The sequence below is a fragment of the Pseudoliparis swirei genome, chromosome 2, assembly GCF_029220125.1.
Source record: "Pseudoliparis swirei isolate HS2019 ecotype Mariana Trench chromosome 2, NWPU_hadal_v1, whole genome shotgun sequence".
Classification (NCBI taxonomy): Eukaryota; Metazoa; Chordata; class Actinopteri; order Perciformes; family Liparidae; genus Pseudoliparis; species Pseudoliparis swirei.
This window is the reverse complement of record NC_079389.1, coordinates 22,713,126-22,857,304: the sequence shown is the minus strand read 5'-3', so window position 1 is coordinate 22,857,304 and position 144,179 is coordinate 22,713,126. Positions and strand designations below refer to the sequence as shown.

The following is a 144,179-nucleotide window of genomic DNA, read 5'->3' as shown; positions in this document are numbered from 1 at the left end:
CGAGCTTTGGTCAAAGTTTGACAGGAATTATTATTATTAATTATTTTATTAAGCGCCTTCCCTTTCACAGACCATCTGTCTTCACGATACCGGGGAACTCACAGACTGCTGACCACACCGGATCTGAGAAGAATACACAATAAACAGGCTGTCATGACGCGTCACGGAGAGAGGGGGGGGAGAGAGAGAGGGAGGACCCGAATGCCAACATAACTTCTACAAAACCAATATTTAATCCCACAAACTAGACAGGACGACAAAACACGGACCAAACGGAACGACGCCACACGGGGATGAGACGAACAGGGTTTACATCCACAGGGAGGCGGAGGTGATTGGACACGGAGGAACGAGACACAGGTGGACACAATGAGGGCGGGGCCAGCAATCACACAGGAGGAACCAATCAGGACCAGGGCGGCCAACCACAGGAAGACAGGGGACACAAGGACTTCAAAATAAGACACACAACGAGACACAAAATCCGTGTCGTAACACAGGCGAGACGCAGAATTATGAAATGTTAAAAAAGAGCAAAACTCAAAGATTTACACGAGATTCACATTTCCAGAGCAACGAGAGTCTGCTGCTCCGATTCTGTAGATCAATTATGAACGAGTGAGCAGCCAAACGAGCACTTAAATGAACTTAATGGAACTTAAATGAACTTAATGTAACTTAAATAAACTTAATGGAACTTAAATAAACTTAATGGAACTTAAATAAACTTAATGGAACTTAAAGGAACTTAAATGAACTTAATTGAACTTAATGGAACTTAATTGAACTTAAATTAACTTAATGGAACTTAAATGAACTTAATGGACCTTAAATTAACTTAATAGAACTTAATAGAACTTAATGGAACTTAAATGAACTTCAACTCCTCCTCTATAACGTTGAGTTCAACGTTATAGAGGAGTTGAATGATTTTCATTTCTCCCCGCAAATGAATTTAGTGGACAGATTAATGTGATCAGGCCGACGATGAGTCGGCGATAATGAACCTGATTGGCCGACAGCTCGTCTAATTGGAAGCTGAGTGGAAGCTTTCTAATTCAAATGATGCAAACCAGCTGAATTTAATTAGAAAGCAATCAGGACCGAATCCACCGACGTGCTGATTGGACATCGATAAAGTTATTAAAGTAAAGACTCCCCTAATCTTTAATAACGTCTTCATTAACAGCATTTCATTGATTTCTTTTTCAGGATTCGGGTTTTCCTCCTTTTATTATTTATTTTATTTCATTTACGCGTCGATACAAATTAAGATCCCAAAACATGGCCGCCTTTTTTCCGGGATTTAAAAAACTAAATAATAACAATAATAATATTAATGCCATGTTCTGCATATCTGTAGCAAATCTTTAGCGACACAAACATCGTACGGCTACTTTAAGAGGCGTGGCCAATTAAACTGAGCCCAGGGCCATTTTAACCACGTGGCCCCGTGGACCCGGCCTGGTGGACCCGGCCTGGTGGACCCGGGCCTCGTAGACCCGGTCCCCGTGGACCCGGCCTCGTGAACCCGGCCTGGTGGACCCCGGCCTCGTGGACCCGGTCCCCGTGGACCCGGCCTCGTGGACCCGGGCCTGGTGGACCCGGCCTGGTGGACCCGGTCCTCGTAGACCCGGTCCTCGTGGACCCGGTCCCCGTGGACCCGGCCTCGTGGACCCGGGCCTGGTGGACCCGGCCTCGTGGACCCGGCCTGGTGGACCCGGGCCTGGTGGACCCGGTCCCCGTGGACCCGGCCTGGTGGACCCGGTCCCCGTGAAGTCTCCCGCTGCTTCATGACGATGTTGAGAAGCTTCATGCCAACAGACAGAACTGACCTCATATCAGAGGAGGGTCAGTGGGGTCATCACAGACCAGACGTTGGGCTCTCCTCTCGTTCTCTCTCTCTCTCATCCTGTTCTCTCTCTCTCTCATCCCGTTCTCCTCTCTCTCTCATCCCGTTCTCCACTCTCTCTCTCTTCCCGTTCTCCTCTCTCTCTCATCCCGTTCTCCACTCTCTCTCTTCCCGTTCTCCTCTCTCTCTCATCCCGTTCTCCACTCTCTCTCTCTTCCCGTTCTCCTCTCTCTCATCCTGTTCTCTCTCTCTCATCCCGTTCTCCTCTCTCTCATCCCGTTCTCCTCTCTCTCTCATCCCGTTCTCCTCTCTCTCTCTCTTCCCGTTCTCCTCTCTCTCTCATCCTGTTCTCTCTCTCTCTAATCCCGTTCTCTCTCTCTCATCCCGTTCTCCTCTCTCTCTCTTCCCGTTCTCCTCTCTCTCTCTTCCCGTTCTCCTCTCTCTCATCCTGTTCTCTCTCTCTCTAATCCCGTTCTCTCTCTCTCATCCCGTTCTCCTCTCTCTCTCTTCCCGTTCTCCTCTCTCTCTCATCCCGTTCTCTCGCTCTCTCATCCCGTTCTCTCTCTCTCATCCCGTTCTCTCTCTCTCTCATCCCGTTCTCCTCTCTCTCTCATCCCGTTCTCCTCTCTCTCTCATCCCGTTCTCCTCTCTCTCTCATCCCGTTCTCCTCTCTCTCTCATCCTGTTCTCTCTCTCTAATCCCGTTCTCTCTCTCTCTCATCCCATTCTCCTCTCTCTCATCCCGTTCTCCTCTCTCTCTCATCCCGTTCTCCTCTCTCTCTAATCCCGTTCTCTCTCTCTCTCATCCCGTTCTCCTCTCTCTCTCATCCCGTTCTCCTCTCTCTCTCATCCCGTTATCCTCTCTCTCTCATCCCGTTCTCCTCTCTCTCTCATCCTGTTCTCTCTCTCTCATCCCGTTCTCCTCTCTCTCATCCCGTTCTCCTCTCTCTCATCCCGTTCTCCTCTCTCTCTCATCCTGTTCTCTCTCTCTCATCCCGTTCTCCTCTCTCTCTCATCCCGTTCTCCTCTCTCTCTCATCCCGTTCTCCTCTCTCTCTCATCCCGTTCTCCTCTCTCTCTAATCCCGTTCTCTCTCTCTCTCATCCCGTTCTCCTCTCTCTCTCATCCCGTTCTCCTCTCTCTCTCATCCCGTTATCCTCTCTCTCTCATCCCGTTCTCCTCTCTCTCTCATCCTGTTCTCTCTCTCTCATCCCGTTCTCCTCTCTCTCATCCCGTTCTCCTCTCTCTCTCCGGTCTTCAGACACTTTTCCTTCACAGAGATGTTGCGAAGCCGAGAATAACCACGGCAACGCTTCCAGCGCGGCGATGCCGGGACCGTTTGACTAAAAACGTTGACAGAAAAGATGTAATTACCAGAACCGAAGGGCAATAACCAGCAGAGAGGGCGGCGGGCCGGGAGCGCGCACGCTCACGTGCACTAATGTGCACTAACGTGCACTAAAAGCACGACTGTGTCATCAAAGAGAGGAAAAGCTCTGATCGCAACACACACACAGCAGGGGGCGGGACTTAGATAGATGGATGGATGGATAGATAGATATGGATGGATGGATGGATGGATAGATGGATAGATAGATAGATAGATGGATAGATAGATAGATAGATAGATAGGTAGTTGGATGGATGGATAGAAAAGCAGGGCAGAATATGTTACATTTAAGAATTTAAATAATAAATAAAATGAGAACATAATAGTGTATACAGTGCATCTAAGTGTTTAAATTAGTGCATATATGTGTATATAAGTGTATATATATGTAAATCTATGTGTATATAAGTGTTTAAATATATATATATCTATATCTATAGATATAGATATATCTATAGATATGATTGGTATCCTTGTGGTCAGAATGTAAAACACAGGTCCTCCTCATTAGCATATCATCATTAGCATATTAGCATTAACATACGAGCATTAGCATATTAACCGGCTGCATCTTTATTCATTTCCGTGACGTTTCGTCCAAAGTGTGACGCGTCGGTTGGAGTTCGGGGACAAAAGCAAAGTAATAGAATAAATAATAGATTACTCAGAGACGACTTCTAAACCGAGCCGCGGCGCTGACAGGTCTGCATTATGCATGCTGCGCACACACACACACACACACACATAGACACAATGCAGCTTTAACACATGAAACATAGACTTCTATACAACCAGAGGAGTCGCCCCCTGGTGGTCAGGAGAGAGAATGCAGCTTTAACACATAGCCGCTCAGGAGACCCCTCCCACAGAGTGAGTTAGCGGGTTAGCGTGGAGCCGAGCCCCCCCCCCCCCCCTCGGTCATCCTCTGATAGATATCGATGGCGGGCTCGTTGTGACGCGGTCACGGCGGGCGAGAGCCGCCCCGTTGGCACTCGTCATTCTCAGTGCTGAGCGCGGCAACAAGCCGCTCGGTATTAGATCGCCGCCGTGAAATCAATCTCCATTTGCCGCTGCCATGTAGGCGTTTTCTATGTCTGCGATGTTCATAACCCACAGCGCTACATGCACCCCCCTCTGACTGCGTTATCTGGGTCATTTCATCAGAGGAGCGAAGAGACATGAGAAATCGCTTGTTTCAACAAAATAATATCATTCAATTTATTTCATTGTTTTGAACTACGAAGCGATATATTTTTATCTTCGTCGTACGAAAACACGCTTTAAAAAATGGACGTCAGCTTTAGATTAAATAATTGATTGATCTCAATGCCATGCGCTTATTTCAAAAGCATATTTCAGGCCTCCGACCTTTATTTTGAAGCCCTGCATAGCAGAACTACGACATGGACTCTTCTCATTAAGAGAAGCAGACGGAACAAGAAATACCAGTTTTTTAAAAAAGGTGAAATTATTTTTTTAAAGGCATCAAAGCAGCATTAAATAATGTAATAATAAGAAGAGAAAAGCCCAGAATCACTATAGCGCCATGTGTTGTAGATACATGTGTCGTATAAAACGTTAAATAGAAAAACAATCACAGGCATCGACATCTGAAGCTGTGTTAATCTCACATGGAATGAGCTCATCTGCAGGAGGATAATTGAGCCCACACGACCAAATTAGATCTTTTCTCTTTTTTTTTAACAGTCAATTATCGGCAGGTGTTGCCTGAAGGGTTAATCCTGCTCGGTACCTGCAGGCCTCTCACAGCTCGCCGAGCTCCACGGCTCCGGGTCGGCACAGAACCAGCGGAGCGAGGCGCCGGGCGTCGGATTCATTTCCATATCGGCGAGTCCCACCCAGCAGGTTTGGAGCTGCGTTGCTATGGAAACCGATTCCACGATTTTTACTGGCAGCTAATTTTTGGGGTTTTTTTAATTGAGGAAACGTAATGTGATCCAGGCTAAAGGTCCAATGCATATTTCACAGGTTGTGGTAGGATTAATACATTTGATTTTAAATATATTTATTTTTAAATGTATATATATTATATATATATATATATATACATTTAAAAACATATATATTGTTTTTTTATGTATGTAATATATATTTATATTATATATATTAATATATATATTTTATATATATTATATATTTTTAAATCTATTTATACATATATATTGATATATTTCATATAAAAATACAAATATATTTAATATATATAAATATTTACATATACTGTATGTATAAATATTTATATATTTATTTATTATTATAATTTCGAAGTGTGTATTTGTTTCTTTGATTCATTCAAAATGCCACACAGATATATTAGAAGACATTAGAAAAAGCAGGATTGTCGTGTCGGTCAAACCGTCCGTCATCGTGCGTTACGACAAATATCATCATGACGTAATGATGGTGATCACATCACCATGGAAACAGAGTCGTTACCTGAGCAGCGTGTCACTGACACCTTCCACAGTCCAACGCGTGATAATTAAACAACACTCTAGTTATAAAAAAACATGTTTTTACTGATTAGGGAACAATACCAACCCTCATCCCCTCCTCCCATCATCCCCTCCTCCCCTCATCCCATCATCCCATCATCCCCTCCTCCCCTCCTCCCCTCATCCCCTCCTCCCATCATCCACTCCTCCCCTCATCCCCTCCTCCCCTCCTCCCCTCATCCCCTCCTCCCCTCATCCCATCATCCCCTCATCCCATCATCCCCTCCTCCCCTCATCCCATCATCCCATCATCCCATCATCCGGGGAGCGGCTTGTTTACAGCAGCCTCTCCGGTGCCTTTGGTGTCGCTGCGCCCGAGATTCCATTTTTTTTATTGTTCAAAGAGTTGTGTTGTTGCCATCAGGGTTTACGTCTCATCACAGAGACACTTCAAAGAGATGGAGCCTCCTCGTGGTTCTGTAGAGTGTGTGTGTGTGTGGGGGGGGGGGGGGGGGGGCACCAGGGACTCCTGAAGACCTCCTGTCCTCCGAGGGACCGGCTCGCTTTCTTCTTCTTCGTTGGTTTCGTTTGTTTTCCTTCGAGAGTCTGAACGAGACGAGTTGGACCCGCGAACCGAAATAAGAAAAAACATTTTCATTGCGCCGTCGAGGGAGAGCGAGCTGCTGGGCGCCATGCGACGGCCAACCCCCAAATACCTCATCGACTATTGGAGAGAATGGTCGTAACAGTCGTGTTTATTTTACTCCTCATGGTGTGTTGAGGGTTTTTTGGGGCCTTTTACATAATAATGCATTTAATTGACATTCCTGGTGCTCAGAGGACGAACCCTGACAGCTTGACCCCGATGGCGTTGCCAGGTCTGCGTAGTTCTTTGGCAAAAATAAATAAATACACCTAAATAGATCAATACAAATAAATATATCAAAATAAATACATAAATCTAATCAAATAAATAAATATATGAATATATATGGATTCACATATAAATATAGATACATAAATGTGTCTATATATATGTATGAATATACACTAAATACAGTACATACACATATATACATATAATAAAATATATATAAATGGGCAAAAAATAAAACACAAAGCAACTGGTTAGTTTCTGCGTCAATATACACCTAAATAAATCGATACAAATAAATATATCAAAATAAATATATAAATCTAAATAAATATATATGGATTCACATATAAATATAGATATACATTTTTCATATATATATATGTATGAATATACACTTAATACAGCACATAAACATATATACATATAAATATACATATAATAGAATATATGTAAATGGCCAAAAACTCAAACACAAAGCAACGGGTTAGTTTCTGCGTCACTCAGCTATGTTTTATTAATATTAATATACAGCATCTATCATACACAAGGCCATCATTGCAACAAGATTGAATAACCGTTCAAAAAACCGTATTTTGACTGCAGCGCATAGTGAACATGAAGATGTTTCAGCACATTTAACAATGGTGGCAAAGCAGGCGCATGTCCTTTTGTTCTCGTACCCGTTTGTTCTTGTTGGCGGGCGGGACGGTTTTATCACTCAGATCTGGCAACCGCCTGTTTCCTGACCTTCTCCTCGTCGTGTTCACACAATGTACCGAGCGGTCATCGTCCCCGGAGGACTCATCTTCACGACTTTGGAGATCTGCTGACATTTCACTGAGATTTACAGCATTTGTGGACTGGAGTCAAAATGTCTCCACAACCACGGGACGGGTCTGACACACAGATGAACGTCTCCTCTGTCAGTTGAATTGTAATAACTGACTTCTGTATTTCGGCTCCATCATCAAGAGAAGACTTCACTTCGTCTTCGCGTAAATACCCAAAAAAACGACATTCTCATCTCATCCGGTTCCATTCGGAAGCTGTCAATCAATCGATGGGGCGGAACAAAAAACATCTGAACCGAGATTGTGAAATAATTATCTAAATTAATTGGATATTGTCTGTTTCCAACATTTCCAAAATCTGGTTTTGTTTGACGATTTAAAAGATCTACTCATAAATCCATCAGCTGTTTGGGAAGTCTGTTCTGCAGGCGTTCTAATAATATCATGTCTATATCTATATATATATCATTTGGTCACCATGGTAACGCGTATGCATGTCAGTATTAGATGTGGTGAAAGCATCCGACTCGTTGTACTCATTAAGTCCATTAAAATAAAATAACTGCTCGACAGCAATGCAACACTGAGATCATGACTCTATATTATTATTATTATTATTATTTCCGTCTTGACCCGTTAGTCACGGCTCACAGCGTAGAGTCAGTTAGCTTGTGTAATGATACCGGTAACGCTCATTATCCGTTATTTACTCAGGAGCTTTTACTGCGACACCAGAGAATATATTTATTCACATGAGAAGCTTTTTGAAGGAAATATTTACGGATGAAACGAGATGAAAATCAATGAGTTACCTGCTAGTTCATTTCCCTTAGAATTGTAGCCATGAAAACCCTCCAAAATTGAAATGCATCAAACTCATATTTGTGCAGAACAAATGAAGCCGAATAAAATGAAAGCACCTCTAGTTAATGTCTGGGTCCTCAAAGAGTGGAAGAACCCACTAGAACCCACCGAGTATATTCACTACCCGTGTCACGTGGACATTGCTCCCTCCGGGGGATGTCGGGGGGGGGGCTTTAGTCGACTTATTACCAGAACAGAATGCGGTTGGTGTCGTGGAAGCATCTCACCTGGATGACCGGAGCCCTTTAGTTCTGACATTCTTCCGTGTCACGGAGGTTAACACCTTTAAAAAAAGGAATTCTCAAACATGACCCCGGTGACCGTAACAACGATAGACGAGTGTGAACGGGGCTTTGGAGGCGAGAGGGAAGCAATCAAACTCTGATTGGAAAAAGTGAAGTGAGTGCGACGCGAGTGCGATGCCGGATAACCCCGATCTCTGACCACTTGTTGTGACTCTCAACCACCAAACTGTGATTTTAAAACGAGTGTTTTTCGAGGGAACAAAATCATTCTCGACTGTGTGGAACGTCAAGCGCCGGGAACGGGAACGCGGTCGCACTAATGAGGACGGCGTAACGCGGCGTAACGCTGCATCAAAGGTTACGCCGATGAGGCTCTCCTCGCGCTTCTTCCGTGTGGCGAATCTCTCACGGCGAGCAACGGACAGACAGGAAGTATAAGAGTTATGAAACTGGGCACTTCGCAGATGATGGAAATCAGGCTCCGGATGCGCGTGAATTATGTTTAATAATATTTAATGGAAAGAAGTGTAGACAAACATTCAAGGCTCACGATCGTGGGTTTCGTGGTGATCCGACCTCGACAGGTACGAGCTTCAGCGAGCAGGTGTTGCTGTCTCACCGGGTCAAGACGAAAGAGATATTTCCCTAGTTCAAAGACTATTAGTCGCTAATCAGCCAATCAGCTCCTCTCAAAGGTAGTTCAGCCTCTAACCCCTTCCTGTTGGATAAAAGTCCCGCTATCAAAATGGAGGGGGTTCAAACGTCACTTCCGGTCAAGTCACTAAATATGTATTTTCACAATAAAAGTCCTGTCTGTTATTGTTCACATTAAAGTCACTTCACGGGCTTCAACCGGCTTCGACGATTCTGAAATACTAACTAACATTCATTTCATTCCATACACAACATTACCTCTTGCCATGTACATTTGCATAGAGTAAACAGTACCCCTATCCTTCATAACACATTCATAATAATATCAATATTCTACCTAATATTTCTTATTAGAATATCTTACTATATGTATTAATTTAAAGCTCAAGACTACAGAATCTAAATAAACTATTACAACCTAACAGAAGTCAATGACGAGGTTCGGAGTCGATGATCAACGTCGCCTACATCCGCGTTGGGCTCTCGCCGTCTCTCCAGCCTTTTACCAATGGCGGCTGGTGAGGTTTCAGATGAGAGGCAGAAAACACATCGATCCCGTAATGAACGCCGATGTTCCTTCAGATGACGCCCGACCAAAAAAAGCGTTGAAGTCCTAAATGGACCGGTGACGGTCCGAAAGCTCTCGCCTCTCGGTGAACTAGAGCTCGGGATCCCGACGTCCGATGGTTTCCCACCGCACCTCCACCCGAAAGCTTCTGAGGACCGGAGCGTGAAGCGTTTCACACCAATTAAAAACAACCTTCAAACTTCCCACCGCCGGTGACACCCCGTCCACCGAGATCTAACGAGACTAGAAACCAATTAGCGCCTTTGCCGGGAAAAAATGTGACACCTTGTAAATGTTTTTCCAGCTGCGACACCGGTCTGCTCGACAACGTCAGGACAGAGTTTAGCTAAGAACAATAGAACCAACACTGTTCTCTCCACCTGTAATAGAAAAGGTTCAGGACCGATTAAACCTTCTTCTTCTTCTTCCTCTTCTTCTTCTTCCACACAAACAAATACCCAAATGGGTTCAATTATCCCGGCTCATTGCGTTTTAATGAGAGTTCAAGCCCCATCTCGCTCAATCCACTTTCAAGGTGTCGAACTTGATAACCCGTGAGATCTGTCGGGAGGGGGAGGGGCTGTACGACTAGTTTTTTCAACGCCTCAAAGATCATTAATCTCTTGGTTTCCTCGTACCTTTCTTGGTTTCCTCACAAATTTCCTTTCGCCCTCGCATCGACTCGATTTCCATGTCGTGGGAGAACGTTGGGGAGCAGTGAGGGTCACTCAGAGGGCTCTTTGCAGGTGATTTGTGATGAACTGAGAGGCTCTGAGGTGGAACTCTGGAGGAAGACCTGGACCCTCTGAACCTCCAGCGGTTTTGAGGGAGTTTTTTTTTTTTTGCTCACATTTTACTCTCCGTGGCCTCGTTTCGCAAAATTTAAATTCTCCATGGAAGCAGAACAACCGCGGCTCAAAGTGCAGAGTAGTCAAATGTTTCTTGTGTGCCATAAATCATAAGAAAGAAAAAGATGCAAGTTAAATTTCTTTGATACGACATTTTCCCAAGCGTCCACCGGTTTAACCGATGTTTTAAAAAACAAGCGTTGTAGATATTGAATCTCTCCTGTCATGTCTTCAACGTGCTCAGCAATGAAATATGTGGTCCTGTAATCTGGGTTTGTCAAAGGACCGGCGTGAAGATGAAGATGAAGATGCAGCTTCTTGTAGTTTTTGGCCATTGTTGAAAGAAACCATTCTTTTCAATGCCGCCGGTCGGCTCTGGGTCTTCAGAGAGTTATCAAAGGAAGAAACCAACTGACAGTGCACATCTCTTGCAACAACAATTCTCTGTTTTTCAAGGTCGGATTCACTAAGAAATATATTGCAGCGCAAACAAGGCCATAAAGATTTTTTAGTGCAATATTCCCCTTTTTCTTTCTTTTCGCGTGACGGTATAAATGCTCCGATCCACTCCGGCTCGGGACTTTTCAACTTCTCCATTTCACTGCACACATATAGACGTCCATTCCACGTAGCACACGGCCGAGTGGATAACAGATCAAGAGCTTTTTTAGATATTTGAGACCGTTTTTTAAGTTTCGTCCATTAGGAGAGCCGCTGTGTGCATTTACGCTCCGGCGCAGCAGCATAACTTCATTGATAATTTATAATCTCCCCCTTTTCTTCTTCCCTTCCATACATGACATGTAGTGGAGCTCTATTCATTCATTTTTGATGCCACGACTAGCGATGGCATCCCGTCGCTGCGTTGCATAATAAATGGATTTGACGAGCTCCTTTATGAACGTGCATCAGTTACCGTCTCTGAAGACGCCGTTTATTTCACTGTAACTGTACGTGGATGATCTTTGGGAATTGGACAGTTTCTTCTTATAATGTTGCACCATCTGCCTCATTTATAATGGCGCTATGCATCCTTTCAGCGTTGCACGTTTTATATTTTTCAAGCTCAGTTTGAGAGGGTGCAGTCGGCAACAGAAATATCAAATGACACGCATCATAATTTAGCAGACGCTTAACTGGCATTTGAGGGAAACGTCACTCACTGTTTCATGTTATCGTTCTGTTAGCTGGTTTTTTTGTTGGTTCTACTATTTGGTGGCTTCCTGGGGGCAGATCAATTTTCTTAGACCTTTTTATTCCACCAAGCAAGTCATTATAAACCTATACTTATCCAGTCACAGCATGGCCGAGTGCTCCTCTCGTGAGTTAGAAGAAGAGGAGGTTCGGTCTTGGCACAACATTTTAAATTGCATCACGAACACAGACAGCAGAGCCCGGTTTAAAAAATGAACAATACTGCCGGGTGAAGTTAATCATATCGAAATACTGGATGAATTGTTTCCTGATAAAAAAAATAAAACAGGTGCCTGCAGGAAAGAGTGTGCGAGTGAGCTGATTACTTCAGGGCCGAGTCTGCACAGGTGAGGTGCAGCAGCTGATGACGCTCACACCTGTGTGTTGCTGCACCTGGGGGGACCAGGACCAGGAGATCAGGATCAGGTGCGTGTCTTCTCGCATCCCAATGCACACCTGAACGAGTGGGTGGAGCCTTCTGGCTGGAATGTAGAATCCAGCCACCACCCTTCCTTTCAGGCCCTTAAATACCAGTTCTGGCCTTGAAGAGGCGACCATTGTCCACAGGGCGTCTCTTCGGGACAGAGCATCGGCATTCCCATGCCTGGCTCCCGATCTGCGAGCGATAGAGAAACTAAACTCTTGTAACGAGATAAACCATCTCCCTACCTTTGCATTGGTGTCTTTTTTATTAACCATCCACAACAGGGGATCATGGTCGGTCCTCAGAGTGAAGTGGTGTCCCCGGAGGTAATACCAAAAGCGCTCCAGTGCCCATTTAATGGCGAGAGCTTCCTTTTCCACTGTGGCATACCCTTGTTCTCTTGGGTTGAGCTTCCGACTGTATGGAGATGATGGGATGCTCCTCACCTTGAACATCCTGGGAGAGTTCTGCCCCTCTGCCCACCTTTGATGCATCCGTTTGAACAATCATCTCCCAAGCTGTTTTACCTTGAAGAGCCGGCAGAGGTCTTTTATTACCTTGAACGTGAAGGGGGGGACCCTGGTCCGTCAGCATCTCCTTGGGGATTCCAAATCTCCTGAAGTAGCTTCCGAACAAAACGCCACTTCAATATAGGGAGAGGCACTTTCAATAAGGGCACTTTTAAAAGTTGGATGACTCATGTGGAGTACTCTTTGGTGTCCCCATGTACGCAGGACACCGGCACCACCTCACCAGATCCGGATGGTTCCAGAAGATGAGGTTGGACGAGGGAGACCATACTGCCGGAGTCGACCAGTGCTTGTGTATCTCTACCGTTTACTTTGATTGACCGGTGTCATATGGGCTGGAGAGGTTTACTGCACCAAGCAGGTGTCGAGTGACAGGGTCTTGCGCCCGAGGTGTCGGCCGTGGACATCGGTCCATCCTTCCCGGGACGGTCCGAGGATATGTGGCCTGGTTCTCCACACTGAAAGCAGTGCCTTAGATCACTTGTTAAAGGTGGTCGCCTCCATCTTGAATCCTCCAGTTCATGTGTCCTCCTAGCCCTTGGGGCCTCTTCCCTAGATGTCCGGCTCCCCTCAGGGTCCACGTATGTTGATTGCAATAGTTCGACTGTAACCCTCTGGCTATCCACCAGGCTAACCAGGTCCTCTAGATTGGTGGTTATTTTCTTGGTCTCATATGATAGAGACCGGATGTATTTATCCATCATGATCCTCTCCAAGACCCCTAGTTTTTCTGGGTCGGATTTCAGCCAAGCTTTGGTTACTCGATCGAGGTCATACGTTTGAGCCCTGGCTGGCAACTCTGGTCTAACCCTCAAGTCATGGAGCCTCTGGGCTCTTGCTGCTAAAAACTGTAGCCGTACCTGACCAGGATTTCCTTCGTCAACACCGCATAATCCTCGGACCGGGACCGTCCTCGGACCGGGCTGTAGGAAGGGCCCAACCAGATCGTCGGGCCAGCCTTCCGGCTTCGCTGAACTCTCAAAGGCGGTCAGTAGGCTTCATTTGGGGAACAAAACGACTCAGATTTGTCTGCCGGTCCCTTCCCTTGGTGCTGGAGGGGCTGCCACCGGACACGTCGGTCCTCTGCACAGAAGAGGTTGTTCTGCTGCCGTCGCTCTTGAATCATTGTCCGGTGCAGAGTGGGTGGAGCCTCCAGCCACCACCCTTCCCCTCAAGCCCTTACACATCTTATATATATAAATATATACTTTTAGTATTATGGTTGAAACCGTGTGCGCCAATTATACCACCTCATATATGGCACCGGTAAGCCGTCTTGTTGTTTCGTGACATGCGTCATGTTGTTATTTTAGAAAACAATGTACCCATTGGAAAAAAAATTAATAAGACAACGGCGGTGCGGCGCCGCTCGGTGTCAGAGGTGTTCAGGAGGGACTCGTTACCGCCGTGATGAGAGAGAAAGAGAGCGAGCGGGAACACTGCGATAATAACTATAAACTTTTTTGGTCTCAGCAAAAATAAAGAAACACGGGCCTCGGTTATGACAAGGCAGCGGTGTCGAATCCCCAGTCGGGAGCTAGCGCCCGCTTTCAATTAAATCCACGAGCGAGCACTTTGATGGTGGAGGGACTGCACTGTGAATTAGCCTCCGTGTGAAGCTATTGTCGCTCCGCCACCGGCTGAGTGCACTTACGCTGACCTCCTTCCCGTCCTCAAGCGCGGCGACAGAGAAAATGATAATGGAAAAGGCAGCGGTGTCACCGGGAGAAAAAGTATTTTATTATACACCTCTATAATAGAAGACTGTAAAAGGTTTGAATTATAGGACTCCGTTCTTCTAGGGAGTCATAATGCCTGTCAAAAAAATAAAAGCGGAAGGGTTCATCAGCGACGGGGCTTTTTCCGAGCTGTCGGCTGTGGGATTTTCTTAATTAGCTTGATGAGGTCTCGGGGCGCTCGACCTTTCACGGCCGGAGGAAGCGAGCACATCGATATTCGCCTCCGTGTTTACCGCCGGGCTCTCAGGACGCCGCTGGAATATCTTGTCGAAATGTTGTCTCGGCAACCGAAAGACACGACAGTTAGCAAGTAATTTAGTGTCGCAAATCTAGAGCCTTCTTATTTATGATGGGTCAAATAAACACAAGACTGTCAGCCAGGAGACCGGGGTTCAAGTCTTTGTCTTGAAGTCACGCTAAAGGTGTTTGCGATGTGTTTTACGTACTTTAAGTTGTTTTATTTTTAGCATTCGCACGTCTTCCCATGAGTTTATGTGCTTGGTGAGGGGGAATGGGGGTGATTATATTTTCTTTTTTGTTGAAGGGAGATATCCATAACAGTTCCCAGAAGGGGAATAAAGCTCCCAGGACCAATGCCAGTGGCCACGGCTGCTCTCTGGTGGCGTCCACACAGTCCGAGTCGCTGCTTCTGCTAACACAGCCATTATTCTTTTTGGTTTGTTTTCCATCAAAGCAAAAATGTATTATTAATGTCATCTTTAGGCAGAATGAAGGTTGAGAAGGGGGGCTCAGTTGTAAATAATAGTAATAATAATAACCATTTCACAAATAAAAGATGGAGTCAACGCTTACACATATTTCACAATGTAAGCCTTGTGTTAAAAAAATGAAGGCATTCTGTCCACAGGAAAACGCTAGAGAGCTTTATTTTGAAAGGGAAACTGGTAGCGTTGAGTTAAAAATCAATATAAACTTTATTCATGTCTGTGACATGAGGTAGGCCTACGGATATTAAAACTGTAGTTATAGTTATGATGTGGTTATAGTTTGATATTTAACCAACTAACTGTCAAAAGGTCAATTTTCTTTCGTTGCCCGGAGGCGTTGTGAGCCAGCGTAAGTCATCCATCAGGATTCCCTTCACTTTTAAACACATATGGATTATGATAGAAACAAAGTGCAGTGCCAAAAATAAATGAATAGATAAATTACTTGCCTAGAGGAAAAACTTTTTTTTACGTTTGGTTTTATACAAAATAAACATATAGCCCCGCCTCCGTTCCTCGATGCCTCCAGTCTCACCTTTTCAAAAAAAAATCCCGTCAGTCTTCAAATCCATCAAAACCAAATATGTTGACTACAGAAGAACGGTTAATAAAAACAGAGGTAAACATTAGACAGAATCAAAGAGAAAATGTTGCATTAATAATCAACAACAACAAACAACACGGACAAACTCATCAAAGACATTAAAGAGAATGCTTAAATAAACCAAAAAATACAATTGAAGCCCCAGCCGCCTCTGAGCTCTACCGAGGGAATGCATCAGCATTCTGTCCTTTAACCGGGATACAACCAACCGCTCCGGGGGTTTGTAGTCACGAAACATCCACATACTAACCGACTGAAACAGCTCAAACTAGTTAACTATGTCAACACAGAACAACCCACCCCGAGTAGAGAAGGTGGAGATAACGTCAGGTGTCGATAAAGTAATGAATAATGAGTATTTTTAGGTTTTTATCTCATGGTAGGGAAAGCTTGTGTGTCATTAATATCACCGACGATGTCTCCGTTGCATTCAGGTGGTTCAGAGAGAAATGTGAACCTGAAATTAAATTCACACCTGCATCTTCTCCATGATGGAAATAAAAAGAGCGTGTGAAAAGAAAAAAACATTTTTAGAAAAGGTGCAAATTCAATCTTAAGGGTATTGTGACTGTAGGGGATGCGATCACCTTGACGACGAGCTAACGGACGCCAGAGACCAAGAATTATCCAACAAATCCTTAAAAGGTTCTTTCCACACATTGTTCAACAGTTTTCTAAATACCATTATATAATTACCTAACTACCGATGAATAAAGGAATATAATTGTTAGTATTAGTTCAGTCTATCCATCTGTTAAGCAGCTAGACAGCAAAGTAAACTAGGTACATGATTTCTAACTCCCATTTCTGTAGCAAATATTAAAGGAACATTTTACTTGAATGTGGCTCAAAGCTTAATCAATTTGTGTTCATCAATTTTAAAAACTGCATGAGAACGATAAGATTGTAACACCCAGCCACGGTGTTGTCAAATGTTTTCTTGCCAAATGTTTTCTCATTAAAGTAGCGAGCGGCGTGAGCGCCAGAAGTCGCTGAAGCTAACAAAAGATGGCCGCAGCGACAGCCCTTGAGGTAGGCTGAACAAACGTCCTCTTTTCCCCGGACATGTCCTGTTTTTGAGACCTAAAAAATGCGTCCGGCAGGGATTCCAAAAACGTCCGGGATTTTGCTTCGTCGGATATTTGTGTTTCTCTGGGTCTTTCACAAACTAGTATTTACCCCTTACACGTTTTGGAAATGGAATTTCCCTTACGTTCCACCTTCTTGCGCGAGCTCTGACGGTATAGAGAACAGTCATTGGTCGACCGATCTCAGGGTTGACAGATACACGATAATTATCCTCCAAATACAACCATTTTGAGCCTTTGGTACGATACTTCACCATCTCCAATCTGGCAACACTGAGCACCTTACCGCCTCCACTAGTTCATTGTTGTTTGTGCTATAAACTACGACCAGCGCCGCCGCTCCCATAGCGCACTACGCGCTGCGCGTAGGGCACCACGTCCTGAGGGGGCTCCACAAAATAGGCAACTAAAAAATCCTCATAGTTATAGGCTACTAATTATAATGCCGATATTATTTCAGTCTAGAAATATTAGGCACCTTTTAGGCATGTATATCACAAAACAGGCAGAACAAGAGACGAAGTGTCCTCTTTTTCACAAACTCAAATCTGGTCACCCTACTTTAGGTCTCCCTCCGAAGCCACGCCCCCAAAAACAATAATCATGTGCGGAAACTGGATGATTTTTTATGATTATTATAACATTGTTGTTATTATTTCTCCTGCAGATTACCATCTAATTTCCAACATTTCCGGGTCCAGTTTTTTCAACGAGCGCCGGCCTCCGTTAGCCGCCAGGGGAGCAGAGCGCCGGCCTCCGTTAGCCGGAAGGGGAGCAGAGCGCCGGCCTCGGTTAGCCGCCAGGGGAGCAGAGCGCCGGCCTCCGTTAGCCGGAAGGGGAGCAGAGCGCCGGCCTCGGTTAGCCGCCAGGGGAGCAGAGTGCCGCCCTCCGTTAGCCGCTAGGGGAGCAGAACGCCGCCCTCCGTTAGCCGGAAGGGGAGCAGAGCGCCGGCCTCCGTTAGACAGATGGGGAGCAGAGCGCCGCCCTCCGTTAGCCGCCAGGGGAGCAGAACGCCGCCCTCCGTTAGCCGGAAGGGGAGCAGAGCGCCGGCCTCCGTTAGACAGATGGGGAGCAGAGCGCCGGCCGGCCTCCGTTAGCCGCCAGGGGAGCAGAGCACCAGCCTCCGTTAGCCGGAAGGGGAGCAGAGCGCCGGCCTCCGTTAGCCGGAAGGGGAGCAGAGCGCCGGCCTCCGTTAGCCGCCAGGGGAGCAGAGCGCCGGCCTCCGTTAGCCGGAAGGGGAGCAGACGGGTTCCCATCAAGCAAAAAGATATCAAGGGAGTCGAGTAAAATAACTTAAATTATAGCTCGTAGTAGTTTTTAGGGTCAGAAAACCCCTAAAAGGAACTCTGTGCTCAGAATACCTGGAAGGATAAGCGATTGATCTCTGAACGCGTTTCCAGTTTACACACACAGCTGTCGAGCGAGCACGACTTATTGATTCCTCTCAAACGTACAACAGAAACATCTCTACCTGCCTTCCCTGTCTTTCAGCTTTTCTTCATAATCTAATTTGTAGTTGGTGCTTTGGCAATATGGTCCTTTATGCCAATAAAGGACCATATTGCATTGAATTGAAATTGATCTGTAAAAAAGAGCAGGTAGCGCCCTTTAGGACTCTCGCTGGGAAAATAATAAACTCCAGCCCCTGATTCACTGTGTTTGTTTTTCCCTCTTTTACCGCCCATAGTGTAGGACCACACACACACACACACACACACACACACAGGCTTAATCTGCAGCACCGACTGGTTCAGGTTTGTGATTTTCAGCCAAGGTCTTTCCATTCCCTTCCTCTCTGTAATGTAAGACGGTGGGAGCCCAAGTATGACAAAGGGCGCCCGTCTCCGTGTTTGACAGGGTGACCCAGTGGGCGAGGAGAAGCCTCAGAGACCGAGGGGGGGGGGAACGCATCTGGCCGAATCTGTATTATGACAAATCTCCCTCAAAACGAGAGTGCTCTTGCAATATATTACAACGCTGGATAGGGAGCCTGGTGGCCCAGAATGATTCCAGCTGCTGCGCCCACCTGCCTCCTCCATTAGCTGCTTGAGGAAATGACAGTGAATTGGTCATAGAGCAGAAATATGACTTTTCTCCAACGAGCAATCAAAAGGGATTTATTCTGGATCTGGGCAGAAGGAGGGCTGAGGAAATAAAAACAGCCGATAATGGAAAAAGAAAATTGGATTATGAAAAAGCACATTATTCTTTTTTTTAATTGGGGGCCTGATCTGAGGCAAACAACTTGGGTAGATTCAGGTAACATAGCTACTTGGTTATATTCAGGTAACATAGCTACTTGGTTATATTCAGGTAACATAACTACTTGGGTATATTTAGTGAATTATGGTGGGTTGGTTGAAATAACTACTCACTCGTGTTCCTGAAGTCAGCCTCCAGACAGAAGTTACATGATAAGTTGCTTTACTTCTGGTTTCGGGCCGTGCTCCTCCACCTCCCACATGTTGGGTTATTGTTTTACAGCGTTTATTCAACATGGATTACATACAAATTGATCTGTGGGACAAAGTACCGCCCGTTAATTCTCGAGAACAGCCTTCCTCATTACCTGATATTCCAAGACGATAATGAACTTTTATCGTTTAAGAAAAAGAAAAAAAGCAATTAATTAAATCACAAGCAGCGATCTCTAATCCAGACTAACATTGTCTTTGTTGTTTTCATTAAAGCCTCTCGTCCCTCGTGATCACGCAGCTACAAACACTTTATATATTTGTTCTGGAATCAGTTTTCAATAACGCCTCATCCCGCCTCGGGCAGCGTTCCTTCCCAAAGCTCCGGCACTCGGGATTCTTCCAGTGTGGGGGGAAAAAAAACTATGTAGACACGTTGAGCGTGCCATCTGTGTTTGCTCGTGTGTTAAAACAAATCAACACGAAAACTTGTTAAACGTTGAAGCAGCCTCATTATTATCACTTAGATGTTCATAGCGTATTGTGCAATGCATTACTGAGAGCTGAATGTTGGAAGTGTGAAGTCATGGCACCTTCTTTTTCTTCCTTTCTTTAAAAATAAAGTGGAAGCTGCTCGTATTTTGAGAACAGGGGTCCGTTGGATCGTTATAAAGACCAGGCTGGGAATGTGTTTCCTCGGGAGGAGTATGCCGTCCGCCATCGATGCCGATGGTGCTTGAAGGAGATTTAGTTGAAGCACAGAAATGCGCAGGATGACTTTATTGTCTTTTGTGTGTCATGGCGTCTGGTGGGTTTTATGCTCCGGCTGCTCATCCATCCATCACTTAGTTTTCAGATCCGGGCAGAATGTCCAAACGAGTGTAAAGAAAAGACGTAATCAGGCGTCTCACGTCCCTGGTGGGAAGAGCCACTGACGTACAAGCAGTTTCATTGGTGAATAAATAGTTTATCCTTTAAATAAATGCAGACAACAGTTGGGTTTTGTTTCATATCCACATATTTATTTCGTAGATCTAATAAAAATGATTGTTTGTATATTAGATTTAGCGACCTGACTTGTTTATTTGTTGTTTATTGTTATATTTGGCGAGCAGGTCCGTCTTCCAATCAGGGGGTTGGCGGTTCAATCCCCGCCCTAGTCGACGTGCCCTGGAGCAAGACACTTAACCCTGAGCTGCTCCCTGTAGCTGCGTCTACGGCAGCGTCGGAAATACACGAGGGCAAAGGGCAAAACTGACCCTAAGAAATATAATGTTGCCCCTGATGTCACTAGAAGAGGCAAAAATGCCCCATAAATTCAATATTTAATAGTGTTTTGTTTTTGTTCTGTTGTAAAAAATGTAATCAAAAGAAAAAACTACAAAGAAATAAGAATAACATTGAATATGATTGTCTGATTTCTGTTGAAAGAAACTAAGAAAACACTGAATATGTTGACTACTGCCTCATAGTCTTATTATTGTATAATAGTCTTATTATTACCCAATAGTCTTATTATTGCCTAATAGTCAGATTCTTGCCATTTTATGACAATTGCTCATATAATGTAAGCTTAAATAAGTATATTTATTATTTTTTAACAAAGGTTAAAGGTTATTTCACAATATTCAAAAAGTGCCCCAATTTATTTTGAAATGCTCCTGGATTTCAGTGCGTGGGGAAAAAGCTTCCCCCTAAAACACATGTCGATGTCTCCCGTGGTCCACGGTGTATGGATGTAACACGTAAGTCTCTTTGGATGAACGCGTTAGCTAAACGTGATTTAATGAAATGTGGTTAGCATGAAACATTATTCAGTGACAACTAATTGCTCCAGGAGACGGAACAATATGACGAGATGTTTGTCGGATGTCAATTAATTTCCATCATTGCAGACTTTTCACGTTTTTATTCCGGCGTCGCGGTTCCTCGTTCTTTCCCTCGCCGCCGTTAATTAGGAACTCGCAGCACAGCAGGTATTTATTCCAGCGTGAAGGCTTTTATTCCGCTTTGAGTCTCGCAAAATAACTGATCTTATCTCACAGCCTGCTGGAGCCCTGCTCCTCCGCTCATGAGATGTGGAGGTGATGCATTGATCTGAAGCTGTAACAATTACAGGCCACGGAGCCGGAAAATGAATGACATATATTGTTTGCTGTGTTATTAATTATTTTCTTCACTTCAGCCAGATTTGCCAAACGCTCCTTCGTCACGGCGGTGCGGTGGTCGGTCCTGCAGGTTTCCTCTGGAATACCGACGATGCAGAAGGACCAAAGCAGACGGGCGAGAAACCTGCAGTTCAAGGAGCCGGAGGAAAGCCTCGTGAAGAACTGCTCCTGAGGCCGGTGGAGGACATGAAGGAGGACAGACAAGTGGACCGGAGATGAAACGCTCGGCGCCACGAGGGCCACGCTTCCTGTGAATCCAGTTCATTAGCTGCTGGACGAACGCACAATATTGTGTTGGAATTTATTGGACGTTCCTCGCATTAAACAGATTGTCATGGTGCGTTGCTGTAAAGCTTGGTTTTCATATCTCGGTTCCACACAAAGGAAACACGATGTACGCTGTGAATGATGGTTTAGGTTTTAATACCACTACTTCGATGAGGTTAGAAAAACTGTTTTTTGATAAAGTAACAGTGTAGATTAACGGCGTGGCGTACCGGCGTGGCGTACCGGCGTGACGACGTGGCGTGACGACGTAGAGTGACGACGTAGCGTGGCGTGATGACGTGGCTTAACGACGTGGCGTGACGACGTAGCGTGTCTGGTGTCTGGCGGAGGATTACTCAATATTCCTTTGAGTTTGCTCGTTTTATACACTTTCATTCTTCGTGTCACGCGTTCTCTCCTGCTGGCTCCGCTCTGTAGAATGAAGTTGAATCCTGTTATTTAGGATTAAAATCAAACTGTCCTTCTAATATTGTTTGCATCACTCTATATTTTATAAAGCTTTACCACGAAATCATTCAGACGGGTTTTGTGATTCTTCTTTTACAAGTTCATGTTCTATAAAGCTTCGAGTCGGATAAGCAACCGGGCACAAACATAGTCGTGTTATTGTCTCTTTATTTATACCGGTTGATTACCTCTCTTATTGGACCGGATCGGTTCTTTCCATCATAAGTACATTCCTGTATTTTCTAAGTGAGGTCTGAGTTAACGTTTATTACCCCCATGCGTCCCTTTATAAATCTTTATACGGCGTGACTCTTATTCAGTAATCTCCATAACTCTCCTCTCTGGTCTCAAACTATTTCTACCCCTCTCGTTTGCAAACAATTTTAATTATTTTGTTTGTTTGTTAAATCTCGAGGTACTCACCCTTTTTAAGTCGGACTAGATGTGGACCAATCAGGCAGCGGAGAGGGGAGAGCATCTTTTAAATAAGGCCAAACATTCGTTTGTATCTTTAGTATCGGTCCCCAGAAGGGGTGATACTTTTTATTAGGGAAAAGTTCGGTTATCAAATATAAAGAAACTCAGTGGAGTTCGCAAGATAGTCCACAAAACCCCAAAGGGCGATAAGAAATGAAATAATCTAAGAGCCCAGATATTATCTGTTAAGCACAGAGGATCCTAAAGAACAACGGAGGAAGAGAAGAAGAGAGCGAGCAACAGGTCTCTCTCTCTCTCTCTCTTTTATATATATACGCAGAATGCAGCAGGAAGTACGTCAAAGTGAAAAATGCTGATGTAGGTGTGAAACAACAAGAGAGACAACAAGAAACACAACAAGAGACAACAAGAAACACAACAAGAGACACAACAAGAAACACAACAAGAAACACAACAAGAGACACAACAAGAGACATCTGCTACACAAGACAGGAAATGCGCAGCGTCGCAACCTAGCATCACAACGTAGCATCACAACGTAGCATCACAACCTAGCATCACAACCTAGCGTCACAACGTAGCGTCACAATGTAGCATCACAATGTAGCATCGCAACGTAGCATCGCAACCTAGCGTCGCAACCTAGCGTCACAACGTAGCGTCACAACGTAGCATCGCAACCTAGCATCGCAACCTAGCGTCACAACGTAGCGTCACAACGTAGCATCACAACGTAGCGCCACAACGTAGCGTCACAACGTAGCGTCACAACGTAGCGTCACAACGTAGCATCGCAACCTAGCATCGCAACCTAGCGTTGCAACCTAGCGTCACAACGTAGCGTCGCAACCTAGCGTCGCAACCTAGCGTCGCAACGTAGCGTCGCAACATAGCGTCGCAACGTAGCGTCGCAACATAATGTCGCAACATAGCATCGCAACCTAGCATCGCAACCTAGCGTCACAACGTAGCGTCACAATGTAGCATCGCAACGTAGCGTCGCAACCTAGCATCACAACCTAGCGTGGCAACCTAGCATCGCAACCTAGCATCGCAACCTAGCGTCACAACCTAGTGTCACAACGTAGCATCACAACGTAGCATCACAACCTAGCGTCACAACGCAGCATCACAACATAGCATCACAACCTAGCGTCACACCGTAGCGTCACAATGTATCGTCACAACGTAGCGTCACAACGTAGTGTCGCAACGTAGCGTCGCAACCTAGCGTCGCAACCTAGCATCACAACCTAGCGTGGCAACCTAGCATCGCAACCTAGCGTCACAACCTAGCATCACAACGTAGCGTCACAACGTAGCGTCACAACGCAGCATCACAACCTAGTGTCACAACCTAGCATCACAACGTAGCGTCACAACGTAGTGTCACAACGTAGCGTCACAACGTAGCGTCACAACATAGCGTCACAATGTAGCGTCACAACGTAGCATCGCAACCTAGCATCGCAACCTAGCGTCGCAACCTAGCGTCGCAACCTAGCATCACAACGTAGCGTCACAACGTAGCATCACAACGTAGCGTCACAACTTAGCGTCGCAACGTAGCATCACAACGTAGCGTCACAATGTAGCATCACAACGTAGCATCCCACTTAGCGTCACAACGTAGCGTCACAACTTAGCGTCACAACGTAGCGTCACAATGTAGCATCACAACGTAGCGTCACAATGTAGCATCACAACGTAGCATCCCACTTAGCATCACAACGTAGCATCACAACATAGCGTCACAACGTAGCGTCACAACGTAGCGTCACTAAGTGAATGTTTCTCCTTTCAGAGTTCCAGGAGGACTCTTCGAGCTCCGTTATCGACCGCAGCGACAGAGCCCTTTGTCGACGTGATAACAAACGCTAGTTAATAACAAGGACTCCAACGCAAAAGCTCTCTGGCTTAGGGGCCCGGCGAGCCGTGAGGCCCCCTGGGACCGGTTCCGTAATCCACCCACGCCCCCCTCCCCCGGCTGTGACTCTCTTGCATACCGCGGTCACTCGATATACTGCGCGACCTCTCGAATGCAAAAACATCCTCATCCAAGGTGTCCGTGCAGAAGAGAACAGCCCCCCCCCCCCCCCCCCCCCCGGCGACGGCGCTGCTTTAATGACCACGGGACGACGCTGGTTGTCTTCCTGTAGCAGGAGGAGGAAGTCGTGGAGGTTAAGAAGAACAAATAATAACAGACACATCACACACTGGAACAATGTGATGTCAGAATATCTTTCAATGGAAAGACTCACCTCATCATGAACAACAGAACAACACATCTGGTCATCACTCACTGTGTTTACACAACACCACTCGTCTTATTGGTTAGTTATTCATCTTAATTCATTTAATTTATTTCTTTTTTCCTTGCCTGGAAACCAATTAAATGCCACGTACATGCATACGCTCACACATATACATCTGCCTTCATCCATGTATTTTGTTTCTTTAAATAAAAAAGAAAAGAAAATGTTATTTTTTTAAAAAGAAGAAGCTCACACACATGCATTTGTATTCATTTATTTTTAGTTCTTTATTATTTTTCGCAATTTGTGTCCACTGTTTCGTTGTCCTTTAGGTGTTATGTCTATGTATTCTCTTTTGTCTTATAATAAATTAAATGTAAAAATTTAAAAAAGAAGAAGAAATGAGCAAGGCACAGGTCACACATTGGTGGATTATTAAATATCTGAAATGAAATGCAATGAAACCCCTCACACACAGCTCCCTCGTCAAATATGATTCTCACGCCAGTCCAGCAGATTGTTCTGAGATGTGACGCGGAGGAATCCGACCTCGAGTGTAGATTAAAAACCAGCTCGCAGAGGGTTTAATGGAAGATGACATAATCAGCTGGTCGTTAACTCGTCTTTATTTCACCACGCGTGTTCAGGACAGGCGTGTCATGTTTCCTCTTTTTGTGCAGATGTTTTTTTAATGATTTTATTATATTAATTGGTTTGTTTGCTGTTGTTGGCGTTGGATGCCGACCAGGACTTCCCTGAGGGGTCCGCGAGGCTCTGAGGAGACGCGACGCGATTGATCAGAAAGAACAAACACAACAATAATACGGCCACGGGAAAACATTATTTTATTTTGTCCTCTTCTCTGACATTTGCTTCTTGTTTTTTTTATTTTATGATTGGATATGCCAACAATGAGGCAATGAAACAAATTAAATTGCATTTTTTATTACCAATTAAGACGTTCTATTCTATTCTTTCACAACAGAAAATCCAATCCAGCGTGTGTGTGTATGTGTATGTGTGTGTGTAGACTTCATTGACAAAGAAATCGGATTCAATTCATTCAAATAAAAAAACATAACCGCTGTGGTTTAACGTGTGCAAGGTGGGTTCATGTTGCACCCCGGAGAGGGGCCCGCGAAGTCCTCTCAACGCTTCCTTTGGTTTTATATCTCTTACATCTCGTATTGCAACTTTTTGTCTGTGTGGGATTTTCTTCTTTTGATTAGTCGAGGTTTTTTCCTCTAAAGTTGAGCAGCGAGTCTTTTTTTAAACTCTCCGAGAGGCCGTCGTCGGTGTCGTCTCGAGGTCACGGCAGAGGACGGGGGGGCGATTCTGTCGATGGCCGAACGATGCGATCCGCGGCTCGAGAGACCTTTAATTCCATAACGGTTTTCGTGTGTGTGTGGGGGGGGTGGGGGATTGTTCGGCTGACTTCTAGTTGGCAGTAAAGACCTCTTCCACATTTCACATGTGGGGCATTTTCTTTTTTTTCTCGGGGGGTGACCGCAAAAAAAAAAAGGAAAAGCAATGCGATTCAAACGAAAGCATGGAGGGACTTAATTGGCTTTTCAGTGGAATGAAAAGCTACGAAAGAGAACGAGAGAGAGAGGGCGATAAAGCACAGAGGCAATGTGAAAAGCCAATGAAACAAGAAACATTAGCTTTGGAAACGAGCTCCATAATCCGCGCAATTAAAATGAAGTGGCCGGACAATGCCGGCCGGCCCGTTCCCGCGCTGCATTGTCCGGCGGGTCGAGTTCCTCGCGGGCGACACGCTCCTCCTGATCCTGTTCACGGCTCTCCGGAGCTCAACGCGGAGGAGGAGGAACACGCGGGAACATTTGTCTCGACGCCTGCCGCCGCAGGCCGATTTGAATATGAGGAACTCTCTTTGCAGAAAGCCCCGGATAAAACACGGAGGAGACATTAAGGCCATTCAAGCTGAGACTAATTCCCTTCCTGGGAGCTCGGCTCTTTGTCCGCCCGGCAGCCGTGGAGCGGCGGCGCCGAGGCCGCCGACGGCAGCGCGGCGCGCACGGCTTCTTCTAGGTGCTCACATATCACCGGAATCTGTGACACCCATCTGATTGCAGCTTTGTCAGGAACCTTCTATCCGGCACACACACACACACACACACACACACACACACACACACACACAACTACAGAGTGCATCGTCCTCTGATGCAGCCACTGTGGAGGGAATTTAATTTGGGGGGGAAAGTGCAGAGACACTGCTGAGAATTTCACTCTCGCCCGTGATGGATGAGCGGCGCGTTTTTTTTTTTTAGGGATGCGAAGAACTCCTCATATTTAGGAGGGTGACGGGTCGTCCTTGAAGGGGGGGGGGGGGGGGGCTGTCCTCCAAATCGGTGTCCAGCTAACCCTCCCAATTCAAGGGCGGACGATGCCGTGACACCGTCGCGGCGACGAGGAAACGCCACCGTGAAGCGGTCGTCGGCACCAGCGGAAGCTTTTTTGAAAGAATGAAACGAGTGTCCAGAGGAAGAAATGATCTCAATTAAAACACGATAACAATAACTAGCTAACGGTCGACCATCATAAGAACGCCGACGTGACCGGCAAATAGCCCTCGAGCGTCATGACCCGGAGTTTCTGTCTCGTTGTGTGTCTTATTTTGAAGTCCTTGTGTCCCCTGTCTCCCTGCGGTTGGCCGCCCTGGTCCTGATTGGTTCCTCCTGTGTGATTGCTGGCCCCGCCCTCATTGTGTCTCTCGCTCTCGCTACGACGTCCCATGACATCGAGTCCGCAAAGCAACCCAATGATGTCAGAAATGTCGTATCGTCTACGAGACGGCGGTCGTTGCCAGACCGGAACAGAAAACCCACCAATCGTCACCCTGTTGATGCTCGTCAAAAGGTACCGAAACTCGGGGCCAAAGGCCTCAACGGGTGTGAGGCCTTCCACGAACTCCAACGTGAATTCATCCTCGTCGTTATCCGATGTGAATTAATCAGGGTAGGCTTCATTAAAGGGACTTTTACTTTGTAATAAACGTGCACGACGGGACGAGAAACTCAAGACGTCTCGTTCATCAAGAGGGTGAAGTGAAGGTTACATCGGGATTATTCCTTCTGGGGTGATTGTAAAAGGTAGGTAGGGCCACTCGAGGGAGAATCTGTTGGTTTCTTTGCTTTTGGAGTTATATATATATATAAATAATATATGATTGCTTCTTTTCAAAGTATAACGGTGTCGCTTTTAAAGCATTCACTACGAAGCTCCCGGAGTGTCGTCCGACGTCCGGTTCCCCTCCGAACTTTAATGACTTCGTGACTCGCAGTCCGTTGGAATGCGTGATTGCTACAGGACGAGAACAAGGGTCATCCCGCCGAGTCGGCAGCACAAACAGACGGACATAAATATAACATCTAAGACAATAAATAAATGATTCTCGCATTGCGGGGAGGCAGAGAGCATCTGGATGTTCATAAATACAGAGGAACATTCGTGAGTGTCCTTACTTGTTAGCGGAAAGCACTATTGCCCCGACGTCGCCCGATGGAGGGACGAAGATAATGCAAAAATAAAATAAAAATACGTTCAAGGGGAAGCAATTACCTTCTGTGAGCCGTGGAAACATTTCAACAGTCTCTATTTAAAGCTGCGAACTCTGGTTGTGAAAAGAAAGACAGGAACGAAAAGACTTAGAAGGTAATCATTGCTACTGGCCACCAGGGGGCGACTCCTCTGGTTCTATAGAAGCCTATGCTTCATGTTTTAAAGCTGCATTCTCTCTCCTGACCACCAGGGGGCTCCTCTGGTTGTATAGAAGTATACGCTTCATGTTTTAAAGGTGCATTATCTCTCCTGACCACCAGGGGGCGACTCCTCTGGTTATATAGAAGCCTATGCTTCATGTTTTAAAGGTACATTATCTCTCCTGACCACCAGGGGGCTCCTCTGGTTGTATAGAAGTCTACGCTTCATGTTTTAAAGGTACATTATCTCTCCTGACCACCAGGGGGCTCCTCTGGTTGTATAGAAGTCTACGCTTCATGTTTTAAAGGTGCATTATCTCTCCTGACCACCAGGGGGCAACTCCTCTGGTTGTATAGAAGTCTATGCTTCATGTGTTAAAGCTGCATTCTCTCTCCTGACCACCAGGGGGCTCCTCTGGTTGTATAGAAGTCTATATAGTGACTCTACTTCTCTCTTGATGTATTCCCTCAGTAAACATTGAACACATGAGTTCATGTCTCCGTCTCTCGTTCAGTTTAAACTAGTTTGATGTTAAGTTATTAAATGATATAAATACCAAAAGCACAGGACCTTCCCCCACACGTCACTTAAAACACATTGTTTTTGTTGACGGGGTTTTCCAAAGAGTGTAAACTCGTCAACACGTCCGTCTTCTTGCCGCCACGCCCTCTGCAGCTCCACGTCTCCATATCAGCTTCTCTCTGGGAAATGATAGGAAATTGGAAAACCGTTTGTTGGAGGAAACGAGTCGCCCGCGGACCTGAGGATGTTTCCTTCTCTTCCATTTGCTTCATTAATGGAATCTGAGCGAGGACATTTACTCTGTATGGGGGGGGGGGGGGGGATATCAGCGCCACGGTAACGCGCTGCACGTCTCGTCTGCTCCGAACGTTTAGTCGTTGTGGATCTGAGGCGAACACGACCGTAAGACACACGGCATCAGATGTGGAGCTGAACGTTGTTGTTGTTGTTGTTGTTCTTAAAGGAGTCTACCGTATTTCATCAGATCACAGATACGAGCTTTAACCAATCTTTATGGTGATTTTACCTCTTGTATTAGTCGTTATAGAGTGAAGTAAAGTGCGTGTGGTGATGTTGTTGTTGTTTAACGACGTACTTGAAGGCCCTAAATCCAACAACAACAAAACTGTGTATTTGTTATTTTCAAAATAAGAGAAAACGTCACCGACCGGAACAAAAAAACAATAAAGATGATCAAATCCATAATTTAAACAAAAGTTGCCAAAAGGAGAAGATGGAGAGAAGTTCCTCGCGGGGTAAAAGAAGATGATGAAGAAGATGAAGATGATGAAGATGAAGAGTGCTCCAGTGGACGTCCACAACAGACACAACTAAAGCTTTTTGTATTATTTAGCGCTGAACGGACTCGAGAGGAGCACTTCCTGTTGGCCGGAGATGGAGGAGCACTTCCTGTTGGTCTGAGATGGAGGAGCACTTCCTGTTGGTCTGAGATAGAGGAGCACTTCCTGTTGGTCTGAGATGGAGGAGCACTTCCTGTTGGTCTGAGATGGAGGAGCACTTCCTGTTGGTCTGAGATAGAGGAGCACTTCCTGTTGGTCTGAGATGGAGGAGCACTTCCTGTTGGTCTGAGATAGAGGAGCACTTCCTGTTGGTCTGAGATGGAGGAGCACTTCCTGTTGGTCTGAGATGGAGGAGCACTTCCTGTTGGTCTGAGATGGAGGAGCACTTCCTGTTGGTCTGAGATAGATGAGCACTTCCTGTTGGTCTGAGATAGATGAGCACTTCCTGTTGGTCTGAGATAGAGGAGCACTTCCTGTTGGTCTGAGATGGAGGAGCACTTCCTGTTGGTCTGAGATGGAGGAGCACTTCCTGTTGGTCTGAGATGGAGGAGCACTTCCTGTTGGTCTGAGATGGAGGAGCACTTCCTGTTGGTCTGAGATAGAGGAGCACTTCCTGTTGGTCTGAGATAGAGGAGTACTTCCTGTTGGCCGGAGATGGAGGAGCACTTCCTGTTGGTCTGAGATAGAGGAGCACTTCCTGTTGGCCGGAGATGGAGGAGCACTTCCTGTTGGCCTGAGATGGAGGAGCACTTCCTGTTGGTCTGAGATAGAGGAGCACTTCCTGTTGGCGGGAGATGGAGGAGCACTTCCTGTTGGCCTGAGATGGAGGAGCACTTCCTGTTGGTCTGAGATAGAGGAGCACTTCCTGTTGGTCTGAGATAGAGGAGCAACTCCTGTTGGCCTGAGATGGAGGAGCACTTCCTGTTGGTCTGAGATAGAGGAGCACTTCCTGTTGGCCTGAGATGGAGGTTGGATCCCCCGGATGTTGGCGTGTCCTTGAGCAAGTCGCTACAATGCTCGGGGCGGGTCAAGAGCAAAGGTCAAAGGTCACGTGTGTTTATCACGACCTTTGAGGTTTCCTGGAGCCAAATTGCGCAACAGGTTGAAAAAGCGTGCTAACCAATGGATGCTCGGCTCCACCGTGGGACCCAAAACCTCCTCATGGTACTTCATCATACAGGAGTTTACCGAAGGGAGGGAGGGAGGAAGAGAGGAGGGAAAGAAAGAAGGGGGGAAGGACGGATGGGAGGAAGGAAGGGATGGATGGAGTGAGGAAGGAGGGATGGGAGTGAGGGGTGGATGGAGGAAGAAAGGGATGGAGGGAGGGAGGGAAAAAAGGATGGAGAGATGGGATGGAGGGAGGGAGGGAAAGGATGGAGAGAGGGATGGAGGGAGGAAGGAAAGGAGGGCTGCACACCAAACTTGTCATCAGGTGAGAATCTCTTTTCTCTCGTGAAGAATTGATTTGAGGTCCTGAAGAACAGACCTGAGATCAGGCGTCTGTGTGTGTGTCTGTGTGTGTGTGTGTGTGTGTGTGTGTGTGTGTGTGTGTGTGTGTGTGAGATCCTGCTTCACACACACACACACAAGGTGAAAACAACAGCATCGCTGGTGACAAGTCACGTGTGATTTGATGGGCTGCCTAACTAATGGGGTCCCATGGTGACCCCCCCCTCCCCTTAAACTCTACCACTCCCCCGGTGGTCGTGTTTATATTGCAGCCGTTACACTCCAGACAATAGAATAATGTGAAGTTGAGGCAAAAAATAAATAAATAAAAGATTTCTGCTCTCGGCACAACAAATATACGATCGTGTTGTTGTTGTTGTTGTTTGATGATCGGCTCCCTCACACAAAAACAACCACCAGTGGTATCCTGATAAATAAAATCATAACACACACACACTCACACTCTCACATACACACACACTCACACAGACACACTCTCACATACACACACTCACACACACTCTCACCTACACACACTCACACACACTCACATACACACACACTCACAAAGACACACACACTCACTCATAGACACACACTCACACAGACACACACTCACTCACACAGACACACACACTCACACTCTCACATACACACACACTCACACAGACATACACACACACTCACACACACTCTCACATACACACACTCACACAGACACACACTCACTCACACAGACACACACACTCACACTCTCACATACACACACACTCACACAGACACACTCTCACATACACACACACTCACACATACACACACTCACACAGACACACACTCACTCACACAGACACACACACTCACACTCTCACATACACACACACTCACACAGACACTCTCACATACACACACACTCACACACACTCTCACATACACACACTCACACAGACACACACTCTCACATACACACACACTCACAAAGACACACACACTCACTCATAGACACACACTCACACGCACACACACGTAGGGTAAAAGAGGTATTATGGGAGCTGCTGCCGCACACACCGCGTCCCCTGTGGCGCATTCTCCTCACAGAGCGCGCGCACCGCCACCGCCGCGCTCCTCCTGCCAATAGAGAGAGAGAGAGAGAGAGAGAGAGAGAGAGAGAGAGAGAGAGAGAGAGAGAGAGAGAGAGGGAGGGAGGGAGGGAGAGAGAGGCAGGTTGCGCCTCACAGTGAGGGAGTGTCGTCGTCTGAGCGGTCTGCGCGTCTCTCTCTCCGCCAGACTCCTTCTATCCCTCCGTGCTGGAGGAGCGAGGAGGACCCGCTCCTCTTGTTTCTCCTTCTCCTTCTCCTTCTCTCTCTCTCTCTCACGGATACTACCACCACCTCTGGGAAGATGGTTGTTCTGCTGCAGCTGGTCACCCTCTACTCCCTGCGCGTGCTGAGCGGAGCGTCCGCCGCCACTCACTGTGAGTATCTGCTCCTCCGCGCGCGCTCCACCTGTTAAAAAGAAGAAGAAGAAGCTCCTCGTGCGCGCCCCGCCGCGAGGAGAGGAGAGCCTCGGCGCCGGCTGCTGTTCGCTGCCGCTGCTGTTCGCTGCCGCTGTTGTTCGCTGCCGCTGCTGTTCGCTGCCGCTGCTGTTTTCAAGCGCACTTCTTTTTTGGAGGAGCGCGCTCGTGTCAGCGAACGCGGCGGACGTATAACAAGTTGCGCGCGTGACTCTCTTTCCTCTCGGGAATGGACCCCCCCCACTCCCCCTTTCGACCCCCGTGCACGCGCGATGAAGGTTAATGCAAACAGGTTCATCTCCTCACGCGCACACGCAGAGCGCAGCCGGCACACCTCAGCTTCTTTTTTTGTGGGGGGGGGGGGGGGTGGCTTGCTTGTGAGTGTGTTGTGGAGGACACAAACTGCTGACTGGCCACAGCTGTACTGCACAGACAACTGCTGTTAGCCCCCCCCCCCCAACTGAAACTGTCCAGTCCTAGTTCGGAATTGGACCGCTTGAGTGGTTTATATTTTGTTGTGTGTGTGTGTGTGTGTGTGTGTGTGTGTGTGTGTGTGTGTGTGTGTGTGTGTGTGTGTGTGTGTGTGAATAAACCATCTAGTTCCAGCTCCTCTCTCAGGATGTTTCAGCTTCATGTTTTATTTCACGGATTTAAACCGTGTTCGCCGTGAAATAGGAAAAGATGCATCGAGCCCGATATCAACGGGCAGCAGAGCTCCAGGTCCTCTGAGCCGAGTCCACATCCGGGTCCAGACACCTGGACTCCCTCACACGAGGTGTTTCTGTTATTGTGTCCCTGTGCTTTGGGGGGGGGGGGGGGGGTCGTTGAGGGGCGGATCCATAAACCTTCATAGTTGCTTTACCAGTGAATGAATCATGAGTCGGACCACAGCAGCGGAAGAGTTTCATTCCCAGATGTTCTGGAATATTCTGCATGTTTTGCTTCTGCAAGTTGCTCTAACTGCCCAAAATGTACCCGGCGTTTGTAGTCCTTCTACCTCAAGAAAACTACACAGGAAGTCATATGTTTAGCCCACGGATAGCCGGGCTCGGAGACTTCCCGTCCTGAAACAATGACAAGGCTCCACCCCTTTTGCTCTCCACACAGGTAGCTGGTTTACAAGCTAACACTGAAATAATGAGCAGGCTCCGCCCCTTTTGCTCTCCACACAGGAAGCTGGTTTACAAGCTAACCCTGAAAGAATGACAAGACTCCGCCCCTTTTGCTCTCCACACAGGAAGTTGGTTTACAAGCTAACCCTGAAAGAATGACAAGGCTCCGCCCCTTTTGCTCTCCACACAGGAAGCTGGTTTACAAGCTAAACCTGAAAGAATGACAAGGCTCCGCCCCTTTTGCTCTCCACACAGGAAGCTGGTTTACAAGCTAACCCTGAACCTAACGGACAGATGGTACATGATGAGGTCATTCTTGAGGAATACTGTAAAAGGGAATAACATAAAGAGGAGTAGCGTGAAGAGGAATACTGTAAAGAGGAATTGTGTAAATAGTGTAAATAGGAATAATGTAAATAGGATGCATTTAAAGAAGAATCATGTAAAGAGGAATAGTGTAAATGGGACCAATGTAAAGAGGAATAATGTAAAGAGGAATCCTGTAAAGAGGAATAATGTAAAGAGGAATCCTGTAAAGAGGAATAATGTAAAGAGGAATCCTGTCAAGAGGAATAACATAAAGAGGAATAACGTAAAGAGGAATCCTGTAAAGAGGAATCCTGTCAAGAGGAATCCTGTCAAGAGGAATCCTGTCAAGAGGAATAACATAAAGAGGAATAACGTAAAGAGGAATCCTGTAAAGAGAAATCCTGTCAAGAGGAATCCTGTCAAGAGGAATAACATAAAGAGGAATCCTGTCAAGAGGAATAACATAAAGAGGAATAATGTAAAGAGGAATCCTGCCTGCTGAGCCGCCTCCCTTCCTCCGGTGAGCGTTGTCTCGGCGACGTGGCGACACCAAACCGGTGCCGCGTGTTTTCTTGTTTTATGGCCGTTTATGTGGAGCTGGATCTCCGGACCGTCAGCCGCATTACTCCTTGATGGCGGCGCGGCGTGTCAGGCGTGATCGCCGTGCCGACCGCACCGAGATGAAACGGCGAGATGCTCCCGGAGGTCAGATGGATGCTCTCGTGTTTAGAGAAACAAGACAAGAAAAGAAAGGAGGGGAGGCGCGTCACGGCTGAATCTCGTGGGCCTCGTCGAGCCGCAGCCACTTCCTGTCAGGAGGCTTCCCTGAGACACCGTCAGCCAATCGGGGGCCAGCGGGACGCAGTTGATGCTGCACCGCGGTGACCTTTACCCTCATGCCCAGATGAGGGCAACCGTGGGGCGGGGTGCAAAATCTACTGAAAATACTATCATTTCTTCCTGTTTTTTATTATTTATTTATCTTACTCCGTATTATATTAAAATACAAGGATTTCTTGTTTTTTCTAATTATTATTATTAATTTTTTGTATTATATGAAAATACTAAGATTTCTTCCTGTTTTTTCTAACTAATTTTATTTATTTTTTACCCCCAATTTTTTTAAATCAACGATTTCTTCCCGTTAATTCTAATTATTATTATTTATTATATTTAGTCTGAATTTAATTATGAAACAAAGATTTCTTCCTGTTTTTACTCATTATTATTATTAATTATTGTTGTTTCTTTTACTAAAAATACAAACATTTCTTCCTATTTTTTCTAAAAATAATAATAGTAATTAATTTTTTTACTCCGGATTCTATGAACAATTTTAGATTTCTTCCTGTTTTTTCTAACTATTAGTATTTTATTTATTTTTTACTCCATATTTTATTAAAAAAACAACGATTCCTTCCTGTTTTTACTAAGTATAATATTGTTCTTATTTTTCACTACATATTTTATTTTTAAAAACCACAATTTCTTTTTGTTTTTTCTAATTATTATTCTCATTATTTATTTGTTGTACTCCATATTTTATAAAGGCAGCGCTGCTGCTGCTTCGCTCTACGTTTGCCTCGACTCCTGCAAACCGCCAGCTTCCCTCCAGCTAACTGCGTCCGTAACAGAAGAAGCGGAGGAAGCGGGGCTGAGTGCTTCCTCGTGAAAACGTTATTGAACTCCGCGTTAAGTTCTGTGCATAATTTCTGCTGCTTCTGCATTCTTTAAACGCCCTTTTAATGGGGCCGCGTGGACCACTTCAGAGCCAGAGTGGTTTTGTATTTACTGCCAGAGAGATGCCCCACGTCAGGAGGCACCACCGTGAGTTAGCGCTTCGGTCCGGAATATTCCGGCTCACGCCAACATCTGTGTGGATAGTGTATTTTATTTAAGGAACGAGAAGTCTACGGGATTACAAGTTCAATATACTTGTGAGACCAGTGAGGGACTTAACTCAGACTTAGCTTATTTTAGCATCGGTACTGGAGTTTATTTTTATGTGACACTTTAAAAATATATCTAGAAACGAGGAAATAACGTTGAGCCATACTCCGCAGAAATACCTTTTGGTTTCTTGTCGTTTTTTTCTGAATATTTTGGGAAATGAGGTCTCGATGTTTTGGTGTGTCTTCGTGTTGATGGTTCCAATCAAGCGGTTTCCCAAGTGGACTCTTGAGGCTGGATCCCAAAAAAATTAGGTCCATCCTCACAGACCTCAATTTTAAAATCCCCCATCTTATATCCTTGGGGGCGGGGCGACAAGATGATTGACAGGTCGCGACCAAGGAGACGTTACGTCATCTCTACGTGACTCCTCATGTCCAGATGTGGTCACTTCCGTTCACTGGTTGCAAGAAACCAAGATGGCGACGGCCAAAAGTCGGAACTCGACTCGACAACTGGATCCGAAAAAACAGGTCCATCCTCACCGACCTCAATTTTAAAATGCCTAACTTCCGCCATCTTATATCTTTGGGGGCGGGGCTACAATATGATTGACAGGTCGCGACCAAGGAGACGTTACGTCATCTCTACGTGACTCATCGGTCCAGATGTGGTCACTTCCGGTTGCAAGAAACCAAGATGGCGACGGCCTCAAGTGGGAACTCGAAGCTTCACGATGGCCTCCCGCAAACCTTGTTGATTATTTTCATGGATTAATCTTTTGTAAACAATCACAATAACTAATCAACTAACTAAAGCTCCAAGAAGATGATTTAATTTTCTCCAAGAGGAAACAAGGACATTCTCAAAATCGCTGAATCCTTTTTCTTATATGTCGATTTAACTCAAAACATTTCTTTTGACGGACTAATTCACATTTAACAAAGACTTGTTCCAGTGCTCTGACATCTAGATATGTGTATAAATTCACATGCAGCCCACGAAGGAGCCGGGACCTGTGAGGGAATACTCTAATCGAGCATATTATGATAATCTCCATTACTGGTCAGTGGGAGGAATGAGGTACAGAGACCTCCATCTTTCATCTCACACACACACACACACACACACACACACACACACACACACATATCTTTATATTTCATGTTTTAAAGCAGTGGTCACCAACCTTTTTGAGCCCAAGATCCCTGACCTCCGCCTTCATGACCGGCAAGATCTACCTATTGAGGCGTTGAGAGAAAACGACTGTCCAGACTGGACTTATGACTTTTTATTTGGCCTAATTGTCATTTTGGTCCAGCGTTCAAATTGATGTGACCAGGAACACAGAATTTAAGTGTAATATAACAAGTAAGATATTTGTTCACCGCACACAATATGAACAAGAATAAACACATTTGCAATGAGCAGCTGGATGAACTACCAATATAAATGTTGTATTTATTTACATGTTGTTGCCTCTGTACCTGGACTCTAGCAATGACAATAAATTGAATCCAATCCAATTACAGCACAACACTGACAACATGATCAGTCAATGCAACTCATGTAAGTTCAGCTCTGTGATCACAATGCCATCAAGCCATGTGACTCCAGTCAGTGTGATGGCTGTGACTGAACTCTGTCTGTGAGCTTGTAGTTAGTTCATAATCACAGACAGCCAGTCTGAGGCAGTCTGTGAACTGTCTGTCAGTAATCCAGCTCCTGGTCTTTGATTTGGTGATTTTCTCAACTCCACTGACGAGTTTTTCGGGGCAAATTTGGTATTCATGAAAGTTTTCTCATCTGGGATTGGTTCTGAAGTCAGCCCGTTGGTGAATACGTTCACATAAACTCAACAGACGTCCTCAGATTTAAATAATTATCATAATAATAAATATGAGAACCACCATTTGTGACTCCTGCATCTGTCCCTTTTCAAATAATAGAATAAATGCAATTGCAATCACTTTCAAGTAAACCAGATTGCTCTATCAGACAAGAAAAAAAAGTTAAATGTTGAGCTTTTGTTTTGAAGGACAACAGCAGAAAAGCGGAACTCACGGAGGTAAAACCTGGCAAGTCGCCAAGAATCTCGGCTGTCGCGCACGCGCAGGCGTAACCTGTTAATGCCGTAACGTAAACATTTACACTACGGTACATGCATTTCAACATTTATTTCTTGATGACTTAGTTTTATGTCGGTGTACTTTGAGCTTGTGTAATATGTGAAGTTATCAATAAAGGTGTTTCTGCATTTCCCCTGCGCCTCACCTGTAGTGGTACGTTCCCCTCTTTCGGGGCGCACAGCTGACAACACGACTGTGTAAGCGAACCCGTTTTCAGGCGTTCATGAATCAGGCGGAGATGTTTTCTGACGTCGATCTTCCAGTCAGGAAGAAAACATTTCAGAAGACACTTCAGAAAATGTTCCAAAACAAGGAACAATGTGTTTCTGAATTTATTTTCATTTAATTTTGGAGATCGACAGGGAACATCTCCGAGATCGACCGGTCGATCGCGATCGACGGGTTGGCGACCACTGTAGTAAAGGAAGCTCAGCGACGAGATACTTCTCAGCTAATTATTTCCTATCTGAAGCACCTGCAACACGCCGGAGCCGAGCTGGCATTGAGCACCACCGCAGAAGTGTGTGTGTGTGTGTGTGTGTGTGTGTGTGTGTGTGTGTGTGTGTGTGTGTGTGTGTGTGTGTGTGTGTGCGTGTGTGTGTGGAGAGCATGCAGCTGCAGATTCGCTCGTCTAATGAATGTGAAGTAGGCACTCAAGGAACACCTCCCGCCGTACATATTCAAGGCCTGATGAATTCATCAGAGGGGAAATGAGGCAGAGCGCCGCCGCGTGATGGAGCCGCCACTTTGCCTCATGTTTAAACATCGACTCCTCTTCGGAGGGAGAGGAGTGACCGGAAGGAACGAGGAGGAGATGGAGGAGATGAAGGAAATGAAGGAAAGTGGAGGAGGTGGAGGAGATGAAGGAATGTGGAGGAAGTGGAGGATATAATGAAGGAACGTGGAGGAGAAGAAGGAATGTGGAGGAGGTGGAGGAATGTAGAGGAGATGAAGGAACGTAGAGGAGGTGAAGGAACATAGAGGAGGTGGAGGAGATGAAGGAAGGTGGAGTAGATGAAGGAACGTAGAGGAGGTGGAGGAGATGAAGGAAGGTGGAGTAGATGAAGGAATGTAGAGGAGGTGAAGGAACATAGAGGAGGTGAAGGAACATAGAGGAGGTGGAGGAGATGAAGGAAGGTGGAGTAGATGAAGGAATGTAGAGGAGGTGGAGGAGGTGAAGGAACGTAGAGGAGGTGGAGGAGGTGAAGGAACGTAGAGGAGGTGGAGGAGATGAAGGAAGGTGGAGTAGATGAAGGAATGTAGAGGAGGTGGAGGAACGTAGAGGAGGTGGAGGAGGTGAAGGAACGTAGAGGAGGTGGAGGAACGTAGGAGATGAAGGAAGGTAGAGGAGGTGGAGGAGATGAAGGAACGTAGGAGATGAAGGAAGGTAGAGGAGGTGGAGGAGATGAAGGAAGGTGGAGTAGATGAAGGAACGTAGAGGAGGTGGAGGAACGTAGAGGAGGTGGAGGAGATGAAGGAAGGTAGAGGAGGTGGAGGAGATGAAGGAACGTAGGAGATGAAGGAAGGTAGAGGAGGTGGAGGAGATGAAGGAAGGTAGAGGAGGTGAAGGAACGTAGAGGAGGTGGAGGAATGTAGAGGAGATGAAGGAAGGTGGAAGAGATGAAGGAACATAGAGAAGGTGGAGGATCGTGGGGGAAATTTGTTGTTGTTGTTTTTTACCAAGATGATAAAAAGTCAGTAAATGATTCAATATTTTATCCATTATGTGATATTTTATTGTTTTTCTCGTCCTGAAAGTCAGAACGATGTCGTCCGGATATGAACACAAATAATTAACTTAGCAAACTTCACGCTGGCGTTTGAATCCGACAGCATCATATTATTTAAAACTAGTTTTCATAATAATCAATACGTTTTACACAAAACACCAACGTTAGCTAGAGAAAAGTCTCGCTGAGCTATATAGCTATATGCCCTCTATATATATATATATCTATATATATATATTAGGGCTGTCAATCGATTTAAAAAAATTAACTAATTAATCGCACATTTTGAAATTCATTAATCGCGATTAAAAGTTAAAAGTTCATTCTTTTTAAAGACCAAACTTCACACAGAGCTGTGTTTTCAAAGAGGCTCCTACCTATAAAGTGCCAGCGAGGTATTTAATATTGTGGATGATAAATTGTTTCTTCAGTGAAACATCAGATTAGTAAAAAATATATATATATTGAGACCCCATTGGTCCTGTCATCTTTAACACTGAACAGCAGCAGAACCAGTGGCCTTGGTGACTGACTGACATTCACATATGTCACGTTAACCCTCTGGAGGCTGGGGGCATTTTATACATTTTACAAACAAACAAAAAATTCACCTTTTAAAGGCGTTTGCATATGACACACCCCCACGTGTTCTACATCAAACATTCCAGAACAATCTCAGCTCTCTATTCAATGAGGCTCAGTTGTCCTGGTGCCGTGTTCTCTGCTCTCTGACTGACAGGCTGCTATAGAGCCTCACCCGTGAGGTGGGAGGTCCTTTGTGATTTACTGAGTGTTCATTGGTTGTTTTTTTCCCAAAATGTTGACAGACAAACGGATTGACCAATCACGTTGAAGGTTTCGTGTGACGAGTTCTTTCCGCGCCGCGTCCCCCGACACGTCGCCCCTCCGTTCCTCTGTGTCTCAGAGGGGGAGACGGAGGAAGGAGGAGCAGGAGGAAACCCGACTGATTCATCCACGAGTTAAACTGATTTATGATCCTTATTTTCGCGGAGAAATAATTGTTTTAAAAACGGAAACAGTGTCAAACCGTACTGCCGCGGTTTGACACTCGGTTTGAGTGTAAAAACTTCAACGAACACCGGAAGTAAACAAAGTTGCGTTAATTGCGTTAAAATATTTTAGTGCGTTAACGCGGCCAAATTAATCGCATAGATTAACGCGTTAACGCTGACAGCCCTAATATATATATACATGATATAATGTTATGAGCCCAAACACGAGGGCGTTAGCTGTTCAGACGTTTGTGGGACGTCCTCAACAAGTACAGCAGAGCTCGTGGTTATTTCTTTCGTAGTGGATGGCGGAAAATATGACGTTTTTACAGAGACAAGCAACAGAGATAAGCCCCGCCCCTCAGCGTCGCGCGCCAGTCAACTCACGCGTTTTGGGCGTTGCGAGAGACTTTGTTTTCAGGGAGGAAGTGTGTGTTCATTGGGTTAACAGACGGAGTACATTCAGCGTTGACCCCTCTGCTGAGACACAAAGTGACGACTATCTCACCGGTTATTGTGACTTTTATCTTCTTTCTTTATGTCGGTGGAAGCGTTTTGTTTCCCGTTGAGTTATTTGACTGCAAACGCAGACGTCTGTCGCTGTTGTTTACTCTCTTTATGCACTCCACACGTCACATTATCCATGAATACAAATAGCTGGAATTATTGAATACCCTTTCTTCTTCTTTTTAAAGCTAGTCCTGTAAATGCAATACTTTAAAAATAAGCATGATGGAAACTTGATATTAAGACTATTTAGAGGGATAATTTCTGGCCCCGTGTCTCGGGAGGAAGGACAAATTAAATAGAATCCATTGTGAAGAACTAGCGCCGGCGGAGGCCTTTCCATTGGCGGAGGCGACATCGGTCAACGCGGCGGCGTTCCCGATCCATCGAGTGCAATGGATACGCTTCAGAAAGCTTCAGCCTACGTTCAGCTCTCTGGTTCCTGGCAGAGTCGGCGTTAAAGGATTATCAACACCCACTCGCCATCGACCACGGCAATAAGATTGATGCAATAATCAGCGAGAGGATGAGACAGCGAGACGGAATAAGGACGAATGAAAAAAGATTCTGCTCCGACACTCGAGAATTTAAAAAAAGGTGTCAAATTTAAAGGAGGAGAAAAAATTGCCACGGCTTTAAAAAATATATATATTTAAATATATGGGCCAGAAAATAGCCAGGGCTTTTTCTTTATATATATATGTATATATATTATATGTATTTTTTTTTTTTAAAGAAGAGAAAAAATGGCCACGGCTTTTTCATTATTTATATATATATATATATATATATATATGAAAAAGGAAGATAAAAAATTGCCACGGCTTTTTCAAATATATATATTTAAATATATTGGCCCCAAAATTGCCAAGGCTTTTTCTTTATATATATATATAAAGAAAAATAAAGAGAAAATACGGCTAAGGCTTTTTGTATTTATATGTATATATATGGCAACGGCTATTTCCTTTAACATTCCTCCTTTAATTTGACACCTTTTTTATTAAATCTTTTTAATTCTCGAGTCTCAGAGCAGAATCTTTCATATATATGAATATAATTTTCCATATCTGTTTACAGTTTATTATTTAATGTCATTACATTGTGTGATTACTTGTGAATCAGACACCGTCAGACTCTTGTGATTTGATATTGATCACGGTGCATTTATCGGGGGTCCGAAACGGACTTGTGTAATCAGCGTTCTCAGGACGGAGACGACTAAGACGCCATGTTTACAATCTGCAGAAATAAGCAGATCAACAAATACCCTTTTTCTTTTTTTGATACAGCAAATCAAAAGCTGATTGCCTCTCGGTACGGATGTTAATGGATTGATTTAGTCTTTTATTTTGAATACCATATGTTGTTTTTGTGGCCCCATTCCGCAAATTCTTTGCCCCCCCCCCCCCCCCCCCCCCGCCTGTTGCAGCCGCTCTTCACCAAAATAAATACCTCAGAACAGATTGAAGGCGGCGCCACGGCTCCGGCATCATATCTATAAATGTGTCTGGTCTTGAGTGACTGCCCGTGCACGACCGCACTCGCCTACCGAGCGCTGCACGGAGCCCGTGGAGAGCAGAACTCAATCAACTCCTTCACTTCCGTGGAACGGAGTTTCCAAAAATACTTTTTTTTAAAAATTTAAACCAGTAAATCTATAGCACTTCATGTAGAAACCAAAAGTCGGACTACGAAATCAATATAGGAAGTAAATGCTGCCTTGATAGATATCTTTATGTCGAAATGACACCCGATAGAGTCGATTCAACCTTGCTTTAGTTTAGCACAATTTTCTCTGACTTCCATGAAACGGAATTTCTGAAAAGCCTCTTTTAAAAAATTAAAAAACAGTAAATCGAGAGCACTACATGTAGAAATCTCTCGTTTCAACCAAAAGTCAGACTACAAAATCAATATTGGAAGTAAATGCTGCCTTCATAGATGTCTTTATGTCGAAATGACACACGATAGTCAATTCAACCTCGTTTTAGTTTAGTTTTTTTTTAACAGGAGCACAAACTTCTTGCATTTTCGTGAAACTGAGTTTCTGAAAAGCCTTATTTGGAAAATAAAAAACAGTAAATCTATAGCACTTCATGTCGAAACCAAAAGTCGGACTACAAAATCAATATTGGAAGTAAATGCTGCCTTGATAAATATCTTTATATCGAAATGACACCTGATAGAGTCGATTCAACCTCGTTTTAGTTTAGCACGATTTTCTTGGACTTCTGTGAAACGGAGTTTATGAAAAGCCTCTTTTAAAAAATAAAAAGCAGTAAATCTATAGCACTTCATGTAGAAACCTCTCATCTCAACCAAAAGTCGGACTACGAAATCAATATTGGAAGTAAATGCTTCCTTCATAGATATCTTTATGTTGAAATGACACCCGATAGAGTCGTGAGGCTGCAGCTGATTTATTTTAATGATTATTCGCTGGTTTGAAAATAAATAAATAACCTGCTCCATTTGAGACACAAAAGAAGAAATAGAACATTTGTCGGTCTCCTTTTCAGAAAAATATTTTGCATCTAGTCAAAAACTAAATGCTGTTAGTGCACTTAAGTGCCATATTGCACGCAGGGTTTCAAGGTTGCCGTCATATTTCCTTTTCACAAAGACCATAAAAAACTTTCCTTTTACCTCGTTATACTCGTTCGAGGTTCTTTGCATGAAAGACACGCAAATAATGAAAATCAAGTTGGAGGAAGCGTTTCAGCCCCTAAATACTAATAACGCCAAAGGGACTTTTATGACGCATTATTAAGTTACTACAAAGCGGTTCGTCCCTCTGATTTGACCCTGTGACTTAAAATGAACCCTTTTTTATGACGAATATGTGATAAACGGTATCCATCAAAACTCTAAAGGTTTGTAATTACCCCGCAGCACGACCCATTATTTCCCATTATCACCGCGAGAATATATAACCTTGTCTTTATCGAGCTGTTATGGGAAATGCCTCCCAGAAACCCTGCAGAAGATGAACAAACCCTGCTCCGATCCTGAGTGAAGGGGGTGAATAATTAATGTTTTGCAGAAGAGAAGTGTATAATCACTAAAGCTGTGGATGGGCCAGTAAAACACCCCCGCCGGCTGCCTGTAAACGCTCGCCGGCCCCTTTAGATTATATCCGACGTAGTCGGGAGGAACGGAGAGCTACTGTAAACCACGCTGTGTTTCGCAATCATTTCGCATCGACGTGCACTTCCTCGAATTCGGGACTAATTGTCAACCGATACCTCGGCTCCGTTCGAAGTGGGCGAGCAGAGGTCACCGAAAGGCCCCCCCACGAAAGCCCGTCAGTGCGTGCGAGGTATCGTATGAAAGCTTTATCGATATACCACGCCGAGGTCTGAGGACGCTCCGTCACCAGATACCATCGTCGCCCCCCCTTTGATATTATTGACTCTGCGGTCGGCGTCGACTGAACTCGTGATCCCTCCGACACAATGCCTTTGCTATCCCGGCGTTAATCAATACTGCGGAGGTTGTGTGGTTTTAAGTGTTCTTTTGCCTAGAACTGAAAGCAGCTTTATAATATATATATGAATAATCTATATTTATTTGTATATTTTTACGAATAAATCTATATTTATTTGTATATATATATATGTATTTCTATGTATATAAATAATTACATGTATTTGTATTTATATATATTTATTTGCATTTATATATTTATAAATGAACAAATATGTATAGAAATAAATATTTCTATGTATGTTTATATATTTATATATATATCAACACTTTTATTTATTTATATAGATTTAAATATATCATATATATATATTATATATACACCATGTTTCATGTTGAAATATTCATAGCAGTAGTTCCCCGAGGTTGACTGCTTTGGCCTCACGGAACATGAGCAACTCCGATCAGTTTTCACCGGAAAACTCCGAGGGCCGCCTCCCTTTCTTTTTTTTTTACATGAAGCGCCATTTTTCAATTATTTTCAACGTGCCACATATCTTGCAACACCACGTCAAAAGATGAGAGCACTTGCAAGGAAGCTGTCATCCACGTCGTAAATCAATGAGCCGATCAGTCAAACACGGCACAACTCACCATGGCTGTGAAAGAGCGAGTCGCGCAACTCGTTGGCTAAATTAAGACCATTAAATCGTCTCAGAATCAAGTCGCCGGCATCGGAACGACTTCCGAGTAACGGGTGTTTCGGTGTTGAACCAGCGACCGCGTTAGGTGGCGGCTCGCCACGTCTTTACAATTAGCGTAGACGATAAACACGGACGAGTCTGTATCTACGACTAATTTTAAGACTTTTACGAAGACGCAAACCAGCCTGTATCTACGACTAATTTAAGGCTTTTACAAAGACGCGAACCACTCTGTATCTACGACTAATTTTAAGCCTTTTACGAAGACGCGAACCAGCCTGTATCTACAACTAATTTAAGGCTTTTACAAAGACGCGAACCACTCTGTATCTACGACTAATTTTAAGACTTTTACGAAGACGCGAACCAGCCTGTATCTACGACTAATTTTAGACTTTCATTAAGACGCGAACCAATCTGTACCTACGACTAATTTTAGGCTTTTACAAAGACATGAACAACTCTGTATCTATGACTAATTTTAAGACTTTTACGAGGACATGAACCAGCCTGTACCTATGACTAATTTTAGACTTTTACGAAGACGCGAACCACTCTGTATCTACGATTAATTTAAGGCTTTTACAAAGACATGAACAACTCTGTATCTACGACTAATTTTAAGACTTTTACGAGGACGCGAACCAGCCTGGACCTATGACTAATTTTAGACTTTTACGAAGACGCGAACCACTCTATATCTACGACTAATTTAAGGCTTTTACAAAGACATGAACAACTCTGTATCTATGACTAACTTTAGGCTGTTACGAAGACGCAAACCAGTCTGTACCTACGACTAATTTTAGGCTTTTACGAAGATGGAAACCAGCCTGTATCTACGACTAATTTTAGGCTTTTACGAAGACGGAAACCAGCCTGTATCTACGACTAATTTTAAAGGTTTTACGAGGATGCCCGTGTACGGCGGCCATTTTTTAAAAACCCATGGAGATATAAACCTCGAGTCTGAAGAGTGCAGTGACTTCTCGCTCACACGTCTGGAAAATCAATGTCCTCGCACAGCTTGACGAGCTCGGGCGCTGCCTTTGCCAAACACTTTGGTGCGTCATCTTTGTTTGCAAAATGGGATCAATAAGTTTTTTTGGATCGATGCCGGGGAAGTATCTATTTAATTAACCGATTTTTCTGGCTTTTAATAACGTCTCTCCGGGCTCCGCGTTGCCGGGACATCAGTCAAAATAATCACTCAACGTTGATGAATTGCTGAACTCCTTCATCAACTATGAAGTGCAAACTGCTGTAGTGACTTGCAACAAGGAGTCGCTGTTTATACAGATAATTGTTGCATTCAAGATATTATTGCTGTTTTTGTGTGTATGTTTTTATTTACCCTTTTTTCTCAATTTTCTCCTGATTCTATATTTTCACTTTTGTTCTTATTGGACCATTTTATATTAATAAACAAATGTATGATTAATCTGTTAATTATAATAAGATAAAGGTTCATTATGAATGGAAATAAAACATCACATGCAGCCAGTTGTTAAATATAAAATGATTACGCAACACATGGACACACTAACAGCGTCCATTGTAGTCTGGAATTTTCTTACTTTTACTTACTTTAGACTACTTGTGCTGTTGAAATATAATTATTTATAAGAACATTAAAACCAAAACGTCAATGTGTGTTTATTATAACAAAAATATGTGTTTCTCGAAGATAATCAGCACAAACTCCCGTGTTGTGGATCAATCTTTTTTTTTTTTTTTTTTTACTTGTCTGTTACTGTTGTAAAGGAGATTTTTAATCTCAGGCATTTCCTGGTTAAATACATTTAAAATAAACAAATTAAAATAAATGGATGTATTTACATCAGTTCCATCACTGCATACAGTAATGCAAAAAAATTATCAATATCAATGTATTACTGTACATAATATATTTTTTATATTTCTATTTTAATGCATACATGTGAATAATGTAAAATCTTACTCTAAAAAGTAACCAGCAACTTGAGCAAATTATTTTTAATAGATTTTAAAACTTATTTTTGTAACATAAAATGGAAATACCACCATAAAAGCCACCACTGCTTATCAACATGTCATTTCATATTTACTCTTAATCAATGAATGTTTTTTATATATATGTATAGTTGCACAAAACGCAACTATACATATAACTAGGAAATAAAGAAAGATTGCATTTCTATTGATGCTAAAGAAACGTCCGCTCGGTTCTGGTCTTGGCTTGAGGATCGGGTGTAGGCTTGAGGATCGGGTGTAGGCTTGAGGATCGGGTGTAGGCTTGAGGATCGGGTGTAGGCTTGAGGATCGGATCTAGGCTTGAGGATCGGGTCTAGGCTTGAGGATCGGGTCTCGGTTTGAGGATCGGGTCTCGGCTTGAGGATCGGGTCTCGGCTTGAGGATCCGGTGTAGGCTTGAGGATCGGGTCTCGGCTTGAGGATCAGGTCTCGGCTTGAGGATCAGGTCTCGGGCTCTCCGCTCGGTCTCCATCGTATGTTCTATTTCAAGGAAATCCCTTTTGCCGTTTTCTCACATCCCAACTGTTTCTGTGCGTTTCCTGAATGGATGTGTGGGAGGCATCTGGCTTCCTCTCAGTCTGGAGCGCTGTGTTTATTGGATTTTGGGTCGTACAGTCGTCTTCAAGTGTGATTATGCCTCTTTAAAAAATATCCAGCCCCCATCGCGTGCTACGAACGGCGCTCCGTAGCGATGATTGGGTTTGATTTCTTAGCGGAGCACCATCTGTCTGAGCACTCGGGTTCAGGCGGGTTGATGAGCACAGGAGAGCTGGCCCATTGTGCATGGAAATGTCTAAAACACCCAAAATGTGCTTTATGAATAACTTAGAACTGGAAGTGGATGAGCGGGTAGTTTTTGAAAGACGTGTTTTGTTATTTTCAACTTACAAACATTGCGTCCGTATCCTTGGATTCAAAAGATACCTTTTTTTTTGTGATGGTAATCAGAAGCTTTTCATTTTGAAACGACACGGATGTTAAAAAAACCTTCATGTTTGCAGTCATTCATTTGGGAACGGACGTGTTTTCTTTATGAAATGAAAAGCATAGACTGTACGAGGATACCGGGAAAGAGCATTAAAGGATCAGGCCGGCAATATTCTATGTCTTTTTTTTGTGGTCAAGAAATCCCATTAGAAGATGAAAAACCAAACCACGATATTGATCCTGTTGAGTCCGCCGCTAGGGCCTCCGTGACGCGCGCCGTCATTACGTGACACGGGGTGTTCATATTTCGGTGTTCCTGTCAAGTCCACGGTTCACGTAAATGAATAAGAAACTGTCCGTAAGTGATGATGCCACGTAACGTGTGTGTTTGAGCGTTAAGCTAACGGTTACTTTTGGGGAAAAGAACAGCGGTCCGTCCTGGGTGAAAGTCCTGTGTTTGTCAAGCGTCCTCCTTCCCGGTCTCGTCACTGTCACTCCTGATGAAGCGCACAAGAAATTAAAGAAAATGCTTTTACACGAAATTACATTTAATTAATGTTTCGGGAAACTGTGTGAAAATGAAACTGGGCTGTGTAAGAACTGAACACTGGTTCTCATTGAGAAGGTATAACTGGCTTTTTAAGCAGTTTTAAAATAATACAAATAAGTTTTAATCGAAAGATTAAGAGGTTATTTTATTAACGAAACGTGCATGATTTAATTTTTGCCCATCAAAATGACATGTTGAATGACTTTAAACAGTTAATAAATTTCTTATCATCAAAATCTGATGTTTTCATACCAAAAAAGGGGAATAATTAAGAACAACAATTTATTATAATAATAAATTATATCAGCTCAGAATTTCATCAGTGCATCCCGAACTAGATACTTCTTTGAGTAACATTTCCTTAAAAAACCACACAGGCCGACCTTCGGACAATATTTATCCTGAAATTAAACGGAATGTGTGTGAGTGGTTATTAAAGATTCACATGAGCGGTAGGAACCAATCACTTTAGCAGGGTTTTTCCTGTGTCAAAATGGGTCTTCGGTGCTCCCAAAAAACATCTATTCGTGCAGGTCGGGCTGTTGAGTGAGTGATCAGCAGCTGGCCACTCGGTCCATTCGCGCACCTCACAGTTGCGTATTGATCAGACAAGAAGACACGCTTATCAACTCCAGTGTTTCCCCTACTATTATAACAGGGTGAAATCTCCACCCGCCACTCTGTAATTTTCGTCTCCCCCCCGTCAACAACTCTTCTCGGCTCGCGCGCGCCAGAGCTCCGATGCCGGCGCGCGCCTCGCTCAGCTGTGGTTTTTTTTTCCATCGCAGACTTTTTTTTGCCTTAGGCGCTCGGGATTTGTCATAGGCGCTCGGGAAAACGGCTTAGGCGCGCGCCCAAATGTTCTCTATGCAGGAAAAACCCTGTTTAGGGCTGAGTGCAACCGAGCGGAGGGTGGGATTTCGGCCCTTTTACGTGATTAGCAAAAAGAGTAAAATCAAAGGTATGAAATGTGCCTTTATAGATTTAGTTTTTGTTTTGTGAAAACCTCCGAGAGCCACCGTGACACTTCTCTGCCGACCAAAAAAACAACAAAAAAACCATCATCGCTGCACCGGAACCGAAAGGTCCTCTCGCGTCAGCTGGTGTTCTTATGATTTTCAAAAGAGATTAGGCGTTCCCTCTGCGCTCGCGGGTTGACGTGCCCGTGTTTACAGACGCGCGTCTGGCTTCGTTTGGCTGTGAGATTCAACCCCCCCCCCCCCCGACCCCCCGAAGCCTTTCCGCCTCCGGGATCGCGAGTTGGGCTTCAGAGGATTTTCAGTTATCCGGCAGGCCGAGGAGAAGCTTTGCAGGCAAATCATCCTCCATCCATAAGTCTCCCCGACTGACAGCTGGACTCTCGGCTCCGGAACAAAATCTGTAAACAACTAACAGGATTCCGTGACACGGGGAAACTTTTGACTGCACCCACGCACGCACTTCACCGCGAGGACACTTGTTCAACTCCCCACTCGTCAAGGAGCCCGTTACAGCAGCGAGTCAGGGGGCGGAGAAAAAGAGCCATCGAGTCCACATTGGGAGGACGGATGGGTCCAGAAATCACACGACTTTCACCCAGAAGACCTGAGTCCATGTCCGCCACAAGCCAACAGACGTATTACTCATTGTGAGTTATGTAACACGTTATTACGCTGCTTTCCTAAACTTGCCTCCTTAATTACATTACGAAGCGCTATGTGACATTGAGTAATGCACGTACACTACCGTTCAAAAGTTTGGGATCACCCAGACAATTTCGTGTTTTCCATGAAAACTCACACTTTTATTTATCAAATGAGTTGCAAAATGTATAGAAAATATAGTCAAGACATTGACAAGGTTAGAAATAATGATTTGTATTTGAAGTATTAATTTTTTTCTTCTAACTTTGCTTTCGTCAAAGAATGCTCCTTTTGCAGCAATTACAGCATTGCAGACCTTTGGCATTCTAGCTGTTAATTTGTTGAAATGTCACCCCACGCTTCCTGAAGCACCTGCCACAAGTTGGATTGGCTTGATGGGCACTTCTTGCGGACCATACGGTCAAGCTGCTCCCACAACAGCTCAATGGGTTGAGATCTGGTGACTGTGCTGGCCACTCCATTACAGACAGGATACCAGCTGCCTGCTTCTTCCCTCAATAGTTCTTGCACAATGTGGAGGTGTGCTTTGGGTCATTGTCCTGTTGGAGGAGGAAATTGGCTCCAATCAAGCGCTTCCCACAGGGTATGGCATGGCGTTGCAAAATGGAGTGATAGCCTTCCTTATTTAAAATCCCTTTTCCCTGGTACAAATCTCCCACTTTACCAGCACCAAAGCAGCCCAGACCATCACATGACCTCCACCATACTTGACAGATGGTGTCAGGCACTCTTCCAGCATCTTTTCACCTGTTCTGCGTCTCACAAATATTCTTCTGTGTGATCCAAACACCTCAAACTTGGATTCATCTGTCCATAACACCTTTTTCCAATCTTCCTCTGTCCAATGCCTGTGTTCTTTTGCCCATACCAATCTTTTCTTTTGATTGGCCAGTCTCAGATATGGCTTTTTCTTTGCCACTCTGCCTAGAAGGCCAGCATCCCGGAGTCGCCTCTTCACTGTCGACGTTGACACTGGCGTTTTGCAGGTACCATTTAAAGAAGCTGCCAGTTGAGGACCTGTGAGGCGTCTATTTCTCAAACTAGAGACTCTAATGTCAAGATTCAAGATTCAAGATGTTTTATTTGTCACATACACACACAGGGTGTGCAGTGAAATGAAAGTGGCATGCTCAGCAGGAATGTGCAAGGGCAACAAGTACACGCTATTTACAAATAAAAAACAACACAATATTTACAGTAAGTGTGTGTGTGTGTGTGTGTGTGTGTGCCTAAGAGGGGCAGTTGTGTGGGTCTATGTGGGGGTCCTGGTGAGGTCGGAGTTCACAATCCTGATGGCCTGAGGAAAGAAACTCCGTCTCAGTCTCTCTGTTCTTGCAGCGTGACTACGGAGGCGCCTGCCTGACCGCAGCAGCTGAAACAGTCTGTTGTTGGGGTGGTGAGGATCCTTCATGATCCTGCCGGCTCTGGTTCTGCACCTCCTGGTGTACAAGTCCTGCAGGGTGGGAGTGTAGTTCCAATAGTGCGCTCAGCCGAACGCACTACTCTCTGCAGAGCCTTCCTGTCCTGAGCGGAGCAGTTGCCAAACCAGGCTGTGATGCTTCCTGTCAGGACGCTCTCTACAGCTCCAGAGTAGAAGGACTGAAGGATCCTCTGGGAAACTTTAAATTTCCTCAGCTGCCTGAGGTGGTAGAGGCGCTGCCTTGCCTTTCTCACCAGAGTGTCTGTGTTTGTTGACCATGTCAGATCCTCGGTGATGTGGACTCCCAGGTATTTATACCGCTCACCCTCTCCACAGTAGTCCCGTTAATCCCCAGTGGTGAGTACGTCCTCTGTTGTTGTACCCTCCTAAAGTCCACAATCAGCTCCTTAGTTTTGGTGACATTCATGATGAGGCTGTTGTCCTGGCACCAGAGTGACAGATCAGCAACTTCCTCCAGGTAGGCCTTCTCGTCGTTGTCGGAGATCAGGCCCACCACCACTGTGTCATCCGCAAACTTGATGATGGTGTTGGAGCTGAACCTGGCCACACAGTCATGTGTGTACAGGGAGTACAGTAGGGGGCTGAGGACGCAACCCTGGGGGGATCCTGTGTTCAGGGTGAGGGATTTGGAGGTGTGTCTGCCCACCCTGACCACCTGTGGCCTGGCGGTCAGGAAGTCCAGGATCCAAGCACACAGGGGTGTTCAGTCCCAGCTCAATCAGCTTGCCGGCCAGTCTGGAGGGACTATGGTGTTGAAAGATGAACTATAATCAATGAACAGCAGTCTCACATAGCCCCCCCTCTGGCTGTCCAGATGAGAGAGTGTGGTGTGCAGTACCTGGGAGACAGCATCATCCGTGGATCTGTTTGGGCGATAAGCAAACTGCAGCGGGTCCATGGAGGAAGGAGGAAGGCGCAGATGTAGTCCTTTATCAGCCTCTCAGCATTTCATGACCACCGAGGTGAGGGCCACCGGTCGGTAGTCATTCATACATGCTGGAGAAGCATTCTTGGGCACAGGGACAATAGTGGATCTCTTGAAGCAGGCGGGGACCACGGACTCAGCCAGGGAGAGGTTGAATATTGTGGTGAACACTGGAGCTAGCTGGTTAGCACAGGTCTTCAGTACTCGCCCAGATATGCCATCTGGACCTGCAGCTTTCCTGGTGTTCACCCTCAACAGAGCCCTCCTCACACTGTGCTCGGTCACAGAGAGTGTGTGTTCATCCCCAGCGGTAGAACTCACCTCGGCTACGCTAACGGGTTTGTTGTTAGCCGGCGAGCTAGCGCTGTTGTTGCTAGCCTCAAACCGTGCATAAAATGAGTTCAGGTCGTCCGCTAGGGATGCGTCGGCACTCACCATTGCGCGGGGTCTGCTCTGGTAGTTTGTGATAGTCCGTAGCCCCTGCCATAGGCGCCTGGTGTCGCGCTGCTCCATCTGTGATTCCACTCTGTCTCGGTACCTCCTTTTGGCGTCCTTCACCGCCCTCCTCAGTCCATAGACCGCTGCCTTGTACTCGTCCATGTTGCCGGATACAAGACCGGAGTTATAGGCAGCAATGCAGGCGTTCACAGCTTCACGGATGGATCTATCAACCCACGGCTTTTGGTTAGGAAAGACCCTAACTTTTACCGTGGAGACGATGGTGTCCGTTAGCGTTGCTATGAGGCTCATTGCTACTTCCGCAAACTCGCTGACGTCACTGGAACTGGATTGGATCATGTCCCAGTCGACGATACGTAGAGCGTCCTGTAGCTCAGCCTCTGATTGGTCAGACCACCGCTTCACGTTCCTCGTCACTACCGCTTCCCGCGCGATCCTTTGTTTATACTCCGGAAGCAGAAAAATGGCGGCATGGTCTGATTTCCCTAACGGAGGGAGAGACAGCCTTGTAGCCTCTCTTGAATGGCGTATAGCAGTGGTCCAACGTTCTTTCCCCTCTGGTAGCACACGTAATGTGCTGGTGAAAGTTCGGCATGACTTTTTTTAGGTTTGCCTTGTTAAAGTCCCCAGCCACCACCACAGCCGCGTCGGGATACTTGTTCTGATGCCGACATAACACATCATGTAGGTCCGATAGTGCTACGTCGGTGTCCGCTTGTGGTGGAATGTGAGCGGCTGTGGTGATGACCGAGCTGAACTCCCCGGGAAGGTAGAATGGACGGCATGAGATCGTCAGATGTTCCAGGTTCGGCGAGCAGGAACGAGAAAGAGTCTTAATGTTCTTGGGGTCACACCACATGTTGTTTGTCATGAAGCAAACCCCTCCACCCTTAGATTTACCAGACTCTTCCGTTCTGTCTGCACGGAAAACAGAGAAGGACTCGGTTGGGCATATGACTCGATCCGGCACCAGCGGGGTCAGCCAAGTTTCCGTCAGACAAAAGATGTTACAATCCCGCATGTCCCGTTGGAATCTGATCCTTGCCCTAAAATCATCCATCTTATTTTCCAGAGACTGGACGTTAGCAAGAAGGATGCTGGGCAAAGGTGGACGGTGGGCTTGAACTCTCAGTCTGTTCCGAATTCCGCTCCGTTTCCCTCGATTTTTTCGTCGTCTCCCCGTACTTGTCTTCTTGCTGAGTTGTGCACCGGGGCCTCCCACTTCTCTTTCTGCTCTGGTTAGAGCCCGTTGGTGCTGTTCTCTGAAGGGAGTAGTACACACCGCTGTAGGAAATTTTCAGTTTCTTTGCAATTTCTCGCATGGAATAGCCTTCATTTCTAAGAACAAGAATAGACTGGCGAATTTCACATGAAAGTTCTTTTTTTCTGGCCATTTTGAGAGTCTTATCGAACCCACAAATGTGATGCTCCAGATAATCAACTAGCTCAAAGGCCAGTTTTATAGCTTCTCTCATCAGCAAAACAGTTTTCAGCTGTGCTAACATAATTGCACAAGGGTTTTCTAATCATCCATTAGTTTTCTAAGGCGATTAGCAAACACAATGTACCATTAGAACACTGGAGTGATAGTTGATGGAAATGGGCCTCTATACACCTATGGAGATATTTCATTCGAAACCAGACGTTTCCACCTAGAATAGTCATTTACCACATTAACAATGTATAGAGTGTATTTCTGATTGATTTAATGTTATCTTCATTGAAAAAAACAATGCTTTTCTTTGAAAAATAAGGACATTTCTAAGTGATCCCAAACTTTTGAACGGTAGTGTACGTAATGTAGCGTCTTACCTTGTTAGCATAATTTCAGTACATACTGTACGTAGCATAATCCAATACATACACAATTTAGCCTCATAAGGAGTTAGCATAACTTCAATACGTACGTAACGTAGCCTCTTACTAGGTTAGCATAACTTCAATATGTACGAAATGTATCCTCTTACTACATTAGCATAACTTTAATACGTACGAAATGTATCCTCTTACAATGTTAGCATAACTTCAATACGTACGCAACCTCTTACCACGTTAGCATAACTTCAATACGTACGCAACGTAGTCTCTAACTACGTTAGCATAACTTCAATACGTACGTAACGTAGGCTGTTTCACTTCATATCAACCGTACTTATTGTGACCTGAGTTACGATATTTTTCCCCAACCCTAACCAAGAAGTTTTGTCGCCGAAATTTGAACCACAACTAAAGTTTATTTTGAAAAACTTACTCTGGAGTTGCCAAACTGCCACATTTGACCAGCCTGGGAACGCTGACGTCTCCAATCTTTCTCGTGGTTGTTGACGGTTGTGTAAACGGACGAATGAAGGACCGAAGCTTTCGTCTTTCATCGTACGAGCAAATTAAAAGAAGGCGAGTGAGAATTATCCTTCGGGGATGAAACTCGTGAGACGCTTTGACAGATTACGCGAGCGCTGTGCTTGCATAAGGCCCCCGGTTGATAAGATGGCACGCCGCTCTCCTCTTTCCCCTCTATGAACATCTGCATTCGCGGCTCAGCCCGTAATTTGAGTCTTGGACTAAAACAGCGTGATCCACTTCAGTCACACTTGAAATCAGGATTAGAGAAATCTCTTGGCAGGCGATCTGAGAGCAGTCAAATCAGGTCAGTCGCAAACGTTTCGGCGGGGCGCCCTTAAAAGGAGAAGGAGCTCATCGGCGACAGCTCAACGCCGCGCTCTTTGTCTCGCAGATCGACGGCCAATCGGCGCTCCAGATGTGCTCGGAATCCGTCTGAATTTGCCGTAAAGTAGGATCCAAAAAAACAAACAAAAGGAGGAGTAAACCTGCTCGCTGATGGAGAGAGAGCGCGGGGATGAATTGTAATCGGGCCGGTGCCAGTTTTCATTACGCTCTCAAATGCAGGCCTTAATGCGTCTGGGCCGAGGCACACGGGGGGTGGGGGGGTGCGTTTGTTGTTCGACTTGCATGCTCTTATTGTGGCGGGGTGCAGGCTAGATGAGACTGGCAGGTTCAAATCACTGGGCTCCTAATCTGTTCCTGCCCGTTGGACGTGATGTAATCTCACACTGTGGGATTAAAGAAAAAGAACACACACACACATGCAGACACACACATACGTGCAGACACACACACACGTGCAGACACACACACGCGTGCAGACACACACACACATACAGGCACACACACACGTGCGTGCGGACGCACACGAAAGTGAGCCGTGGAGTTTTCCCGTGCTGTTTCCGAGGGTCACTGCATGGGTTAATAGACTGTTTGAGGTATTTGTGAACTGGATAAGTGAGGCCGCTGTTATTCACACACACACACACACACACACATCTCACTTTAAAACTCCCCCGCCAGGTAAAGATGCACTTTGAACCGACATGTTTAACTCCTCCACGATATATTTTCTATTACCAGCCGGATGAATCTGATTTGCATGTGAAATACATTCGATGAACTGAAACTGACAGATGAAGAAAACCACACACACAAACACACACAACCGCACACACACACGACGCACACACGTGCGTCAGAGTTAATGGCCGTCTCTGTTTTCTTTCCTCAGATAATTGCAACGCTCCTCTGGTGTCCACGCTGCCGCAGTCGTCCTTTCAGGGCTCGTCTCAGTCGTCCGCCGCCTACGCCGCTCACAACGCCAAGCTCAACCGGAGAGATGGTGAGTACGAGGGTTTATTACGTGTCCTCCACACTTCGCACGCCGCTACCACGGCGGTATAAAGGTTCTGATACTCGGCACTTCGCAGATGATGGAAATCAGGCTCCGGATGCGGTGAATTAAGTTTAACAATATTTATTGGCTCGTGATCGCGGGTCCGTCCGACCTTTAGCCCCACAGGCTCCTCCCCCTGTAAACACCGGAGAACAGTTTCTGCGTGACCCAGGGACCAGAACGAGAGACCGGACCCCCAGGGACCCTCACCTGGACAGACGCTTATATTAGTCGCCAACAGCCAATCCATTAACTCTTCCCATTTACATTTATCATTTGCATAGAGAAAACAGTCTTTTCCTTATGCTTCATAATACATTCATAATAATATTCTCCCTAATATTTCCTATTAAAATATCTTTCTATATGTATTAATTTAAAGCATAAGACTACAGAATCAAAATAAACTATTACAACCAACAACGGAAACATGTTAAAATAATATTGTTTTTGTCTGCAACGTCATAATATTTAATTTCTAAACGGATATTTTGGCTTTCAAACTAATTGTGTCCATTTAAATTTGTATTATTATTTTGATCCATTTTGCATTCCTGTTTTTTTAAATGACACATTTCATAATAATAATGCGATACTAATACAGTGAAGGGTACACGGCAAAAAATAAAGTACCTTAATCTTTCCCCATAAGAAACAAACTAGAAGTCAAAAATAGGGTTTTATTGTACAGAAAACCAGCAATTTTACAAAGAATGCAACTTTAGTCGACTAAACTTGGAATGCACTGATTAAAACTGAACAGACCAAAAATAACATAAATACTGTCTTTTAGGTAAAAAAAAGACAAATGTCTTCAACTACAAATAAAAAAATTAAGTAAACTTAAAATAAATACAACCCTAACCCATTTAAACACAGCGGTCTGTCCTGGGTGAAAGTCATCCCGTGTCACGGGGTGTTTGTGTCTCTTGGGGTTCCTTCCACGTCCACGGATCACGTAAATGAGAAACCTTAAGCTCTGAAGTGCCACGTAACTGCCGTGTTTAAGCGTCAAGCTAACGGTTACTTTTGTTTACGCTCGGGAACAAGAACAGCGGTCCGTCCTGGGTGAAAGTCCTGTGTTTGTCTCGTGTCCTTCTCGTTACTCGTCTCTGTGACTCGTGACTCGCTCTGCATGGCGCCCACGAGAGGATAAAAAAATTCCCCGTCCGTGTCTCCGATTGCTTTTACACGTAATTACATTTGATGAATGTTTCGCTGGGTGAGAACTGAACACCGGTTCTCATTGAGAAGGTAGTTGTAGAACAGATACGAAGGCTTTTGAAGCGGTTGTAAAAGAGTACAAAGAGGTTTTATTTGAAAGACGGTTATAATAAGAGGTTCTTTATATTAAAAAACGTCCCTGGGCCAGAGGAAAATCCAGGAAAATTGACTTTTAAGTGGATTTTGTTTGCCGCCTTTCTAATTCTCCGACCGCTTAAAGCAGTGTAGCGCCACCTGTCAGTCACACATTCATATGGGGGGGGGGGGGGGGGGCTCCAACTAAACACTCACACCCTTTCATTCACCGAAGGCACCGTCTTTCGGGAGGCCATTTTTCGCGTCTTGCCTGGTTGGAAGACGACCTCCAAACCAATCAATGGGTAACGCTGAATATTTTGGTCGGACAAATGATCGATTTGATTGGCTGCCTGGGCCTTTTACTTACGTCTAAAAACCTGCTTATTATATTTAGGATGGGCATGACCCTCTTCATCGCTCCTTTGATACCTCTCGAGTTACAACGTACACCGGATGGAAGAGGGCCTCCCAAACATTGGAAATCAATGGGTAACGCTGAATATTTGGGTTTGAATTCGAGAATTATTACTTATATTTGAGACAGACATGACCCTCTTAGACTCCGTTTACACGATGGGAAAACGCATATATTTTCATGCGTTTTGGCCTTTCATTTACACAAAAACGGAGGTTTTATCACGGAAAACGATCATTTCTAAAAAAACTCCGGCCAAAGTGGAGATTTCTGAAAACACCGTTTTTGTGTGCGTGTGAACTAAGTCAAACAGAGTTTTAGGTTGTCAAACGTCACAGTATGCGACTAAAAATGCTTCACGTCATGTGAGCGTCCTATGTTTATAGTTGTTTGCTTCGGTGCAAACAGAAACTTTTTTGAAAACGACCTTGTGTGTACGACGTTATTTTTGAAAACGGAGGGGCAGAAATATTCGTTTCTGTAAATACCCGGCTATGTGTAAATGTGGCCTTAGTCGCTATGTTGATACAATTTATCGTCTCTCGAGTTACAACTTACACCGGCTTGAAGAAGACCTCCAAATCAATGGGTAATGCTGAATATTATGACTTATATTTGGAACGTACATGACCCTCCTGTGTAGATCAAACTTTCAGCACCAATGCGCTATGGAGACAACCTTTTTAAGGTTGGAGGATAACGGTTCTCAACCGTCACCAGCAGGTTGTTTTTATCGATTATATGACCAGAAAAGGTGCTTCACTGGTATCGGTTCACCGGAGAGACGACGGACTCTTTGTGGATATTGTGCAGAGGAAGCTCGATGAACACGAGTAAACTCGCATCGCTCTGCACTTCGAGAGTTCTTGAGGACGTTTAAAAAAAGAAAAAAAGAATCGTCTATTTTTACCAAGAAGGGAGACGTCTGACCTTCGGTGTGACTTCACCTGGAAGCCCCTCGGGAGACCAACCCAGGGCTGTATGCTTCTTCTTCTTCTTCCTGAGCATAATGTACCCCCCCCCCAGGAGCAGGAGGCTGGTCCCCCGTGGTGACCGAACAGGAGCCCTGGCTCCAGGTGGACCTCAAGGAGCAGATGGAGGTCACGGCCGTGGCCACGCAGGGCCGCTTCGACAGCTGGGACTGGGTGGGCGGCTTCCTGCTCCTCTACAGCGACACGGGCCGAGCCTGGAAGCAGTACCGGCAGGAGGACGGCGTCGGGGTGAGTGACCGCCGCGGTTCATTGCTTTGGGGTCCCCGGGGGTTCGATGCTCGAGAAACTTCAAGAAAACTGGAAAATAAGACGCTCGATTTTTATCCAATCATGGGGGTTTTTTCAGAGTATTTGATTTTTTTATTGCAATTTTTCATTGTAAATGAAAATTTCAACATATATATATTTTTTTCTGAAGAAGAACATTAACAGAATCCATGGAATGTTATTCTGGTCTGTTTATGATTGAAGGAATGGATCGAGGTTTTGGTAATTGTGCTTTTTATTTGCTTTCTTGAGAGTCTGAAGGCGGGATTTAGTTATCGTAGCTTAGCATAAAGACTGGAAGCGGGGGGGGGGGGGGGGGGAAGCTAGCGCGGCCCGACCCCACATGATCCGGCAGATCTTGTTCGAGCTTAAAGTGACAAAAATACTAGAATTTCCAGTGTGAAGAAATCAAAATAAATTGTATTTCAGGCCAAAGTTACGAGAGGACTTCTAAATGATAGCCACAGCCACCAGACAACTTATGAAGTATTTATAGCATGAATACAGCTTTCATTCATGAGCAGCGTCAGGAATTCAAGGCAGCGATTGTCGAGCAGCGGAGAAAATAAACATAAAAATCAAATATTAATGTTGAAGTTGTGTAAAAATCTGCAGCGTTTGTTGATTACGGCGCTTAAATTACAAAAATGTCAGATCAAATCATAATGAGTTGTAGTGGAGCTCATTTATGAATTAAAACACAGATTTTCCCTCCGTTAATTAGTTTGGAGGCGGGACTTCAGATTTCTTATTTAATTTTTGAAGCACATTTCCGCAGAAAGAAAGAAGAAGCCCCCCCGACTCCCGGTGAACATACAGAGACTCTTTGGTTTCGCCCGAACTCCCAGAATCAGAAGCCATGAGCGTTTCCCCCGCCGCCCCCTAACAGCCAATCAGCTGCCTTGGCTCGCTTCACAGAGGTTCAGCCGTACGTTCCCTTCCGAGATCTCTCCGTCACCGATGTTCCCGGGTCGGTGACGCATGCTCTCCACTTGTTGTTCCTCTGAGGCGTGGGTTGGCGTTGGTTGGTGTGTGGGAGCGGTGGCTGTCAACGCAATTATCGCGAAGGCGCTCGAAGTCGGAGAGGAAAAAAAGCCCGATGGTTGGAACGTGTTGTTAATCGTTTTGTTCCGTCCCAGTTTCGTTACGAGGCTGCTGACGAGGTCCTTCGTGGTTTTTTTATACCTGGTGGTCCAATTAGCGGCGGAACAACGGCGTCATCTTCTTTTTCTTAATCGGGTTGAACAGCGAGCAAGCGGAGACGGCGGGGGGATGTCGGGATTGGTGTCGTTTTTTTTGCTTTGTGTCTTTTAAATGTTATTTCATCTTAAATTATTGCAATTATTTTGTGGTTATTCCTGGTATTATTATTAACAAGGAAGTATGATAATAATAAACTTCCTCGTTCCTATAATATTTTATTTCGTATATTATAACACCAATTTTTTCGGGCTTCACTCATTATATTTACACACAAAATTACGCAACCACATTCAAAACAAAATAAAAATACCGCAACAACAAAAAAGAGATTAAAACAACAAATGAGCCAGAACAGCAAGAAGAAGAAAACAATCATAAAACCGAGTATCGGACTAAAGGAATAGTGAAAACTGGGTGTCTGGCGGGCGTCAAACCAACCAATCAGAGCCAGAATATGAGCGACCGTCACTTATAATTTGCTGATATAAAAAAAGCACCAATAACACAAGATGCTGCTTTTAGAAACACGAGGTCTTTAAAAAAAATACAAAATATATTGAGAATAATTTACAGCTGAATAAAAATAGTTTACAGGATATTAAACTAAAGCCGTCCATGGATCTGAGATCTGACGGTACCGCCCCCCCTCGGCGCCGCGGGGTGGTTTCCTGTCCGTGCGCCCCCTGGTGTTTTCAGGGGAATATTGCAACCGGCGCCTTCGTACGCGCGTGGAGTTTTTTGCGTGTCCTCGGTGCATCTTGTAAACAAAACGTCGGACTGCGTAATATTTGAGCCCCCGGGTGTGTTACCTGAACGCCTCTCCAGGCTCGACTCTGAGACCAGAGCCACGGGGCCCCGCGAGGAACCCGGGGCCGTCGGCAGCGTTAACAAGACAGTTCTGACAAGTCGGGAACAGGTGGAGTCAGAACCTCGTCTCCCAGCTCACCGGCTGCGTATTTATAGCTGGAAACCAGCCGGCTGCGAATACTACGAATAGTGTGATTTCAATCTGTCGGCTCCGGTCCTCGGGGTTTTAAACCGCCGTCGTCGTTATTCTTCATCAATTAATACGGATAAATCTTTAAATCTGTCTTTTTAACGTCACATTACAAAAGTGAAAACATGAATCCTTCTGCAGGGCGTTCAAAGTGTTTAAAAAGTCACTTGAACAGTCCAGCTCAATGACATGCACCTGTTTGTTTGTTTGTTTGGTGATGTCTTTAGAGGACGGGATCGTGGGGTGAGGCGCGGGTGCACAAATCAAGACGCCAGGCGAAGGTTTCGTTAAATCCAAGTCTTTGTAATTTGGTTCTTTGAAATCAAACAAAAGGCAAAACTTAACTCCACCCCCCGTCGGTGTACACCACAAACATAATGTCCCGGACTCTCTTCAGTTCCCCGCCGGCTCATCAGCTTCATCCTTTTCAGCTGGGCGGCTGCCTTCTTCCGCCTGCACTGCTGAGTGGGAATTGTAGTCTTTCACCCCGGCTGGTTGTAGTCCCTGCTGCAACCACCGGGAGGGAATGTACCTCCCATTAAGCACTCTTCCTCTGATGACATCACAGTTTGTTTGTTAGCTGTTTAAACAGAGCGAGAGGAACAAGCAAGCGGACGGTTTAGTGACGCAACATCGTCTCACGTGTGTGTGTGAGATTGTGTGTGTGTGTTTGTGTGTTAGCTCCGCCCCCCTTTGGATGTATTGAACACCACAAGTAATATATAAGTGGAATATACATGAGAACCTTCAAATGGAATGGCCCATTTCGGAGAGCTAGTCTAAATTCTCTTTACTAGAAGCTGTGTAACTTTGTTCTGCTTCACGTTGGCAAAGCCAAACTTCACAGCGAGACTCTCCACACACCGATCTATGATCTGTGTGAGTTTAAACCTTTTCTCTCAACCCTTCTAAAAGATATTCATCCTCAAAATGGTTCTTTTTTTTTCTAAGCGAACCTGAAACTCTATTTTGGCTGTGTTTCATACTTTAATTTACTTTTACCCAGTAACATATACACTCATATTTACACATCTGACCAAAAGCCCCATGTGTTGCCTTCATTATAACACCAGCCTTATTCAAATAGCCCTAGCGGTTGCAGAGATACAGCCTGTTTAGTTCGACTCTGTTATTTCGAGCAGAAACCTAGAAGATCGGTTTAAAGGTGAAGCAGCGAGCCTCGTCTTCACACGCCGGAGAACAACCAACCGATGCGTTCCCTCCTCTTCCTTACGCAGGCTGCAAATATGACAACAAACATTAGCTTTCACACTTAAACCCTTGCAGAGCACTCAGCGGCCCCTGAAGGGCCCCGGGGGCCCGAAGCAGCAGCTTAGTCCACCAATGCCGGAGCAGCTCCTCCAACCATCTGGTAACCCCCCAAAAAAAAGATGTCGCACAATTGTTTTTTTTTTCTTCGTTTATTTAAGCGGAGATTAATTTGTGAGCAGAGTATCATCACCACGTCGGGTTTTTCGATCCCTCGTGGAAAATGAACGTCTTTATGCGACGACATCACCGCCACGCGGCTGTCACTGCGCCAGTGACCCACCAGAGAGTATTTTAACACGTTTAAATTAATACCACTCAGCAGTTTTATAACGCCGTAAAAAAGTACACACACGGGCGTGACGGAGCTTCATCCCGCTTAACGCCCGCTCCACAAAGACGATTTAAGCCGCCCAGCTCATCTTTCTGGTGCTCAATGAGCACATTTTGAGGATTTATGGTGTAATTTATGTCGTCCGTGGGATGAATGTCAGCCAATTAGTCCAGAGATCTCTCATTCCTGAAAAGTCTCACTCGGGCTGACTAACGACGGCGCTCGCCGAGACCTTTTGGCGAAGGCTCACTCACATCCGTCTGGCATTTTAACAAGTGGAGCTCCGAGGTAACGGCTCGCTGCCAGAGAGCGAGCCGAGGGGGACTAATGAGCGAGCGGCAGCTGCTGATATGACTGCTCGCTCTCAGATGCTCTTAGCTAACGGTGAGCCAAATTAGCCACGCCGGGAAAAGAGAGAGAGAGAATGGGGAGAACAATCCTGCCGCTATGGAACTCACACGAGCTGATATATTATATGTTCCCAGGAGTCTGGCCTATGGGATATAATAATTATTGTTTTTATTTTTAATATAATAAAATAGTAATTTTTTGTATTATTATAATTTTATTATGATATATATATGTATTATAATAAAATAATAATATGTTTTATTATTATAATTGTTTTATGATATATATATATATATTATAATAAAATAATTATATGTTGTATGATTATAATTTTATTATGATATATATAATATATATATATATTTATATAATTAAATAGTAAAAATAATACAACATATTATTGAAAATATATATATTATAATAAAATAATAATACAACATATTATTGAAAATATATATATATATAATTATTTTAGTTTTTTATTATAATATATATATACAGGACTGTCTCAGAAAATTAGAATATTGTGATAAAGTTCTTTATTTTCTGTAATGCAATTAAAAAAACAAAAATGTCATGCATTCTGGATTCATTACAAATCAACTGAAATATTGCAAGCCTTTTATTCTTTTAATATTGCTGATTATGGCTTACAGCTTAAGAAAACTCTAAAATCCTATCTCATAAAATTTTAATATTTCCTCAGACCAAGTGAAAAAAAAGATTTATAACAGCTGAGTGTTTGTCAAGGCTCAGGAAACCCTTGCAGGTGTTTCGAGTTAATTAGACAATTCAAGTGATTTGTTTAATACCCTACTAGTATACTTTTTCATGATATTCTAATATTTAGAGATAGGATATTTGAGTTTTCTTAAGCTGTAAGCCATAATCAGCAATATTAAAAGAATAAAAGGCTTGCAATATTTCAGTTGATTTGTAATGAATCCAGAATGCATGACATTTTTGTTTTTTTAATTGCATTTCAGAAAATAAAGAACTTCATCACAATATTCTAATTTTCTGAGACAGTCCTGTATATATAGTATAATAAAATAGTATTATTATTTTATTACATATATATATTCTAATAAAATAATTTATATATATATACTTAAATAATCAATAAAAATATATTCATCTATTCAAGAGAAATTTCTTCTAAATTACTTAATATATATTATTGTAAATATGTTATATCTTCATTTAATTAATATTTTGTGCACAAAGTTTACTTAAATCTGTCATTTATTCAGATTAAAATGGGGAATAACTTCCTACTTCCCACTCTAGAAAGAAAAAACACTAAATGTAAATGAAGTTCCATAAAGGCTTTAACACATCTTAAAATATACACATGTATGTATATATATATATATATATATATATATATCATCCTGATTAAGAAAGTGTTCCCTTTGTTTAACTCTTATGACTCACTCGTGTTTCTGCGTTGACGTCAGCCTCCTTGCTGCCTCCCTCCTGCCTCCCTCCTGCCTCCTTGCTGCCTGTAGGAGTGTTACTCCGCTCCTCCTCCTCAAGAGGAACACGTGAAACGACGTCGTGTTTCTGGACGATAACCCACTGAGTGGTTGAGTCACGGGAGGAACATCGAACGTCTGCAGGAGCGTTTCGGAGATTTGTAAAACTCTCATGGCGTGAAAAAAAATGCTCAATGTTCGTTTTAACTTTAACCAAATGCCAGAGCACCTGTTTTAAATCCCACTTTAACCTAAAAAGATGAACAGCCCAGTCGGCGGTGAGCTCGCTGCTCTCTGCACTCGGGTGGGAAGAGGAGCGTCTTCCGGCAGATTACCTTCATCATCCTCCACGAGACGGAGTCGCCAATCTATTTTTAATGCGGCGGTGAATAAAAACGTGTGAAGCAGATTCTCGTCCGCGGAGGAATTTGCACATTATTTCCAAGCTTTGGCGGCCGTTCAGGTAGACAGGCTTCTAACGGGGATTAAAAAATGGGCTCTTTGCACGATTGCTGATGTTATCTCAGTAATTGTATCTCGTCTCGGGATATTTTTCAGGGGCCCGACGGCACGGGGAAATGCAACTCGAGCGGCTGGTCGGTGCGTGTGCTAAACTGGTGGCTGGTCCCACCGTCTGCAGTGACCTTGACCCTGACCTTCAACCCCACGCTTTTATCCAAAGCCACGTCACGGTGCATTCATACACTAGACACAGCCACAGGGAGCAACTCAGGGTTAAGAGTTTTGCTCAAGGACACATCGACTAGGGCGGGGATTGAACCGCCGACCCTCTGATTGACTCACCACTGACCCACAGTCGCCCCAGTTCTAATTATTAAACGTTAATGAGGTTCCTTTCACACCTGTAGTTGGTAAATATATATATATACAGAAATATTTATTAATATATAATATATATATATATATGGATGTGAATATATATGTATTTATGTAAATATATATATATATACAGAAATATGTATTAATATATAAATATGTATATAAATAATATATATATAAATATGGATGTAAATATGTATTTATGTAGATATAAATATTTATATATATAATTTTATATATAGTTATATATATATATGTTGTCGCTCAACTATTCTTCACAATATATATCCATATTTATGAATATATATATTTAAATAAAAATATATATATTTCTTATATATATTTATTTATATATATTTATATAAATATACTGTGAGTAATAGTTGAGCAATGTTGTGCGATAGGGAGCTTCAGAGGACAGCTGGCTGCACACACAGACAGACACACACACACACACACACCAGGGGAGAATGTGCCGCTCTAGCTTCCGTTGGCCGTGACTCGAGGCGTCACCGCCTCTCGGGGCCCGAGGCTCCGCCGAGACGTCTTCTCTCCGCCTCGGGTCCACAACAGGAAGTGGATCCTCTGCCGCTCGCCGGCGTTAAACCAATAAGACAAATACAGCTCGTTGGCCGGAGGAGGTCAGGGATTGCCGAAGGTCACGTACACATCGTTCCTCACCGCCCGAGGCTGTTTAACTGGCCGGTGACCTTTTCACAAAACACACACACAAACACACACACACTGTATTCCACCGCCGGCGGCGGGATTCATCCCCCGAGTGGATTGATTAAAATAAACGTATGCAACATGCAACACAAAGGAAGCGTGACACGAGGGAGCTCACCGCGGGAGAGCGAGAGTAAAGAGTCTTAATGAGCCGGAGTGGAAACATACTGAAGTCAGGGAGGGCTGAGGGTCGTGTGTGTGGGCGGGGCCGACCTCTGGACGCTCTGCTCCCCTCGGGCGCTGTGTCCTCCCGGCTGAAGCTCACAGGATGTTCGGCGGCTCTTTCCAGAGAGGAAACCAAAACAACCGTCACGCTCAGGAGCCGCAGCGGCGCTCTGGATCAGAAGCTCTGGTGACGGCGTCGTTGGCAATGAAGAGCTGGAGGTCACAATCCTATTGGCTCATTAGATTCTTTATTTTCCCAGCTGGGAGTCGAGCGGAAACACGGAGTTAATGAGCGGGAGAAAAATAAGTGTCGGAAAAAGGCGGTAAACTAAACGGACATGAGCGGATGACTCGTGAGCCTGAAGGACCCGAAACGTCCACAGAGACACGAAGAGACGACGTAGAGACACAAAGAGACGACAGAGAGATGCAAAACAACCACAAAGAGATCAAAAACATGCACAAAGAGATGCAAAACTACTACAAAGAGATGCAAAACAACAATAAAGAGATGCAAAACAACCACAAAGAGATCAAAAACATGCACAAAGAGATGCAAAACTACTACAAAGAGATGCAAAACAACAATAAAGAGATGCAAAACAACCACAAAGAGATCAAAAACATGCACAAAGAGATGCAAAACTACTACAAAGAGATGCAAAACAACAATAAAGAGATGCAAAACAACCACAAAGAGATCAAAAACATGCACAAAGAGATGCAAAACAACCACAAAGAGATGCAAAACAACAATAAAGAGATGCAAAACAACCACAAAGAGATCAAAAACATGCACAAAGAGATGCAAAACAACTACAAAGAGATGCAAAACAACAATAAAGAGATGCAAAACAACCACAAAGAGATAAAAAACATGCACAAAGAGATGCAAAACTACTACAAAGAGATGCAAAACAACAATAAAGAGATGCAAAACAACAATAAAGAGATGCAAAACAACTATAAAGAGATGCAAAACAACAATAAAGAGATAAAAAACAACAATAAAGAGATGCAAAACAACTACAAAGAGATGCAAAACAACAATAAAGAGATGCAAAACAACAATAAAGAGATTCAAAACAACAATAAAGAGATAAAAAACAACAATAAAGATGCAAAACAACTACAAAGAGATGCAAAACAACAATAAAGAGATGCAAAACAACAATAAAGAGATTCAAAACAACAATAAAGAGATGCAAAACAACAATAAAGAGATTCAAAACAACAATAAAGAGATGCAAAACAACAATAAAGAGATTCAAAACAACAATAAAGAGATAAAAAACAAAGATAAAGAGATGCATAAAGGGATGGAGGGAGGGAAGCAGAGAGGAAGGATTGAAAGGAGGGAGAAGGAAGGGATGGAGGGAGGGGCGGAGGAAGAGAGGGAGTAAGGATGGAAGGAGAAAGGAAGGGAAGGCAGGAGAGAGTGGTTGGGAGGGCGAGAGAGAGGAAGGAATGTTTGAAGGGAGGGAGGGAGGAAAGAAGAGAGAGAGAGGGGTTGTAATATAATAAAAGAGAAGAACGCCTCCTCTCAGCTCTCTGAGGTTCTTCTTCATCGTCTCCGTGGTTACGCCCTAACGGATGTTCTCGTGTTTCACACGGTTCTTATCACTTTACATCAAAGAGTATGTTCAAGGATGGGGAGGAGGACACTGCCCCCCCCCCCCCCCCCAGAGGGCGTGGCCTGTCAGCGTTTTGTCGCTGCACTATTTCAGGATTTCATCCTTTTTTATTTTTTGTCTATTTCAAGTTTCCAGCTGGAAAGATATGAGAGTTCTCTCTGGAGGGGAGGAGGTGGGTTCTCCGGTTCTCCAGTTCCTTGGTTCTCTAGTTCCATAGTTCTCTGGTTCCGTGGTTCTCCGGTTCCGTGGTTCTCCGGTTCTCTGGTTCCTTGGTTCTCTCGTTCCATAGTTCTCTGGTTCCGTGGTTCTCCGGTTCTACCCCTGTCCCCTCCCCCTAGAGGCTGGTGGGGAACGTGAACTCGGAGGCCGTGGTCCAGAACAAGATGGCCGCCCCGCTGAGGACGCGCTTCCTGCGCTTCGTCCCTCTGGACTGGAACCCCAGCGGCTGGATGGGCCTGAGGGTCGAGGCGTACGGCTGCTCCTACAGTGAGTCACATCGCCTTTCACCAGCAACAACAACAACAACAACAACAAGGAAACGCTCCACCACCTCGGAGGATTCCTGCTCTCTCTTGATGGAGGAGAGGAGAGAGAGATTTAATCTACACTCACTTTAACCTGACTACCTTCCTCTCTTCCTTCAATCCCTCCCTCCCTTCCTCCCTCCCTATCCCATCCTCTCTCCTTCCATCCCTCCCTCCCTTCCTCCATACCTTCCTCCATCCCTTCCTTCCTGTCTCCCTCCCTTCCTCCCTCCCTTCCTCCATCCCTTCCTTCCTGTCTCCCTCCCTTCCTCCCTCCCTTCCTCCCTCTCTTCCTCCCTCCCTCACACACATAGCTGAGCTATGACGTCATTTAATTGTATCGAAACATTTATCTAGAAATGTTTGTTATTGTCACAGATTAAAATCCTAATCTCTGAGGATGAAGCGTGTTGCATCATCGCTCTCTGAAGGTCTCAACATGAAGGATTCTGATAATGCTTCAGATTGAGCCTGAAATAATATCGCTGTCAACAACAACAACAACAACCACACATGTCCCACCTGGACGTGTTTAAACTCGTCCTTCATACCTGTAGCTGAACACTCCCATGCTCCCTATTTTAACTGGATAACGTTAGCTAGTTAGCATTCGCTGTCAGATGCTAACTGTTAGCCGCTAGCTGTTAGCTGCTTGGCTAAATAGAGGAGCTACCATGCTAACGCTAACGCAGGTTGCCTTGAGTTATATTACGATGCGTTCAGTCGCTTGAGCAAAAAAGTAAATCACAACGTTCATCGCGATGCGTTCAAATGCAAACTGTAAAATGTAGTTGTTGTGACCGCATTAGCTCCTTCTAGAATTGTTTTCACTGGTATCGAGTCCGTACTCGACGGCCGACGTACGGTGGCCGGCGGAGGTCAATCCCGGGAACATTGTCCTCCTTTTGGCCGCTTGGTTAAAATGGCGTGTGTACCCCTTTAAGGTTCCAGCTGACTCTCAATGCTCCTCTCAGAAGGTCAGAGGCAGGGTTTCACTTCAGTGACGAAGATTAAGATATGAGGAGCAGGCGTGAGGAAGAGGATGGGAGGAAGAGGACGTCGTTAAAACATTTATACTTAGAATATTTAATACGGCCGTCGCTGACAAGATGAGCTGAATACCCCCCCATGCTGTGTGGATCTCTCTCCCCCCCCCCATGCTGTGTGGATCTCCCCCCCCCCATGCTGTGTGGATCTCTCTCCCCCCATGCTGTGTGGATCTCCCCTCCCCCCCATGCTGTGTGGATCTCTCTCTCCCCATGCTGTGTGGATCTCTCTCCCCCCCATGCTGTGTGGATCTCTCTCCCCCCCATGCTGTGTGGATCTCCCCTCCCCCCCATGCTGTGTGGATGTCTCTCGCCCCATGCTGTGTGGATCTCTCCCCCATGCTGTGTGGATCTCCTCCCCCATGCTGTGTGGATCTCTCCCCCATGCTGTGTGGATCTCTCCCCCATGCTGTGTGGATCTCTCCCCCATGCTGTGTGGATCTCTCCCCCATGCTGTGTGGATCTCTCCCCCATGCTGTGTGGATCTCTCTCCCCATGCTGTGTGGATCTCTCTCCCCATGCTGTGTGGATCTCTCTCCCCATGCTGTGTGGATCTCTCCCCCATGCTGTGTGGATCTCTCCCCCATGCTGTGTGGATCTCTCTCCCCCATGCTGTGTGGATCTCCCTCCCCATGCTGTGTGGATCTCTCTCCCCATGCTGTGTGGATCTCTCCCCCATGCTGTGTGGATCTCTCTCCCCATGCTGTGTGGATCTCTCTCCCCCATGCTGTGTGGATCTCTCTCCCCATGCTGTGTGGATCTCTCTCCCCCATGCTGTGTGGATCTCTCCCCCATGCTGTGTGGATCTCTCTCCCCATGCTGTGTGGATCTCTCCCCCATGCTGTGTGGATCTCCCCTCCCCCCATGCTGTGTGGATGTCTCTCGCCCCATGCTGTGTGGATCTCTCCCCCCCCCCTGCTGTGTGGATCTCCTCCCCCATGCTGTGTGGATCTCTCTCCCCATGCTGTGTGGATCTCCTCTCCCCCATGCTGTGTGGATCTCTCTCCCCATGTTGTGTGGATCTCTCTCCCCCATGCTGTGTGGATCTCCTCCCCCATGCTGTGTGGATGTCTCTCGCCCCATGCTGTGTGGACCTCTCCCCCCCCCATGCTGTGTGGATCTCTCTCTCCCCCATGCTGTGTGGATCTCCCTCCCCCATGCTGTGTGGATCTCTCTCCCCATGCTGTGTGGATCTCCTCCCCCATGCTGTGTGGATCTCTCTCCCCATGCTGTGTGGATCTCTCTCCCCATGCTGTGTGGATCTCTCTCCCCATGCTGTGTGGATCTCCTCCCCATGCTGTGTGGATCTCTCTCCCCCATGCTGTGTGGATCTCTCTCCCCATGCTGTGTGGATCTCTCTCCCCATGCTGTGTGGATCTCTCTCCCCATGCTGTGTGGATCTCTCTCCCCCATGCTGTGTGGATCTCCTCTCCCCATGCTGTGTGGATCTCTCTCCCCCATGCTGTGTGGATCTCCCTCTCCCCATGCTGTGTGGATCTCTCCCCCATGCTGTGTGGATCTCTCTCCCCCATGCTGTGTGGATTCTCTCCCCCATGCTGTGTGGATCTCCTCCCCCATGCTGTGTGGATCTCTCCCCCATGCTGTGTGGATCTCTCTCCCCCATGCTGTGTGGATCTCTCTCCCCCATGCTGTGTGGATCTCTCCCCCATGCTGTGTGGATCTCTCTCCCCCATGCTGTGTGGATCTCTCTCCCCATGCTGTGTGGATCTCCCTCCCCATGCTGTGTGGATCTCTCTCCCCATGCTGTGTGGATCTCTCTCCCCCATGCTGTGTGGATCTCCTCCCCCCATGCTCTGTGGATCTCCCCTCCCCCCATGCTGTGTGGATCTCCCCTCTCCCCCATGCTGTGTGGATCTCTTTCTCCCCCATGCTGTGTGGTTCTCCTCCCCCATGCTGTGTGGATCTCCCCCCCATGCTGTGTGGATCTCCCCTCCCCCCATGCTGTGTGGATCTCCCTCCCCCCCCCCCATGCTGTGTGGCAGGCACGTGCACAGACATTTTGGGGGGCAGGTGCTCAAACCAAAAAGAAGGGCACCCAATGCCAAAAAAAAATTCTGACAGAGTTGAAGCGTCAGCATCAATACACTGATGGAGCTGTCCTCAACCTGCGTTTCCTCTGGGCAGCATCAGACCGCTAGCTTACATTTTCTTTATGAATAAAGATGCATTATTATATAGCAACAACAGTACAAGCGTTCTGATTGGCTAATGGGTCGTCATGCCAGCCACGTATCGCCCTCCTGGTCTGACATGGATCCGTATTGCCCTCTTACGTCATTTTCAAAATGAGCGATATTGATAGACATCAACAGCCAAGAGCAGTGGCCCTCAAACTAAGGCCCCGTTTACACGATGGGAAAACGCATATATTTTCATGCGTTTTGGCCTTTCATTTACACAAAAACGGAGGTTTTATCACGGAAAACGATCATTTCTAAAAACTCCGGCCAAAGTGGAGATTTCTGAAAACTCAGTTTTTGTGTTTGCGTGTGAACTCGGTCAAACGGAGTTTTAAGGTTGTCAAACGTCACATTATGCGACTAAAAATGCTTCACGTCATGTGAGCGTCCGATGTTTACAGTTAGTTTGGCCGCTCCTACCAGGGTTGCCAGGTCTGTGACAAAACCAGCCCAAGATCAGAACTCAAAATATGCCCGTGCCAAACCATATACACTGCTTTTAAAGTGTGTGTTTGTGGACGTGTCCAATGTCCATGTGTGTACGTGCTGATCTGGAGTCAGTTTGGTAGGATTTGTGTATAAATAAATTATTTCATTTAAAATATGGATTTTTATTTAAAGATATTCATGTAATTTGCATGCAAAATAGGTCGACCCGAACCAGCGGACAACAAATTCAACCCGCGGCAACACTTCAAAAGTAGCCCAATTCCGCAGGAAAACCGCGGACCTCGCAACACTGGCTCCTACGTCCAGTGTTACTTTCCTCTGACTGCCTTCATTTTCGTTGTCAGGTGCGCCCGAGTTATTTCCTCCTTGACATGAGGATACTCCTCGGAGGTCTCGAGTCTTGAGAATTCTGATTGGTTTGCATGTCTTTATCCTTCTCGTTACACTGCCGACTACAGGTTTGGCAGAGTTATGATGGCGCCCGTGGGCGTATTTATGCGGGTTCATATAAACAGAAACTTTTTCGAAAACGACCTTGTGTGTACAACGTTATTTTTTTAAACGGAGGGGCAGAAATCTTCGTTTCTGTAAATACCCGGCTATGTGTAAACGTGGCCTAAGGCCCGAGGGCCGGATACGGCCCGCCTCCACATTTGGCCCGGCCCTCTGAACAAGAGAGGCCTTGTGATTTTTTTTTCAGTCTGGCCACGCAAATCCTAGACTAGCCCCTGTTGAATAGAACGGAATAAGAATTCTCTCTCTCTCTTCTCTCTCTCTCTTTTCTCTCTCTTCTCTCTCTTTTCTCTCTCCTCTCTCTCTCTCCCTCTTTTCTCTTGAATTCCCTCTCTCTCTTCTCTCTCTCTCTCTTCTATCTCTCTCTCTCCCTCTCTCTATTCTCTAAACATAACTAACGTCAGTAAACAGCTGGACGAGGCTTTGAAATCAAGGAGTTTTTGTTTGTATATTTTTTTAGGAACCGTCGGACCAGTCGTGACGTCATGTTTTCAGCAGCGCTTAATGTTGTGGTTAATTTATCACCAAACAACGTCAGGTGTGTCTGGTGCTGCGGGTCAGAGGAGAAGGAGGTGCAGCCGTTCGGTGGCGCGAGGAGCACTGCGCGGAGGAGGAAGTGGAGGAGGAGGAGGGAGGGGCGCGGCGGGGGGGGGGGGGGGGGCACGTGAGCGCCGCGGAGCGGGTCTCGACGAAATTCTCACAAGAACTCAAATAAATGCCCCGTCGGATATTAAAACACATTTTGGGGGACTTGATGACAGAGAGTAACTTGTATTCTTAAATATGGATGAATAAAAAAATGTGTCTCCAGCAAAAAGGGCACTTTACTCATCCAGGGAAAAGGGGAGGAGCTTGAGCACCACAAGGGCTCTATCTGTGCACGTGCCTGATGTGTGGATCTCTCTCCCCCCCCATGCTGTGTGGATCTCTCTCCCCCCCATGCTGTGTGGATCTCTCTCCCCCCCCCATGCTGTGTGGATCTCTCTCCCCCCATGCTGTGTGGATCTCTCTCCCCCCCCCCATGCTGTGTGGATCTCTCTCCCCCATGCTGTGTGGATCTCTGTCCCCCCCATGCTGTGTGGATCTCTCCCCCCCATGCTGTGTGGATCTCTCCCCCATGCTGTGTGGATCTCTCCCCCATGCTGTGTGGATCTCTCCCCCATGCTGTGTGGATCTCTCCCCCATGCTGTGTGGATCTCTCCCCCATGCTGTGTGGATCTCTCCCCCATGCTGTGTGGATCTCTCCCCCATGCTGTGTGGATCTCCCTCCCCCATGCTGTGTGGATCTCTCTCCCCCCCCCTGCTGTGTGGATCTCCTCCCCCATGCTGTGTGGATGTCTCTCGCCCCCCTCGTTCTCCTCGTTCTCCTCGTTCCCCGTCAGTCGACATGTTGCATCATGAACCTGAAACACAGAATCATGATGGACGACGTGCTGCAGGGAGCAGGACTGAGGGAAGGTCACGCCGTGTGTGTGTGTGTGTGTGTGTGTGTGTGTGTGTGTGTGTGTGTGTGTGTGTGTGTGTGTGTGTGTGTGTGTGTGTGGTGTGTGTGTGTGTGGTGTGTGTGTGTGTGTGTGTGTGTGTGTGTGTGTGTGTGTGTGTGTGTGTGTGTGTGAAGCAGGATCACACACACACACACACACACACACACCTGATCTCAGGTCTGTTCTTCAGGACCTCAAATAAATTCTACACAGGAGAGAAAAGAGATTCTCACCTGATGACAAGTTATGTGTGCTGCCCTCCTTTCCTTCCTCCCTCCATCTCTCCCTCCCACTCTTCCTCCCCACTTGTTGTTGTTGTTACGTTTTAAATTAAATGTAATTTAACTGGGATACGAGCGGATATCGATCAGAGAATCTCTACGACCGATACGACATCTTGTAGCTCGCGATCATTACACCCCCACACACACACACACACACACACCACACACACACACACACACACACACACACACCACACACACACACACACACCACACACACACACACACCACACACACACACACACACACACACACACACACCACACACACACACACACACACACACACACACACCACACACACACACACACACACACACACCACACACACACACACTCCTCCTGTGATTCAGTGATTACCCGTTTATAGTCAAAATGAAACGGTCGTGATTGACAGATTATTAGGAAAATGAAGTGTCCTGTTGTTGTTGTTGTTGTTGTTGTTGTTGAGTACATCGATTACAGACACAACTAAGGTCCATTTCACAGCATCGTTAACACATTTAAAGACTAGTCCTGTTTATATAATGCATGATAAACTTATAGTGTATATCGTATTGATTTATATCATTAAACACAATGTACAACATGTTAGATTAATTCATGAGCTCAAAGTCTCATAAATACTTAATGAATATGTTTTTAAAGGTATAATAAAACATTTAAATATTTGTATAATCAAAGTTTTAATGCATTATAATGTTTAAAAAGTAACTTGAAGTGCTCATGTTTGCTTTAAATGAAATGGAAAAGAAAATATCATGAAAACACCAAATGTAGCAAAATGTTTATTGTATTTTACACATTTTAAGCACTTTTATAATGTTATTAAAGTAGCCATTGTTGGCTTTAAGGAAAGTACACATTACTTTCGTGTAAATGTTTAAATATATATAGTATTATTTTACTTTAAACCACGGCGGCGCCGATGCCTCCGAACAGAGACTCTACTGACACGCATCACGGCGCGTTACTCCTGCTCTCACGTTCACACTGTGACCCCGTTGACCCCAGAGTCCTACCTGGCCGACTTCGACGGCCGCAGCTCGCTGCTGTACCGCTTCAACCAGAAGTCCATGTCCACGGTGAAGGACGTGATCTCGCTGAGGTTCAAGAGCCACCAGGCCGACGGGGTCCTGCTGCACGGGGAGGGGCAGCGGGGCGACTACGTCACCCTGGAGCTGCACCGCGGGGCCCTGGACCTCTACCTCAACCTAGGTCAGCTGGAGTTCCCCTTCTTCTTCATCTTCATCAGCATCATCATCAGCCTTTAGTGTCACAGGCAGGGCTGAGAGGACCGACACCGCATGGCGGTGGTGGTCATCTGTTGGGCCCACCTCTGTTCTAATAACAGTTTTTCATAATAATACAAAGAGCTGCGGATGTACGTCTTTACATTTTGATGAATAGAATTTTAGATATGATTTATTGTATTATTATTTACGTGGTTGACGATTGTGGATAAATAATTTCTCTTTACGAGAAAGGTACGGGTAATTATTTTAAACTAGCTACTTTTATACCATTTTTTATATATATATATATATATCATATTATTTTAATTAATAGATATTTTATTTTATATATAATTTATATTTATATACACTACCGTTCAAAAGTTTGGGGTCACCCAGACAATTTTGTGTCTTCCATGAAAACTCACTTTTATTTATCAAATGAATTGAAAATTGAATATAAAATATAGTCAAGACATTGACAAGGTTAGAAATAATGATTAATATTTGAAGTATTAATTTTGTTCTACAAACTTCAAGCTCAAAGGAAGGCCAGTTGTATTGCTTATATCACCAGCATAACTGTTTTCAGCTGTGCTAACATAATTGCACAAGGGTTTTCTAATCAGATATTAGTCTTCTAAGGCGATTAGCAAACACAATGTACCATTAGAACACTGGAGTTGATGGAAATGGGCCTCTATACACCTCTGGAGATATTTCATTAGAAACCAGACGTTTCCACCTAGAATAGTCATTTACCACATTAACAATGTAGAGAGTGTATTTTTGATTAATTTAATGTTATCTTTATTGAAAAAACAGTGCTTTTCTTTGAAAAATAAGGACATTTCTAAGTGACCCCAAACTTTTGAACGGTAGTGTATATAAATTTACTTTAATTCAAAAATATTTTATTTGACTTTATATATATTTATATATAATTTATACATTCTATTTAAATTAATAATTATTTTATGATACGTTATTTATATTTATATATCATTCATACATTTTATTTTAATTATTAATTATTTTATTTTACTTTAAATATATTTATCTATTATGTATCTATTTTATTTTAATCAATAATTAATTTTATTTTATATATATTTATATATCATTTATACATTTTATTTTAATTAATAATTATTTTATGATACGTTACATATATTTATATATCATTCATACATTTTATTTTAATTATAAATTATTTTATTTGACTATATGTATTTATCTATTTTATTTTAATCAATAATTATTCATTTTATTTTATATATATTTATATATCATTTTTACAGTTTATTTTAATTAATAATTACTTTATTTCACTTTATATATATTATTTCTACATTTTATTTCATTAAATAATTATTTGATTTGATTTTATATATATTTATATATCATTGATATATTTTATTTTAATGAATAATTATTTTATTTGACTTATGAATGTATATAAACCTATTCTTTTTCATAATTATTATTTTATTTGACTTTATATACATTTATAAATAAGTTATATCAATAAATAATATATGTCTCGTCATTGATCTATCCGTTCTGCCCTCTCACGTTTCCCTCTGTGCTCCTGCAGACGACAGCCGGCCCCGGCCCAGCGGCGGCCGCGTGGCCGTCACCGTGGGCAGCCTGCTGGACGACCAGCAGTGGCACTCGGTCCACGTGGAGCGCTTCAACAAGCAGGTCAACCTCACGGTGGACGCCCACACACAGCACTTCCACACCCAAGGGGAGGGGCACTCTCTGGAGGTGGACTACGAGGTGAGATCCCCCTTCAGGTGATTCAGTCGCTGATGGATTCATCCAATCAGAGTTGGCGGTGGAGACGCTCAGTAAACATGTACTCAACGTAACGGGAGATAGAAAAGAGAGGGACGTTGCACGGATGAGTTATTTTTATATTGTATTATCAGTTATTCCAGTACATCTCATACATTCAAAACCAGACTTCAAATACATTTTGAGATATGCCCTCTTCCAGCAAATTAAACCAATAAATTGACTCAACCACTTCCTGCTTGGTGATTACACAATCACAGTGGAGCAGCCAGGTCTGTAATGCATGCAGCCATCCAGCAGATTAACGCTCTGTTACAGGGGTCTCTTCTTTAAATGAATCAACCTGCAGAGATTATTCTCCACCAACCAGGGGGCTGATTCAATCTCAGAGCCGATGGATACGTCTCCCGAGAGGCAGAGCAACTACCAATCCTGCTGTTGCCACGGCGTGACCCTCACTAGCCGCCTCTGATTGGCCGCTACTCTTTCCTGGACTGCTTAGATTTAGTCGGGGAGTGTGAGATTGGCCCCATATTGGCAACTGGAGATCGGCAACTGGAGACAAGCCCCATATTGGCAACTGGAGATTGGCAACTTGTGATAAACCCCATATTGGTGACTGGAGATTGGCCCCATATCGGCGAATGGAGATCGGCAACTGGAGACAAGCCCATATTGGCAACTGGAGATTGGCAACTTGTGATAAACCCCATATTGGTGACTGGAGATTGGCCCCATATCGGCGACTAGAGATCGGCAACTGGAGATAAGCCCCATATTGGCAACTGGAGATCGGCAACTGGAGATAAGCCCCATATTGGCAACTGGAGATCGGCAACTGGAGATAAGCCCCATATTGGCAACTGGAGATCGGCAACTGGAGATAAGCCCCATATCGGCAACTGGAGATCAGTTGACAGCGGATGTTCCTCAAGCAGCTCGTTTACAAGCCGCTCTAAAAGCGTACCTCGCTCAGCGGTCCTCAGACAGCTGGCGGGTTGCATCTCCGTCAATGCGTTGCGCTTGTCTTCCTCTTCACCTGCATTCAACCAAAGCTGGGACGCCATTGGTCAATACTACCCGGGACTACAAACGGAAACCAAAGATGTTTTCCGATACTAAAATCTGGTCGTCTCCAGATCGTGGCCAGCGTGTGCTTTTGTTTCTGGGAGATTAGAGCTGATGACATATGACCACGTCAGCCGCCGGTTACCAAGCTGGAAATCAGAAGCCAGCTGTTTGTTTTTTTAATGCCTCGTTCTAAAGAGCCCATTGTTTAAAAATAATTTATGTCAATGACTAATATGAATTCTGCCACGGTTATTTTAAACCGCATTAGTGTTGTGTGAGGATGGGAACGCCGAGGGTGTAATCCTGATAAATGAGGAAACTCATCAGCTATTTAAACAAAATAGCTGCTAATCTGCTGCCGTAAAGGCCTCCGTTCGCCCTTCTAGGAACGGTCTGCAAAGGTCGTATAGACTCTGGAAAGGTTGTATAGAATCTATAAAGGTTGTATAGACTCTACAAAGGTTGTGTAGAATCTACAAAGGTTGTCTGGACACTGCAAAGGTTGTATAGAATCTGTAAAGGTTGTATAGAATCTATAAAGGTTGTATAGACTCTACAAAGGTTGTGTAGACTCTACAAAGGTTGTCTGGACACTGCAAAGGTTGTATAGACTCTGTAAAGGTTGTATAGAATCTATAAAGGTTGTATAGACTCTACAAAGGTTGTATAGACTCTACAAAGGTTGTGTAGAATCTACAAAGGTTGTATATAATCTACAAAGGTTGTCTGGACACTGCAAAGGTTGTATAGACTCTGTAAAGGTTGTATAGACTCTATAAAAGTTGTATAGACTCTACAAAGGTTGTATATAATCTACAAAGGTTGTCTGGACACTGCAAAGGTTGTATAGACTCTGTAAAGGTTGTATAGACTCTATAAAGGTTGTATAGACTCTACAAAGGTTGTATAGACTCTGTAAAGGTTGAATAGGCTCTACAAAGGTTGTATAGACTCTGTAAAGGTTGTATAGAATCTATAAAGCTCTGCCAACCTTCCATCAATATATAGACTGCCCAACAAGGAACAATACAACTCTGGACTTGCTGTATGCTAATACAAAGGATGCATACAGTGCCACTGCCCTTCCCCCCCTCGGCAGGTCTGATCATGACCTGGTCCGGCTGACTCCCAGGTATGTTCCTCTGGTGAAGAGGCTGTGACCACCAGGACTGTGAGGAGGTGGTCTCTGGAGGCTAACGACGCTCTACAGGACTGCTTCGAGTCAACGGACTGGGATGTGTTGTGTGGACCGCATGGGGAGGACATCAACAGGATGACCGACTGCATCACGGAATACATCAAGTTCTGTGAACACACCACCATCCCATCACGGACTGTGCGCTGCTTCCCCAACAACAAGCCCTGGATCACCAGGGACCTGAAGGCGCTTCTTAACATGAAGAAAGCTGCTTTCAGGTCTGGAGACAGGGATGAGCTGAGGAGAGCCCAGCGCAACCTGAAGGTGAAGCTCAGGGAGGGCAAGGAGGAAGCTGGAGGCCAAACTCCAGCTGAACAACTCAAAGGAGGTGTGGTCTGGGATGAAGCAGATAACTGGCTTCAAGGTGGGAGGGAGACAGCCAGGGGGCTCCCTGGAGAGGGCCAACGAGCTGAACTGTTTCTTCAACAGGTTCAGTTCACAGCCCCCCCCCCCCCCCCGTCTCCTCCACACATCACACCTCCCAAACACCTCCCCCTCTGTCCCCCCTGTTGAGCTGCACATCCACCGAGCCCTCAACATCAATGGGCTCCTCCACCCTCCCCGCTCTCTCTGTGACGACTGACCAGGTGAAACTACTCCAGCGCAGAGCTGAAGGTCCTGATGGCATCAGCCCCAGGGTCCTAAAGACCTGCGCCACCCAGCTGTCTGGTGTCCTGCAGCGCCTCTTCAACCTCAGCCTGAGGCTGGGGGAAGTCCCGGTGCTGTGGAAGACGTCGTGCCTGGTCCCTGTCCCAAAGAAGTCAGCACCATCTGGCCTCAACGACTACCGACCGGTCGCCCTCACCTCCCATGTGATGAAGGTGCTGGAGAGGCTGGTCTTGGCCCACCTCCGGCCGCAGGTGAAATCGTCGCTGGACCCTCTGCAATTTGCTTACCAGCCTCATGTGGGAGTGGACGACGCCATCATCTACCTGCTGCAACGAGCTCAGTCGCACCTGGATGGAACCGGTGTCTCTGTGAGAGTCACTTTCTTTGACTTCTCCAGTGCATTTAACACCATCCAGCCACTGCTGCTGAGTGAGAAGCTGCGGTGGCGGTGTGGACGCGTCCACCATCTCCTGGATCACTGACTACCTCACAGGCAGACCACAGTTTGTCAGAATGGCCGTGTGCTGTCTGGAACGGTGGTCAGTGATGCTGGAGCCCCACAGGGAACTGTTCTGTCTCCCTTCCTCTTCACCCTGTACACCAGTGACTTCCAGTACAACACGGAGTCATGCCATCTGCAGAAGTACTCTGATGACTCTGCAGTGGTCGGGTGTATTAGGGATGGACGGGAGGAGGAGTACAGGGCAGTGGTGAGTGACTTTGTAAAGTGGGCCGATGAGAACCACCTGCGGCTGAACGTGGCCAAGACCAGAGAGATGGTGGTGGACTTCAGGAGGAAGAGCTCCTCCCCCTCTGAGTGTCCTGGGAGTGGACGTGGACATGGTGGAGGAGGACCAGTACCTGGTGGAGGAGGACCAGTACCTGGTGGAGGAGGACCAGTACATGGGCGTCTCCATCGACAGCCGACTGAACTGGAAGGCCAACATCAACGCTGTGTACAAGAAGGGGAGGAGTCGACTCTTTTTCCTGAGGAAGCTTCGATCCTTCAACGTGTGCAGCAAGATGCTGGAGTTATTCTACCAGTGGGTGTGGCCAGTGTACTGCACTTTGCCATTGTCTGCTGGGGGAGCAGCATCGGAGCCGGTGACACCAGCCGTCTCAACAAACTGGTTAGGAAGGCTGGCTCCATCATCGGCTGCCAGCTGGAGCACCTGGAACAGGTGGTGGAGAGGAGGACGTTGAAGAAACTGCAGTCCATATTGGACAACCCGGACCACCCTCTCCACCACCTCCTACAGGGACAGAGGAGGACTTTCTCCAGACGTCTCCTCACGCTGCCACAAGGACAGATACAGGAGAACCTGCCGACGGCTATGAGGCTCTACAACAGATCACCTCTTGCCAGACCGTGGTGCAATAACTACAATAATAACTTCATATCCACACTATGTTGATCTGCACTTCACACATTTCATTTATTTACACTACACACATACACACACACATTTCATTTGCACTACACACATACACACACTTTGCATTTTGCACACTGTCTATATTTGGTGTTTTTATATTTGTTTAATTTGTCATTGTGGCAGCTGTCCCCAATCTGGCCTCGGCTGCTGGCTGGTTGACAATCAGTCAGCTGCTCTGACTGATTGGCAATCAGTCAGCAGCCGATGCTGCCTGTATAAAAGGGCAGCAGAGCTGGAGGGAGGGGGAGGGAGCAGAGGCGCAGAGTGTGCGTGTAGCAGCTCCATGGCCACTACCCGTGGGTTTCCCCCCCCAGCCCCAAGGATCAGCCCGGAACCACGAGGTTTGGTTGGAAGCCATGATTTATTTGTCAGCAAACAACGCACCAGCAGACCGCACACTCTGCGCCTCTGCTCCCTCCCCCTCCCTCCAGCTCTGCTGCCCTTTTATACAGGCAGCATCGGCTGCTGACTGATTGCCAATCAGTCAGAGCAGCTGACTGATTGTCAACCAGCCAGCAGCCGAGGCCAGATTGGGGACAGCTGCCACAGTCATTATTATTGTGTATTGTGTATGCATATATGTTGTATATATACATATATATATTATTTTATGTTTTGCTTTGTATGCTTCTATATCTTTCATCCCTGTTTTTTATATTTTATTTTATTTTTTATTTTTTATTCTTGTGTGATTGGTTTATTGGTGCTGCTACTGCTACGACAAATTTCCCCTTTGGGGATTAATAAAGTATATATCTATCTATCTATCTAAAGGTTGTATAGACTATGTATAGACAACGGTTGTATAGAATCTACAAAGGTTGTATAGACTCTACAAAGGTTGTATGGACTCTACACATGTTGTATCGACTACAAAGGTTGTATAGACTCTGTAAAGGTTGTATAGACTCTACAAAGGTTGTATAGACTCTATAAAGGTTGTATATGCTCTGTAAAGGTTGTATAAACTCTACAAAGGTTGTATATGCTCTGTAAAGGTTGTATAGACTCTACAAAGGTTGTATAGGCTCTGTAAAGGTTGTATAAACTCTACAAAGGTTGTATATGCTCTGTAAAGGTTGTATAGACTACAAAGGTTGTATAGACTCTGTACAGACAAAGGTTGTATATAATCTACAAAGGTTGTATATACTCTACAAAGGTTGTATAGAATATGTACAGACAAAGGTTGTATAGACTCTGTACAGACAAAGGTTGTATAGACTCTACAAAGTTTGTATAGACTCTGTAAAGGTTGAATACGCTCTGTAAAGGTTGTATAGACTCTACAAAGGTTGTATAGACTCTAAACTGGCCAGCCAAGTTCCTCCACTCCAAAATCGGTAAAACAACTTTTTCTCTATGGACCAAATAGGGGCGAGGGGGGGGGGCATTGTCATGTCCCCCAAACTGCCGTGGCATTAAGGTGTATCTTGGCCCTGTAGAAAAGCCCGGAGCAGTGCGCTGTGTGTGGGCGTCGTTTTCTCACTCGCTGAATCACCGGCCGAGCCGCTGAGGAGGTGTGTGAGTGTGTGTGTTGGGTCCGCGGTGGTTTTATCACACGGTAGAAACCCAGATCAGAATGTGACGGCATTATGTAAACACTACTTTTCCCCGTTATGAATACAGCATGGACTGTGTGACCTCAATGGGCTTCCCCGCTCTCTGTTCCCCTTCCCGTCACAGCTGAGTTTCGGAGGCATCCCGCTGCCCGGTAAACCCGGCACCTTCCTGAGGAAGAACTTCCACGGCTGCATGGAGAACCTCTATTACAACGGGATCAACGTCATCGACCTGGCCAAGCGGCGCAAGCCACAGATACACAGCGTGGTGAGTTCAGGGGCCAACTATTTGGTAAACAAGAAATTAACAAAAGGTTGTATAGGCTCTGTAAAGGGTGTATAGACTCTACAAAGGTTGTATATACTCTACAAAGGTTGTATAGACTCTACAAAGGTTGTATATACTCTACAAAGGTTGTATAGACTCTACAAAGGTTGTATAGCCTCTACAAAGGTTGTATATACTCTAGAAAGGTTGTATAGACTCTGCAAAGGTTGTATAGCCTCTGCAAAGGTTGTATATGCTCTGCAAAGGTTGTATAGACTCTGTAAAGGTTATATAGGCTCTACAAAGGTTGTATAGACTCTAAAAAGGTTGTATAGGCTCTATAAAGGTTTTATATGCTCTACAAAGGTTGTATAGACTCTAAAAAGGTTGTATAGACTCTAAAAAGGTTGTATAGGCTCTATAAAGGTTTTATATGCTTTGCAAAGGTTGTATAGGCTCTATAAAGGTTGTATAGTCTCTGCAAAGGTTGTATAGACTCTAAAAAGGTTGTATAGGCTCTATAAAGGTTGTATAAACTCTACAAAGGTTGTATAGGCTCTACAAAGGTTGTATAGTCTCTGCAAAGGTTGTATAGACTCTACAAAGGTTGTATATGCTCTGCAAAGGTTGTATAGGCTCTATAAAGGTTGTATAGGCTCTACAAAGATTGTATAGACTCTATAAAGGTTGTATAGGCTCTACAAAGGTTGTATAGACTCTAAAAAGGTTGTATAGGCTCTATAAAGGTTTTATAGGCTCTGCAAAGGTTGTATAGGCTCTATAAAGGTTGTATAGTCTCTGCAAAGGTTGTATAGACTCTAAAAAGGTTGTATAGGCTCTATAAAGGTTGTATAGGCTCTATAAAGGTTGTATAGGCTCTACAAAGGTTGTATAGTCTCTGCAAAGTTGTATAGACTCTACAAAGGTTGTATATGCTCTGCAAAGGTTGTATATGCTCTATAAAGGTTGTATAGGCTCTACAAAGGTTGTATAGACTCTATAAAGGTTGTATAGGCTCTACAAAGGTTGTATAGTCTCTGCAAAGGTTGTATAGACTCTGCAAAGGTTGTATAGGCTCTATAAAGGTTGTATAGGCTCTACAAAGGTTGTATAGACTCTATAAATGTTGTATAGACTCTATGAAGGTTGTATAGACTCTACAAAGGTTGTATATGCTCTGCAAAGATTGCATATGCTCTACAGCGGTTGTATAGACTCTGCAAAGGTTGTATAGACTCTATAAAGGTTGTATAGGCTCTATAAAGGTTGTATATACTCTATACAGGTTGTATAGCCTCTGCAAAGGTTGTATAGACTCTATAAAGGTTGTATAGACTCTACAAAGGTTGTATATGCTCTACAAAGGTTGTATAGACTCTGCAAAAATTGTATATGCTCTGAAAAGGTTGTATAGACTCTGTAAAGGTTGTATAGACTCGACCGACAATCTGTCGACAGAGTATAGTTTAATTGTTTCACCCCCGTGAAACTGAGCAGGAACGTCACAATGACAGCTGTCAGAGGAACGCAGTGCGATGAAATGTACCATTATTATAATTACCACCTTGTTTCTAGATGACCTTATTTGGTCGTCCAACATGAGGAACCTACTGGTGGTCCGCTCTGTTGCTGAGCAATAGGAGCGCTCTTCAGTTTTCCCATATAGATCCAGGTGGAGGCCATCTTTAGTGCTTCCCCTTCAGGAAATACAAGTACTGCTTTCAAAGGCTCCGAGATGTGAAGAGACTCTTTTCCATCTGAAAGGTATCTTCTCTACTTTGTCGCGATGGGAACTAATTTAATGATATATAAAGAGAGGGTGGGATGGCTAAAAGAAACAAAGTGCACACAAGCACACATGTATACAATGTATGCTCATTTACATATATATTGCATATTCAGTGTAATTCTATGGTTTAGCTGTAAAGCGCTGGAGTCTCTGCAAAAGGTTGAGGCCCAGCGACAGATTGAAGGCATGAATATATCTCCTCACACGTCCCCGTTATGACAGCTGCTCGTGTTCCATTTCCTCAAGAGGTCATCGCTGTGATTGATGTAAAGATATGAAGATGTGAAGATGTGAAGACGTTCAGCGTGAGATAAAGAAGTGTGACGGTGTGCGGGAGGCTTTCAAATGCAGCTCGTGAGCTGTTGGTTAAATGTAGATTATTTCAGAAGCATTCGACCTCCAGGCTGAGGGTTGGTTCCTTGTCTCCTGCACATCCTCGGGCACTGAGGAGGGGTCAATGCAGAGGTCAAATTGTATGTATATATATGGGAACATAATAGTCAAAGCAATGCATCCAAAAGACAACCGATACTTTGGTATCTATTTCTTATTCAAATTTAAAGAACGAAGCATTTAAATAGGATGACAAAAGTAAAAGTTGGCTCAAGAATAATTCGGGATAATTGTTAAGACATCTCAGATAATATTATTATTTTGAACGTTGAACATTCCCAAGCCGCATTGCAGGAGCAGAGCTAGTTAGCCGTTAGCCGTTAGCAGCCACAGACCCGCCCAACGGCTAACGTACAAGGTTGCACGGCGTTAGATTGTGATGCGTTCAAGGTATCCACGCATGACAAATGTCGGTACATTGTCACGTTATCGTGGTGTGTTGAGATGTAATCTCTGTAAAATGTTGTTTTGGCTAAAAACTATAAGCGATTGTTAATAAATTAGTAGATCAAAAAGTGTATAATAACGGAGTGCGTGTTGACGTACACACGATCTGTTCAGATTGTAACCTCAAGGTCAGAGGAGAGTCTCGAGGTTACATCCTCTGGGTATCGTGGAAACGGTCACGCAGATGTTTCCGTCTGGACTGAAATGGCGGCGGACGGTTTTCCGCTCGCCGTTTCAGCGCCACGTTCTTCTCTTTACGCCTTCTGGTCAGAGAAAACTGGAGAGAAAAAAACTATCACGACATCCAATGTGATCCTAACTACGACATCGTTGAGTCCAAGTGTGCGAATGGATCCATTTGAAGAGTCGACCCCTCCTTCCTTCCCCCCCGACCGCCACTACAGAAATCAGACATCCGAACGCCGCGTCTCATCTGAGACGGCGCCCGCCTTTAAAAAGGTTTGATTGCCGCGTTTAAGAAAAAGGTCCGCCGCCGACAACAGAGCGGCGGCGGCGGCGGCCGTAATGGGATCTCGATGGGACCGTCTCCCCCGAGGTCGATGGGGGAGAATCACCATCCAGAGTCAAAGAGCCGTGATTGCCGCGCGCGGCCCTGAAGGCACCGCGTCATCTAACGGGACCTCGGCAGACACCGTTACACGGGGTTCGGACGCACCCGACACGACCTCCGGATTACACCGCAACCGACAATTTAACGCTTTTTAAAATAGAGTTTTATCTCGGAGGTTCGGCCATGTTGGTTTGGAGCAAATAGCTAATTTATGCTCATTTTTGGCTGCCGTTTACCTCTTATTTAACTCTTTAGTTTCCAGGTAGAGAGCTTTACGATGAGGGGAATGAAGTCAACACGTTGACTGGCTGCATGAAGATGGATCGACAGCTCGAGGAAGACCGCTTGTTGGCTCAGAGTTTGATAAGAACATCGGTAGCTCTAACATCCCCGCTATCGTAGCTTAGCACGAGGACGTCGGGTTCAGACCACCGAGCCGCTCGTTATTCTACTTCTGCTTCTGGAGGCGATCAGAAGGAGATCTCTCCAGGAGATCTCCTCTCCGGACAGAGAGAGAGATCTCCTCTCCGGACAGAGAGAGAGAGAGAGAGAGAGATCTCCTCTCCGGACAGAGAGAGAGATCTCCTCTCCGGACAGAAAGAGAGATCTCCTCTCCGGAGAGAGAGAGAGATCTCCTCTCCGGACCGAGAGAGAGATAGATCTCCTCTCCGGACAGAGAGAGAGAGAGAGAGATCTCCTCTCCGGACAGACAGAGAGAGAGATCTCCTCTCCGGACAGACAGAGAGATAGATCTCCTCTCCGGACAGAGAGAGAGAGAGAGATCTCCTCTCCGGACAGAGAGAAAGAGAGATCTCCTCTCCGGACAGAAAGAGAGATCTCCTCTCCGGACAGAGAGAGAGAGATCTCCTCTCCGGACAGAGAGAGAGAGAGAGAGATCTCCTCTCCGGACAGACAGAGAGAGATCTCCTCTCTGGACAGAGAGAGAGATATCGCTCTGCAGAGGAAAGATTCTGTCAGTCCTTCAGAGACAAATCCACGGCTCGGCTCCTTTGATGGGAACTCTCACACATCACAGCGTCTCCTCTCTACTCCACTGGTGGTTCTGTTGTTATTTCATTCCCTTCGCTTGTCTTGTACTTTCCTCCTCGTGTTTTGTTTGTGTTCATCTCTTCTTGTCTTTCCATATTTCATTCTTTATGATTTAAACGGTTTTTGACGGTTCTGTTGGCGCCTTTTTCTTTTTAGGTTCGGTTGTCGATGATACTTCAGATTACCGATGTGAGAGAGGGAGGGAGGAGGAGAGAGGGAGAGAGAGAGGGAGAGAGAGAGAGGGAGGGAGAGGGATGGAGAGAGAAGGGGGAGAGAGGGAGAGAGAGGGGGGAAAGGGTTGAGAGAGAGGGGGGAGAGGGAGAGGGATGGCGAGAGAGGGAGGGAGTGAGAAAGAGAGGGAAAGAGGGGGAGGCAGGGAGAGAGAGACGGAGGGAGAGAGAGAGAGGGGGGGAGGGGCATTTGACAACTAGCCTGGATGAATTGAAAATAAAATGGTGAGAATGATATGAATAGTTATATAAATAGTTATAGTTGATGATGATGATGATTTATGTTTATTGGTTGTTACGCCGTTGTGTCATTTATATTTGTTTGTTGTTTGTTGTTACTTGAGATAAGATGGTGGACAGAAAGAAGAGCCGCTCTTTGTTCACGCCGTAGTGTTTTAGACCTCCGTGTCACGGGGACTCTCTCGGCGTCTCCTGGGTGAACGTCCTCTCACATTCACCTCACTACCATGAATCCACGCGGGCTGACAGCCGATGGCGAGCGGCCGTTTCATTAGAGGGGCGTGGCCATCTGTCCACATCAAAGCGCCCGGATGACGCAACGCGGCGCCGTGTGTTTCCTTCCCTCCAGGGCAACGTGACCTTCTCCTGCTCGCCGCCCCAGCTGGCGGCCTGCACCTTCCTGAGCTCCAGCAGCAGCTTCCTGTCGCTGCCGGCGGCGGCGGAGGTGGCGGCGGGGGCGGGGCCTGCGGCGGCGGGGAAGAGCTTCGCCGTGCGCTTCCAGTTCCGGACGTGGAACCCGGATGCCCTGCTGCTCTCCGTGCAGCTGCAGCCGGAGCCTCGCCGGCTGCGGCTGCACATCAATGGCAGCCGGCTGCAGCTGAGCCTCCGCGGCGCGGCCGCCGCCAGATCGGAGGTCACCGGCGGTGAGTTGACCGACGAAGACTTGAGGTTAAAAATCGAGCAGAAGCTGCGTTGAGCTTAACCTGTTGGTAACAGGCTGGTTTTAGGCCTCTGCTCCGAGTGTCTGTATCTCTGCAACCACTAGGGGGCGACTTTAATCATTTTGACCTTTTTACCTTTTTTAAATGTTGTTCTTTTTTCCACATGTGTACATATCAGTCTTCATGTTACTGGGTAACAGAAAAAATATCAAAATCTCAGGTCCGAATTGAAAAAAAGCACTTCCAGGATGATATGTTTGGAATGAGGCGGTTGAAAGGTTTAAAACTCTCACAAATCATTTTAACATGTGAACATTCTCCCTGCAAAGTTTGACTTTGAAAAAAGTGAAGCAGAACAAAGTTAGAGAGGTTTGAGTAGAATAAAAAACAACAAGTGTCAAAGCGGCCATTTTGGCAAATTTTGAATTTAATTTTCTCATGTAACAAACCATCAATTTTCACTCCTATGTTACTCATGATGTTCAATATATTCAAATACAGCATTTCACAACTTTTGAAAAAAATCAATAATATTAATTAAAAAAATTACAATACAAATTGTTTTAAACTAATTTAAAAAGCATGCGCGTCATATTTCATTCCGTCCGTCTAATTATTTTTTTCGTGAGCATTAAATCTCAGCGGCGTCTGGACATGTTCTTCAAACTCAAAAGTCTACTCGTACTGATTCTAACCTCAGGGGTCAGAGGTCACTGTGACCGTCATGTGACTATATGGTTCTGGCCATGATTGTATAATATCACACAGTTGTATATTTAATGTGCTTAACATAAGTCGTGGCTCCCCGTAACCAACGCTGAGCAATATTACGCTTTTAAAAATACATTTTAATGACAAATAATTGTCTTTTATATCCGATATTTTGCAATTGAGCCTCACAGCATAAGATAAGATAAGATATTCCTTTATTAGTCCCACAGTCCAGACATTTCAGGATCACAGCAGCGGGTGCACATTAGATCATTACATTTTTTTAAATTAAACAATAAAATAAAATAAAAGATGAATAAAATAAAAGATATTTAAAAGATACAAATAAAACACAATAACAATACTAAAAACTAATACTAAAATACTAAATAGATGTATATGTATGTTGCACACTGTATAAAATGATGCACATGTATATGTGTTCAAATATTATATCATATTATTTTATATTTTATATTATATTATATAATATTATTTTGTATTATATTATATTATATTACATAGTAGGTCAAAGTCAGTTGAAGTCTATGTGTGTATTTGTGTGTCTGCAGTAGAACCGTTATGATTCACAGAGATGGAGGACGAGATAATATCATTGTGTTTCACAATGAGGGAAATACACTCGGTGTGTTCTTAGAGCTGCCTCCTCGTCTCCTATCTCCTCTGTCCTCTGTCCTCTGGGCTGTGACCCTGACATCGATCTCCTGGCTCCATCTTGAAGGAATTTGACATTCCTAAAATGCATTTGGACGAAAGAAGAGAGAGAGGAGAGAAGAGAGAGAGGAGAGAAGAGAGAGAGGAGAGAGAGGAGAGAGAGAGAGAGAGAGAGAGAGAGAGAGAGAGAGGAGGAGAGAGGAGGGATGAGAGAGGAGAGAAGAGAGAGAAGAGAGGAGAGGAGAGAAGAGAGAGAGGAGGGAGGAGAGAGGAGAGAAGAGAGTGGAGGGAGGAGAGGAGAGAAGAGAGAGAGGAGGTTGGAGAGAGGAGAGAAGAGAGAGAAGAGGAGAGAGAGAGAGAGAGAGGAGAGAGAGGAGGAGAGGAGAAGAGAGAGAGGAGGAGAGAGAGAGGAGAGAGAGGAGGAGAGAGAGAGGAGAGAAGAGAGGGAGGAGGAGAGAGAGAGAGAAGAGAGGAGAGAAGAGAGAGAGGAGAAGAGAGAGGAGAGAAGAGAGAGGAGAGAAGAGAGAGAGAGAGAGAGAGAGAGAGAGAGAGAGAGAGGAGGAGGAGAGAGAGGAGGAGAGAAGAGAGTGGAGGAGAGGGAGAGGAGAGAAGAGAGATAAGAGAGGAGAGAAGAGAGAGAGAGGAGAGGAGAGAGGAGAGAAGAGAGAGGAGAGAAGAGATATAGGAGAGGAGATAAAAGAGAAGAAAGAGGAAAGGAGAGAGGAGAGGAAAGTAGAGGCGCAGGTGCATCCCTTTTGTATTCCTCTCTCCGTCTAGAGAACAGATCTGAACATCACCACCACCACCTAAACCACCAACACCAAAACCACCACTACCACCAACACCACCACCACCACCACCAACACCTAAACCACCAACACCAAAACCACCACTACCACCAACACCTAAACCACCAACACCACCACCACCACCAACACCAAAACCACATCTACCACCACCAACACCACCACCAACACCAAAACCACCACTACCACCACCACCAACACCTAAACCACATCTACCACCACCAACACCACCACCAACACCACCACCAACACCACCACCACCACCACCACCAACACCACCACCACCACCAACACCACCACCAACACCACCACCAAAACCACCACCACCAACACCACCACCAAAACCACCACCACCACTACCACCAACACCACCACTACCACCAACACCACCACCACCACCACCACTACCACCAACACCACCACCAAAACCACCACCACCAAAACCACCACCACCACCACCACCACCACTACCACCAACACCACCAAAACCACCACCACCAACACCACCAAAACCAAAACCACCACCAAAACCACCACCACCACCAACACCACCAACACCACCACCACCACCAACACCACCACCAACACCGCCACCACCAACACCACCACCAACACCACCACCACCACCATCACCAACACCACCAACACCACCACCCTCACCACCACCAAAACCACCAACACCACCACCAACACCACCCATGATGTCATTTACTGGAGAGGGATTTAATTACCAATCAGCCAGGGGGGGGGGGGGGTCTGTGATTTGTAATACCAGCGTGGGCGGGACAGAGACGAGGCGTTAGTTCGACTCTAGAGTCGACCCCTCGTAGTTTTGTGTGTTTATCTGTTTATTAATCGACACGGATTCCTTCAAGGAGTTTTTATTTATTTGGAGGTCAACGATGAAAATGTTATCGAGCGAGAGATTCAGATTAAACTTCTCTCCCACATACGGGATCCTCCACTTCTTACAGCCAAGAGAGAGGGGGGGAGGGAGGAGAGGTGGGGGGAAGGGAGAGAGGGGGGAGGGAGAGAAGGAGAGAGAATGAGGGAGAGAGATGGAGAGAGAGCGGGAGGGAGAGAGGGGGGAGGCAGGAAGAGAGAGGGGGAGAGAGAGAAGGAGAAAGAGAGAGAGGGAGAGAGTCTCTTTCGTACATCTGGATCTAAACCTTCTGCTCAGCTGCTCTTCCTGTCGTCAGCTGTGAGGTCAGCACTTACTTCTGGTCACATGACCCACTGACAAGCAGAGCGATGACATCATCACGGTTCACTGGCGGCGCCGTTCTCCCTCGATACTGGACCAACAAAAACAATAATAATAACTTTCCCCATTCGTCACGTAAGACACAAAATATATGAGAAAAAATAATATATATTAAAAAAAGAAGCTGAAGTTGCACAAATCGTCCAAAAGGTGTTAAATTAACAGCAGAAATGCTGACGGAGTCTCTGCTCACGCTAACTTTCATCTGATTAAATATGTGGTGACGGAGCGGGGGAGAGGAATAAACCAATGAGGGAACGTGGGCGATTTGACGGCAGCTATTACGAAATTAAAAGTGGATCTTGAACTAAACCCCCGAACACGAGGCGAAGGGAGTCCTCCTCCTCCCTCGTGTTGCCGTGGCAGCCGGATGAAAAGCCCCACGTCGCGCATGGATTAACTACAATGCAACGGGAGAAAAAGTCTTTCCACAGCCTCGAGGTGGACTGGGAGAAAGAAAAACACAATACCTCTCTGTGTGTGTGTGTGTGTGTGTGTGTGTGTGTGTGTGTGTGTGTGTGTGTGTGTGTGTGTGTGTGTGTGTGTGTGTGTGTGTGTGTGTGTGTGTGTGTGTGTGTGTGTGTGTGTGTGTGTGTGTGTGTGTGTGTGTGTGTGTGTGTGTGTGTGTGAACTGACTCACGTTGTCATGTGGCTCTCCAGGTCAGCGGGTCAGCGACGGCCTGTGGCACTCGGTGGGTCTCCACACGGGGAACCGACAGATCTCGCTGACGCTGGACGGAGAAGCGTCCGCCGCCATCGAGCTGTGGGCGCCGCTGGAGGCCGGAGGCGGCGTCAACTTTGGAGGTACGAGTAGAAATACGGTTCGGCCGCGGTGCTAATCGACCGCGAGAGGCTTCATGGTGCGTCCTCTCCCTTCCAGGGTGTCCCCCGGCGGACTGTCAGGACCCGACTCCGGACTTCCAGGGATGCGTGCGGCTCATATTCCTCAACGGCCAGCCGGTGAACCTCAACCGCGTCCAGCAAGGGCTGCTGGGAACTCACAACGAGCTTCGGTTCGACACGTGCGACATCAGAGACAGGTGACGTAGCAAAGCACGATGTTCGCGGGCCGCGTTGTTGATTCGAAGGCGGCGGTGCGTCGCCTGGACGTCGGTGACGTCTCGGACAAACACGCCGACAAGATCGGACAATTAAACGGCAACAGGAACTCTGCAACATCCTCTTTTTTTTTCTCCGCCGGAGGAACTATGCTAACAAGCTGCTGCGTGCCCCTCCCCCCCCCCATCCCCATCCCTCATTACCCCGCATAGCTGTGTGGCCCCGTGGAAGATGGATTGGCAGACCTTCGAGCTTCGCCGATATCTGCAACAAGAAGAAAAGCGTGCTAACGGCCGGGAAAAACAACGTGCTAACGGCGGTGAAGAACATGCTAACGGCGGTTATCTCCCCCGTGTTTTTACTGGATCTCCACCGTGTCAAAGTGACGGCTCTCTAGTCGAGGTCGTTCGCTGTCAGAAAGTGACGCAAACACCACCCGGCAGCTCGGGAAGGGGGCGGGGGGGGGCAATAGAACAACGGAAGGAGGCACTTTTGTTTTCCCGGGCGGAGACGTCAATCTTTAGTGGCAGATGTAAAGACACCGAATACGTCTCTGGTACAGACCTGTCAATCACCTGTAGCTCCGCCCCTAAAGCGCCCCCTGCTTTATGGTCTGTTTGACTCGAAATGACCATAAAGTATAAATGATGACATCATGCTGTAAAGAAGAAGACTTGAAACTAGAGACTGAGACATAAACTTGTGAGGGAATACATCAAGAGAGAAGTAGAGTCCCTATATAGACTTCTATACAACCAGAGGAGCCCCCTGGTGGTCAGGACAGAGAATGCAGCTTTAACACATGAAGCATAGACTTCTATACAACCAGAGGAGTCGCCCCCTGGTGGTCAGGAGAGAGAATGCAGCTTTAACCAATGAAGCATAGACTTCTATACAACCAGAGGAGTCGCCCCCTGGTGGTCAGGAGAGAGAATGCTGATTTAACACATGAAGCATAGACTTCTATACAACCAGAGGAGTCGCCCCCTGGTGGTCAGGAGAGAGAATGCAGCTTTAACAAATGAAGCATAGACTTCTATACAACCAGAGGAGTCGCCCCCTGGTGGTCAGGAGAGAATGCAGCTTTAACAGATGAAGCATAGACTTCTATACAACCAGAGGAGTCACCCCCTGGTGGTCAGGAGAGAGAATGCAGCTTTAACCAATGAAGCATATACTTCTATACAACCAGAGGAGTCGCCCCCTGGTGGTCAGGAGAGATAATGCAGATTTAACACATGAAGCATAGACTTCTATACAACCAGAGGAGCCGCCCCCTGGTGGTCAGGAGAGAGAATGCAGCTTTAACAAATGATGCATAGACTTCTATACAACCAGAGGAGTCGCCCCCTGGTGGTCAGGAGAGAGAATGCAGCTTTAACACATGACGCATAGACTTCTATACAACCAGAAGAGTCGCCCCCTGGTGGTCAGGAGAGAGAGTGCAGCTTTAACATATGATGCATATACTTCTATACAACCAGAGGAGTCGCCCCCTGGTGGCCAGTGGAGAGAATGCAGCCTAAACATAAGCAGTAAAACTATATTTACGCTTATGTTGGATTTTAGCGTTTGCCCATAGAAAAAATGCACAAATCAGTGCCGGTCGATTTAGCTAACGCAAAAAAGAAATGAGGTCGGAGAGAAACTGGAGAAAAAAAGAAATAAAAAAATCAGGCATGGAAAGTTTTGTGAAGTATCCTAAAAATGAAACACGCCATGCATTATGCAGGAGATGTTTATACAGCAGCAACAAGGAAACCGCAGAGCTCAGACGAAGTCGTGTGTTCGGTGACATTATCCACACTGAGGTAATCCGTCGCCCTGATGCCTGACGTCCTCAGCTTTTATGCTAACGTTAATCGCACCGATGTTGTCGTTCCTTTCTGACTCTCGCCGACCCCTAGAGTACGAGAAAAAAATATATTTTGTTTTATCGCAGCTTATCTCCTTTCCTGCGTGCGTAATTAAACATTGTGACTCAATTTACGGTCCGTGTGCACTGGGGTGTGCCGGCTACAGGGATTCCACGACCCGCGATTGCACACGGCGCAAACACACACACAATGGTGAAACGGCTACGTCGGTAATTAAACCAACGGCTGCAACCTTATCTGCGAGGCCCGGGCCCCAGTTAATAGGCGAGAGATGAAAGTGTATGAAATTATAGATGCACGCTCGGAAAGGCGTCGCAATTATGTGAAACTGAAGGAGGCTCGGAGGAAGGGACTATTAATCAGGAGAGCGCGGTTTGGAATTTCCGTGACACGCTCATTGTGGCGAAATCCCATTAACGGGCATTCTAGTCTGAAGGTGACGGCGAGGCTTTTAGTTTTAGAGAAACGACGAGATCCGTCAGCTTTTTATTACATTATTTATTTGTTTTTAAAAACAACCGAGACCACACCGGATGAGACGCCATCGATTCAAAGTCCTGCGGGATTTTTTATTTTTTATGAAACAAGAATAAACAGTAAATTAGTCTTTGAGTTCCTAAGGTCGTAATTTAAGTACAAAAGAATAAAGGGAACGAGAGGAGGTCTTCTCTAACTGATAAATAAAAGATCAACCAACAAAAAGAACGCGGCGATATTGGTGCCCGATAAATACTCCTGAGGGGGTTTGTGTGATCTTTTTGTTTCCGTTAGCTTAACGTACTGGGAACATGGCTAACTTTGAAGCTAAAAACATCTATCTGGAGTAAACTAGAGCTCAATAAGAACAGGAAAATTAAATTCTGAGAAGCTGTTTGGGTATTCAATTATTAAATGTGGTGCTTCTGTTTTTTAAATTGTAATTAATTACATGTAGTTGATTCTGTAGTATTGTGTACTGGACAATTTGGACTTTATACTTTGTATTCCATATGTATTTGACGACGTCGGTTCTTTTCCAGATTTAGAATATGAATCAACGAAAACATTATGATGTTTTATTACTGATTGAGCAGAATATAAAGTTGTCGGGGGTTGACGTCCCTCGGGGAGTCTGATAGCCCAGAAATCTCTTTTTTTTAATGGTGCAATTTGGTGTAATCTGGGCATGATTTGCATCGCAGGAAGAAAAACAACCAATTCATGCATACAATTTCACGTTTTGTCTAAGAAATGTTATCCAACTAGTGATTTCCTTACTGAACCAAGAGCGTGTTCAACCTTTCCAACTATAAATGTGGTAAATATATTGTATTATTTATGATTACAAGTAAGAAGGATGTATAGATATTGTTGTGTTTGTTTTTGTCTTAATTCAGGGCTTCCTTCATTTGAAACATGTTGATTTTATTCATGTATCACTAATTATATTCTTGTAATATGATATATAGTATTTATAAATGAGCCTTTCTGTATATAATATATTATATTTAGGATATTTTCAATGCTAATACCTGTTTGACTGCAGGACTATTTTTACTGTGATTTTGTTATTCTTACTTATCGGCGTAATTCAAACAGACTTTTATATTGTTTATTTTTCTATACATCGCATGGGTTGTGTAAACCCCCCGCTCTGTCTTTCAGGTGCCTTCCCAACCTGTGTGAACACGGCGGCCGCTGCTCTCAGACGTGGAGCTCGTTCTCCTGCGACTGTTCTGGAACCGGGTACTCCGGAGCCACTTGTCACAACTGTAAGCACTTCTTACTTCACCTCCACACCCCCCACCCCCCACACACTCTCCATCGTACATCCTAGCTCTACTGAGCTGTGTCATTTGATTCCGCTCACACACCTTTTACCCGTCCGGCTCGCTCGGCTTTCTTTCGATTCGTGCCACCGAGAAGGCGAAGCGGGAACGGGGTCGTCGCCCTGACGTGACCTCGCAGACGTTATTCTCACTTTATAATTTCCATCTCCCTAAAATAGCTCACGGCTGACACTTCAGATCGACTCTGCGTGCAGGAAGTTCTCCTCGCGGGTGTCACATGTCTCGATGCACCCCGCCATCACCCCCCACACACACACACACACACACTTGATATTCGCTGTTGGCTGTGTGTGAACTTCCCCGGTCCCAGAATCCCCGGTTTCCTGTTTGTAGGCAGGTGAACCCCGGTTGTCTTTGCATGTGAGAGCGATGCGTGTCACATCAGAGCGTCTGCTGGCTTTCAAACAGCTTTTTTAACTCAACAGTCAAAACAACCCCCCACCCCACACACACACACACACACACACACACACAAAACACATATAAACTCCATTTTATTTATCTTGAGCTCAAACTCACTTCTATAACTTTTTTACGGTGGTGGAAAGACTTGCAGCTGTAGAGAACGCTACTCTGAAGGTTGTTCTCAGTCTAAGGGATTAGTAGAGGTCCTTTTCTTCATTGTCACTGGTCAAATCTGCATTATACAAAGTGTTTTGCTATATTTAAAAGGTTTTGCAACAGGGAACTCAGATAAAAGTCGTTTTTCAGTTGACAGAGTCTTCATGTGTTAAAGCTGCATTTCTCTCCTGACCACCAGGGGGCAACTCCTCTAGTTGTATAGAAGCCTCTGCTTCATGTGTTAAAGCTGCATTTCTCTCCTGACCACCAGGGGCCAACTCCTCTGGTTGTATAGAAGTCTATATAATGAAATATAATCAATAAAGAATACACTGTCTTCGTTAAGTATCTAGTAGCTAAACAGACAAAACAAACCCCCCCACCCCCCAAAAAAAAATCATATATATAACTTTTATATATATATTACATATATTACATTTTATATAACATATTTTCAGATGGTTGAAAGACTTGCAGCTGGAGAGAACGCTACTCTGAGGGTACTTATCTTTTCTCAGACTAAGGGATTAAACAAGGTCCTTTTCTTCGTCGTCACTCTCGGGGCTGGTGAAAAAAAATCTGCATTATTCAAAGTATTTTTTTTAAATATAAAAGGTATTGCAACATGAAAAATAGTTAAACGTCTTGTTTCTGTCGACGGAGTCAGAAAGGGCCGCCTGAAGGTGAAGAGGTGAATATTATAAATATGGCGTTCACTGGAACTGATATTGATACCTGTCTAAAATTATATATGTTAGACCCGTGATACAAGAGCTGCCTCTTTATTCACATCGTGGATCGTTGCCTATTCAGCCTCAATCCAACCGTAGAGACGGAATTACACAGCTAGCAAATAAGCCTGTAAGATCTGCTCCCCGCTGTGGAAAATTACAGCCAGAGGACTGAATCGGAGGCCTGCGTTCGCCTGACCCCTTGTTTAAATACCGATTGGTAAATCCGCCACCATAGGACATCTAAACTGAATCATGAGCCAAATAAGCAATGACAGAAAGAATCCTCAACACTTTACCGATGCATATGAGCTTTTTTTAGCAGTCATTTATATGACTGTAGTTCCCATACAGGAGGTAGTTGCTACGCCGTGATCAGTCAGGATGAAAACAATAACCTATTGAAGAATAACCGTCCCCGTTCTGCTTCTTCCAGCCATCTACGAGTCGTCTTGCGAGGCCTACAAGCTGATTGGCAGCTCCTCAGGCTTCTACTCCATCGACCCGGATGGCAGCGGTCCCCTGGGGCCCGCCCAGGTATACTGCAACATGACAGGTGAGAGCGTCGTAATTCACTTGTTGTCACCTTTGCCCCCTTGTTTTTTTTTTATGGAGTTCCTCTGAGAACCGTCAGAAAGCTCAGCGTGAAGAGTCCACTCGCTGGAGTTTGAACCATCGATTCGAACCGACGGTCTGAGATCCAGTGAGAAATCATTACGGCCACCGGGGCCGGTGCCCGAGAGTCGAGAGCGTATCGGTTTCTTTTCCTCAAATGCCCACGTGGTTCGACTGCAACGTGTCCTTGGTTCTGTCAATCCTGGAGTAGACCCGTGGATGGATTACTGAGCAGGACCACTGGGCAGAACCCCGGGGACTCAAAGTGTCAGGGCCTCTCAGGGAGACATGCGCCGACCAGAGAGACACTCAGAACCACTTCAAAGAAACACAAAACCACTACGAAGAGACACAAAACCACTACAAAGAGACACAAAACCACTACAAAGAGACACAGAACAAGAAAGAGACACAAAACCACTTCAAAGAAACACAAAACCACTACGAAGAGACATAAAACCACTTCAAAGAGACACAGAACTAGAAAGAGACACAAAACCACTTCAAAGAAACACAAAACCACTATGAAGAGACATAAAACCACTACAAAGAGACATAAAACCTCTACGAAGAGACATAAAACCACTACAAAGAGACATAAAACCACTACAAAGAGACAGAACTAGAAAGAGACACAAAACCACTTCAAAGAAACACAAAACCACTATGAAGAGACATAAAACCACGACAAAGAGACATAAAACCTCTGAGAGGACATAAAACCACTACAAAGAGACATAAACCACTCTGAGAGGACACAAAACCACTTCAAGAAACACAAAACCACTCTGAGGACATAAACCACTCAAGAGACATAAAACCACTACAAAGAGACACAGAACTAGAAAGAGACACAAAACCACTTCAAAGAAACATAAAACCTCTACGAAGAGACATAAAACCACTACAAAGAGACATAAAACCACTACAAAGAGACACAGAACTAGAAAGAGACACAACACCACTTCAAAGAAACACAAAACCATTACAAAGAGACATAAAACCTCTATGAAGAGACATAAAACCACTACAAAGAGACATAAAACCTCTACGAAGAGACATAAAACCACTACAAAGAGACATAAAACCACTACAAAGAGACATAAAACCACTACAAAGAGACACATAACTAGAAAGAGACACAAAACCACTACAAAGAGATACAAAACCTCTACGAAGAGACATAAAACATCTAGAAAGAGACATAAAACATCTAGAAAGAGACATAAAACCACTAAGAGACACAAAACCACTTCAAAGACACACAAAACCACTTCAAAGAAACACAAAACCACTTCAAAGAAACACAAAACCACTACTAAGAGACACAAAACCACTACAAAGAGACATAAAACCACTATGAGACATTAAACTACGACAAAATGACACAAAACCACTACAACGAGATGCAAAACTTCTACAAAGAGACAAAAAACCACTATGAGACATTAAACTACGACAAAATGACACAAAACCACTACAACGAGATGCACAACTTCTACAAAGAGACAAAAAACAACCACAGAGACACAAATTGACGACAAGGAGATGCAAACGGCATCAAAGAGACAAATAGACTCACATCTATTTCGAAGAAAACAACCCAAAGAAATGCAAAAACACGACAAAAAGCACGACAGGAAATTGTAGCGTTTTTTTCTTCTTCTTTTTTTCTTTTTCTTTTGACGCTCAAATGTATTTTCGTTGCACAACCTCTGCTCTTCATAATGATAGATTTGAAGAAGCCTAACTATTAAATCCATCTGCTGATTGTGAAGTGTTCTCCAAGCGGGCCTATAATCAATCTGCATACGCCACGTAGATATTTATGTCAATCTTTCGGTCGCCTTTCGGCCTGTGGGGGGGGGGTGTCCATTAGGTCCATTAGGTCCTAAAGACGCCTCTTTCTTCACCCCCGTCTCTCAGTCATTATTCAAACCATGTGCGGTCTAATAATACCAGCGACGCTCGTATTTATCGTATCTTTCTGCCCGAGCTCTTTGAAGCCCCCGGAGAACGTACGGAGAATACACTCTTTATAATAAACCCGTCTTCGACTGGACGAGAAACCGGGGGTTAGAGTGCGATGACGAGGACTCGTGCTTTTAGGTTCTGAAGTCACTCAAGTGTCACGGTTTTAACGAGCCGGTCTAAACTCAAGGGCCTCCGGGGGGCCTCTGGGGGTCATTAAAGTCAAAAGGGTCGATCCCTCCGGGAGCACTAATCTGCTCAGTAAATTTCACGGCAGTCCATTAAATGATGCGGTTGTTGTTGTGTTTGACTGACATTTTTAAATGAGGGGTGTTTGCTCAAGAAAGTGTCCAACACGGAAATATAATGTCCAATAAATTCCACTGCAATCTGCCCATTAGATCTGGATAATTGTTTGTGTGTGTGTGTGTGTGTGTTTGTGTGTGTGTGTCCATGTTTTTTCTTACCCGATTATGATGCAAGCCAGGCTTCCTTCTGGGGACCATGAATATCCACGTTCATAGTGTACCTAGCATCGGGGAAAGAGTTGACGGGTGTCACGGTTACGTGAGACGTTTTTTTGGGCGACGTAAACCAGAACCTGTGGCTTCCTTTCATCGTCGACCGGAATTTCCGGAATGAAAAACCAAATTAATCACAGTATTGGATATTTTTTTTAATACATGTATTAAAACGTGCCTGGAGAGCGAAGAGTCAATAAAATCGTACTTAACATCGTGGGAAGATTTACCGGGCGTCACGGTTGCGTGAGACGCTTTTTTGGGGATGTAAACCAGAACCTGTGGCTTCCTTTCACCGTCTAACGGAATTTATCCTTTTACTAAGTGAGGGGGAAAAGAAATTAATCAGAGCAGTGAATATTTTTCGGATGGCAGGGCTTAGAGAACGAAGAGTCAATAAAATCGTACTTAACATCGTGGGAAGATTTAACGAACGTCACGGTTGCGTGAGACGTTTTTTTGGGGATGTAAACCAGAACCTCTGGCATCCGTTCACCGTCAACCGGGATTTCTCCTTTTACTAAGTGAGGGGGAAAACAAATTAATCACAGCAGAGGATTTTTTTTTTAATACATGTATTAAAACGTACCTGGGGGCGGGGCTTAGAGAGCGAGGAGTCAATAAAATCGTACTTAACATCGTTGGAAAATTTACTGGACGGCACCGTTGCGTGAGACGTCTTTTTGGGGATGTAAACTAGAAACTGTGACTTCCTTTCATCGTCTACCTGAATTTATCCTTTTACTAAGTGAGGGGGTAAAGAAATTAATCAGAGCAGAGAATATTTTTCGGAGGGCGGGGCTTAAAGTGTGAGGAGTCAATAAAGTCGTACCTAGCATCGTGGGAAGAGTTGACAGGCGTCACGGATGCGTGAGACGTTTTTTGGGGATGTAAACCAGAACTCCGTTCACCGTCTACCGGAATTTCTCCTTTTACTAAGTGAGGGAAAAACAAAATGAATCACAGCAGAGGATATTATTTTTTAATACATGTATTAAAACGTGCCTGGGGCGGGGCTTCGAGAGCGAGGAGTAAATAAAATCGTTAACAAACACGCACAAATATGCACACTTGAATGTCACGGCAATGGGTTTCAAGGCCCCGGTTGACCTTTAATTATTTCCCCGTATGTAATTACCGCGGTATGATTTGGCAGGCCTGTCGGATTTATGTCTCCGGGCTAGAATTTAGAAACCCGGATCATCTGTTGCCCCCGTCCCCCCCCCTCCATTCAGCGTGATATTTCCAACGCCTCGGGACACAATGTGGGTTTCCGCGACGCGGGAGACGTGACATTTGACCGGCGCGTCCCCTCGGTCGCGGCCGCATCCCCTCGGTCCGCGGCTCTCGTGACACGCGGGGACAAAAAAAAAACGTGTCCACGTCAAGTTTTGACAGCCGCGGCGTTGACGCCGTTTTTCATCCCCGCGACACTTTCGTCCTCTTTTTTTCTTCTTCCTTTCCTTTCTTGCAAGGTTAACACAGCGGTGACGTCCCCCCCCCCTCCCCCGCCCCCCCGAGTCTTCCTCTGAAATCGTTCGGCAGCAGATTTACCTCCACTTGACCTCAATTAGGGAATCCATAGGAAATGTAAATAGCTCTAAACCTGACGACCTGATGTGAATAATCACGAGGCGGAGAGGGATTTTGTCTTAAGGCTTTGAGTAAACACGGGAACCGGATGATGCTAATAGGACGGAGTGCTCGCCTCATTTCATTGGACAAACCCTGGACTCCTTTTCCGAGTGCTTTTAAAGAGCGAATGCAGATTATTAGGAGGGATTTCTTCTGCTCATGGACCTGAAAGGTGGATTGATGGAGGTGTGAGGCTCACCTGTGTGAGGCCTGGAGAAGAGCATCCATTACATTTACCGTCCGGACTTGTGAGACGTTTAAGAAAACTTGAGCTAACGGATTCCAATTGTTCTCGTTCCAGAGGAGAAGGTGTGGACGCTGGTGGCCCACGACGTCACGTCTCCGGTGGCGGTGCAAGGTTCCTCCCTCCTCAAACCTCACGTCACCAGCTTCAACTACGGCGCCTCGGAGGAGCAGCTCCACGCCATCGTGACGGGCTCCGAGCAGTGCCAACAGGAAGTGGTTTACAACTGCAAGAAGTCCCGCCTCTTCAATACCAAAGGTCAGCGCAACTTTTTTACTGAGATCAAATCATGTAGTTTATGCCAATAATAAGCTATTGCATTGTGGGTATTGTACATACGTAGTATTGGTGACCCTGTCAGGTCCTTATATGATGGTCTGGGTTACAGGGTTATTTTTTCTTATTGATTTTGGAGTTTTAATTTCACATATTATTATTTCGGGCGAAATTAGGGTTAGGGCAGGAATATGCGTAGCGGCTATGGCTGTCGACAAAAAAATAGAAATTTTAATATATTTGAGTTGTTGAAAACAATTATGAAAATGTTCCATTTTATTGTGAAAATCCTGCTACTTTTCTACACCCTTCATGTAGTCGGCTGGTGGCGAGCAAGACAAAGGAACTTGGCTCTGGTCTCTCTCTCTCTCTCTCTCTCTCTTTGCAACTTGTATAACACATTTACGTCCCCAAAAAAAGATGTTAAAAATACATTATAAATGTAATATTCCCCGATCGTGTTACGTCTCTCATGGTATATTTGGTTTTCTCTCTTTTGGACGTAATGTACAAGAAACACACATTTAAATTTAAATGAACCCGCACAAATTATTTTTTTTAAGGAACAAACACATTTTTGGCTAGTTTTGAGATCCTCATCGCTTGAGAAATACGTGATTGGCCAATGCAGCCGTGTTGGTTAAAGCCCCTTCTGTTCTTTACTTTCTTTTTGGCCCCAGGATTTTCTGCATTCCCTCGGAATAAATGAGGGCGCCGGTCTTTTCCTCCGGGGCTACAGTAGTTCTGAACCTCCGTGACACGGGATGTTCTGCGCTTTGCGGCGTCGGGCGCCGGCTGAGCCTCCGGCTTCCTCTTCCTTTCTCACAATGTTCACAATGAGGTGGTCTCCAATCTCTTTCTGTGTGCATTCATCTTGAACTGCCCCCCCCCCCCCCCGCCACCACCACCACCAACCCCCCAAACATCCAAACATTTGCTCTTAAATCATGAACACATTCATGAAGTCCCAGATCCCCTGGTCCCCAGGTGCTGTGCATGCACAAACAAATAAGTCCATTATCACACCAGACATCAAAGGGAGGCAGGACAGACTCTTTTATGGCGTGCTGGAAGCACATCGGACATATTTTAAATATATTTGTTGTTCGAGTAGAAGAGATTCAGATTTGAGCTTCTATTGTCGTGCGGACTTGTGAGAACGCATTCATATTAATTACTGTGACTTGTTGCGTTAGCTTACGGAGAAAAGATGTTTGGAAAGCAGTCGACCGGATTTATAGACGAGAGTTTAACCGTGCAACGTCTTTCTTGTCAGTCAATGTCCTTGGAATTACCTCCAGCTGCCAACTGATTTATCCTGATTTATCCTGATTTATCCTGATTTTTCTTTATTCCATATTCGTGACATGTTGTGCTCATATTCAGATTCATACTAGTTTCTGGGTTCTCTACTAGAACATGTTTTACATGCTTCAATGCTAAAAAAAAACACCACATAATCTGAGTACACCTTTAATGAAATGCTCCGTTCTAGCGCCTGTCTCTTTAAGAGCCCCTCCCAGAGAAAAGAAGGAAACAAAGCCCAGTCTGATCTGATTGGCTTGCTCGAAGATTAGACGGTCTAATGAGCCTGCATGTGGCAAATCAATAATGTATTGTTGACTCGCATGTTTTCTCTCTCAGTCAATCCAACATGTCTCCTTTGCGTCGTCGTAGAGGTCACTCATAAGAGGGGGAAGCCAAATGGTAGATAGGCGTGTTTGCCTTGTTAAGCATCTGAGGTCTCAGAAGTTGACATGTTGACATGTTTTTTTTCTCTTATTATTTTTTCAAAGACAGCGTTCTTCGAGCAACACGCTCTCCGTTGTTTGTTTGATTGATGCGATACCAATTTCTACTGACAACGGCGGAATCTCAATTCACTGATTACCTGTACGTCTCTTTTGTTGCCCGTTCTGTTGCATTGTGGGGGATTTATTCTAGGGGACGCATCGGTATTAGATATCAGATATCGGGCCAATGGCGACTCTAAGCGGCTGGATCGGGTTTCGGGGACGATCGATATGATTTTATTTTTAAATTTATTTACGCTGGACATTTTATACCTTTTTTTAAGTCCTGACACTTGTATTCCAGTTAATTTTTAAGATTAAAAAAAAATAGTTCATTCAATTAAGTCATAGAATGTATATCTACGTATTTATTTGTTAAAGTTTAAACTTCTTTTTTTGTGTGCAAAGTTAGAAAAGCAAATAAAGTCAAGCTGGCCATTTTATAAATTGTTTAAGTCCTGACACATTTCCGGTTAATTTTTAAGATTTCTTAAAAAATAGTTTATTAAATTAAGTAATAAAATGTATATCAACTTATTTTTTTCTACAAAGTTAGAAAAGCAAATAAAGCCTTAAACGTGAAATAGTAATCCCGGTGTCCTCCACACAGTGAAGGTTTACAGCTTATGAACTAAACCCCGGTACTCGGAGTCGGCCAATAAGTATTGGCATCGGGTATTAAAAAAATAAACACAAATAAAGCAGAGTGATGCCTCCATGCCTCATGCAGCAGTTGTCAACATGAACGTTTCCATCATTCCGCGCCGGTCGATTCCGACGCGTACGAGCCGATGCAGCGCTGATGCATGCTGGGTAGGACGAAGGTATCGTAGCGTGTGACACTTGATGATGCATCGTGACACGGAGCTTAATGGGCTTTTCCCCCCCGCCGGTCTCGCCTCATCTCGGTCGCCGTGTGACGGATGATTGAGGCCGGACCACTTCGCCCCTCGGAGGAGGTGACGAATTACAGCGTTAATGTCTCACTGACGCACGGACGACGTGTCGGGAAGTAAACGGCAGCAGAGAATCACAACAACAACAACAACAACAAGGGAGAAAATAAGCAATTTTGAGTGTTTGTTTATTTAACGGGGACCACTCGGATGAACACCGCTACGCATAATTAAGCGGCAGATGCAAAGTATGTGGAGCGTCTCTGGTGAGGCTCTACAACGAATATGAGTGCTCAGTGTCTGAAGGTGTCGCCGCGTTGTGCTCGTGTATTCAAATCTGGCATATTGAGAAAAATAGAAGGAATAAATGTGCTTTAAAAAAAATCGAAAAAATTAAGAAATAAATATGCTTTAAAAAAACCTATGGCTAAAAAATAAATAAATGCTTACAAAATACATGTGGCAAAACATTTTCAAAAAATAGAAGAAATAAATGTGCTTCACCCTTGTGTTGCCTTCGGGTCAATTTGACCCGATTCAATGTTTCACCCTCCTGTCGCCTTCGGGTCAATATGACCCGATTCAATGTTTAACCCTACTGTTACCTTTATATTTACTAACATATTTTACCCTTGAGGTCAACATGACCCCAGCTATTAAAATCTCCAGAAAATTATTAGAATTAATATTGTTTTCCAAGTTTAAGTGTGAAGTACTTTATGTTTGTTTGTTGACTCCCGAAAGAACACCGACATTAAACATTGAATCGGGTCAAAATGACCCGAAGGCAACACAAGGGTTAAAAAAAACATATGGTGAAAATGTTTCTTAAAAAAGAAGAAATAAATGTGCTTTAAAAATATTTGTAAAAAGAAAAAGTGCTTTCAAAAAAACGTATGGCGAAAAAAAAAGAATAAAAAAATGCTTTAATAAAAAACGTGTGGTGAAACATTTTTACAAAATAAGAAAAATCTGCGGAGAAAAAAATCGTATGGTGAAAAAATAAAAAAAGAAGAAATAAATGTTTAAAATAATGTGTGGCGAAACATTTTCTAAAAATAGAAATAAATGTGCTCAAAAAAACACGGAAGGCAAAACATTTTCTAATGTTCTAATCTTTTGTTTCTTCACTCCCACTTGTATTTTCTGTATTTTATCTTCTTTATATTGTGTCACGGCCGGAGTAAGTGTGCAGCAGATGAAAAGGGGGGGGGGGGGAGGAGGTCAAGCCAGATGGGGATGGGGGGGGGGGGGTTCGGTGATTTAGTGTGAAGAGCTCATGGGTGACGGGCAACAAAACCTCAGATGATGGACCGACAAGGGAAGTGGGTACTGGTTTAAGTAGAGCAGACAAGTGTGTGTGTGTGTGTGTGTGTGTGTGTGAGGGAGGGGGTCAGGTGACCACGAGGATGACGAGGGGAGTTACTGCGCCGCGGTGGTGATAACTCAACGCGATCGCTTAGCGTCTCGTAATCACGTTTTAATCTGAAGTCGATTGAATGTATAATTACAAGGACGAGAAGACGTCGGCCATTTGTTCTGAACGTCTGAAGCCTTGAATTAAACGCTGAGTCATCGGAGAGAGACGGACGAAACTTTACAATAAACCTAAATGACCTTAAAACACGCCGTGAAAGGGTTTTAGTTGCACTGACTGTCAATGACCTTGTAGCTCCGCCCCTAAAGCGTCCCCCGCTTTATGGTCTGTTTGACAGAAAATGACCATAAAGATCTAAATGATGACATCATGCTGTATAGAAGAAGACTTGAAACTAGAGACTGAGACATGAATTCATGTTTACAATGTTTACTGAGGGAATACATCAAGAGAAGTAGAGTCACTATATAGACTTCTATACAACCAGAGGTGCCCCCTGGTGGTCAGGAGAGAGAATACAGCTTTAACACATGAAGCATAGACTTCTATACAACCAGAGGAGTTGCCCCCTGGTGGTCAGGAGAGAGAATGCAGCTTTAACACATGAAGCATTGACTTCTATACAACCAGAGGAGTCGCCCCCTGGTGGTCAGGAGAGAGAATGCAGCTTTAACACATGAAGCATAGACTTCTATACAACCAGAGGAGTCGCCCCCTGGTGGTCAGGAGAGAGAATGCAGCTTCGTGCTCATCTTATCTCCCAGTGCCCTTCAGGTGTACTTTTTGTGTGTGTTGCATTCTGGCCCGGTGAAGCGAATCCCTGCAACCCTCCAAATATAAAACTCGTGACCGTGACCCACTTGAGCTCCGGGCACTGGCCGTTGCCGCGGCGACCGACTGTCCGGTGTCTCGTTACAGACGGCAGTCCGCTGACCTGGTGGCTGGACCGTCACGGCGAGAGGCGGAGCTACTGGGGCGGCTTCCTGCCGGGGGTGCAGCAGTGCTCCTGCAGCCTGGAAGAGAACTGCGTGGACATGAACTACTTCTGCAACTGTGACGCCGACTCCGACGCATGGTACACACACACACACACACAGACACATACATTTTAGTTTATGATGTGGGTTTTTTGTCCGTATTGCTGCGACAATGTGTATATTGTATTCTTCAACCGCAGCATTTAATAATTAATAAAATTTGAAAGCCCTGAGGCGGTGAACGGAGACCAATTTAGCGTTTGGCTTTTTTTTTTTTAACCTCACATCTACATATTGACACATACATTTTTAATTGGGCACTTAGACCGTGCATTGTATTTAAAGAGATTAAAAAATACTGAATACATTTAAATCACATTTAAGAAGGTGCATGTACAGAAATACCTTTGGTAATACCTAGAAAAAAAGAAAATAGCAGAAAATACAATAAAGTACAAGTACCTCGACGTTGTACTTCCGTGTAGTACTTGAGTATATCGACTTAGTTAAACTACACGGCGTCCTCCACACTGATCAGATGAGTTATTGATTTATTGCGCAACCGTTTCATCGGGTGTAGGTGTGCCTAATGAACTGGCAACTAAAATGTACCAAAGCAGAACTTTATACACGGTTCCTAATTTGAATTTAAAAAATGTAATTTCAGTGCGATCTCATAATCTGAGATTTATTCATGAGCTATTATACGGCCCCGCCCCCATTGAAAGACGACGCATGATTAATTAATCAATTCATCCGTCAGGCAGCCGACGAATTCAGAGGGAATCCGTCGACTCGTTTGAGTCTCCGGATGAGTGATTGCCGATTATACGGCCGATCTAATACGACTTTACACAACCAGAGGAGAGAGAGAAGCTGCATGCGAGGCTCTGAGCGTCTTTGTTAACCGAGCGTTAATCTCCCGCCGAGCCGCTCGGCTCCGGTCGCCGTGTTTCCGCCGGCGCTGCGTTGAGATGAGATGTGTTTCCTCTAATGCAGAAGAATGGATGTCTTTTTATAATCTGGACCCCCCAGGACGGCGGCGTGTTATTTATTTCTTTGTGTGTGTGTGTGTGTGCAGGGCCAACGACACAGGGGTCCTCTCCTACAAAGACCACCTGCCGGTGAGCCAGCTCGCCGTGGGGGACACCAACAGGACGGGCTCGCGGGCCGTGCACCACGTCGGCCCGCTGCGTTGTTACGGAGACAGTAGGTGATCAACCTGCCGGGTGTTTGGGTTGCAGATAGAGGGTGGGGGGGGGGTTCGATCGGAGGCCAGAAGAATGAAGTTAATCTGTCGGGGCAACTGGCAGCGAGGAGCGTAAAACCTCGCGAAAAATCGGATTCTCAAAGTCCTGTTTCGAAGCCAATCAGGGGAGCCAAAAAAATGTGGGGCGACACAGAAAGGGAGGGGAGGATGGAGGGGGGGATGGGGGGGGGGGGGTGGACAGCAGCGCTGGAACATGAAACAGGGCGTAGATATTTAGTGCTCTGTGTCCCACACTGAGCTCTGGGACAAAGGGCAGCTCATCTGCAGTCAAATGAAGAGCAGCCCCCCCCCCCCCCCCCCGCGGTGATGAAGTGCAGACCCCCCGCGGTGATGGTTTAAAGTGCCGTTTTTTCAAAAGATGTTAAAATGTGTTTTTTTCCTACCCATCGGGAGACATTCCGGTCATAAGCTCGGACGATTATATCATAATTCTGTAATAACTGCATGTTTTGATATTTGAAAAGAGGAATTATGTCAAACTATAGAGCTGCACAACTAATCGAATATTTACCCCGAAATCACTATTTTGGTCTTCCCCGCGATGAAATGAAAACGATCGACCTTTCGAAATGCGTTTCTTAAATGTCGTGTTCATGGAGAGTTTTCACTCGGAGGTCGTCGTCACGGCGCTGGACCGCTTACACGTGCACTTTTCGCCGTTAGTGCACGCTCACCGGGACATGTGAACAAGGCACTGTGTAGAGCTTAGATTACATCAGAGAGAGAGAGAGAGAGAGAGTTCTCTCTCCCGTCTCGTTAGCTAAAATAATTTAGCTGTCGTCTACTTTTCTGATGTTTCCCTCTCGAGTGTTCCTTGCCTCCCTCCTCCCTCCACTTCACTCCCATCCTTGCCTCCTCTCTCCTTGCAGGGTCCCTGTGGAACGCGGCGTCGTTCTACCAGGAGGCGTCCTACCTCTACTTCCCCACGCTGCAGGCCGAGCTCGCCTCCGACGTCTCCTTCCACTTCAAGACCGGCGCTCCGTCGGGGGTGTTCCTGGAGAACCGCGGCCTCAAGGACTTCATCCGGGTGGAGCTCAGCTGTGAGTCACGAGGACGCCGCGGATAACACGCCGACGGGCGGAGTAGCCACGACACTCGCGCCGAGAGGAGCCGTCGGACATTATCATCCTGCGGTTCTCGGGGGGGAAATGTTCTGCGATCGGGTTGACGGTCCAATTTCCCAGAGAAAGCCGGCTGTCAGGTCTGTGGCGTGTGATGTGGGCCTAATGACACAGTCGACAGCTCCGGCGGGGGGGGCTAAGAGCGTGCACTTACTGCCCAGAGAGCCCTTAAAGAACACGCCGGGGGGGGGGGGGGGGGGGGGGTCTCTTCATGGATTCACCGGAGGAGGAAGAAGAAGATCTATTCATGCTTAAAAGACTGACTTGTTTACACCGGCGCCATGAAAGAGATAAAGAGATAAAGAGATGCGCCGTGGTTGTAAGGTTTATGATCGTGGAGCCTGTGAGTCTCTCAGCTTTGTCTTGTAGGCAGTTTAAAAATATGTTTGCAGTGGGGTTTTTGTCTCACAAACCTGAGAGTGGGTTGGGGGGGGGGGGGGGGTAGGACATTTACATATCTTTTTAGGGAGCACATTTTTCCCACTATGACTGAACTCCAGGAGCATTTCTAAATACATTGGGGAACATCTTATGAACAAAAAACAAACAGAAATCAGACAATCATATTACATTGTATTCTTATTTCTTTGTGGTTATTTCTCGTTTTTACATTTCTTAAACAACTAATAACAATTATAACTTGTTTTAATTATAATTCAAAATTATATTTATTGGGGGGGCGCTTACTGCCCAGAGAGCCGTCATGAACCGGCTCGATGTGGGAGAACCGGAGGAGGAAGAAGATCTATCTATGCATCAAAGATTGACTTGTTTACACCGGCGGCAATAAAGAAATACTCTTTTATTTTTTACGATTACGCTAAACAATGGGGGAAACCGCTCGTCCCTCAGCTATGTCTTGTAGGCGTTGGAGAGAAAAAAAGTTTACAGTGGTTTAAAAAAATAATAATTTAATAGATTTTCAGTTTTATTCCCCCAGGGAGAGGATTGTGAGGGCAATTAGAGATGGAAATTTAAAACCTCATACCCGACCCACCCAATGTAGGGTTACAGGCTATGGGACGTTCAGGTACATTCAGGTTCAGTCAGGTACATTCAGGTACATTCAGGTACATTCAGGTACATTCAGGGGACGGAGACGTGGACAAAGTGAAATAATCAATCAGGCCAAGTAAAGCCATTTGGAAATCAAAATAATAGAGTGAGAAGTTGTATGGAAAAAAGAATGAGTAATGGATAAAGGAGACAAATTAAATACAGTGGGGTTTTAGTCTCACAGACCTGGGGGAGGGGGGGGGGGCTATTTGGAGCCATTATGTATTGCCGCAGCGTCGGGGAGACGTTGTGAAATATTGACGAGCTGTCAGCCCGAGCCCCCCCTCATAAATCTATTCAGGTCATCAAGTTCTCCCAGCAGCATTGTATCGCATTGCATCAGAAAGGGAGAACAGAGAGGAGCGTAAGAAACACCCAACGCCACATGCAGCTGACCGCCGGTGTGTGTGTGTGTGTGTGTGTGTGTGTGTCCAGCTCCCTCAGTGGTGACTTTCTCCTTCGACGTGGGCAACGGTCCAGCGGTCCTGACCGTGAAGTCCCACCTGCCCCTGAACGACCGGCAGTGGCACTCCGTGAGGGTGGAGCGCAACGTGAAGGAGGCGTCGCTGCAGGTGGACCAGCTCCCGCCGCGCCTCCTGGAGGCGCCGGCCGACGGGCACCTCCGCCTGCGGCTCAGCAGCCAGATGTTCGTCGGTAAGGGAACGCCGGCGTGTTCAAGACCAGCCGGCGGGGAGATGTTCGCGGTCCTTTCGGCTCGGCGGACGATCTCCTGTCGGCTCCTCGGGGACGGGGTCTGTGATGGGAACGGGTCTGTGATGGGAACGGGTCTGTGATGGGAACGGGTCTGTGATGGGAACGGGTCTGTGATGGGAACAGGTCTGTGATGGGAACAGGTCTGTGATGGGAACGGGTCTGTGATGGGAACAGGTCTGTGATGGGAACGGGTCTGTGATGGGAACGGGGTCTGTGATGGGAACGGGTCTGTGATGGGAACAGGTCTGTGATGGGAACGGGTCTGTGATGGGAACGGGTCTGTGATGGGAACAGGTCTGTGATGGGAACGGGTCTGTGATGGGAACGGGTCTGTGATGGGAACGGGTCTGTGATGGGAACAGGTCTGTGATGGGAACGGGTCTGTGATGGGAACGGGGTCTGTGATGGGAACGGGTCTGTGATGGGAACAGGTCTGTGATGGGAACGGGTCTGTGATGGGAACAGGTCTGTGATGGGAACGGGGTCTGTGATGGGAACAGGTCTGTGATGGGAACGGGTCTGTGATGGGAACGGGGTCTGTGATGGGAACGGGTCTGTGATGGGAACAGTTCTGTGATGGGAACGGGGTCTGTGATGGGAACGGGTCTGTGATGGGAACGGGTCTGTGATGGGAACGGGTCTGTGATGGGAACGAGGTCTGTGATGGGAACGAGGTCTGTGATGGGAACGAGGTCTGTGATGGTAACAGGTCTGTGATGGGAACGAGGTCTGTGATGGGAACGGGGTATGTGATGGGAACGGGGTCTGTGATGGGAACAGGGTATGTGATGGGAACGGGTCTGTGATGGGAACGGGTCTGTGATGGGAACAGGTCTGTGATGGGAACGGGTCTGTGATGGGAACGGGGTCTGTGATGGGAACGGGTCTGTGATGGGAACAGGTCTGTGATGGGAACGGGGTCTGTGATGGGAACGGGTCTGTGATGGGAACGGGTCTGTGATGGGAACGGGTCTGTGATGGGAACGGGTCTGTGATGGGAACGAGGTCTGTGATGGGAACAGGTCTGTGATGGGAACAGGTCTGTGATGGTAACAGGTCTGTGATGGGAACGAGGTCTGTGATGGGAACGGGTCTGTGATGGGAACGGGTCTGTGATGGGAACGGGTCTGTGATGGGAACGGGTCTGTGATGGGAACGGGTCTGTGATGTGAACGGGTCTGTGATGGGAACGGGTCTGTGATGGGAACGGGTCTGTGATGGGAACAGGTCTGTGATGGGAACGGGGTCTGTGATGGGAACGAGGTCTGTGATGGGAACAGGTCTGTGATGGTAACAGGTCTGTGATGGGAACGAGGTCTGTGATGGGAACAGGTCTGTGATGGTAACAGGTCTGTGATGGGAATGAGGTCTGTGATGGGAACGGGGTCTGTGATGGGAACGGGGTCTGTGATGGGAACGGGGTCTGTGATGGGAACAGGTCTGTGATGGGAACGAGGTCTGTGATGGGAACGGGTCTGTGATGGGAACGAGGTCTGTGATGGGAACGGGTCTGTGATGGGAACGAGGTCTGTGATGGGAACGAGGTCTGTGATGGGAACGAGGTCTGTGATGGGAACGGGTCTGTGATGGGAACGAGGTCTGTGATGGTAACAGGTCTGTGATGGTAACAGGTCTGTGATGGGAACAGGTCTGTGATGGGAACGAGGTCTGTGATGGGAACGGGTCTGTGATGGGAATGGGTCTGTGATGGGAACGAGGTCTGTGATGGTAACAGGTCTGTGATGGTAACAGGTCTGTGATGGGAACAGGTCTGTGATGGGAACGAGGTCTGTGATGGTAACAGGTCTGTGATGGGAACGGGTCTGTGATGGGAACGGGTCTGTGATGGGAACGGGGTCTGATGGGAACGAGGTCTGTGATGGGAACGAGGTCTGTGATGGTAACGGGTCTGTGATGGGAACGAGGTCTGTGATGGTAACAGGTCTGTGATGGTAACAGGTCTGTGATGGGAACGAGGTCTGTGATGGGAACGAGGTCTGTGATGGTAACAGGTCTGTGATGGGAACGGGTCTGTGATGGGAACGGGGTCTGATGGGAACGAGGTCTGTGATGGGAACGGGTCTGTGATGGGAACGGGTCTGTGATGGGAACGGGGTCTGTGATGGGAACGAGGTCTGTGATGGGAACAGGTCTGTGATGGTGGCTGCTGGTTGAACTGGAGACTTGGACTGGGAAGACTGGCCTGAAGCTGGGAACTGACATTTGTGTCATTTGTCCCCATGTGTCAGTGTTCCCTGGGTCATATGTTCCCATGTTTCCTGGGTCATATGTTCCCTATGTTATATGTTCCCATGTTTCTATGTTTCCTTGGTCATATGTTTCCAAGTGTCTCTGTTCCCTGGGTCATATGTTCCCATATTTCTATGTTTCATGGGTCATATGTTCCCTGGGTCATATGTTCCCATGTTTCTATGTTTCCTGGGTCATATGTTCCCATGTTTATATGTTTCATGGGTCATATGTTCCCATGTTTATATGTTTCATGGGTCATATGTTCCGATGTTTCCAGGGTCATATGTTCCCATGTTTATATGTTTCATGGGTCATATGTTCCCATGTTCCGATGTTTACAGGGTCATATGTTCCCATGTTTATATGTTTCATGGGTCATATGTTCCCATGTTTCTATGTTTCATGGGTCATATGTTCCTATGTTTCCTGGGTCATATGTTCCGATGTTTCCAGGGTCATATGTTCCCATGTTTCTATGTTTCATGGGTCATATGTTCCCATGTTCCTATGTTTCCTGGGTCATATGTTCCCATGTTCCGATGTTTACAGGGTCATATGTTCCCATGTTTATATGTTTCCTGGGTCATATGTTCCCATGTTTCTATGTTTCATGGCTCATATGTTCCCATGTTCCTATGTTCCCTGGGTCATATGTTCCCATGTTTCTATTTTTCATGGGTCATATGTTCCCATGTTCTTATGTTCCCTGGGTCATATGTTTTTTTTAAATCCTTTGAGTCGATGGATGATTTCTCTGTCAGAAACGTTAGATTAATAATATTTCCTTTAAAGGAACGGTTCAGATGACTTGATCCAGAACTCAAATACCAGATGTACCTTTAAGGTCGACGCTCTGAAGCAACCTTGAGGCGACCTTCTCTCTCTCAGCTTCACCCGGCAGAAAAGTTGCCGAGTGTTTTTTTAACGGGAACTTTTACAGCAGTCGAAGTCTTCGTTCCCCGACTCGTACGAAAACTAGTTATTTTATTTCTTCACAGCTGAAACGGAGAGAATAAGACAGGAAAAAAATAAAAAATACAACCCGGCCCTGTCAGCTGCTGTGAAGAACTCTTGTACTTTAGTATTTTTCCCATTATTGCTCTGCTTCAGGAGAAATAACGGACCATGCCCCCCCCCCCCCCCACACACACACACACACACACACCACCACCACCACCTGACATTTTAATGTGCCTTTAATAATACCCCGGCCCTCTGGAGGGGACAGGGACCCCATTTTAAAAAAAGAAGTGTGTTCTCCTGTACTGTCGGCCCACAGTTCGTGCACTTAACGTGTCATTTAGCTTCAGAAATAATTCACCGAAGGAATGAAGTGACAAATGGGAGCAACTGTTGATCTCCAGGAGAACTTGTCATGAGTGGAAGATGTAATTATTTTCACAAGGCGGTTCACAGGTGAACTTTTATGACATCCACTCAGAAGATCAATGTGATTATGCCGGCTTTAAGACTTTCCCCGGCATTTTAAAACCCATTCGGAGTTCGGGAAAGAGATTTCTAAAGTTGTAAAAGAAAGCGCGGTAGACATAAAGAACATGAAATAAAAATTCAGTTAAACAAAACAAAAAGCACCACTGTGGCAGCTAGGGGGGTGGGGTCTCTAATTGGCTTCGGCTGCTGGCTGATTACAGCCAGCTGCTCTGGCTAATTAGAGACCCCACCCCCCTAGCTGCCACAACCACCATGTGTCTAAATGTAACCAAACAATCCGTCATATTTTATGAGACATTACATCATGTGGTGTACAAGGTCATATGTTCCCATGGCTCTATGTTCCCTAGCTCATGTGCCCTTTGTCCCTAGTGTCCCGTCCAATGGACATGAACCTTTCCAATGTCCCCCAGAGAAACAAGTTCAACATCGAAACGCTTAAATGTCTTTAAGTGTTTATTAAACAGGAACGTGGAACGATTCAATTGAATGACCAGAGCTCCACCGACGGTCAGGAGATCTGAGCCAGACGTCATTATTGATGAAGAGTTAGCCCCTCATCCCTCCTCCCTCTCTTGCTTCTTCCTCCTTCCTATGGCGTCCGTGGGGAACAGGTGCTGTCTGCTTTCCCAGATGGTGTTGTGGTTCATACCTAAGAGGTGATAGAGAGAGAGAGACAACAAAGCACTCTGACAATAATATTAAGATCTGTTATTGGCCCTCGCAAGATGAGCTGAACTCTTATATTCCATAGTCCTATGTCCCAAGTTTCTTTGTTCCCAAGGTCTTCTATCCCAGGGTCTTATATCCTTGCAGTCCCAGACTCATATGTTCCCGGGATCCCCTGTTTTCAGGGTTCTGTGTTCCCAGGCTCTTGTATTCAAGCGTCCAATATTACCACGGTCCTATCTTCCCAGGGTTCTCTGTTTCCAGGGTCCAATGTTCTAGAGTCCTATCCTCCGAAGGTCCTGTTTCCAGGCTCCTATGTTCTAGAGTCCTATCTTCCGAGGGTCCTGTTTCTAGACTCCTATGTTCTAGAGTCCTATACTCCGAAGGTCCTGTTTCCAGGCTCCTATGTTCTAGAGTCCTATCTTCCGAGGGTCCTGTTTCTAGATTCCTATGTTCTAGAGTCCTATCTTCCGAGGGTCCTGTTTCTAGACTCCTATGTTCTAGAGTCCTATCTTCCGAGGGTCCTGTTTCTAGACTCCTATGTTCTAGAGTCCTATCTTCAGAGGGTCCTGTTTCTAGACTCCTATGTTCTAGAGTCCTATCTTCCGAGGGTCTTTTTTCCTGGCTCCTATGTTCTAGAGTCCTATCTTCCGAGGATCCTGTTTTTCCAGGGTCCGGTTTCCCAGATCCCTTTACTCCAGGGTCATCCTCGTAGGAAATTGCTTTTCAAAAAGCAAAAGAACAGAAGACAAACCTTTCAAATGCAGTTTGAATGATTACAAATCCATTCGGCCCCCCGAGGAGGAACCTCAGGAAAACTGTTGTAGCCTCAACTTTGAGGGTTTGTTGTTGTTTCAAGCAGCGAGACATCAGTCGGCTGCACACTGCAGGTGGGTGATTTCAACACATTGACCCGGGGGGAACACGCATTGAACATTTGACCCAGGTCAGAAACATCGCTGACCGCATCACACCCTTCGAAAAGGTCTTGTTAATCCGTCACATTTAGAGGATATCGAGCCGGGGAACACGGAACCCTGGGAACAAAAGACTCACTCCGAAACCCAAGAGCGCAATAAGTAAACGACCTTTAGTTCGTCCTTCGGCACAAACTCATAGAAAGGCAATGAAGCCGACGCGATGTCGCGAGCATGTACGACGCCGGGAGAAAGAAAGCTGAGAGGCCGTCCCAAGAGACACGCCTCTCCTGCTTGACCTTACCTCCAGTAACATGCGGACCCCCCGCTGTGAGACGACAATCAGACCCATCCGGTTGTAACGGACAATAGTGAAGCGTACTGATGTTTCCAGAATTTCCTGGATTCGTGTTCAACCCTGAGCCTTGAATCTAAGAGTTTGTCGTTTTCTATTTAATTTACGGAAATCACCGCAAAAGCAACAAATGAAACAGAAACGAGCTGTAAACATGAATGAGATGACATTCATAATCATGTGGACATAAATCACAACATTTTCACTTTCTTATCGACATATATACTAAAATCTAGCGAACATCTAGCATTAGCATCTTATCACAATACATTTTACAAGTTAATTAAAGAATAAAGTCACTACACAAGTCAACACACAAATAAAACACAGAGTACCTCGTTCCCGCTCGGTGCTCAGCGGCTCATAGAGTAAGAAAAACACCTTTTTCATCACTACACCGTCAACTAATGTATTTTTGGCAAAGTCATGTTACGAGATTTACATCGACTACCGGTTCTCGCTGGAAGAGCTTCAAAATAAAAGGTCCCAAAACATACAAAGGCCCTTACAAAATAAAGGCTTACGGGAAACAGTCACCGCAATAACAGAAGCTTTCAGAGCCGTAACGACCGTGACCGTCAGGATGTTCCTCCATCGAAGATGCATCTGAGCACCGCTGTCCTCCGCCTCCCTTACCCCCCCGCAGGAGGAACGGCGTCCCAGCAGAGAGGCTTCCTGGGCTGCATCCGGACGCTGACCGTCAACGGCGTCCACTTTGACCTAGAGGAGCGCGCCAAGGTGACGCCGGGCGTGACCCCCGGCTGCCCCGGCTACTGCACCGGCTCCACCAGCCTGTGCCACAACCGGGGGCGGTGCGTGGAGAAGAGCAACGGCTACGTGTGCGACTGCTCCCAGTCGGCCTACGGCGGGACCACCTGTAACCAAGGTGAGACCCCCCCACCCACACCCCCCCGATCGACGGCCGAGAAATGTGATTAAAAAAGGGTTAACTCAAGATTACGGCGAATAAATAATCGATTTATTTCCCAAGGTTATCCCGTTTGCGGGGCCGGCGTTCGATAAAAATAAAAAAAAGGCAAGCGACGCCAGAGGCAATTAATACTTGTCCTGGCTCCAGACTCCCAGGAACATTTAAAATGCATTAGACCAAATGATCCCCGACGAGCGCGGCCGAGGCCTCCGCCAAGAGCAGCAGGCGCCGCAGACGGAGAGGTAGTCGTGAGGCCTTCAGGTTCCTCTTGCTCGGCGTGTTGATTGTGAAGAAGCCGAGGAGCCGCTCATCCGACGGCTGCTCGGAGAGATCTCTGCTTTACGGCAGCGTGGAGGTCGCTGTGTGGCGGCGGCACCTCTCAGACGACCTGCAGGGCGCAGACTCCCCTTGTGTCTGTGTTTCTATGGACGTTGTTGAGCTTTTCAGGCGTAAAAATGCAGCTGTAAATAAATAAATGCTTTCAGACGTGTGAAGGATGAAGGATGAAGGCGCTATGAAAGTGCTTCACTTTAAAAGGGAGATAAACATATCAGTTACCTGGTAATGATGTAAAGCAGCTGCCACAAGATTATTATATATTATATACTAGCTGAAACTCCAAGTCTGAAAATGAATTCAGCCACCAGGGGGCGATTCCTGTGGTTGTATAGAAGTCTATGCTTCATGTGTTAAAGCTGCATTCTCTCTACTGACCACCACGGGGCGACTCCTCTGGTTGTATAGAAGTATATGCTTCATGTGTTAAAGCTGCATTCTGCCTCCTGACCACCAGGGGGCGACTCATCTGGTTGTATAGAAGTCTATGCTTCATGTGATAAAGCTGCATTCTCTCTCCTGACCACCAGGGGGCTCCTCTGGTTGTATAGAAGTCTATATAGTGACTCTACTTCTCTCTTGATGTATTCCCTCAGTAAACATTGTAAACATGAGTTTATGTCTCAGTCTCTAGTTTCAAGTCTTCTTCTATACAGCATGATGTCATCATTTATACTTTATGGTCATTTAGAGTCTACAGACCATGAAGTAGCTTTATGGGCGGAGCTACAAGGTTTCATCATTTCTCTCAGCCGAGTTTTGCGTTACAGAAAAGATAATGTTCTGAAGACGGATCGCGGTAAATATACAGTACCTACACACACACACACACACACACACTCTCTCTCACACACACACACACACACACACACACACACACACACACACACACACACACAGCCCCAGGAGGAGAGCCCTTCCTTCAGCTGCTCTACCCGCTGGCACTAAATACTTTTTCACTTTTGATGAAGTCGTGTTGATTTATTTTATATCTGGAGGCAGAAAGATCCATCTTTAATCTGACAACCCTCTCCTTCTTCTTCTTCTTCTTCTTCTCCTTCTTCTTCTTCTAATTCTCCTTCTTCTTCTTCTTCTTCTTCTTCTTGTACCTCTTCTACTTCTACTTCTTCTTGTTCCACTTCTACTCCTCCTCCTCCTCCTCCTCCTCCTTCTCCTCTCTTCTCTCCTCAGAGGTGTCGGTGTCCTTTGATGCCGACTCCTCGGTGACGTACTCCTTCCAGGAGCCGTTCTCCGTGATGCAGCGCCCTCAGCCGGCGGGCGGCGGCCGGCGGGCCGGAGAGGACGTGACCTTCAGCTTTGTGACGAAGAGGAGGCCGGCCATGCTGCTCAGCGGGAGCAGCTTCAGCCAGCTCTACATCGCCGTCCTGCTGGCCAACAACGGTACACACACACACACAGAGACACACACTCAAACACACACTTACACACAGACAAACACACACACAGAGACACACACTCAAACACACACTTACACACAGACAAACACACACACAGAGACACACACTCAAACACACACTTACACACAGACAAACACACACAGACAGAGACACACACTCAAACACACACTTACACACAGACAAACACACACACACACACAGAGACACACACTCAAACACACACTTACACACAGACAAACACACACAGACAGAGACACACACTCAAACACACACTTACACACAGACAAACACACACACACACAGACAGAGACACACACTCAAACACAAACTTACACACACACACACACACAGAGACACACACTCACACACACACACAGACACACACTCAAACACACACTTACACACAGACAAACACACACACACACACAGAGACACACACTCAAACACACACTTACACACACACAGAGACACACACACACACACAGAGACACACACTCAAACACACACTTACACACAGACAAACACACACACACACACAGAGACACACACTCAAACACACACTTACACACACACAGAGACACACACTCAAACACACACTTACACACAGACAAACACACACAGACAGAGACACACACTCAAACACACACTTACACACAGACAAACACACACACACACAGACAAACACACACAGATAGAGACACACACTCGTGCTCACACACACTCACACGTAAACACACAAACACTCAACCTCACACACTCACACACATGTTGGCCAGAATAAAGCTGCACAGTAACTCACAGCGCTGACATGTAGTTATCTATGGCAGCCGGTGGGGAGAGTGAGAGTGTGTGTGAGTGTGAGTGTGTGTGTGTGTGTGTGTGTGTGAGTGTGTGTGTGTGTGAATGTGAGTGTGTGTGTGTGTGTGAGCAGGCATGAAAACGGGTCAGGAGTGAAAAAGGTGAGAAGGATAGGCGCGCGGGGGGGGGGGTGTGGGTGCTGGTGACTTCCACGAACATCGATGTTGGACATTGTATGATAATCTGTAGGCATGGACGGATTAAGAAACCACGGGCCCCTGGGCCTGGATGTGTCAAGGCCCCCGCAAAAAACACATCGCTAACAAAACAGTCCGTATGGAACTACGGATCGTATCATATCAATACAAAGTTAATAACAGAGACTTCACGCAAAGGCTCTGGCTTAGGGGCCCCCTGAGCTCATGGGCCCCTGGTGCCGGTAGGCTCGTTCGGTAATCCATCCCTGAGTAGGACTATTGGGGCCCTGTTACTGACATGAATGACTTAAGCCCAGCATATACCGGTGACGGCACATCGTGTCATATCATCATATTAATATCATCATATTCATATCAATACAAAGTTAATAACAGCGACGTCACGCGCGGAGGCCCAGGCCCGGTAGGCCCGTTTGTTAATCCATCCCTGTCTGTAGGTCCTCCATTCTGGTGATCGGGCCCTATAATAAAAGTAATATTGTGTATAATATGGTCATTCATGAACCGACTTCCTTTTGTTGTTGGCGTGAACAAGTCTTCAAGTCTTGTGCTCTGCTGAGCCACGAGTCTGTTCCTCGAGTCTGTTCCACGAGTCTGTTCCTCGAGTCTGTTCCTCGAGTCGGTTCCTCGAGTCGGTTCCTCGAGTCTGTTCCTCGAGTCTGTTCCTCGAGTCTGTTCCTCGAGTCTGTTCCTCGAGTCTGTTCCACGAGTCTGTTCCTCGAGTCTGTTCCACGAGTCTGTTCCTCGAGTCTGTTCCTCGAGTCTGTTCCTCGAGTCGGTTCCTCGAGTCTGTTCCTCGAGTCGGTTCCTCGAGTCTGTTCCATGAGTCTGTTCCTTGAGTCTGTTCCATGAGTCTGTTCCTCGAGTCTGTTCCATGAGTCTGTTCCTCGAGTCTGTTCCTCGAGTCTGTTCCTCGAGTCTGTTCCTCGAGTCTGTTCCTCGAGTCTGTTCCTCGAGTCTGTTCCTCGAGTCTGTTCCACGAGTCTGTTCCTCGAGTCTGTTCCACGAGTCTGTTCCTCGAGTCTGTTCCTCGAGTCGGTTCCTTGAGTCTGTTCCTCGAGTCGGTTCCTCGAGTCTGTTCCATGAGTCTGTTCCTTGAGTCTGTTCCATGAGTCTGTTCCTCGAGTCTGTTCCATGAGTCTGTTCCTCGAGTCTGTTCCTTGAGTCTGTTCCTCGAGTCTGTTCCTCGAGTCTGTTCCTCGAGTCTGTTCCATGAGTCTGTTCCTCGAGTCTGTTCCTCGAGTCTGTTCCTCGAGTCTGTTCCTCGAGTCTGTTCCTCGAGTCTGTTCCTCGAGTCTGTTCCATGAGTCTGTTCCATGAGTCTGTTCCATGAGTCTGTTCCTCGAGTCTGTTCCTCGAGTCTGTTCCTCGAGTCTGTTCCTCGAGTCTGTTCCTCGAGTCTGTTCCTCGAGTCTGTTCCATGAGTCTGTTCCATGAGTCTGTTCCATGAGTCTGTTCCTTGAGTCTGTTCCATGAGTCTGTTCCTTGAGTCTGTTCCATGAGTCTGTTCCTCGAGTCTGTTCCATGAGTCTGTTCCTCGAGTCTGTTCCTCGAGTCTGTTCCATGAGTCTGTTCCTCGAGTCTGTTCCTTGAGTCTGTTCCTCGAGTCTGTTCCTTGAGTCTGTTCCTCGAGTCTGTTCCTCGAGTCTGTTCCTCGAGTCTGTTCCATGAGTCTGTTCCTCGAGTCTGTTCCTTGAGTCTGTTCCTTGAGTCTGTTCCTTGAGTCTGTTCCATGAGTCTGTTCCTTGAGTCTGTTCCATGAGTCTGTTCCTTGAGTCTGTTCCATGAGTCTGTTCCTCGAGTCTGTTCCTTGAGTCTGTTCCTCGAGTCTGTTCCTTGAGTCTGTTCCATGAGTCTGTTCCTCGAGTCTGTTCCTCGAGTCTGTTCCATGAGTCTGTTCCTCGAGTCTGTTCCTCGAGTCTGTTCCTCGAGTCTGTTCCTCGAGTCTGTTCCATGAGTCTGTTCCTCGAGTCTGTTCCTTGAGTCTGTTCCTCGAGTCTGTTCCATGAGTCTGTTCCTTGAGTCTGTTCCTCGAGTCTGTTCCTTGAGTCTGTTCCATGAGTCTGTTCCTCGAGTCTGTTCCTTGAGTCTGTTCCTTGAGTCTGTTCCATGAGTCTGTTCCTCGAGTCTGTTCCTTGAGTCTGTTCCTCGAGTCTGTTCCTCGAGTCTGTTCCATGAGTCTGTTCCATGAGTCTGTTCCTCGAGTCTGTTCCTTGAGTCTGTTCCTCGAGTCTGTTCCATGAGTCTGTTCCTTGAGTCTGTTCCTTGAGTCTGTTCCTTGAGTCTGTTCCTTGAGTCTGTTCCTCGAGTCTGTTCCATGAGTCTGTTCCTTGAGTCTGTTCCTTGAGTCTGTTCCTCGAGTCTGTTCCTCGAGTCTGTTCCTCGAGTCTGTTCCTTGAGTCTGTTCCTTGAGTCTGTTCCTTGAGTCTGTTCCTCGAGTCTGTTCCATGAGTCTGTTCCTCGAGTCTGTTCCTTGAGTCTGTTCCTTGAGTCTGTTCCTTGAGTCTGTTCCTTGAGTCTGTTCCATGAGTCTGTTCCTTGAGTCTGTTCCTCGAGTCTGTTCCTCGAGTCTGTTCCTCGAGTCTGTTCCATGAGTCTGTTCCTTGAGTCTGTTCCTTGAGTCTGTTCCTCGAGTCTGTTCCATGAGTCTGTTCCTTGAGTCTGTTCCTTGAGTCTGTTCCTTGAGTCTGTTCCATGAGTCTGTTCCTTGAGTCTGTTCCTTGAGTCTGTTCCATGAGTCTGTTCCTTGAGTCTGGTCCTTGAGTCTGTTCCTTGAGTCTGTTCCTCGAGTCTGTTCCTCGAGTCTGTTCCTCGAGTCTGTTCCTCGAGTCTGTTCCTTGAGTCTGTTCCTTGAGTCTGTTCCATGAGTCTGTTCCTTGAGTCTGTTCCTTGAGTCTGTTCCATGAGTCTGTTCCTTGAGTCTGTTCCTTGAGTCTGTTCCTTGAGTCTGTTCCATGAGTCTGTTCCTTGAGTCTGTTCCTTGAGTCTGTTCCATGAGTCTGTTCCTTGAGTCTGTTCCATGAGTCTGTTCCTTGAGTCTGTTCCTTGAGTCTGTTCCATGAGTCTGTTCCTTGAGTCTGGTCCTTGAGTCTGTTCCTTGAGTCTGTTCCTCGAGTCTGTTCCATGAGTCTGTTCCTTGAGTCTGGTCCTTGAGTCTGTTCCTTGAGTCTGTTCCATGAGTCTGTTCCTTGAGTCTGTTCCTTGAGTCTGTTCCTTGAGTCTGTTCCTTGAGTCTGTTCCATGAGTCTGTTCCTTGAGTCTGTTCCTTGAGTCTGTTCCTTGAGTCTGTTCCTTGAGTCTGTTCCTTGAGTCTGTTCCTTGAGTCTGTTCCTTGAGTCTGTTCCTCGAGTCTGTTCCTCGAGTCTGTTCCTCGAGTCTGTTCCATGAGTCTGTTCCATGAGTCTGTTCCTCGAGTCTGTTCCTCGAGTCTGTTCCATGAGTCTGTTCCATGAGTCTGTTCCTTGAGTCTGGTCCTTGAGTCTGTTCCTTGAGTCTGTTCCTCGAGTCTGTTCTGCCTCTACCTGGTTGTCACGATCTTCTATACCATACCTGCCATAAATATCATGATACTGATACAATACCATAAAAACGATGCTGGTATATTTATCTATAATAGTAATAAATAAAATATCTGTATGGTTCACTTTTTACCAACTTTTTCAACACTTAACAAATGGCAGTAATATTAGTATTAGCCTACAAGATATTAATGAAACTACATGGAGCCATCATAGCATTGATTATACACTATGAGGCCGTTAGTCTGTATCTGACCAGATGATACAGAGTTCATCAGGATGAGCAGCTGTAGAGTTACACAACTTTACAGACTGAACTTAACCCTTGTGTTGCCTTAGGGTCATTTTGACCCGAATCAATATTACACCCTCCCCCCGCCTTTGGGTCATTTTGACCCGATTCAATGTTTCACCCTCCTGTTACCTTTATATTTACTAACATATTTTACCCTTTGGGTTCAATTTGACGCCAGCAATTAAAACCTCCAGAAAATTATTAGAATTAATATTGTTTTCCAAGTTTAAGTGTGAGGCACTTTATGTTTGTTTGTTGACTACCGAAAGAACACCGACATTAAACATTGAATGGGGTCAAATTAATCCTAAGGCAGGGGGTGTAATATTGATTCGGGTCAAAATGACCCTAAGGCAACACAAGGGTTAAACATTTCACTTCTGGCATCTTTTTTTATTTTTATTTTTAAAGCCGACAATTCCGCCACTTAACGCCCCTCTCTGTTAGCCCTGCGCAGTGTGCGCAGACAGCTCGACACGGAGCAGCGCGTGCGCTCTGATCGCTCTTTTAATGAAGTATCGAGACTAAAAATATGCTAAATCACATCGCTCTTAACGTACGGGTACTTCGTTAGCATCGCTACACCGTGCAGCGTGACAGCAGCAGATGTAGCGGACTAACATTCAAGCTAACCTAAACCACCAAACGCTGAAGACATCTTGACGCTGATTGGCCAAGACGCGACACGTCCCATCAAAGATGTTTTATTGCGAAGAGCACCACTCCACATTTTCTCCGTGTCCCACTCCAATCTCATAAACGCCGGCCGGCCAATTGAACCCCTACCCCAAAACAAAAACTCTTCGGGTCTACACGATTCACGTAAGTCACCTATTTTGGTTTCAAAACGGCGAATTTCGCCGAAAGGTGAGATATTCTCATGCCTGGTGAGTGTGTGTGTGAGTGTGAGTGTGTCTGTGTGTGTTTGTGTGTGTGTGAGTTTGTGTGTCTGTGTGTGTGTGTGAGTGTGTGTGTGTTTGTGTGTGTGTGAGTTTGTGTGTCTGTGTGTGTGTTTGAGTGTTTGTGTCTGTGTGTGTGTGTGTGTCCAAGGCTAATATCTCTTATTATTAAACCAGGATAATAATATTTTCTTTACTCATTAATGACTCACGGGCCTCTAGGGGGCTCCTCCTCCTCTTCCTCCTCTTCCTCCTCCTCTCCTTCTCATCTCTCCTCCTCTCGTCCTCCTCTTCTCCTCCTCTCCCTCTTCCTCTCCTCCTCTACTCTTTCTCTTTCCCCTCTCCTCTCCCTAATCTACTCTTTCTCTTCCCCTTCTCCTCTCCCTCCTCCTCTCTTCCTCCTCTCTTCTTCCTCCTCTCCTCCTCCTCCTCTCCTCCTCCTGTAATGCTTTTTTGTGTGTGGAATGAAATCATTGTCTCTGCTGACCGGTGATCGACCAATCGGAGGCCTCCGTCTCGACCGAGCTGATGAAGTGGCCGGAGAGCCGGAGGGTCCAGAGGGCGCGTCTCGTCATCATCATTATTATTATTAATTATTAATTATCACTGTCATCAGCTGCTTTAAGTGAAACCTCTGACACAATACGTCACCATGGTTACCAGATCAGCTCCACAGTCACACGGCAGGTCGTCCTCCTCTCCCCTTTCCTCATCTCCTCTCCTCCTCCTCTCCTCATCTCCTCTCCTCCTCCTCTCCTCTCCTCCTCCTCTCCTCATCTCCTCTCCTCCTCCTCCTCCTCTTCTCCTCTCCTCCTCTCCTCCTCATCTCCTCTCCTCCTCCTCTCCCCTCTCCTCCTCCTCTCCCCTCTCCTCCTCCTCTCCTCTCCTCCTCTCCTCCTCTACTCATCTCCTCTCCCCTTTCCTCCTCCTCTCCTCCTCCTCCCCTCTCCTCCTCCTCCCCTCTCCTCATCTCCTCTCCTCCTCTACTCATCTCCTCTCCCCTTTCCTCCTCCCCTCTCCTCTCCTCCTCCCCTCTCCTCCTCATCTCCTCTCCCCTCTCCTCCTCCTCTCCTCCTCTACTCATCTCCTCTCCTCTCCTCCTCATCTCCTCTCCTCCTCCTCTACTCATCTCCTCTCCTCTCCTCCTCCTCCTCTTCTCCGGCCTCCTCTCCTCATCTCCTCTCCTCATCTCCTCTCCCCTTTCCTCCTCCTCCTCTCCTCTACTCCTCTCCTCATCTCCTCTCCTCCTCCTCTCCTCTCCCCTTTCCTCCTCTCCTCTCCTCATCTCCTCTCCTCCTCCTCTCCTGCTCCTCCTCTCCCCTCTCCTCCTCCTTCTCCTCTCCTCCTCCTCCTATTCTCCTATTCTCCTCCTCTCCTCCTCCTCCTCTCCTCTCCCCTCTCCTCCTCCTCCTCTCCTCCTCTCCTTCCCGGCTCAGACTTTTATCTTTTTTGACAGAATCTGGCTCAAAGTGAACGAGGGAGATTTTAAAAACGAGACGAGTAGAAGAAGAAAAACTCGTATTTTTAATGAAATATTCATCCCGCGCGATGCGTTCGAGAACCGTCGGGAAAGGTGAACATCTGAGGGCGTCGGTGGTTTTTCCTTCTGGGACGCAGTGGTTCTGCCGCGTGGTTCAGGAGGAGCGGTTCTCCTGGGTTCTCCCGGCTCAGCCGTGTGCTCTGTCTCAGGGAGTCTTCAGATCCGGTACCAGCTGCAGGCCGACCGGCGCCCCGACGTCTTCAGCCCCGGCGGCGCCAACCTGGCGGACGGGCGGCTGCACCGGGTCAGAATCCACCGGGTGGGGAAGAACCTCTACGTGCAAGTACGGTGACCCACATATATACACATATTATATATGCATTTATATATATAAGCAACATCTGGTTTTAAGAATCTTTTTCTGTCACCGCACCGTTACAAACTTTTTAATTAACCGCATGCCCGAATAATTCAGAGCTCACAGAAAACAAATTATTATTTTTTATTTTTTATTCAGTTTTTTTTTATGGAGCCTGCTGCAAACTATTATTATAATTTAATTTTTTACTGTTAATATTTTTTTAAGCAAGCGTGGCGAAAATTAGTATTATTCTATTTTGTTATTGTTTTGTTTTTATATGTAGCCTGGCATAAATCATTATTATTTTTATTTTGTTATTGTTATATATTTTTTTATGGAGCCTGGTGCAAATTATTATTATTATAACAATGTTGTTTTTTATTGTTATAATTTCTTTTATGGAGCCTGGCGCAAATTATTATTAATATTGTATTTTTTTATTTTTTATTTTTTTAATGAAGCCTGGCGCAAATGATTATTATTTTTTAAATTTCTCATAAAACATTTTTTTAGACGGTCTAAACCACTTCCGAGCTCTCGTGGGGGGGTTCGGGTGTCACGAAGCCATAGAGAGACGTTTAATTTCTCCACCAGATCGACCAGGACGTCCACAGGAAGTACTCGCTGTCGTCGGAGGCGGAGTTTATCTCAATCAGGTCCCTGACGTTGGGGAAAGTCACCAGTAAGTCCTCCTCCTCCTCTCGGCCAATCGGCGGCCCCCGTGACCGTGTCTCACGGCGTGCTCTCTCTCCTCAGCGGGGAAGGAGCAGCTGGACGGCGAGGCGGCGGGTGCCGGGGGGCGGGGCTTCGTGGGCTGCCTCTCCGCGCTGCAGTTCAACCACGTCGCCCCGCTGAAGGCGGCGCTCGCCAACCGAGGAAGCCCATTGGTCACCGTGAGGGGGCCGCTGGTCCAGTCCAACTGCGGAGCGCTGGCGGAGTCCACCTCACACACACTGCACGGTCAGAGCACACACACACACACACACACACACACACACACACACAGACACACCTCACACACACTGCACGGTCAGAGCACACACACGCACACACACACACACAGACACACCTCACACACTGCACGGTCAGAGCACACACACACACACCCACACACTCAGACACATATGCACACACACGCACACACCGACACACAAACATACGCTCACACACACACATTCTCACTCACACACTCACACATACACACAGACACACACTCAAACACATTCACATTCATTTACACTCACACACACACTGACACACAAATGCATACACACACATTCACACTCACACACATGCACACAGTCTCACAAACACACACACATAAACACGTATACTCTCACACTCACACACATGCACACAGTCTCACACACACACTCACACTTCGTGGTTGTTGAAATGTCGATCTTTTTGTTTTGTTTTCTGCAAGTGAGATAAAAAAGCCAAAAGTTCCCAAAATAATCAATGAATCAATTAATCAATTAGTTGATGTCCAGACATATAAAGAAGCATCCTGGTTCAGCCTCTTCATCTACGATTCTATCTGATGAGGAAGAAAAGATTATTGACTTCATTAGAAGCCACAAAGGCCATTTGGAATTACCTCCCTCAACCTCACAGTTAATTAATATCACCTCCTCAAATAAATTAATCTCAAAGATATGTAGCATAATATCACACTCTGAAATAATAACCATACCAATAATAAAATGGGAATTTGACTTAGCTATCACTCCTGATGCCGACTTCTGGACCAAAATCTGTACTAATATATATTTTATGACCAAAATAAAAATTTACAATGAATACAATATAAAATACTTCACAGAATTCACTACACTGGGCACAAAATGTTTAAAATAATTTTCACTACAGACATCTGTCCACATTGCATGCAAAATACTCAGGATAGTTACATTCACGCCACCTGGCACTGCACACCAGTTCAACACTTTTGGAAACAAATATCTGAGTCATTGTCTGTTTTCCTGGGCTGCCTCATCCCGTTATCCCCATCACACTGTTTACTGGGAGACATCTCATCTATAAACCTGAGCAAAACAAACTGCAAAATACTTCTCGTGGCCCTAACTATCGCCAAGAAAACAATCCTCGTGAACTGGAAATCAAGGAATAACACACATATCTCACACTGGAAAAATTTAATGTCAGAATATATTTCAATGGAACAACTCACCTCATCTATCATTTACAATACAACAGAACACCACGACATCTGGTCATCATTCACTATATTTTTACAAACATGACACCACTCCTCTTATTTATTAGTTAATTCATAATGCACACGCACACACATATACACATGTACACATGCATCTGTCTTTCTTTCTTCTTCTCCTTCTAATTATTATTATTATGTTTTTTTTTGTTTTTGTTTTTTTTTGTCACAAATACTCAGACTTTATGATGTTATGTCCATTGTTTTGTCGTCTTCATTGTTTATTGTCCTCTATGTGTTATGTCTATGTATTGTCTTTTGTCTTATAATAAAATTTAGAAAAAGAAAAAAAAGCCAGAAAAAAAAAGCCAAAAAGGCTGATAGCGTCCCCACAGGCCTAGGGTTCCATTCCCGTGTGTGTGTGTGTGTGTGTGTGTAGATAGATAGATAGATATATATATACTTTATTAATCCCCAAGGGGAAATTTGTCGTCACAGTAGCAGCACCAATAAACTAAACACACGAGAATATAATATAAAATATAAAAAACAGGGATGAAAGATATAGATGTATACAAGTAAAATATAAAATACAAAATGAAGTATATATATGTATATAAAATGAAACATATATGTATTTATATACACACACACAAACAAATATAATACAATGACTGTGCAAAGTATACAAAGTAAAATATAAAAGAAAATATATATGTATATATATACAACATATATGCATACACAATACAATACTAATGACTGCAGTGTAAAATTAAATTAAATATACAAATATTAAATATAGACAGAGTGTGCAAAATGCAAAGTGTGTGTATGTGTGTAGTGTAAATGAAAATGAAATGTGTGAAGTGCAGATCAACATAGTGTAAATATGAAGTTATTATTACAGTTCTTGCACTGGGATCTGGCAAGAGGTGATCTGTTGTAGAGCCTCATAGCCGTCGGCAGGAATGTTCTCCTGTATCTGTCCTTGTGGCAGCGGAGCGTGAGGAGACGTCTGGAGAAAGACCTCCTCTGTCCCTGTAGGAGGTGGTGGAGAGGGTGGTCCGGGTGGTCCGGGTGGTCCGGGTTGTCCAATATGGACACAAGTTTCTTCAACGTCCTCCTCTCCACCACCTGTTCCAGGTGCTCCAGCTGGCAGCCGATGATGGAGCCAGCCTTCCTAACCAGTCTGTTAGACGGCTGGTGTCACCGGCTCCGATGCTGCTCCCCCAGCAGACAATGGCAAAGTGCAGCACACTGGCCACAACCGACTGGTAGAATAACTCCAGCATCTTGCTGCACACGTTGAAGGATCGAAGCTTTCTCAGGAAAAAGAGTCAACTCCTCCCCTTCCTGTACACAGCGTTGATGTTGGCCTTCCAGTTCAGTCGGCTGTCGATGGAGACGCCCAGGTACTTGTCCGCCTCCACCATGTCCACGTCCACTCCCAGGACACTCAGAGGTGGAGGAGCTGTCGCCTTCCTCCTGAAGTCCACCACCATCTCTCTGGTCTTGGCCACGTTCAGCCGCAGGTGGTTCTCATCGGCCCACTTTACAAAGTCGCTCACCACTGCCCTGTCCTCCTCCTCCCGTCCATCCCTAATACACCCGACCACTGCAGAGTCATCAGAGTACTTCTGCAGATGGCATGACTCCGTGTTGTACTGGAAGTCACTGGTGTACAGGGTGAAGAGGAAGGGAGACAGAACAGTTCCCTGTGGGGCTCCAGCATCACTGACCTCCAGACAGCACACGGCCCATTCTGACAAACTGTGGCCTGTGAGGTAGTCAGTGATCCAGGAGATGGTGGACGCGTCCACACCGACCACCCGCAGCTTCTCACTCAGCAGCAGTGGCTGGATGGTGTTAAATGCACTGGAGAAGTCAAAGAAAGTGACTCTCACAGAGACACCGGTTCCATCCAGGTGCGACTGAGCTCGTTGCAGCAGGTAGATGATGGCGTCGTCCACTCCCACATGAGGCTGGTAAGCAAATTGCAGAGGGTCCAGCGACGATTTCACCTGCGGCCGGAGGTGGGCCAAGACCAGCCTCTCCAGCACCTTCATCACATGGGAGGTGAGGGCGACCGGTCGGTAGTCGTTGAGGCCAGATGGTGTTGACTTCTTTGGGACGGGGACCAGGCACGACGTCTTCCACAGCACCGGGACTTCCCCCAGCCTCAGGCTGAGGTTGAAGAGGCGCTGCAGGACACCAGACAGCTGGGTGGGCAGGTCTTTAGGACCCTGGGGCTGATGCCATCAGGACCTTCAGCTCTGCGCTGGAGTAGTTTCACCTGGTCAGTCGTCACAGAGAGAGGGGGGAGGGTGGAGGAGCCCATTGTTATTGAGGGCTCGGTGGATGTGCAGCTCAGCATGGGGGACAGAGGGGGAGGTGTTTGGGAGGTGTGATGTGTGGAGGAGACAGGAGAGGGCTGTGAACTGAACCTATTGAAAAAACAGTTGAGCTGGTTGGCCCTCTCCAGGGAGCCCCCTGGCTGTCTCCCTCCCACCTTGAAGCCAGTTATCTGCTTCATCCCAGACCACACCTACCTTGTGTTGTTCAGCTGGAGTTTGGCCTCCAGCTTCCTCCTGTAGGAGTCCTTGCCCTCCCTGAGCTTCACCTTCAGGTTGCGCTGGGCTCTCCTCAGCTCATCCCTGTCTCCAGACCTGAAAGCAGCTTTCTTCATGTTAAGAAGCGCCTTCAGGTCCCTGGTGATCCAGGGCTTGTTGTTGGGGAAGCAGCGCACAGTCCGTGATGGGATGGTGGTGTGTTCACAGAACTTGATGTATTCCGTGATGCAGTCGGTCATCCTGTTGATGTCCTCCCCGTGCGGTCCACACAGCGCATCCCAGTCCGTTGACTCGAAGCAGTCCTGTAGAGCGTCGTTAGCCTCCAGAGACCACCTCCTCACAGTCCTGGTGGTCACAGCCTCTTCACCAGAGGAACATACCTGGGAGTCAGCCGGACCAGGTCATGATCAGACCTGCCGAGGGGGGGAAGGGCAGTGGCGCTGTATGCGTCCTTAGTATTAGCATACAGCAAGTCCAGAGTGTGGCACTGGGATGCCACTTGTTGTGGTGCTTTTGTGGTTCGACTGAGTTAAGGAAGTGTTGCTTCCTGTGTTCTTGTTGTTCTTGGTTTATACTCTAGGTTGAAATGCACTTATTGGAAGTCGCTTTGGATAAAAGCGTCTGCTAAATGACATGTAATGTAATGTAATGTGTTATTGTTCCTTGTTGGGCAGTCTATATATTGATGGAAGGTTGGCAGAGCTTTATCCAATGTGGTGTGGTTGAAGTCACCAGTGATGGCCATGAATGCTCCAGGCTGATGATTCAGCAGAGCAGACACAGTGGAGTGGATGGTGTCCACAGCTTCCTCAGCGTCAGCTGATGGCGGCACGTACACGACAACCACAATGGCGGACGTGAACTCCCTCGGCAAATAGTACGGGCGCATCCCCACGGCCAACAGTTCAATGTTCGGGCTACAGAAGCGCCCCTTCACGCACACATGGTCCGGATGGCACCACCGTTCATTCACATAAACAGCGATCCCGCCCCCCCTCTTCTTACCGCTCAGTGTAGCGTCTCTGTCAGCCCGAACAGTCCTGAAGCCGGGCAAAGACGCGCTGTGATCCGGGTAATCCGCGTGCAGCCACGTCTCAGTGAAACACAAGAGACTGCTCTCACGGAAGATCCTCTCAGTCATTACCAGCGCGCCGAGCTCATCTGTCTTATTTGCCAAAGACCTCACGTTCCCCGTTATGATCGACGGTACCGAGGGTTTGTATCTCCTCGTTTTAGCCCTCCGCTTGGCCCCGCCCTGCAGCCGCGAGCCCTTCTCCGTCGCTCCACCGGGATCACAGGTCTGTCTCCAGGCAGAAGCTGCGGCCTGCACAGCGATCAGCTGAGCGCGCGAGTAAACAACGGTCCCCGTCATTGTTTGTTGTGGCCCTCCGATACAAACGACAAAGTGAACAAAAGCCACGGGAAAAGTTGCGAAAAAAGTACTAACTGTCCATTGTCCGACCGTAACTTAGACCAACGTGAAAGAAAAGGAAAAGAAAAAGAGAGGAAAAGTGGAAAAAAAGACAATAAAATAAAAAGCATATGGGCAGCTACTGCGACAGGCAGCCGTTGGCACGGCGCCATCTTGTAGCGTCCCCACAGGCCGAGGGTGTGTGTGTGGGTGAGTGTGTGTGTGTGTGTGTGTCCCTGTGCGTGAGGCGTTGTGGCTCGTCATCTCCTCAGAGAATCAGACCCCCGGCCTCAGCTGGGATCAGCCTCCGACCCACGGACAGGATACAGCCGTTAGAGGATAATCAGGTTTATTGATAATGCCGGATCGACGGGATTACTGGATGGACCGGATCAGAACCGCCCTCCCCCCCCCCCCCCCACACACACACGCTCCATGCCCTAGTTGTTGCCGTTTGTCTCTTCCTCCTCACGATCTGACCGCGGTGATGAAGATGCCCTCCTGGCGATGAAATGACCCAGTTTATGAAAAACAAGCCAGAACCCTCAGAAAGAGTTCTGCTCTCACTCCGGGAACTTCTGTTGGAGACGAGCCAATCAGATCACAGCTCTCAGTCTGACCTGTCACAGCGGTTCTTTCACCCGTCGCTCTTCGTGCGTTTTATTTATTTTATTTTATTTCTACATTTTACAGTTTTTTGTTTGAGATCGTTAAAAAACACGGAGAGTATTCAGACCCTTAAAATGTTCACTCTTTGTTTCATTGCAGCCATTTGCTAAAATCAAAAAAGTTCATTTTATTTCTCATGAATGTTCACTCAGTAACCCATCTGGACAGAAAAAACAGACATGTAGACATTTTTGCAAATTTATTAAAAATGAATAAGTGAAATATCACATGGTCCAAAGTATTGCGGTCCACTTCGTCTGGTCCTGCTGGAGACGGTCTCCTCCTTCATTGGACTTGATGAGGAAAGACCTGACAGCTCACAGTGCATAGATAAATATATACGTGAACACCTTCGTCAGACGCCCTCCTCATCCTCTCGTCTGTGGAGGCTCCAGATTGATGAGATTCTCTCATTTAGAGATAAACAAAACAAATATTTTTAAATGCTTTTTTTTTGGCAGCAAGAAGCAGACGCCGGCTTCGGTCCTCGCTCGGCATCGAATTATTATTGTTAGTTTAAATACGACATCTTCTCACTTTTTTTTATTTACACCGAGATTTCACAAAATCTTTTGTCATTGAAATTTGGTTTAAAGTCCTGGACACTCATTGGTCACCATGTGAATGACCCCATTGCTCACCATGTGGATGACCCCATTGGTCACCGTGTGGATGACCCCATTGGTCACTGTGTGGATGACCCATTGGTCACCGTGTGGATGACCCCATTGGTCACCATGTTGATGACCCATTGGTCACTGTGTGGATGACCCCATTGGTCACCGTGTGGATGACCCCATTGGTCACCGTGTGGATGACCCCATTGGTCACCATGTTGATGACCCATTGGTCACTGTGTGGATGACCCCATTGGTCACCGTGTGGATGACCCCATTGGTCACCGTGTGGATGACCCATTGGTCACCGTGTGGATGACCCCATTGGTCACCGTGTGGATGACCCATTGGTCACCGTGTGGATGACCCCATTGGTCACTGTGTGGATGACCCCATTGGTCACCATGTGGATGACCCATTGGTCACCGTGTGGATGACCCCATTGGTCACCATGTGGATGACCCCATTGGTCACCGTGTGGATGACCCCATTGGTCACTGTGTGGATGACCCCATTGGTCACCGTGTGGATGAACCCATTGGTCACCGTGTGGATGACCCCATTGGTCACCATGTGGATGACCCATTGGTCACCGTGTGGATGACCCCATTGGTCACCACGTGGATGACCCCATTGGTCACCATGTGGATGAACCCATTGGTCACCGTGTGGATGACCCATTGGTCACCGTGTGGATGACCCCATTGGTCACCACGTGGATGACCCCATCGGTCACCATGTTCATGAACCCTGTGTGGAAAACAGACGAGGGTCCACGTTAACGCCGGTTTCTTTGTCCTCCTCTGCTCCTCCAGATCAAACCGTGACGGCCAATAAGGACGAGGATCAGCACGGCGCCGCCCAGAAGGACTTGGCTGTGATCGCAGGTCGGTTCCTCTTTCCTTGGCGACGAGTCACGACGGTTCCCTCCATCTCGCTCCTCTCGATAACCCCCGATTTAGCTCGGGTTTATTTTCATTACTCAGCTTTGTTTTGAATTTTAATTGACTCCGACGATGATGACGATGATGATGATGGTGATAGTGATGATGATTATGTTGATAATGGTGACGAGGATGTTTGAGGATTACTTCGTTCTTTCTGAACGGGAAAACGTTGCTTTGTATTTTGTGTCTCTTTTCAGGATTAGTTTAACATGTTGGTAAAATACACGGGGGGTACAATGAGTACAGGGGGTAGAGGAGGTAGAGGGGTTCAGGGGGTAGAGGAGGTAGAAGGGTTCAGGGGATAGAGGAGGTAGAAGGGTTCAGGGGGTAGAGGAGGTAGAAGGGTTCAGGGGGTAGAGGAGGTAGAAGGGTTCAGGGGATAGAGGAGGTAGAAGGGTTCAGGGGATAGAGGAGGTAGAAGGGTTAAGGGGGTAGAGAGGTTCATGAGAGAGTGGTTCAGGGGGTAGAGGAGGTAGAAGGGTTCAGGGGATAGAGGAGGTAGAAGGGTTCAGGGGGTAGAGGAGGTAGAAGGGTTCAGGGGATAGAGGAGGTAGAAGGGTTCAGGGGGTAGAGGAGGTAGAAGGGTTCAGGGGGTAGATGAGGTAGAAGGGTTCAGGGGATAGAGGAGGTAGAAGGGTTCAGGGGATAGAGGAGGTAGAAGGGTTAAGGGGGTAGAGAGGTTCATGAGAGAGTGGTTCAGGGGGTAGAGGAGGTAGAAGGGTTCAGGGGGTAGAGGAGGTAGAAGGGTTCAGGGGGTAGAGGAGGTAGAAGGGTTCAGGGGATAGAGGAGGTAGAAGGGTTCAGGGGATAGAGGAGGTAGAAGGGTTAAGGGGGTAGAGAGGTTCATGAGAGAGTGGTTCAGGGGGTAGAGGAGGTAGAAGGGTTCAGGGGGTAGAGGAGGTAGAGGGGTAGAGGGGTTCAGGGGGTAGAGGAGGTACAGGGAGTAGAGGAGGTAGAAGGGTTAAGGGGGTAGAGAGGTTCATGAGAGAGTGGTTCAGGGTGTAGAGGAGGCAGAAGGGTTCAGGGGGTAGAGGAGGTAGAGGGGTTCAGGGGGTAGAGGAGGTACAGGGAGTAGAGGAGGTAGAAGGGTTCAGGGGGTAGAGGAGGTAGAAGGGTTTAGGGGGTAGAGGAGGTATTAGGGTTCATGGGGTAGAGGAGGTAGAAGGGTTCAGGGGATAGAGAGGTTCATGAGGTAGAGGGGTTCAGGGGGTAGAGAGGTACAGGGGGTAGAGGAGGTAGAAGGGTTCAGGGGGTAGAGAGGTAGAGGGGTTCAGGGGGTAGAGGAGGTAGAAGGGTTCAGGGGATAGAGAGGTTCATGAGGTAGAGGGGTTCAGGGGGTAGAGAGGTAGAAGGGTTCAGGGGGTAGAGGAGGTAGAAGGGTTCAGGGGGTAGAGGGGTTCAGGAGGTAGAGGAGGTAGAGGGGTTCAGGGGGTAGAGGGGTTCAGGAGGTAGAGGAGGTAGAGGGGTTCAGGGGGTAGAGGAGGTATTCCAAATATATTCAAATTGCAGACTTTCTTTTCTGGAAGCAGAACTTTAACGTTTGGATGTAGGACGGGTTATCCTGTTGGGTATTCTCGTGTCCGTGATGCCAACCGGAGCTCCTGAATGTCTCGTGTGAGGCGCCGTCCTCTGAGCCTCGTCTCTTCTCTGCTGTGTTCTTCAAGGCGTGGTCACGGCGGTGGTCTTCATCGCCGCGTGCGCCCTGGCCGTGATAAGCCGCCTCCTCTACCAGCACCGGCGGGCGCAGCGGGACGGCGGCGGTGTCAAAGAGGAGAACCGACTCGGCACGTACACGGACTACCGGACAGAGCTGCACCTCCACAACCCGGTCAGGGAGAACACGAAGGAGTTCTACATCTGACCCTGTGGCACCGGAGAGCCGCGGACCTACTGACCTCTGAAGGACTTGAAGGACTCACAGCTGGACGCGCCGCTGCAGGATCCTTTTCTTTTTTCTGTTCTGACAAAAACACGTGGCCCGGAGGAGAGTCTCCCGGGAACACTGCCGCCTGAAACCGGCTCCGGTATTCGATGTTGGTGAAACTGTCCGAAACATTCAAGCCGCTGTGGCGTTGCAAACATTGTAAAGCAAGAAGGTGGGGAGGACGAGGGGGGCACCCGGAGGTGCGACGAGCGACAGCTGCTGTCCATCCTGAATGCGCACAACTTTTGTGTTACAACCCCTCCTTCCTCCCCTCCCCCCCCCCCCTTCAAATGCGCGATGCGTCTTCACTGCGGCGGGACTCACTAAATTGTACTCGGCGAGTCGGGAAAAGTAGGCCAGGCCTGTAAGATATGCGTTAGCTGCTGTCTTTGTTTTTTTGTTCCCAGTGGTGGTGAATGTTCTAGAAGAAGAGAGATGGGGATGGGGTGGTCGGGGACAACACTGCCTATATACTGTATGAGTGCCTAATTTGCATACAAGTTTTTATTTGAACATTTTTAGAAGTTATTCATGCGATTTGCTGGAAAAGCAATCTCATTTCCACAAGAGGAGCTTCACGGTGTCATTATGTTTGAAACCTTCTCTATAGTTTGAGTTTCCCGCCCCACCAGCTAGCTGACCCTCGAGTTTCTTTCCCCGTTTTTTGAAGTAGCACAGAAACCTAAAATCCTGTAATCTTCTTGTCAACCGGATCCACCTTCAAGTGTTTCAGGGGGATTTTTCCCCCATAAGTTTATCCCCATAAAAAAAAAAAGCATAGCACACCATTCAGACCTCATTTATTTATTATTATTATTATTAATAATTGATATTACTGTGCAAAAAAAAAAAGAAGAAGAAAAGGTGCAACATGTAGGATCCTCCACCACTGGGTTCACACGACCTGAATGTGATATTAACATAACAGCAGGGGGCTGCCACTATAACTCTTATAATATAATAATTTACATGAGCCACCTTTGAGTTTACTTCTTTTTTTTCCTGCCACTTTGGATTTAATCCACACGACAAACAACGAGAGCATTATCGACAAGCTCTCCTTCCTCGCCCTCGTCTTCACGTTGGACGCCGGGCAGACCGGACAGCTCCGGTGACCTCGCCGTGACCTCCGGGGGATCAAGTGGTATTAAAGGACCTTTTCCGGGGTCGGCGGTAAATACCTCGGGCAGCACAAGACGTTGACGCATATAAGCATTTTTTTAAATCACATTAGTTGACTTCATGGTTTTACTTTTCTTTATTTTTTACCTTACACGTTGCACATGTAAGAATTCCAAAAGCAATGATGTACATCGGATGGCGAAAGTAGCAGAAAATGAACTAGCTAACGGAGAACGGAGAGGACTATCACATGCACGTAAATGCAAAGAGGACGTACACACGAGTCAAAATATCTTCAGGCTGAAAAACCCGACAGTGGTATTAAACCTGGCCGTGAAGCAGCTCTCGGGCGTGGCGTTGGCGTTCTTTGGCAAACGCGCGGCGTTCACAGCGAGCGCCGAGTACTCGCAGGAAGGTCAGTCGAACCAGATTTTCGGTGGGATGGAACTACAGCCCAGCACAGCTGCAGTTGGCTCCGGGGCCGCGACCTTCACGGTACTCTGAGTGACTCCGTGCCGCTGTTTGAGGCTGGTGTGCTCGACGCCATGACAGCCCCCCCCCCCCCCCCCCGCTACAGAAGGGTTGTAGTGCGTCCGTGATTGAGCGCCAGCGCTTTAAAGCTTTTTGCAGATGCAAGAAAAAAAGGCCACCTGGCCGTAATGTTATTTGTTTATTATCTGGACTACAGGGATACGTGGAGTTTTCTACATATTTCGAGCAGAATACCTTTTTATATACATCGTACACTGGTTGATTCCTTAGAAGAGGAAGAAAAACATCACCCAAAACAAGGCTGAACGTCCAGAGCTAAACCTCGTAGTGCGGTGAGCCCGCAATGCGCATTAAACACCAGAGAACAGAAATTAAAGCATGGATGCAAAATGAAGATTTAGCTCTTCTTCTTCTTTTTCTTTTAGATCTTTACCAACTAGTGAGGCTAAAAATACTAAAGTTTGACCTGCGAGCAGAAAAGCGACGTTAGCTAAAATCTCTAAACGAGCTCGTTGGCTGCAGCTGCTCCTCGTCAGTTTGAGCCGAGCATAAAAGGGTTGGAGCTGAATCCGAGGCTCGGGGGTGTGTGTCCTGTCATGAATGAATGAAGTCATTGCTCGGGATCATAAATGTCTGTACGGAGAAAAAAAAATTCTAAGGAAAGCGATCCAACAATTGTGAAGATATTTTTCCGTCGGTTTATATTTTTTCTCCACAATTTTTGGCTCGATGCACCGATGGATGAGAAAATAGACTCGATGAAGCATCGCCGCCTCCGTCTGGCTAGAGGTCACGTGACTGAAAGCGACCCGAGGTGGTGGCACAGTCAAAAGATCATCTGGGGCCCCATCTGTGCATGTCCTTGTTATTTAAGTCTCAAGATGTGATAGTCTGCAGATCTCCAGTTATCAGTGAATGAATAACATACCTCTCAAGAGTGCTTTGGTTATATTGCAATGGGTTTTAACACGTGGTTACGTCTTCTTAATGATTTGTATAGCTGCAGTTTTATTAAGGATCTATTGTATAGATGTATAATTTAATAATAAAAGTGAATATATTGATTAATTCTCCGTTGTAAAATGGCTTGACTTCCAACAGCTTCAAACTGGATATGTTATCAGAAAAGATCATTTGCCTCTCAACACAGCACCAGCCAAGCCAGCTAAGGTGCTAACGTAGCTAACGGTACTAACTAGAGCTAACAGAGTTTACCTGGAAGAGGAACCGGAGGTTGCGTGCTACGCTTCTCGGAACACTTAATCGTTATTATGTTTATGCTCACATGCACCGACATAAACACAGCTAATTTTATATTTATTTTTTTAGCTCTGAATTATGGATATTGCCTCTATTGAAATGTGTTTACATCTGTGTCTTTTACCCTGTGGCAGTAAATTCAGTACAACAATGTAGCTAACGGTACTAACTAGAGCTAACGGTGTTTACCTGGAAGAGGAACCGGAGGATGGGTGCTTCGCTTCCGGGAACACGTTATCAGCTGTCATGTAAATGCTCACATGCACATAGCAAATATATATTAATATTTTTTTAGCTGCAAATGTCAGGTATTGCCTCCTTTTTAAAGTTGTTTACCTCTGTGTCTTTTACTCTGGCAGTAATTTCATTCCAAGTACAACATTGTTTGCCGGTGGGAAGCCGGTGAGGGATTTGCAAGCACCTCCCCATGAGGCGCTTCACAGGCAGGGGAAAAGATGCATTGCTTAATTTATTTATCTAAATATAGCTGCAAAAGGGAGATATTAATTGGGAAATAAATCTCTCTTAAGAGGTTGTAAATTGTCAACGTTTACTCGTTTTAAGACTTTATCATTGTGCCATTGTCAAGAAATTCTCATTTTCATTAAAAATAGATACGGTGATGAAAGAATTATGCCAAGTGACTGAGCTTTATCATGTCCAGATATTTTTAAAAAG

At 45.9% G+C, this 144,179-nt stretch overlaps 1 protein-coding gene across 2 annotated transcripts; it reads left to right on the top strand.

Moving 5' to 3' along the window:
- The first annotated feature begins 32,699 nt into the window (after nucleotides 1-32,699).
- On the top strand, nucleotides 32,700-143,309 carry cntnap5a (contactin associated protein family member 5a). 2 transcript variants are annotated; one of them, XR_008833159.1, is made up of 24 exons: nucleotides 32,700-32,828; nucleotides 57,225-57,335; nucleotides 60,133-60,326; nucleotides 69,704-69,851; nucleotides 76,881-77,084; nucleotides 78,699-78,883; nucleotides 84,902-85,045; nucleotides 90,115-90,409; nucleotides 94,544-94,687; nucleotides 94,764-94,923; nucleotides 98,464-98,570; nucleotides 100,377-100,496; nucleotides 104,984-105,184; nucleotides 110,188-110,344; nucleotides 111,328-111,455; nucleotides 112,386-112,556; nucleotides 114,129-114,347; nucleotides 120,700-120,939; nucleotides 122,562-122,721; nucleotides 130,156-130,289; nucleotides 130,902-130,989; nucleotides 131,064-131,267; nucleotides 138,572-138,643; nucleotides 140,368-140,457. XR_008833159.1 is itself a non-coding variant. In XM_056426110.1 (24 exons), exons 1-24 carry the CDS (start codon nucleotides 32,756-32,758, stop codon nucleotides 140,562-140,564), a joined length of 3,906 nt encoding a protein of 1,301 aa, XP_056282085.1. In that variant the 5' UTR covers nucleotides 32,700-32,755; the 3' UTR covers nucleotides 140,565-143,309. The 2 variants fall into 2 exon arrangements, 1 of the variants encoding a protein (XP_056282085.1); XM_056426110.1 differs by having other exon boundaries at nucleotides 122,512-122,721; nucleotides 140,368-143,309.
- Nucleotides 143,310-144,179: the final 870 nt, after the last annotated feature.

Excerpts from the sequence above, each read along its gene's own strand:
- cntnap5a (XM_056426110.1), top strand. The coding sequence starts at position 32,756 with ATGGTTGTTCTGCTGCAGCTGGTCACCCTCTACTCCCTGCGCGTGCTG. Across the intron at positions 60,327-69,703 it reads GGCAGGAGGACGGCGTCGGG|AGGCTGGTGGGGAACGTGAA; the intron begins GTGAGTGACCGC and ends CCCTCCCCCTAG. Across the intron at positions 94,924-98,463 it reads ACGTGCGACATCAGAGACAG|GTGCCTTCCCAACCTGTGTG; the intron begins GTGACGTAGCAA and ends TCTGTCTTTCAG.